The sequence below is a fragment of the Agelaius phoeniceus genome, chromosome 23 (assembly GCF_051311805.1).
Source record: "Agelaius phoeniceus isolate bAgePho1 chromosome 23, bAgePho1.hap1, whole genome shotgun sequence".
In the NCBI taxonomy this organism is placed as follows: Eukaryota; Metazoa; Chordata; class Aves; order Passeriformes; family Icteridae; genus Agelaius; species Agelaius phoeniceus.
Genome location: NC_135287.1, coordinates 7,352,057 through 7,455,821, shown reverse-complemented (window position 1 = coordinate 7,455,821; position 103,765 = coordinate 7,352,057). Strand labels below are relative to the sequence as shown.

At 56.7% G+C, this 103,765-nt stretch overlaps 1 protein-coding gene across 3 annotated transcripts; it reads right to left on the bottom strand.

Moving 5' to 3' along the window:
* Positions 1-1,002: 1,002 nt before the first annotated feature.
* Positions 1,003-101,678, bottom strand: DSCAML1 (DS cell adhesion molecule like 1). 3 transcript variants are annotated; one of them, XM_054647395.2, is made up of 33 exons: positions 101,501-101,678; positions 92,977-93,294; positions 89,801-89,947; positions 30,667-30,813; positions 29,163-29,441; positions 28,206-28,481; positions 27,410-27,706; positions 25,229-25,501; positions 21,984-22,262; positions 21,673-21,792; positions 21,359-21,535; positions 16,775-16,974; positions 16,401-16,497; positions 16,161-16,289; positions 15,614-15,781; positions 15,385-15,455; positions 14,279-14,519; positions 13,241-13,387; positions 13,011-13,166; positions 12,331-12,470; positions 10,997-11,150; positions 10,670-10,787; positions 10,417-10,580; positions 10,129-10,227; positions 8,280-8,468; positions 7,341-7,628; positions 7,099-7,254; positions 6,949-6,979; positions 6,505-6,623; positions 6,249-6,401; positions 5,864-6,058; positions 5,068-5,379; positions 1,003-1,872 (listed from the first exon to the last, which is right to left on the bottom strand). In XM_054647395.2, the coding sequence occupies exons 1-33, from the start codon at positions 101,541-101,543 to the stop codon at positions 1,415-1,417; spliced, it is 6,141 nt and encodes a 2,046-aa protein (XP_054503370.2). In that variant the 5' UTR covers positions 101,544-101,678; the 3' UTR covers positions 1,003-1,414. The 3 variants fall into 3 exon arrangements, with proteins under 3 accessions (XP_054503370.2, XP_077046044.1, XP_077046045.1); XM_077189929.1 differs by having other exon boundaries at positions 6,505-6,608; positions 101,501-101,665; XM_077189930.1 differs by lacking the exons at positions 1,003-1,872; positions 5,068-5,379; positions 5,864-6,058; ... (20 more) ...; positions 21,673-21,792; positions 21,984-22,262 and having other exon boundaries at positions 25,340-25,501; positions 27,417-27,706; positions 101,501-101,669.
* Between the last annotated feature and the right edge of the window lie 2,087 nt (positions 101,679-103,765).

Genomic DNA, 103,765 nt, shown 5'->3' with positions numbered 1-103,765 from the left:
TGGTAGCCTGCATGGATGGGAAAGTAATGGAAACCTGAGCTTATAAATTACAGGAAAAAAGGAAATGAAAGTGCAATTAGTTAACTGCACCTCAGACAGCACCAGAAGCTCCTCAGAAAGGGGAAGTTCTACTTTGGGTAACTAAAACAAGAGTTAATAATGGCCTGAGCTGTTTTTTGCCTTTGGAGCAGGTAAGGAGGGCTGGCAGCCCTGGGGTTCCAAGTGCTCCTGTTTTCACAACCTTGTATGAAAGGGGGGGAAGTAGCTCCAGCATTTCTTTGGTCTGATATTGGTGTGGCTGGTGGTGAAAACTAAAGGGAAAATAAGAACAAATTACGGGGTGAGGCGGTGCTGGGTGGTTCTCTGTGCTGCCCTGTGTCCTGGGGCACCTGTGCTGCCCTGAGCCAGGACTCACCATGATTCAGGGAGGCAGGGACACCAGGGCCAGGGCTCTGTGCTCCATTCCCTGGGCTCCAGGCTGTGCTGGATCCACCACGACACGTTCCAGAGTGACCAAGGACAGCGGGGCTGGGGCACATCCCAGGGAGCAAGACCCTGCCTGGAGGAGCTGCTGTGCCTCCCTGCACGCTGGATCCCGTGCTGGAGCCACCCTGCACTTACCGTGAGTTGCCAGAGCTGTGCTGTGGCTCCTGAGGGCTGGGCAGCCGTTCACCCCTCTGCAGCTGGGCCAGGATTCCTGTTTGGCACCATGCTTTGTCCTGAGCTGGAGCTGGACTTGGTACTGCTCTCTCAGTGCTGTGGCACACTCTGGTCTGTCCTGCTCCATGGAACCATTCCCAGGACTTTGCTGCAGTTCCTGACCCTCCTGCTGCCCCACAGCTCTGCAGGTGGATAATTGCCTTATTATTCTTTAATATTCAACCCCTTCTCTTGGTATTTCCGTACTTTGGCTGCCCTGAGCTGTCCCTCTCCATCTTCCTGCCCTGTCCTGCCCCAGCCCTGCTCTGCCTGATTCCCTGCTCACTTCACAAACGCCCCACATATAAACATAACCTTTATTGCACACAGCGCTGGGTTTTTTTTCATAGAAAAAGGTATTAACACATAAGCATTTGCAAATTGAAGCAACTCCTGCTGTTTTCAGAACAGTAAAATAGCATGCAATGTCTCGGAGACGTTCCTTTTTTAAAACCACCGACAAGATCAGGGAAAGAAAAAAAAAAAGTCGCTGAGTCTTTCCTTGTGCCCCTTTCAAAATGATGTGAAATATATATATATGTTTACATATATATTATATTTTTAAATCTGTAACATCAAATTCTTTGTGCCCTGGTTTCTTTTTCTGTTCGGAGAAGAAGAAAATAGCTTCATTTATACAAAAGAGTCCGTTATGTACAAGTTTGTTAATTAAATATAAACGGCGCGGGGAAACGAGCAGCATCCGGCGTTGGCCCTACACCAGCGTGTAGGACTTGGAGTAGGCTCCGGCGCCCTGTTTTTGAGACCTGCCTACCCCCGACGTGCTCATCTCCAGCAGCGAGTCCCTGGAGCCCCCCACTTTGGAGTGCGTGGGCACCCGCGCCTCGGCGGCGGCACCGGCGGGCACGGGGGGCTCGGCGGGCACGGGGGGAGCCGGGGCGGCGCTGGCAGCGGGCGCGGGCGCGGGGCCGGCCGGGCCGGGCATGGGGAGAGTCCTCTGAGGTAAGGTGGTTGCGGCGGAGGCCGGGGGAGGCAGCCCCAGGGGCTTGGCGCCGGGCTCCAGCGTCATGTGCCGGGCCTGCGCGTGGTACGCCCGCGCCAGGTTGCGGATGGAGGCTTCCCGCGGCGGCACCACCGGGCACGGCTCGTGCGCGTCGGGCTTGCGGAAGAAGGCCTCCGACTTGACGTACAGCGGGAGGTTGCAGTAGTCACCTGCCGAGGGAAGAGCGGGCAAGGTAAGGCTCTGGAGGGACCCTATTGCCCCCCACCCTCTGGACGTGTTGGCGTTGGGTACGGAGAACATGCGCTGTGGAGAATGAGCTGGGCTGTGGAGAACACATTGGACTATGGAGAACACGTTGGGCTACAGGGAGCACAAAAATTGGGCATTGGACTAAGGAGAACACGTTGGACTATGGAGAACCTGTGCTGTGGAGAACACGTTGGGCAACAGGAATGCATTGAGCTATGGAGAATGAGTTGGGCTATGGAGAACACGTTGGGCTACGGAGAACACATTGGACCATGGAGAACAAAAAAATTGGGCATTGGACTATGGAGAACACATTGGACTACGGAGAACCTGTGCTGTGGACAACACATTGGGCTACAGGGAATGCGTTGGGCTATGGAGAACATGTTGGGGTACAGAGAATGAGTTGGGCTATGGAGAACATGTTCTATGGAGAACCTGTGCTACAGAGAATGTGTTAGGCTACAAAGAGCGTGTTCTATTGAAAATGTGTTGTGCTACAGAGAACAGGTTGGGCCACGGAGAACCTGTGCTATGGAAAACCTCTGTGCTACAGAGAATGCCTTGGGCTAGAGAAAGTGTTGTTCTACCGAGAATGTGTTGTGCTACACAGAACAGGTCCTGCTGTAGAGGGAGAACGTGTTGTGCCATAGAGAACGCGCTGTGCTATAAAGAATGTGTCACATCATCATCCCAAAATTGTCCCACTCCATGCAATGCAACGCCTGGGATGTGTCAAGCTCTAGTGCTCAATGCTGTACACAGTGTCCTGTAATGTATCATGATGTAACAGTGCTAATTATAATGCTGAATGTACAGTGATAGATGTTAAAATGTGAGTAATGCTGAATGTACAGTGTAACACAGTATTATAATAATAATAACAACGTGATGCTGAAGTTCTGACACAGGACAGGCACAGTCCCCGTTCTGTAAAGGACAGAAATGCTCCTTGTGCTCTGTGTCCCACCTGCACCAGCACCCAGCAGAGGGATGCGGTGTGTCCCACACCCAGCTTTACTCTGCCAAGGTGAGGGGCTGTGCTGCCATAAACCACAGCCACTGCTGTGCTGTGTAATGGCATCATCTATAGTTAGTGCCCTAATTTAGGGGTTTTATGTCCATGTATGGATAACCTGTGTTGTTATATTGGCTGTTATCAGTGTTAGAGGGTTTTATTTCTGTTCTATTACTGCTCCCTTTGTGTTCTACAGCATCACCTCCAGCTGTAGGGCCTTAATTTAAGGATTTATATGTCCATAGATATAAAGGCCTGTTATTAGTTTGCCTTTTATATTTGCAATATATAACACCTCTAGGCATAGAGCATTACTCCTTTAATTGTATATATTGTGCAGTGTGTGCTGCAAGGGCACGTTCCTCTCATCACAGGATGTGGAGAGAATGGATTGCAGGATCTGTGGTGTTAATATAGGATACAGCACATATAGATATGGGATTATATGTATTAGTACCTTAACTTTAGGAGTTATGGTTATGTGTACATATAAAAATTTTATATTAAAATATAAACATTATTTATATAAAAATAAATATTATATATAATAAAATAAATATTATAAATAAAATATATATTAAATATTATTTATATAAAATGTACATAAATCTCTATATAAATACATATAAATTTCTATAATAAAATAGAAAAACTTTTCTATATAAATATGTACATTAATCTATATATAAATATATAAAAACTTACATATAAGTATACACAAACCTATATATATAAATGTATAAATTTTTGTATGGAAATATAGAAATTGTTATATGAAATATAGAAATTTATATGTCAATATAGAAAATCTATACTAAGAATATAAAAATTTATGCATAAATTTAGTTTATATAAATGTATGTATTTGGAAATAAACATATAAAAATATATAGTTAAATATTTTAAAAATATATTATATAATATGTATATTATATATTATTTTTGTAGATATGAAGCCCTGCATTATTATATTGTCTCTTGCAGGTGTTATATTGGTTTTATTATAGCACTATTGCCTTAAAACTTGTATGCTTTATTATAGCTTCTGTAAATTCCTTTTCTTTAAGGTTACAACAGTGTTATACCTAATACACTCTGTGCTACTTAAACTATGCCATAAAATATGTGGTCTAATTTGAGGAGAAAGATGATCCCATTATATTGTGTGTTATATAATCAGTAAATAAATTAACTATCAATTCCTACCAATGTATTTTTTATACATCTTCCAGGTGTTGTTCTGTTTTGAGGTAATAAAACTCATGGGGGTGGGAGATTGTCAGGGTTCTAGAACTAAGGATAGGGGAGAAATACTGAGGAATACAAAGGAATACTGACGAACACTAAAGCAAGGGGGAAAATACTGATACACACTGAAAAATACTAAAAACAAGGCAGGGAAATACTGAGAACGCAAAAAAATTGGGCATGTACTGAGGGTCTGGGACAGTGCTGAAAAATGGGGGGGGAATAACAAGGAATACTGATGAATATTAAAAAATGGTAATGAATATTAAGGAGGGGGAAGGAAGAGTAAAGAATAGCCAGGGATACTGAAAAATGGGATGGAACACTAAAGAATGGAAAACAACTCTAAAAAACAACAAAAAAAACCCCATTAAAATATCAATGAATGAGGAAAGAACAGTGAGATGCCAACAAACAGGAAGGAATCCTAAAGAATGGGAAGGAACAGTAAAGAATAGCCAGGGATACTAAAAATGGGAAGGAATAATTTAAAAAAAACATGGGGAAATATCGAGGGATGTGGAAAGAACAGTAAGGAATGCTACGAAATAGGAGGGAATACTGAAAAATGGGAAGGAACAGTGAAATACAGGAGGAAAATACTAAGGTATGGGAAGGAATACTAAAGAATGGGGAGAAATACCAAGGAGCTGGGCAATAAAGTACCAAAGACTGGGTGGAATACCAAGGAACGGATGGAATGCCAAGGAAAGGGTGAAATACCAAGAAACAGGGAACAACATCAATCAGCAGAGAAAGAACATTACAGCCTGGGGAGCAATACCAAGAATGCAAAGGAATACAGGACTGGGAAAGTCTCCTAAGGATTTTGGGAAGCTCTGGGGTGCTAAGGAAGGGCAGGACCCCCAGAGAGCCCCTGGGAACCTACTCTTGCTGGCGCGGTGCGGGATGGGCACGGCCACGCCCTTGCCCCGCTCGCTGTCCTGGGGCTTGGGCGGGGAGGCGGTGAAGCGGCAGATGCCGGGCTCGGACGGGGTGCTCATGGAGGTCATGCTGTCGGCGTTGTCCGTGGTGCCCGTGGTCATCTGGTCCGAGGAGCTGTCGGAGATGAAGCACTCGGTGATCTCGAACTTGGCGTGCTGCAGCTGCTCCTCCAGCTTGGCGTGCTCGTAGGCGCGCGCCAGCTCCTCGTAGGTGGACGAGGCGCTCTCTGTGGACACCATGCTGTTCCGCCCCTTGTCTGTGGGGAGAGGATGCGTCACCCACCTGAGAGCTCTCCCTGGCACAGGAACGGCTTTGTCCACCTCATGGGAATGCCCAGGCTGTCCCTGCTGGGATACACCTGGGCACCTTCAAGGGCAGGGTGGATGGGACACGGAGCAACCTGGTCTAGTGGAAGGGTGAAACAAGATGAGCAATGAGGTCCCTTCCAACCCAAACCACTTTGGTTTTTAATGACTCTGTCTGTCCCCACAGCTCGGCAAGGCCCTGGCTGCTCAGAGCCACCGAGTCATGGCTCCACAATCCCACTGATGAGTTCTGCAGTGTCTTGGTTTGACACTGGCACAATGCCCATGCCTCCATGAGAAGAAGGCCTGACCACTTCACATCCCAGAAAACTTCCTCTCAAACCACGACATGCAGTCACCCTGAGCTCACAGTTTGGGCTCTCTGTGCGCCCCAAAGCAGCAGATTGCTGCCAGGGAGGCAGTGGCCCTGCATACCCGTGTCCTGCGAGAGGCTGGCACTGTAGCTGTCACTCTCAGTGACCGTGATGCCATGCTGGGAGCCCACTGTCCTCCAGTCCGAGGTGAGGGTCCGTGCAGGGGTGGACGCCTGGCACTTGGTGAGTGTCCACTGGCTGGAGTACCGGTTACGGGTGCTGTGTGCAGACTTCACACTCTTCCTCGACACGGGGTCTATGGCACAAAGGTGACAGAGTCACGGTGAGTCCCTTCCACTCACACCCTTCCCTCTCCCTGGAGCACAGCCTGCCCCTTCTGCCTCCCCAGCAGCTGCTTTTGGGCACAGTCAGTGCTGGAGGACATTCCCCCAGCCCTGCCCCGTGTGCACAGCCCCAGCACAGCCAGCCCGGCCCCACACACTCACTGGTGCCAGGGCGGATGTCAGACATGTCAATGAGGGGCCCCGTGTTCTGGATCAGGGCTGGGTGATGCAGAGAGACGCCCGTGCAGAAGCTCTGGGGGTTCACTGCCTGGCTGAACTCCGTGTCGGTCACCGGGATCGTGGCTTTGTCATCCCCTGTGGGGAGAGCTGGAGCTCAGACCTCTCCCCGGCCCACAGTCCATCCATGGGGCCCCAGCACTCTGGGGCAGCAGGGGATGGGAGCTTTGCCTGCGCTTACCCAGCTGCTTGATGCCCTCCTTGTCCTCGATGAGGAGCTGCACCCGCGGGATGTCGATGTGCAGGCGGGGGCCCTGCGGGGGCCCTTTCACCGGCGTGTCAAAGCTGCGGTTATTCTTGCTGTGAGGTGAGAGGGGACGCAGGCCCGCCCATTACCGGACAGAGCCCCGGTGGCTCCAGCCTGCCACGGGCTGGGGATTGCCACCAGCCAGCCCACCCGGGGCTCAGCTCTGCCCAGGCAAGCTCCAGTGTGGACCCTCGGGCAGGCAGGATGGGGCTGCTGTGCCACAGAGTCACTGCCACAACCTTCACTGGTGTGAGCGTGAGAAGGTCTGAAACTGCGTGAGGGCTGTACTTGGGCTTTAAAGCAGCCATGACCACCCCCAGCACCACCTATTCCCTGCCTGCCCACCCAGTCCCAGCCACAGGCAGATGTGAGACTCACCTGATCAGCATTTCTGCCAAACTCTTTGCATCTGTGCAGGAGACATGAAAACCAAGACATTTTTTGTAAGGGAGCAGTTTAGGGCACAATGAGGCCGCACAGGAACACAACCTGGGGTCCCGTGTGCTGTGCTTCTGAATCCCATCTCACCTCGAAGCCTCTTCAGCCGCTTCTCCTTCCTCTTCTTGCGGATGATGAAGAGCAGGGCTACTCCCAGCGTGGCCAGGATCACGGGGCAGGCGATGGTGAAGAGCTTCTTCACATCATCCCCTTCCCCTTGGGCAGACTTGATCGGGGGGATGGTGCCTAGGGCAGAGCAGGGGCAGGTGGGCACTCAGCATGCCAGGACCCCCCTCTCTGGTGCCAGTCCCCCAGCCCGTGTCCCCACTCACTGCCGTCGTAGTCCAGCGTGGCGAACTGCGCGGTCTCGTTGCCGCAGCCGGCGCTGTTGCAGGCCTTCATGCGCAGCTCGTACCAGGTGGCCTCGCGCAGCTCGGTCAGGAACACCTCGCTGGAGCTGTTGGTGCGGAGGCTCTGCCACACCCAGTTGCCCTTGGGCCGGTACTCCAGGACGATGGCGGTGATGGGGCAGCCCCCGCTGCTCCAGCCCTGCAGGTTCAGCCTGGCGTGCGTGGAGTTGATGTGGGTGAAGAGGTGCTGGTCCTTGCTGAAGGAGGGCTCTGTGGGAATCCACAAAATCAGAGGGTTTTGGGAAAGCTGCAAAAGGCAGGCCCCAGAGACAGCAGAACTGTGATTAGAGCTAATCAGCAGCCATAAGATTTGTCAGCAGAAAAATTATTTAAAAAGTAGAAAAGCAAGGACAAATAGAACAATGGTCTGTGTATTAACGCTTGTCTAGAATAACTCTCTAAGCTACAGAAAAGTTTATCTAGCAATATATTAGGAAGTTTGAAGCTTAATAATGGAGCTCTGTGCATTGTGTTTTAAGGCTTACAAGTAGGTATTGTATTCGAAATAAGCAAGCATTGTTTAACCAAAGGTACCTGTGCTTATGGTGATTGGATAGAACTACTGTCAATATGCTTTTGCTTTGTGTGATTGGTCAAAAAACTTATAAAGTAAGTTGTAACATTAAATTCTTAGTCTGCTGCCTGGGATGTGAGCTGCTGGCATCTTCCCATTGTCATAACCATGTAATGAGACTGATGCTGAAAAATAAAACAGCTCAAGGCACGTTCCACAGCAGCCCTGTCCCGTTTGTGATTTGTACACAGACCCCGGCCAGCGATAGGCTCTGCGGGACAGGAGCTGTCAGGAGGGTGGGGAGGGGACCCCCGTGGTGGGGCAGGGACACCAGGGGCCAGGCTCACCTCTGCCGTGGGTCTTGGCCTCGATGATCTCGCTGATGCGGCCAGCGCCAACGCTGTTCTTGGCCGCCAGCTTCACCTTGTACCACGTGCCACACTTGAGGCTCTCCAGCTTGAAGGAGCGCTCCGAGGAGCTGATGAACACGTCCTTCCACTCCTCGCTGTTGTCCACTGAGTACTGGAGCACAAAGCCTGTGGGAGCAAGGAGGGGGTCACCTCTGGGCACATGGGTGAGGGGAAGGGGTTATGGCTGGCACAAGGCCTGTGCCCACGTCCAGCACAGCTTTGCAGTGCCAGGGCACCCATCACACACCAATTCCTGCACTATTCTGCACTCACGAGCAGTGGTGGAACCTGCCTGCTGTGCCCGCCACACAGAGCCAGGCAGGAGCCACGGACAAGAGCAGCGTGGGCACACCCAGAACCTCCTGAGAGCTCTGCCAGCAGCCCTGGTCACACCTTGCCTGCCCCCAGCATGCCCAGGATAACCCCACTGCTCATTTCCACAAGGGAGCACACGCTGTGATTGACTGGTGCGAGGCTATAAAGGGAAAGCCGGAATTAAGCAGCTCCCTCGGGAGGCTGCAGGGAAGTTGCTTCTGTCACTGCAGACCGCCCCCTCTCCCGTGATGAGGAGTATTAGGAAGCACACTGTGTCCTAGATGAGCAAACCTGTTACGCTGCCATCAACAAGGCACCTGGAGATGGCTGGTCTGGGCTTCCTGGGAGAGCAGGGGACACAGGGACAGCCCCAAGGGCATTGGGGCATCTTGGGACAGCACATCCCTGCTGCCCCGGCTGTGCTGACCAAACTTTCCTGCTGCACTGATAGGTTTGGCTATTTCTGCAGGATATTTGGCCAATTCTCAGATAAAAATAGCAGGCAAGAGTAGGCTTCCTGCCTTGCTGTGTGCATGATGAGCTGAACAAGGCAGGGCTGGCAGGATGGCCCCGGTGCCAACACCACCCAGGTACCACCGTGGCAATGCCAGAGGGATCAGGTGAAGGAGCTCTGTGAACACCCAGCTCAGGCAGAGCAGTGGGGACACTGCTCACACCTTCCCACCACCAAGGATTCCCTGTGGATGGTGACACCAGGAGCTTCCCAAAGCCATGGGCATGTGATTCCCAGCAGTGGTAACACCAGCCCTGACACCCCCACACCACCCACCCTGGTGCCTGCCACTGCTTATTTATTTATTTTGTACATGCGGTGTGTTTTTAATATTTCTAATCCAATTATAACCAAATTTATCAACAGAGTCCGCTGGAGTGAAAGGCTGCTGGCTGGGGAGATTTGCTTGTAATTACTTTCATGCTTTTAATTAATTGTAAGTGAGGTCTCCTTCCTCACTCCCCGCTCCCCCCTCCGCACGCAGCTGTTTCAACCTATAATTCATGAGATGAATCAGAGCAGAAAGGAGACTTGGGAAAGCTGGGATGCTCCTGGAGCCCTCCCAAAGCCCCCAGCCTGTCAGGGATGTGGGACAACTCCTGCTCTGGTGGGTTCAAAGTGGCACCAATGCCAGGAGACTCGGAGCAGCTCTGGGGCTGGCCCTGGCCACCACCACCTTAGCACCCAGGGATGTGCCCTTCTTTAGCTACATCAGTCCCTGCAGCTTGTCCAAAACACCTGACAAACCCCTCATCGGGGCTGGCAGCCCCTGCTAAGAGCTCAGAGGCATCAGCCTGACTCTGAAGCATTTCTGAGGCATTTTGGAGAGGGGCAAACTGAGGTGCAGACACAAAAATGTGGCACAGAGTGCCTGCAAACATGTTCCATGAGAATGGAACCAGTCATGGTCCTGGGATGAGCTGCTGGCAGCAGCCCCATCACCCACAGCAGCCCTACCTCGGATGGAGCTGCCCCCATTGTCCCCAGGGATCCAGGCCAGCGTGATGGACGATGCCGAGGTCTTGGAGACGGTCAGGCGGGGCTGGTCTGGGGGCACTAGGGAGGAGGGAAAGCCCATGAGCACCTCACACAGGTAGAGTGCCCCACACTGTGCCCCCAGAACTGGCAAGGAGGCCTCGCACTCATGCCTGGGCCAGCAGGAGCGCCTGCTGCAGGACAGAGCCCAGGCACTGGGCACTGGGGATGGTGTGTCCGTGCAGGGCAGCACGGAGGTGGAGCCCTCACCTTGCACCAGCAGGTTGATGATGATGGTGTCGAAGCCCCAGGTGTTGGTGGCAGTGCAGGTGTAGTAGCCGGAGTCCTCGGCCTTCACCGAGCGCAGCACCAGCGTCCCGTTGGCCTGGATCAGGCGGTGCCCGTCCACCGTCACCGGGATGGCAGAGTCCTCGCTGCCAGGGGGACAGGGGGCACGTCAGCCCTGTGTGGCACAGTCAGGGCTGGCACCAGCCCCCAGCACGGCTGGCAGCCCCCTCCATACCTGTCCTTGGTCCACTTGATGGCGGGCACGGGCTCCCCGACGGAGTTGCACGGCAGCCTCACGTCCTTCATCCACGGCGTGGTGACGGTGCCTCCGAAGGAGATGATCTTGGCAGGGGCTTGGGGGCAAGGAGGAGGTCAGCCTGGGGGGCTGGCCCCGTGCACAGACCCCCTGAGATGTACAGACCCCCCCAAGGTGTAAGGAAACCCGGGACCCCAGTGCTGCCCCTCCTCTGCCTGGGGTCACCCAGCCATCACTCCCTGCAGGCCACAGGGCAGGGCACAGCAGCGGGGGTGTCCCCCAGGCTGGCAGCCCCCCAGGCTGTACCTTTGCCCGCAGGCTCGATGGTGACCTTCTCGCTGATGTTGCCGCGGCCGGCGGAGGTGACGGCGGCCACCCAGAGCAGGTACTGCTGGCCCCGGTTCAGGTGGGCGATGCGGTAAAAGAGCTGGTCCGGGCTGGTCTCGTACTCGCTGGGAGCCTGCGGGCAGGGGGGACACGGGAGAAGGGGAAGCTTCTGTGAGACCCTCAGCCCATGGCCTCGGCACAGACCCCACAGCCCCTCGCGGGTTTATCCCAGACCCCACGGCCCCTCGCGCGTTTATCCCGAGCACAGCGGCTCCGCTCACACCCCTCAATGCCGGGGAGAGCCGGCTGGTGTCGTGATTCCTCCAGGGAGCCGGGCTGCAGCCCAGGAGCAGATGGCTGAGCATCCCTGTTCCCGGGAAAGGATTCTGCCCTGGCACTGCTGAGCTGCAGCAGCGCCAGCCTGGAGCCAACCCCAGCTGGGATGGCCCAAACCCACGAGAGGCAAAGGGGGTCCCCAAAACCCATGTGGGGTCACTGCATCACCTGGCCCAGCCCTGCAGTGGCCCTGAGGACAGGGCTGGCTGTGCGCAAGCACCAGGGCCTGTCCCCATCACAGCGGGGACAAAGACACCCTGCCCCACAAATGCCACGAGGGCAAGGACTGCCACCCAGCTGTGCCACCATGCCAGCAGCAGGCAGGGATGGGCTCCACGACCCCCTTGGCACAGGATAGGGCTCTTAAAACATGACTTGGCAGGTGCCTGTGTGCTCACTGTCAGCACACGTGTGCCCTTGCAGGGACACGGATGTGAGTGTACCCCAAAGCAGACACACCTATATGAATATTGTATAGTATACATAATTTTTTTTTTACCCAAATGACAGTTTTGACAAGATGCCAAGAAAACAATATCGGATCCCAGCGGTTTTACCAGTTGCTTTGATGAAAAGATTATGTTGCCCTGGAAACCAGAGGCTCAGATAGTGAAATGAGTTTGAGAAGGAGCTTTTGATAAGCACTAGTCTGCAGACCTCCCATCAACCTCTCCCTCAGCAAGGAGGGATGGGGCCAGGTTGGATTTCCATTTCATTTTTGGTCAGCTGCTGGCATGTTTCCCCCTCTGGAGCAGGCGCTGAGCAGGGCAGATGCCAGAGAATGGGAACAGGAGAGACAACGGGACCAATCCCTGCCGCACAGTGCCCATGCATGCCCTTGGACAATTCCGCAGTGCACCCCAAGAGGTCTTTGCTGCGGCTGCTGCCTGGCATCAGCTCTCCCTCCCGTTGCTGCTTGGCCAGCCCAGCATTCCCTGGCACACTGGGGCGATTCCCAGCCCTGCTGCCCCCCGTACCGGCTGCCCCGAGCCGGGGCTGGAGCAGAAGATGGTGTACTTCCGAATGATGCCGTTGGGCTTGGCCGGCGGCAGCCAGGACACCACCACGCTGCTGGCAGAGGACGGCACAGCCTTGATCCCAGCCGGGGGACCTGGAACTGAGGAGGGAGAGCGTGGCAGAGCTGGTGCCAGGAGGTCTCCAAGGTCTCTGCCCAGCCGGGAGATGTGACAGCACCCTGCTGTGGGGCTGGCATCCCAGCCACACCCGGGGAAGCAGCTGCCATGGTGGTGTCACACACAGGCAGGGACAGGTCTGCCTGCAGGACACCTCTCCACGGGTGGCTCTGGTCCCCACGTGAGCCAGAGGCAGGAGGGTTAATTGCAGCCCAAGCTCTGCTTTAGAAATCATGATTGGCTTTTAATGGCCATCTCCTTAATCTGTCAGCCGTACCCTGCCCAGCTGCGCCTCCCTCCCAGCATCTGGCACTTCCTAGGACACAGGCCCAGGGATGCTCTGCTAGCGAGCTAATGGCATTAAAGTAGGGCACGCGGGGTGTAAATATTTAAATATCAGCACTTAAGGAAAAGGAAAGAAAGGGAAAGGGAAATGCCCTGCCCATGGCTGTACACGGGGGGTTTCCCCTGTGCCCCAGCAGCCTCTCCAGCCCTGGGCACGAGTGGGTGGCAGAGCCACTTACTGTCCTCCTTGGTCTGGATGTAGAGCACGCTGCTGCGGACGCCATCACCTGCCTGGGTGTAGGCCAGCACCTGCACGCTGTAGTTGGTGAATTTCTCCATGCCCCGCAGCTCCACTCGCTCCCGCGTGGTCGTGATGTTCTGCATCTCACCCCACTCTGCAGGAGACAGGGCCTGTCAGCCCCTGTGCCCCCCAGGTGCCCCATGTCACCTGCTCCCTAGGTGTGCTCACCTCCGTCCATGTAGAGGGACCAGAAGATGACCCGGTAGCCCTTGAGCACCCCGTTGAGGGTGCTGCGCGGGGGCTCCGACCAGGAGATCACGGCCACGTCCGAGGTGATGGAAATGGCTCGCACATTCTCGGGGGGCTGGCTGGGAACTGGGGAGGGATGAGGAGGACAATCAGCAGGAGGATGGAGACGCCAGGCTGAAGGAGCCGTGTCCCACACAGCCACCCTGACTGCACCCACACGGACCCCGCTGTGCTGCTGGAAGCCCTCAGCCAGTCCTGCCCAGCAGGGCTCTGCCTCCAACATGCAGTTTTCCTTCTAGGCCAGTGAGGTGGGTGTGAACCCTGTGCTGGTGGTGACAGGGAGGATGCTTCCAGCGAGGGGAGAGTGGGAGAGCTGAGTGGATGCAAGGTAATTAGATCCCATTGCCCCGCAAGAGGTAACTCTAATTTTTATGAGCATTTAAATGATAATACATCACCGTAACGATCCTCTTTGAAAATGATTATTGTTTCATATTACTTAGGTGCAAAAATATAAGCACCATGTAATTAGGGACGGAGTATAATAAACTAATACAGATAGTCCGTTTGAACAAAATGAAGGTAATATAATTATGGAAAAGACACTATTGCTAAAACAGGGGCCCTTGAATACCCCGGGAGGAGTGCTAATGCAGCCAGGAAACGATCGCGGTTTGACAGGCTAACGAGAGCCTTAATTAAGTATGAAAAACTGCTGAGCAAACACACTGCAAAACTTTTTCCTCATTGTTTTTAAAACGACCGAGGCCATCAGTGACTGTGTCCCAGGTGGAAACCTGCCTGGCACTTCAGCAGTGCCAAAATCCACCTTGCACCCTTTAGCTGTGCCACAAACCCAGCGCCACGGGCGTCCGGACAGCGCTGTGCTCCTGGTCCCTTCCCAGGGATTTGTGGGGACACACAGCCACCACCCCAGACCTGTGTGATGGGATGGGCACCAACTGAGGGTGCCCTGGGTGAGACCTGGACCTGGTTTGGTCACTGGGCCATCCTTACCGTCCTCCAGCGTGGTGGCGTTGATCTCGCTGGACGAGGGCCCCGTGCCCGCGCGGTTGAACGCCTGCACCACCACCCCGTACTGCGCAAACTTCTTGAGGTTGTCCAGCGTGTAGACCTCGCTGTCCCCCGTGGCCTTCATCTCCACGATGCTGTACTGCCCGTTGCTGCCCGGGCTGTTCTCCCGGTAGCCAATCTGGTAGCCACGGATCACCCCGTTCTGCAGCTCCTTCTTCGGGGCCTGAGGGACAGCGAGGGCAGGATGGAGCAGTGTCACAGGGCTGGGAGGCTCACAGGGCTCCGTGCCCCAACCACCTCTCCCCAGGGGCTTTTCTCAAGGCTTTCAAGTTGTTTTCCCTCCCCACTTTTCCCTGAGTGGCAAAATAGTGATAAAAAAGGTCCAGCGGGTCCTCAGAGCCACCAGAGAGGGAAGTGCTGCCTGGACAGCACCAGTCCCCAGCTGGAGCAGGAGAAATCCCAATTCTGTAGCCTGAGAGGCCAGATTGAGATCAATCTTAACAATATTTCTCTGAAGCATTAACAAATCAATAGGGTTGATTGCAAATTTATGTTACAATGCCTGGGCGATCCATCTTGCTGAAATACTCCTAAAACGAAGTGACTTATCTTTCAAGTGAATCTTACTTTTCATTAATCTGTTTTTCAATGCTTAAGGGGAGGTGGGGGGAGAAGCTGGAACCCTAAATTTATTGACTTAGCAGTTCATTCCCAAGTCCTAACTTTATAATCAATTTTATTTTTCATTAGGCAGCTTTGGAAAAATAAATCTGATTCTAAGTTTTATTGATCTCTGCTCAAACACTTTGCAACCCAGCACCTGAGTTTTTACATATTTATCCTCTCTGCCCCATGGTCCCCCACGGACACCCTATGAGATAATGACCTCGTTGTAAAACATGATTGATAAGAGCCCTGAGCAATAAGGTGAGTTGCTTGCCCAGCCTGCAGGTTTTTCTTTTTCCTGGAGAACTCTTCCTGATTCTTGTGACATTGATGACATGCTGGATCTCAGGACAAGCTGGGGCAGCATTTTGCCAAGCCCCCATAGCCAAAAAAACCCCACACAGCATGCCAGCCTCACTCACCTTCCAGGTGACCTGGATGCTCTGGGATGTGATGGGCTGCAAGGTGACGTCCATTGGAGGGCCATCGGGAGCTGAGAGAGACGAACACAAACCAGCACATTGAGAAGGTTCAGGAGCTCCTCACCAGGAAATCCCTGGCTTCAGGAGAGCTGCACCTCAGCCAGCTTCAGCCCCCATGCTCCCCCTGCCCAGCATCCCCAGCAGCCCCACCAGGAGCCCAGGGAGGCACCTGCTTCCTCGGTGCTGATGGTGAGCTCCTTGCTGGGCTCACTGCGCCCGATCTTGTTGAAGGAGTACATGCGGATGCTGTACACCGAGGCGGGGTGCAGGTCCACGATGTTCGCCTGGTTGATGGTCGGGGAGATGTTGCGTGTAGACTGCTTGAAATCCCAGGAATCTGGAAGAGTGAGGCAGAAGGGTCAGAGCCAGAATCCCATGCAGGGCCTGCAGTGCTGAGGGGGCCATGATCAAGCCGGTGAGCTCCCCAGGCACCTCCAGCTCTTGTACCCCTGGAGAGGTGCTGCTTCTCTCTTTCGCTGTTGTGCGCTGGGGTTCAACTTTTTGCAAATATTGTCTCTTTTAATATTCCCTTTCAAATGCTCCCATCCAACAGAAATTACCATATTTCATTAATGCTGCTCTCTCCTTTCTTCATCAAAGGAACCGGGATGCAGAATATTCCCTTGGAGGCACCGCTGGGGCAGTCCCACACCTGCCTGTGCAGGCCAGCCCCCAGCCCCACTGTGCCACGGGGAGGGGACATCACTGTCACCTACCTGACTTGTTCTTGTACTCGATATCAAAGCCAGTGATGATGCTGTTGCCATCGAACCGCTGCGTCCACCGCAAATTCATACTCCGGGCTTTCACCTCACGGATCTCCAGCTCCGGCGGGTCAGGGGGCTCTTGGGGACACGCAGGCAGGTTAGGGACACAGGCAGAGGAGGCCCCAGGAGCAGGGGGACCCTCTCGGCAAGGCTTTGCACCGCAGGGCTCAGGCAGGGGGGATGGATTACCTTGGACAGTGAGCTGGATCAGGCCTCTGTCCTCGCCGTAGGAGTTGATGGCATGACAGGAGAAGAAGACGGAGTCCCCACGGTCGGCTGGTTTCAGCTGCCAGTGTTCCAGGGAGAGGAGCCAATTCAGACTGAGCTGCCCCAGCACTGTGCCCTGCCTTCCCCTGCCTGCTCCCACCACAGTGCCACTCCCTGGAGCTGCACTCCTAACACCCCTCTGGGCTCAGCTTTGCTACTCAGGAAGCCCAGCACAGTGCCCGGCTCCGTGACATCCCCTGGGGACCACCACACCCTCCCTGCACCTTCTCTGCTTCTCTCCCACACCCAGCGAGACCCCTGGGAGCCCAGGCAGGTGCAGGACGCGCAGCCCTCACCTTGAGGGTGGAGATGACCTCGTCGCCGTTGTCCTTGGTGGTGATGGCGTAGCGCATGTTGCGGTCGGGGTCGATGACGGTGTCCCCCTTCTCCCAGCGGATGATGATGGGCCGCTCGCCCCGCGCTGTGCAGTTCAGCTCCTTGGTCTGGCCCTTGATGGCGATGGTGGTGTTGGGGTGGGAGGTGATCATGGCTGGGACTGCGGGGAGGGAAAGTGTCACCCGTGTGCCCTGGGGACGGGCAGGTGCCACCTGTGGCTGCGGGGCCCCGCAGAGCCCACGGAGCCGGCGGGGACGCGGCTCTCACCGAGCGGCCGCGCAGCCCGGAGCGGAACCGTCGCGCTGCATTATACAGCTCAGGATCATAAAATAATGAAGCAGATAAATTTTATAATGCATAGCATTACACCGGGGTAGACAATAAAACGTGAAAGACAAATAACCAAGTGCACACTATAATGAAGAGAAAGCCTCCAGTCTGAGACGTGCGGGTATGAATTATTGACTAAGGTTTTACACTCCCGAGGATGAGAGGAAGAATGTTTTCCATCACGGATTTGCATAATTCACTCGTATAAACCTGGGCAGAATACAGAGTGTGATTTCCCACCAGCAAGGCCGCCTTTGCATTGCAGATGCCAGAGATGAGTTTTTTCCATAGCCACCCCAATATACAAACGGGGCCAGTGGGGACACCCTGTGCCGTGGTCACCACCTGGCAGGGGTGCAGAACCCAGAGGTGCTCGAGCAGTGGGTGCAGCACAGATGGGGATGGCTGAGCAGTGCTGTGAGGATGCTGTACTGATGCCTGGCCTGGCTCTTCCCTGCTGCAAGAGCCAAGCTCTTTGTGCCACCCCAGTGCCATGCAGTGGGCTGGCTGTGGCAGACAGCACACAGGAGGAACGGGCTGGGGGACCGAGGGCAGGCTGGGGAAGCAGAAAAAAATGTAATGCATAAACAAACAGCAGTGCTGAGTCCTGCAGTAATGTATGATAATGACAATCCGCAAAGGCAACACACACTGTTCTAATGGGACACAAGAGGCTCTAATGAGCTACGACTCCTCGGCTTTCTGTGGCAATGTAATTCAATTAACAGCAAAGGAAACCTTTCCTCCTGAGCTGCTGGAGTTTGTGGGGTGCAGGACACTGCAGTGCCCAGCTTGGTGCCCGTGTGACAATCCCGTGCCAAGGGGAGCACGGCACCCCTGAGCTGGCAGGGGATGGCAAAGAGCAGGGAGGTTGTGGCAGTGCAGCCTGGGCCACCAAGGGTCACAAGAAGCAGCCTGAGACTTCTCCAAACTCTGCCCTGTCCCATCCCCAGTGCTCTGACACCTCTGCCTGCCTCAGCCCCAGGTCAGGGACGCAGCAGGACAGAGGCAGGCCTGGGAAGGGTTAGGGTTAGGCCTGTCCCAGTTCCATGGGGTGAGGACAGAGCACAGGGACAGCCAGGGGCTCTTGCACTTTCCCCAGGGCAGGGCTGACTGCCCAGCACAGCACAAGGGCACGCACAGCTGGAGGAGGGGCTCAGCACCCAGTCCTGGCTCCTGCCAGGCTCCTGCCCACTGTCCCCTGCCATGGAAAACCATTGAGGGGTCACCCTGCTATTTGTCAAACAGGGACACTGGGGATGTGTCACTCAGCCCTCATCAGCCCAGGCTGGAGCACAGTGCAGCAGCAGAGGCTGTGTGGCTATGGGGCCAAAGGGGCAGGACAGCTCCCCAGGGCTGCAGCAGCCTTGGCTGCACCGGCCCCTTCCCAGCAGAGAGCAGAGGCCCCGGGAGAGGAGCTCTGTTTCAGGCTCTGCTTCACTGAAATGCACTTATTGATGTTTGATTAAAAGCAGCTCCTTGGATGTAAACATATCAACTTCTCTCAATTGCCAGGGTCCCACGGGAGCTGCACGTAGTCCAGAGCAGGAAAAGAGCACAACAAACCCCCAGAAAACCCCAAGCAGCTGTGAGGATAGCACAGATTGGGCACTGGTGCCTAACACCTGCCCTGCAGCAGCTCTGCAGCTTGCAGAGGATCCACATTGCTTGGGACTGGCTGCAGGGACCTCCACGGGTGGCTGGGGGCTGTTCCCAGCCAGTCTGTGATCCCTTCCTGGCTGTGGGGGCATCAATAATGTGGCATCAGCCACAGCTCACTCTGGGCAGACAGGCTTCCTTCGAGGAGAGCTCACCTCCAACACCTCCTGTGCCCACCAGGGCACACCCCATCCACCCAGCCTCTCCTGGTGCCCACAGCCTTGTTAACAAGGCCACAACCAGAGCTGGTCCCCCTCTCTGGGCAGAGACAAGCCTGGGAACAAAGGGAGCCAACAGCCAGAGCACGCTGCCGTCCCACACCCGGCTGGGGCACGAGCCGCTTGGCAGAGCGCTGGTGACAACTGAATGGGAACAGTGACAAGGGTGACAAGGGCTGTGCCTGCCTCCCTCGCCCCCCTCTTTCTTGTTTGGAGCTGGCTCTGTGATGTTAATTTGATTGCACCCGTCTCAGCTTCCTTTCTACACTGATTAGCTGAGTTTCACCTGAAGCATGAGATTAATTCAAATTGCATGGAAGCAATCAGTTATGCTCGCGCTGTGTGGCAGAGAACTTCCAAGGAGGGCTGTGCCACGACCATGGACAGAGACCCCTCTCCTGCCCCCTGGCTGGACCCCTGGCACGGGGCAGGCAGAGGAGCCCCCTCCCCAGTGCCCAGGGTGCTGCCGCTCTGGCACAGCGGGCAGGAGCCCGGGGATGTGACTGTCCCCATCCCACATGCTCCTGACACCCGTGCAGGTGTGCAGCCATGTGCTAAATGGCATTTATCACGCACTGCTGGGCCCCTCACCTGCGCCCAGCCCAGCCTGCTGTGCCCCCGGGCACACACTCGGATACTCCAGCACTCCCCACCTTTCACTCCTCACCTTCTGCGTGCTGGTGAGTTCCTTCCCAAAGCAGGGAAGGACAGGCTGCCATGCTGTGGGAACCCAGGGGCCGTGGCACCCAGGGACAGGAAAGCCTCAACCCCGTGGGTGACATTCCCAAGCAAATCTGGTGGCTTTTCACACCCACCACCCCCCGACAAAAGCATCACCCAGGTGCTGCTGGCTCTGCCCAGCCCAGGGAACTCAGGCACACAGTGCCCAGTGTGTCACCTGGCTGTCCCAGCTCACCCCTGGCCGTGGTGCCAGGGCAGGGCACGTGTGACACCAGCTGGCTGTGGCACTGCCCTCTCCCCTGCTGACCGCCAGCACGCTTTGTTTGGGCTCTGATTAACTCTCATTTAACTCAGTCCGCAGTGGCCTGACTTTCAGGGAAAGCCAGTGCTGATCTCCCTTTAATTGGGCTGACATTTCACTAAACAAACAAAAACCCCAAAATGAAACAAAACAAAGAGCCCATCTAATGCCTAATTGGCTGTGGCGCTTGGTGTACCTATTCATCCAAACCTTTTCAAAGGCAGCGAGGGCTCCGAGGGCTCCAGGAGATGCAAAAGCACTCGCATAATAAGGTTATGTGCTATTCAAGTCAGCAAGCAACCTGTCCTGGGATGCAATTACAGGAGCTAGCAGGGACACGGCACCAGCCCGGGCTCCCAGACTTGGCATGCTCACTCGGGATTAATCGCCTCGACTTTGTACCTGCACTCATTGAAGTGCCTTGTTTGAAGTGGCTGGGTTTGATTCATCAGTGCAGGGATAAATTAAACAGCTGACAGCGAGGGGAGTGGGAACCTGGGAAGGCAGAGGCTGCGTGGGGAGGGGAGAAGCCCCTGAGAGAAACAGCTGCTGGTGTCAGGGAAGAAAGCAGCAGCCTGGGGAGGGGAGGCAGGGCTTGGTGGTGACCAGAGTGGGCTGCACGTCCCCTCTGCCCACAGCACCCTGAGCGGGCAAGCAGGGGGATGGTGGCTCCCATGGCTTCACCAGCAGCCTCCATCCCCTCTGGCACAGTGTGCTCACTGCCTCATTCCCAGCATGGTCAAGGCAGAGTTTAGTCCTCCTGAACCCAATCCTGACCCCAGCCCCTCCTGGAGACACCAGGAGTGAGGGTAATTGCTCTGGACCCCCTCCACCATCTCCTTGTGGAGGTTTGAATGCTCCCAGCAGCAACGAGCCCAATAACTAACAGGGAGCTGGCAATTATACATTCTGCTGATAGCAACGGGAGAGCAATCCAATAACACACACAGTTCAAACACGGTGTCTAACAACACTTCCCAGCCCATCCCTGTCAAAGCAGCCCAGCTATTTCCTTTCCTCCTGGATGATGTAGATTGATTGCCTGGTTTTATTAAAGACAAAGTGTGTTTAATAGCAAAAGGGAAGCGGGTCCCTGGAGGGGAGGAATCGATGCCCTCCCGTGCCCTGCATTGATCGTGGGGATGCGTGGGGCCGGGGCTGGAGCACGGCTGGTGTGGTTGGAGCCCTCAGAACAGAGAGGGAGGCTGTGCCACACCAGGCTCTGCTGGTGACCCCGTGTCCCACAGCCACCCTCACCGTGCCCAGCTCTGCTCCCCGGGTCACGGCTGTGACGCTGCCAGGAGCAGGTCCCTGTGCCCCTGACGATGCCCCGTGGCACAGCCCTGGGTACCTACTCTTGACGGTGAGGAACATGGACTTGCTGATGTCTGTGCCCACGCCATTGCTGGCCTGGCAGAGGTAGTAGCCGATGTCCTCCTCCAGCACGTGGCGGATGAGCAGGGAGCTGTTGGGCAGGATCTGGATGCGGCCCGTCAGGGGGATGGGGTGGTACTGCTGGGGGTTGCCACTTCCTGGGAGGGGACACAGAGGCACAGAGCTCAGCTGAGGCACAGCAGTTCTCACCAGGCTTGGAGCTGGGGTGGCCATGCCCAAGGGACTCTCCCCAGTGTGCACTGACATCCCCACACATGCTGTGACCCATCCCTACCTTTAGCGTGCTTCCACATGACTTTGGGAGGGGGGTACCCATCAACGGAGCAGTTCAGCACCCCAGCTTTTCCATAGATGCCATCTTGGTTGTTGGGTTGGACCACAAAGCGAGGAGGCACTGCGGAGTTTGGGAGGAAGGAGGGTCACTGCAGGAAAATCCCATCAGATCCCTACAGCTCCCCACTGCCTGTGAGCATGGGGGTGCTGTGGCTCCTCACCCTGCCAAATCCCCCCTGCTGCCCGCTGTGCTGCCCTCCCTCCCTCCCTTTCCCAGCAGCAGCAGGTGGGATGTGGGGGCTCCAGGCTCACCCCTCACGATCAGCTGCCGCTCCCGGCTGACGGTGGCAGCGTCGTTGCTGGCGATGCAGGTGTAGTTCCCGTTGTGCTTGAGGGACACGCTGGAGATCTGCAGGGAGCTCATGAACTCCTTGCTCTCGATGGTGACCCCAGAGCCAGAGAGGATGACGTGCCCGTCCTTCCTCCAGGTGATGTGGATGGGCATGTCCCCGGAGGACACCACGCAGGGGATGTAGAGGAGCTGTCCGATGGAGGCTGGCGGGAACTCGAAGGGCTGGATCAGAGGAGGGACTGTCGAGGGGAGAGGAGGAGGATGCTGGAGAGCCCATCCCAGGAAAGCCTTCCTTGAGTGGGGATGGGCTGCAGTGGGGCTTGGGGAAGATGCTGTCCCGGGAGGAGAAGCAGCTCAGAAACTAAGACAGGCTTTGATTCCACCAGAACAAGGCCAGGGGACAGCGGGCGGTGCCGTCCAGCAGAGAACAGCAGGAAGATTTCCCCCACCTGGCAGGGCCACCCTGCTGAGAGTGGGATGGAGAAACGCTGACCCTGCACTGGGGAAAGCCCCAGCCACCCCCAGCACGTGCCACCCGAAATTCCACCTCAGCATTTATCCACTCCCAGAAAAGCCTTTATTAGATGGATGCTTTTCTTAAAGGTGCTGGATTCAGAACCAGCCATTATCTTTCTGATAACTTAATTAGGCAACTGCAGCAGCATCTCTGGCAATGTGGGAGGGGGAAGAAAGAGGAGAGAGGGAGACAATTAGCTTAACAAGGCTCAGCACCTGGTAGATGAGATCCTCGTTCTGCAGTCTCCATAATTAAATTAGCAGCCTGCCAATTGTCCCTTCGGCAGCAGGGAGCTGCCCTCCCGTGCAGGCACAGGGGCAGTTCCCTGGACCCCCGTGTTCTTCCCTGGGCTCCCACCTCCCCCCTGTGCCCGTCCTGGCACTCAGGTAGCGCTGCCTGGTCCAGAGCATGGCAAGCAGGGGCTGTCAGTGTCCCCCAGGTGGGAGCACTGCCATGGGGCAGGCAGGTACAGGCAGGGCTGGCCTGTCCCTCTGCCTGTGACAGCAACGTGGCTCGAGCTGCCAGAGCCATGGAGCCGGTGCTGCCTGTTTTCCATAATTAATGAATAATTAATTGGGAGTGCACTGCAGTCTATTGCAGAGCAGGGATGGGCTTGTGGACCACGCCTCTCCAAACACGCCCCTCCAGCCGCTCTCCCTGCTCCAGCTTCCCGCAAACAGAGCTCACAACTCCCCTGTCCTTCCCAGACCTCTTCCCACTGCCATTCTCCTTTCTCCAGAGCTTCCAGGCTCTCGCTTGCCCGCAGCCTGGAGCACCCTGCCCACGGTGCCACCACAGAGCCCATCCCAGCAGCTCCAGTGCAGAGGTGGCCCCGTGAGCAGCCTCTGCCTTCCTGTAGGGCAAAGCATCACCCCACAGTGCCCTGGCACTGTGTCAGCCCTGCGCTCCCCAAAACTGCAGCCACCTGAGCAGCGCTGTGGGGGAGCCCCAGGACAGCACCAACACACAGGGGATCAACTCAAACCTTCAAAGATGTCTGCAGGAAGAAGGAGCTGTCAGGGCACCTTGGAGGAGGCTGGATTTTGGATTGTGCTGCTGGGGAAGTGCAGGGAAGAGCCCCCGATCAGCAAAGCCCTGTGGAGCAGGGAGGTTTGAAACTGGGATCCTGGGGGTCCCTGGCCAAGCAGCAGCAGCTACACCTGGGCAGGAGCTTCCCTCAGCACGAGGTGGGGATGGGGCCTCATGAGCAGGGCTGCACATCCCCGTTCCTGGGGGGAGCAGAGCCAGAGGGAACCGTAAAACTTTTCCTGTGAGATTGGAAGGAGCTGCACAACTCACTGGTGGCATTTCACGTGGTCACCAGGCACTTGGGGCTGTAAAAGCTTTATGGTGCTCCTTGTGCTACACAGTTATGTTTATTCACTCCCTGACTCTCTGCTAGGGCCTTTGCTATTCTATTCCACAGGCCTTTTATCCAGGGGCCAGAGGAAATGAGGAATTCAGCCAGCAGGGCTGGGTGTAAATCTCCCGCCGGGGAATGAAGACGTCTGGCCCGTGCTGCAGCACCTCCAGCCTGCTCACCTTCCTCAGCCCGTCACCAGCCACTAATCGAGGCAGTAAATCCACTCTGGGAAGGGTTCAGCAGCAGTTCCTTCCCAGGATACACAAATCCTCAGCTGAACTTCAGCATCCTGCACCCTCTGAGGGCACCTCCCAGCAAATGCCGTTATTTAAGTGCTCACAAACACCGTGAGGTGATGTCCCCACATCAGCCCTGCCTGTCCCAAGACAAAACCAACATCTCTGGCCTCTTTCCAAGCCCTGGGGCTCCACATGGGCAGGGATTTATGTGAGGTGAGAAAAGCAGGGCTGGCCAAGCCCTGCAGACCCCAGGGGCAAGAAGACCTCCCTGCACCCCCTCAGACAGGTTACCCACAGCCTCCTCTCCCCTTTGGAAGCCTGCGAGAAGAGCATTAGCTAATCAAGTGGTAGCATCTCTAATCAGCTTGATGCTCTCTCTCGCTAACCTGATTCCTAATAAGAAAATGGTGGCTGGGAGGGGAGGGAGGGGGATCAGAGTAAATCCAGCGCACGAATCCCCCGCTGGGTGAGAGGCAGGATGACAATTGGCCGGCTCTGTCCCCAGCGCCGCCGTGTTTGTCTGAATGATTTACTGCCAACACCGGGCTGGCGACGGGCGGAGCCGACCCCGCAACTCCCGAGGAGGGGAGATCCGGGAGCTCCCAGCACAATCTCAGCCAGTCACTGGGAGGGAATGCATCCGGCTCAATTCATTAGGACTGATAGCTCCCTCAATGGGGCTGAATAATTGATGGCCTGGAGAAGCTTTTAAGATGTTCTGTGCGCTCGGAAGACCGAGAGTATGATTTTTTTAAAAGCTAGCACACACAGAAAAACATCGGTGAAGGTGATCCAAGCAAAGGTTAGATGTTTTAATACGTTGTGTTTACACCATAAATCCTTGCTCCACCACTTGTAAGGGGAAATGGATACGGCGTGGCTCGGGGCAGCTGCTGGCAGCTGGCAGGACCAGGTAGCCCAGCCAGCTCCCGAGGACTGAGCTGCCACACCTGGTGACCGCAGAGCACAGCCGCCACCTCGCCATGCAGGTGCTCCTCTGCCTCCATCCCACTGTGGGAGATCCCGAAACCAACCCGGATGAGCTCTCCCTGCCACCAGGGGAAGCATCCCCTGCCTCTCTCTCACCTTTGACGGTGACGTGGACGCTCTGGCTGATGGAGAGCTGGGGCTGGATCAGCACGCTGCACAGGTACTCTCCTTCATCCATGCCTTTCTGCACATCCATCAGCTTCAGCGTGCCGTTCTCAAAGACCACTTGGCGGTGGTTATCGGGCAGCAGCAGGGAGTCCTTGTACCACTTGATGGAGTAATAGGGGTACCCGATGACCCTGCAGTTGATGAAAGTGTCCCTACCCGCGACCGCTGTTATGTTCTTCATGGCACGGATGCTCGGGGGACCTACATATTGGGGAGGAAGGAAGAGGCAGGCTAGGTTAATTCCGAAGGGCCATTTGCTTGCATGCACATCTGCTGCTATTCCAGAGCGAGCTCCACAGGCAGAGGAGGTGACCAGGGCGCCCTGGTTTGGGTGAGGAGGCGGCACAGGCTCCTCTCAGCTTCTGTGGGGACAGCTGCTCTTGGCTGCAGCCTCCAGCTCCAGCTGCTCTCCCTCACCACCAACAGGGCTGTGCTCCTGGGACACAGCCACGCTTCAAACAGCAATGCCACCGCAGTGCTGGGGGAGCTGAGCCCACACACACCACTGCTGCCCACTGCGGGTGGTGTCTGTTCTCTGCTCTGGGCACTGTGCCTGCCCAGGGTGCCTCCACCTGGCTCCTCTGAGCACCAGAGATATGGGAGAGATGGGGAGAGCTCCCCCACCATCACAGCCTCTCTCTGTCTCTCCCAGGAGGAAGCTGCCTGCATTGTGCCAAACATCCTTGGCAAGAGCTGCCGTGGGAACCTGACTTTCACTGGCAAAAACACTTCACCTCCTTGAACCCCGCCTTTCTGTGCCCCCCACTGCCAACCTGCGTGTCACTGAAAAGCCAGACAGCCACCAGCCTCTGTCTGGCTTTGGAGCTGCCTGAGGACTGGGAGAATGCTGCAGGTGAGCCTTTAAACGAGAGGTTTCATGCATCAATAATTACATTGTTCTCCCAGTCGCTGCATAAAATAGCGAAGTAATCTAAAGATTAACCCTGTCTTGACTCCTCATCCTGAGGGTGTAGCAAGATAACAGCTTAACAGGCACTCAGGATCAGCTGATGGACAGTGTTTTTCATTCTAGGATGCGTTAAGAGAAGGAGCAGGAAGAAAGGAATTAGCATCTGGCTCTGTAGCCATGTCTTGGGCCTGTTTGAGGGACATGCTCTGTGCCACTGAAAAAGAAACCCGAATCTTATCTACTGACAGCCCATCAAGAGCTGAGAGAGGGGGAAAAGGGAGACAAGGGAACATCCTCATTGAAAACGCTGCTCTGGCTTCTCCTGGCTGAGGGAAGAACTTCCTCCGAATTCAGCAGTAAACGGCAGCAAAATTCCGACTCTCCTGGGATCCCAGCCAAAAAGCCACTAGATCCATTTCAAACCTGAGACACAGACAAACACAGCCCTTCAACCCTCATTCTCAGCAGACAAATAAACGCTCCCTTATCTTGTCTCGCTCCCACCTGTAAGCCTGGGAGCTTTAATTGGGGATTATTAATGGGCAGGGGCTTACAGCATACCCCGTGCCTGAGAGCACTCCCTGGAACACACCGAGCAGCGCGCTGCAGCCGTAATAACACGGTGATTAACGCGGCCATGGCTTTTAGCAGACAAAGAAAATACAGACATGACAAATCAAAGCTCATTTTCCACGATTTCACGTGCTGCCTCATCATCGTTTGTCATGGAGATCCTGGTGCCACCGGGCGCGGTGGCTGCCAAGGAGTGGGGCTCCAGTAGGGAATGGGGGCAGCACAGGGGACCTGGGACACTTCTGGGCCTGCCACCTCCTTCTCCATGGTGGGGTCCCTCAAGGGGTGCCTGCCCGCCCTGTGCACACCCCAAGGCAGGGTTTGGCAGAGTGAGAGTGGACCCCAATGTGGTCAGTGCTGCCCTTTGACTCTGCAAAGCCAAGCTTCAGCTCTCCAAGCCTCTGGAATTGCTTCCCACTTTGTTAAACTCCCTGCTTTAGGCATCAGAGAAGCTCAACCCTGCAGGCGTGCGAGGAGTGTGACAGGGCTCAGGGGGTGAGGCTGGGGTAGCCAGGGGAAGAAGAGGGAGAGGCGAGGAGGAGCGATCGGCTGGGGAACAGAAGAACCAAAACCAAAAAAAAAGCCCAGTAAAAGTCCTATTCTGATATTTAAAAGTAGACAGGCACCTCTTACGTTTATTCGCGCTTGGTATTCGGCGCTGCCCACCGAGTTCCGCGCGGTGCACCGGTACACGCCGCCGTCCTTGATCTGCGGGCTGCTGACGTTCATGTGGCTGACGGTGGTGCCATCAGACATGGTGTACTGGTTGGAGCGGTGCCCGCTGTCCCGCGGGATGGGCTCGTCGTCCAGCGCCCAGGTGACGGTGGGTGGCGGGGCCCCCTTGGCGGCACACATCAGGGAGAACTGCTCCCCGGGGTTGACCACCTTCTCGCTGAAGGAGGAGACGATGCGGGGGGTCCCATCTGGGGGGCACCCAGCGGGACGGGGGTCAGGGAGCGGCAGCCACGGGCAGCAGCAGTCACCCGCCAGCAGGATGGCACTGAGCTCCCACCCCATGTTCAGCCGGGACAGGAGCCCCGCTGGTGACACGTGCATGGCTGTGCCGGTGTCCCTGTGGCACGGAGATGCAGACAGGGGCGAGGGGACACGGATGCCAGCTTGAGGGGACACCTCCCTCAGCAGAGCCCATCCCTTATCCAAACGCTCGGTGGGCTGGATCAGGGAGGGCTGCCTAGTGAATGGGGTGCCCAGGGGCTGGGGATGGCAAGTCAACAATTCTTTTGGTCCTTCCCCATCCCAGCCATGCCGTGCCCCTGCAGACAGCACACAGGGCCCAGGAACAGGCTGGCAGCAGCCTCAGGACCCTCACCCCCGTGGGTCTCCCTGCCCCCCAGCCATGCACAAAGCATCCCCTCAGAGAGGGGCAGAGGAAGGAGTCCCCAGCCCGGGAAGCCAGCTCACCCTCCAGCGTGATGATGGAGAAGTCCTGTGCCGTCTGGGACTTGCGGGTGGCGAAGCACTGGTAGGCGCCGGAGTGGCTCTTCTGGGCGGCCGTGATGAGGAGGGTCTCGTTGCTGATGCCCCGGATGGAGATGTAGTCATCCACCGCCACCAGGTCCGTGTTGCGGTACCAGCGGATGACGTACTCGGGGGACCCGCTGAGGGCACAAGAGAGGATGACGGTGCTGCCGATGCCCGTTTTGAGCTTCTTTGGTGTGAGGGTCACACGCAGAGGGTCTGTGAGAGAGGGAGAGGCGTTGGCTTTGCCGCGGGAGGCGGCTCATCCCCGCTGAGCGCTCTCCGCTCCTCCTGCCCCGGCAGCGCCAGCCCGGCTGCGCTGTAAATGTCACTGCACAATGAGGCAGGTGGCCCTGCCACTGTCCCCGCTGCTGGCAGCCCCTGCTTTCAACAGCAGCTCCAGGCCCCCGGCAGGGGTACGCTGGGGAGGTGGCAGGATGGCTGGAAGAGGACGTGGTCCGTGTGATGGGCACAGTGCTGGGCTGGGGACACACCAGGCTGGCTCTCAGCAGGCTGATGATGCCCGGCTGGCACCGTGCTCCAGGTAAGGCAGGCACAGTGCCTCTGGTACTGCCAGGATCCCGGTGACAGGAGGAACCCCCAGGAAAACAGCACGTGATAAATACTTGGCCTGCCCAGATGGTATTTACTGTTTGGCTAGAGCTTATTTTATGTAAATCGACATAAATTTTATGTAAATCAACAAAGCAAAGCACAGAAGCACCCAACACGTCGGACATGTGCAAGACAGTGGCTTCCAGCGAGCCAAACACTGTGCCAAAACACAAGGCTGTTGTTTATACAGCTGTATAAACCTCTAAAGCTGAATACTGATCAAGGCTTTGCGTGTCAGAAGGCAGCAGGACTGAGCCCCCCACCGCTCCTCCCGCCGGCTCTCACCTATGACCGTGAGGGTCCCCGTGACCTCTGCGGAGCCGAAGGTGTTGGTCACCTCGCAGATGTAGGTGCCGCTGTCCTCCACGCGCAGGTCGCTGATGGTCAGCCCCGTGATGCGCTTGCTCCAGCGGCTGTCGGCGGGGAGCGGCCGCCCGTCCTTGATCCACCGCACGGCCGGGTTGGGGTAGCCCGAGGCGATGCAGGGCAGCTCCACCAGCCGGCCCGCCTTCACCTCCCTGGACTGGAAGCTGTCTAACATGGTGGGGATGGACTCCGCCGGGTCTGGGTTGGGAGAGGAACTGGGCTCACCCGGGGAAGAGGAGGAAGGGAGGTGTCTCAGGGACACTGGGATGGTGACACCGCGCCCAGCCAGCACCATCCACGAGAGACTGGCTCTCCCCACTCCCCCGAGCTGCTGGCTCTGCCACAGAGGAGTGCAGGATGCACCCCGTTATCCTTGCTGAGCACGGGGTGCCCTGTCCCACCCGGCCAGCGCAGCCCTTGGCAGCCAGGACAGCAGGCTGAGGTGGGAGGAAAACCACATCCTAAATAGCTGATGGGAGGAATAAACTCAGCATCGGAGGAATTACTCAAGGTGACACCTAATTGGTGCAAAATACACAAATTTTGTGGCACATTTCAAAATTTACAAGCAAAAGGGCCCATCAGGCAGCTGGGAAAGTAGAAAATTAATCACTAAGTCTCAGGCGTGAAATTAAATTCCAGGGGAAAGAAACCTCTTTCATTACTCCCAAGCAGAAGTAAAACGCCGTGACGTGTAAATAATGACAGCGACCGGGAGGGGACCGGGCCAGATCGGAGCGCTCGGATTGGGGTGATCCACCCGGGACGCCCAGGCACCGCCGGGACGCGCGGCAGGACGGGCACGGCTGGAGCCCGGCTCCCCGAGAGGCGAGATTCGGCAAGGCCCGCATCTCTTCCGTGCCCTCCGGGGGTTAATTCGAGGAGCCGGTGCGGGAGCACCCGAGGATGGGAGCAGCATATGGCAGGGAGCGGGAGCGCCGCGCCGAGCGGCTGCAGCCGGGCGAACTCCCTCCCTCCCTGCCGAGCGGAGTAATTTGGGCAGTGAGCGGAGCCGGGAGCGCCCCGAGACACCCGGCACTCCGGACTGCACTGCCTCCGCCGCAGTATCGCTTGCATGTTCGTCACATCGCGTCAGGCTGCTCACATCGCGGGCTGTCACATCGCATCGCCGCCCGCCCCGTCGCCTCCCGCTCGGGGTGACGCGCGGCACCGCCACCGCCGCGCCCGGCCAGCCGGGGGGCTGCGGGCTGGGGGCACGGCCGGGCACTGCCGGAGCCCCGCGCAGCCCCCACGGCCCCTCCCGCCCCGCACCGGGACGTCCCCGGGCTGCGGGGACCCGAGGCGGCGATGCCAGCGCTCCCTGTGCGGGGCGGCAAGAAGGGGAGCGGGCAGCGGGCAGGGCTGGGCCCCCTCCGGGCACGGGGCCCGCCCCCCGCCCACGCCGGCAGCCGCACGGGCTCACCTGAGACGGAGAGGCGGGCGCCGTTGCTCTGCCGCGTCTCCCCGCTGTACTTGTGCTTGGTGATACACCTGTAGGTGGACAAGGCATCTTCCTTCTGCACGTCCGATATGTACAAACCTCCATAAGAAGTAATAAAAAACCTATTTTCTGGAGACACAAAGGGAGGAGAAGAGTGAGCGAGCCTCCCCTGGCCCCAGACTAAGCACCCGGGTCAGGCAGAGCCCCTGCACTCCGAGCTGGCACCGGAGCTGTGGCAGGGAAAGACGGACCCTGCTCCACCTCCCTGCACCCTCACCACATCGGGTGCAGCTCTGGCTGAAGTTTCGGACAGGCTGCTGAAGTTTGGTGAGCCACAGGAACCTCGTGTGTGCAACAGCAGCCCTGGCGTTTGTGGGCACCGCCTCCCTCCATCACTCCCCCTGGGCGAGCACACACACACACCCAGGTGTAAGCACACACACACACCCGGGTGTAAGCACACACACCCAGGTGTAAGCACACACACCCAGGTGTAAGCACACACACCCAGGTGTAAGCACACACACCCGCCCGGGTGTAAGGACACACACACAGGTGTAAGCACACACACACACCCAGGTGTAAGCACACACACCCAGGTGTAAGCACACACACACACCCAGGTGTAAGCACACATACCCAGGTGTAAGCACACACACACACACCCGGGTGTAAGCACACACACACCCCCAGTTGTAAGCACACACACCCGCCCGGGTGTAAGCACACACACACCCGGGTGTAAGCACACACACACACACCCAGGTGTAAGCACACACACCCGCCCGGGTGTAAGCACACACACCCAGGTGTAAGCACACACACACACCCAAGTGTAAGCACACACACCCGGGTGTAAGCACACACACATACCCAGGTGTAAGCACACACACATACCCAGGTGTAAGCACACACACCCAGGTGTAAGCACACACACACACCCGGGTGTAAGCACACACACACACCCAGGTGTAAGTACACACACCCGGGTGTAAGCACACACACACACACCCAGGTGTAAGCACACACACCCGGGTGTAAGCACACACACACACACCCAGGTGTAAGCACACATACCCAGGTGTAAGCACACACACACACACCCAGGTGTAAGTACACACACCCGCCCGGGTGTAAGCACACATACCCAGGTGTAAGCACACACACCCGGGTGTAAGCACACACACACACCCAGGTGTAAGTACACACACCCGCCCGGGTGTAAAGGTGGCTCTGGGTGTCTCCACACGCCCCTGGAGCCGCAGGGCTCGGGCTCGGGCGGGCCGTGGCTGCAGAGGGGGAGCGGGGCGGGTGGCACAGCCCCGGCACACGCTGCTCCGCCGCCGTGCCACGCGCTCCATGGCAACGCGGCAATTAAAAGTGAATCCGTCCCGCTGAGTTAATAATTAGCTTAACTTACTTAGAATCGTGTGAAAACAAATAAGGGCTTGAGCTGATGTTGGAGCCCCGGAGGAGGGTGGCGGGAGAGCAGCCCCCTCAGGCCAGCTGGTTTTGGAGCCTGGCACAGGGGGAAGGAGTCTTTGGCTGGCTCCTGACCCCTGTAATTCATCATGAATTATAACAGTAATTAACACCAATAGAAAGGCCTGTGTAGTGGCTACATGGAGAGCAGGATAAGCTGAGGCTCTGGAGAGGCTCCCTGCCTACCTGGAAACACTTTGCCCTGCCCCTCCGTGCCAAGCAAGGCTTTCACCCCCAGCTCTGTGGGGCTCTGGGGTTTATTCCAGCGCCAGTCTCAGCTGGGATGGGATGCTCCATCTGCTCGGCTGCACCGTGCTGCCAGCCAAACCACCCCCCACCAAACCCCACGGCTGCAGAAGGTAATTTAGTGCAGCTGAATGCTCAGAGTGAAAACCTTTAAACCCAGCCTGTAAATCAGCAACATCTGCAAATGGCTCCCTCAAGCCCTGCACAACGCCTGCTAAGCCAGGATCTAGCTGATGAGGCCAAACAACTGTTTCTACTTCCAGCACCTTTTGGAAGCACCTGGGTAGTCTCAATTTAGGCAAGAAGAAAGCTCCATGGTCAAACTCAGGAGTGCAGAGTAAGCACGAGTGACAGAGGATGAGAGGCAAATGCTCCCAGAGCACTCTGGCTCCCACAGCCTGGGCAGGACCCCAGGCCCAATTCCCTGCAAATTCTGCAGGTGACAGAGCAGCAGAAAGCAGGGATCCTCACCCAGGGAACCAGGGAGTGTCCCTGGCACAAGCCAAGGCAATGGCAGTGCCGGGCTGTGCTGGCATTGGCATCACCATTGCAGCCGTGGCTCAGCCAGATGCGAGTGTTTGACTCCAACTGCTCCACACAAGGCAGTGAGGGACTCCAAACAGCACAGAAACAGCAAACAATTAATCACAATGCCAGTCAGCTGTGGCTAACAGAGGCACAGGCGCTGCCAGGCTGGCACCCCGTGCTGATGCTCCCTGGGAGCACGAGCAGCAGCCCCAGCCCCAGGAGCTGCCATCCCCACACCTGCAGCAGCACCCCTGGGACTCCATCCCTTCACCAGCCCAACGCTCAGCCCAAAGCTCCGTGCCGTGGCTGTCGGCCCCAGCATGGCAGCACATGCCCCGCAGGCTGGCACCGGCGGTGCAGGACTCGGGGATTTGGGCTCCACCGCCAGCGGGAGCCGCCCCGGGCTCTGTGCGACCCCCGCGGAAGGGCCGGGGGAGCGGTCCCACAGCAGCGCAATAAGATGCAAATCAAACATTAATTTTTCATCTCCCATCAAACCAGTAAGCGGAGAGCATCGGCTGCACTGGAGTTTGAGATGGGGGGAGCCGGTTTCCATGGAAACGGGGCTGTATTTTGCGAAGTGCTGGCAGCCCCAGCCCACACCCTCACACGCGGCCGTGCCTGGGGATCCACAGCCCTGCGCTGCCGTGCTCCGGGCTGGGAACAAAGCCTGGTGCCCGGGATCCAGGCTCTGCATGGGGCTCCAGCCACAGCAACTGCCCCGGGGACAGGAACGGGCAGAAACCCGGCGGGTTTAGCATCCACATCCCCACCGTGGAGCGACAGGAGGCATCTGCCTCTCGCACGGTGTGGTGACACTGTTCCATCACGTGTGAGATCCACCCAAGCTGACAGCACAGCTTCCTTCCACAGCTTCCTTTGCCTTTTTTTTTTCTTTCTTTTTTTTTTTTTTTTTCCTGGGAGGGGACAAGTGCCTCTGTCGAGGAACGTTCTGCTGGCTCAGGGGAGATGCTCGGGGGGCTGTAACTGATGTGACAGCTCCAACAGACCTCACCCAAGTGACTTATTGCTGAGTTTGCCAGGCAGATTAACGTCGCAGGGCTCCAAACAAAATCAGATCTCTCTGCCCGCCAGGAGGTGGAAAGGCTTTACAGGAAGCAGAGGATTAAGCGCGTCTGTGGTCAGGCTGATGCACCTCTAATTACTCCTCCAGCTAGACCTGAGCTGCTACCTTTGGAGATACCAAAGCCCTTGGATCAAACCAAGATCCCAGCACGAGCTGAATTCCACCTAAATTCCCAGGACCTGGCCCTCACCTGGGGAAAGCATTAGGGTGAGAGGGAGGCTCTCCTGCATGGTCTCACTGAGTACACACACACCTCTCCCACACCCAGCTGCCAGTGGTGGCCCTGAAACCCCAGCATCATTCCCAAGGGGCTCCCAATTCCAAGAGAAACATTACAGCCAGTGCAGGTTACCAGCTCCTGCTCAATCCAATATAGATTTATCAAAACAACGGGGTCAGGGCTGCAGGAGGGAGCACGTTCAGAGTTCATAAGACTAATGAGATAACTTTCCCCTGGTACTGCTGCAGAATCAATAGGTGCCAGCGTTTATGAATTAGCCATACTCGGAGCATGAGCATCTCAAGGCATCCCAAACAAATCCAATAAGTGTTTGCTGCTATTTGCGGCCGCGTTTAAAGTGACAAACGCCTCCCGGGGGGAAGGCATGGAGGGGGAAGCCCCAAAGAGCAAAGCCTGTAATTTTCCAGCGCTGCCACAGTGGCACTTTTCTGCTGTGGCTGCTGCTCCAGGATGCCGTTTGCCCGGCATGGAGCTCGCCTGGGGACAAGGAACATCCACAGCAAACCCAGCCAGGATGGGAACTCCTGCCCGCCCACGATCACCGCCTCCCTCCCGGGGACAGCACAGCCCTGGGACCAGCGCCCAGCAGGGCAGGGGCACAGGAGGGGGCTGGCATCGGTGCCCATGCACCAGAGCTGCCTTTCATCTCAGCAGGCTGAGCCCAGCTCGTGCCACAGCAAATGCTGAGAGCAGAGGGGGCCTGGGCCGGGCACTGAGATTAAAGCTCCCTGCGTCCCTCCCCGGCGGAGATGTTAAAGAGGAGCTGTGAGCTGAGCCCGATGCAAATTTCATAGGACCTGCACAAATCTGACAGATTTATTTACGTGTTTGCCTGCCGTGGGGATGCCAGGGGAGCTGCAGGGCCGTCGCTGCTCGCAGCCCGTCCAAAGGCAGCGGAGCTCTCCGGCAGAGCCGGGGCAGCAGAGCTGGGAGCTCAGCCAAAGGTTCCCACCTGGAGGAGTCCCGGGCATTTGTAACGCGAGTGGCGCCAGCTGAGCCCGCAGCTCGGGCTCCTCCTCATCCTCCTCTCCTCCTCATCCTCCCCCAGGAGCAGTGCCCCTTTTCCCTTTTCCCGATGGTTTCTGCGGGAGTCAGGGCAGAGGGAACAGCAGAGGAGGGGTGGAAATCGGGCAGTCGTGACGGGCTCTCCACCTCCCCTCCCTAATCTCCTTAATAAGCGTGGCTCCATCTCCTCCCGTTCCAGGATTAACACCCATCTCTCATTCTCCTCCCGCAACAAGATTTTATTTCTAATTACGCTGTAATAAAACTGGGCGCGCTCCCAGGGCTCCTTCCAAATGACTTGTCGACACTCGGCGAGATTGAATCCTACTCGGGCCGTTTCCGGCACCTCTGCCGGCTGCTCATTAGGCATGCATGAGGGAGAGGGCTTAAGAACAGAATTACATTTAAATGGCTTTTCTGAGAGGGAGACGTGAAACAGGAGAAGAAAAAGCAGGAAAGGTTTACGAGGAGGGTGTCACTGTCACCTCCGTGTCACACTGCTGTCCAGCAGCTGTTTGTGCCCCGCTCCTGGGGCTCTGGGGATCTCACAAACCAAAAAATCCAAGAGGAAACACTGCAGGGGATTTCTGAGCATCCAGTTTTTGCAAGAGGATGGCAACCAGGGACATGTGTCACTGACCACTGCCACCCTGCCCTGGGGGTGCCCAGGACACTGCACACCGGCTGCTGTGCTGGTGGAGAGGTTTTCCAGCAAAACCAGGGATTTTCTTCTCAGGCCGTAGGAAAACACACACCAGAACAAATGATGGGCATCATCAGGAGCTGGCACTGCCAATCCTGCATCCTGAGCAGCCAGCACGTGGCTGCAGTGGAGCACCGTGAGCACCGCGTTTCCCTGATGCTTTCCACACCGCGTTTCCCTGATGTTTTCCACACCGCGTTTCCCTGATGTTTCCCACACCGTGTTTCCCTGATGTTTTCCACACCGTATTTCCCTGATGTTTCCCACACCGTTTTTCCCTGATGCTTTCCACACCGTGTTTCCCTGATGTTTCCCACACCGCGTTTCCCTGATGTTTTCCGCACCCTGTTTCCCTGATGTTTTCCATCCTCACCGGACTCACTGGCAGCGGGCAGCCTCTGCTGCCTCCCAGATCCAGGCTCACGAGTCGGCAAAATTGGGCAAACAGATGTTAGGAAAGATCTCTCTCTATTAGCTGCCTCGGAAGTGAGGTATCCTGCAGGGCTGGCAGGAGTTATTAAATCAGGAGTCATTATTTACCCAAGGGCCAGTCTTGCGAGTCATGTTCCTAGAAGTAAATCCGGAATTATGCTGCCCACGGAAATGGATTCACACGGGTGTGAGGGAGAGCACAGTTTGCCTCTCCGGGTTTTGATCCACCTCTGAGTCACCGGAGCGCTTGGCAGCGAAACCCAGCAGTGTTTGGGGACACTTGGGTTTGTTTGCGTAAGCGACTTTGGGAGTGGCACACTTTCACCGAACCAGAGCACGCAGGAGGAGGAGGAAGAGGAGGAGGAGGAGGAGGAATCCCCTGGTGGGGACCACGGTGCCGGGGCTTGCCCATGGAGCAGCCCCTGTCACCAGCCACGCTGGCAGTGCCAAAGGAGGAGGAATTAATCTCCCGAGGTGGTCCGGAGCCGCCTAATACCAGCAGAAAATTACAGAACAGGATGAAGAGCATTACAAAATGAATAGGAGGGGACTAGAGATTTCCATGGCTAATCCTGTTAACGAGACAATTTCTTATCAAACTCATTATGTGGTGGAAAGCAGCGGGGAGGGAGGGGCTGGGCAGGGAAGCTGGGGAGGGGGAGGCGATGCCGGGCAAAGGCAAAAGGCAACAGGCAAAAGGCAAAAGGCAAAAGGCAAAAGGCAAAAGGCAAAAGGCAAAAGGGAAAAGGCATTCCCGGAGCATCGGGACACCGGCAGCGGAGCGGGGCAGCTCCGAGCCCGGCTCACCCCGCCGCACCACAGCCAGGGTTGTATTTCTATTTCCGAGCGGAGCTGAGCATTGCTAGAGTGACATTTAGCACAAAACAGTGCCGTCTGCTCCGGCTCCTTCAGCAGCCCTCTCCCAGCGCTGAGCTGCAGCGAGCTGGGATTACGGCAGGCATAAAAACGTATAAAATCCACCAAGAGAACACTCAATTCAAAACGGGATTTTTGGAGCGCCGTTTTTTTCTTTTTTCTTTTTTTTTTTTTTATTTTTTTATTTTTTTAAACCTCCTGTTACGACGAGTCTCGTTTTCCGGGAGGAAGCCAAAGTAAACGCTGCGGTCCCCAGGCTGGACCTGTGTGCCCAGCGCAGGGTGCCGGGGAGCTGGGCAGGGGCTGTGCCCGCGGCCCCTCCGTGCTCATTCCCGCATCCCGCATCCCGCATCCCGCATCCCGCATCCCGCTCAGCCACGCACCAGCACAGCTGAGCAGCCTGGCGTGGAAAAACGCGGCTGTGGCTGAGTGATTCCCAAAAATCCTCGCCAGCCCCTCCATCCCCTGCCCCCGAGAATCAAGGAGGGGGTGGGGGCTTCGCCGCTACTTTGTGCACAGCATTTAATTTTCTTTTTTTTCTTTTTTTTTTCATTTTTTCATTTGCTATTTAAAAAACCGCGGAACTAGTCAGATTTCATGCTAATGAGGAGAAAATCTGGATCGAGGACTGTGCAAAAATTTGCATCTCAAAGAGGAAAACAGGAAGTCGCTAAGAAAGGAAATTCCACGCAGAGGTAGCGGGTATGGCCATAATTAGGCTAATGCTGCCTGTGTTCTGTCAGCTCGCTTCCATCAGCCCCGGGCTGGCAGGGGACAGCAGACCTCCCTGCCACCACGCCGTGTTCCCTGCCACGGCTGCCAGCCCCGAGAGGGATGAGGAGGGATGCTGGGCACCAGGCTGGCACTGCGGGACGGAGGATGGCACGGGAGGGAGGATGGCATGGGAGGGAGGATGGGATGGGATCGAGGATGGGATGGGATCGAGGATGGGATGGGAGGGAGAATAGGATGGGAGGGAGAATGGGATGGGATGGAGGATGGGATGGGATGGAGGATGGGATGGGATCGAGGATGGGGTGGGATGGAGAATGGGATGGGATCGAGGATGGGGTGGGATGGAGGATGGGATGGGATGGATGGCAGGGATGGATTTCATGGGATGGATGGTGTGAGATGGATGGCATGGGATGCAGGATGTCACGGAATGGAGCATGGAACAGGGAGTGTGGTGGCCACAGTGCCCTGGGCAGGATGGCTCACAAAGAATCTGGAGATTCTCTGACAGCACCTCCAAGGCCATGGCACTGCCCACAGCCAAAGGGAGAAACCCCCACGACCCCAGCCCCAGGTGCCCAGCCCAAGGCAGGAGAACCCAGCCCCAGGTGCCCAGCCCAAGGCAGGAGAACCCAGCCCCATATGCCCAGCCCAAGGCAGGAGAACCCAGCCCCGGGTGCCCAGCCCCAGCCAGGTGAGCCCAGCCCCAGGTGCCCAGCCCAAGGCAGGTGAACCCAGCCCCAGGTGCCCAGCCCAAGGCAGGAGAACCCAGCCCCAGGTGCCCAGCCCAAGGCAGGAGAACCCAGCCCCATATGCCCAGCCCAAGGAAGAAGAACCCAGCCCCAGGTGCCCAGCCCAAGGCAGGAGAACCCAGCCCCAGGTGCCCAGCCCCATCCAGGTGAGCCCAGCCCCAGGTGCCCAGCCCCAGCCAGGTGAGCCCAGCCCCAGGTGCCCAGCCCCAGCCAGGTGAACCCAGCCCCAGGTGCCCAGCCCAAGGCAGGTGAACCCAGCCCCACCGCCTGCCTCAGCACACAATGAGCCGTCGCTGTCCCCCATCTTGAGAGGGGCTGATTTGCAGTTTTGCATCAATTTTCCTCTGTTTTTTTAATTGGGTTTTGCTGCCGCTGCAGACATTACTGTGCAAACAATTCTGAATGGCTCGAACCAAGATATTTGCTCATAAAAATCCATCACCGGCACCGAGAATGACAGAAATGGAAAATGCCTAATGAAAACAAAGGGGAAAACAACAGGTACCCTGGTCCTCCGCCATCCATCACCAACCTTGGATTATTGATGGGAGGGGGAAAAAATTCTCCCATCTGCAATCAAATCTTGAGAAATCTTGAAAAGCCAAACACCACATAGGCGGAAATTCTTTGCCCCCACTTCAGTCTGCAGGAGTTTCGCCATAATTATAATAAGAGTGAGGCTGCTGGATAACATGAGAATTATTTTCCCCACTTACATTGTCAAATGATCATTTTGCCCTGCAGTGAAATCTCAATAATTATAATGCCGAACCGTGAAAGAACAAAGAAATAAAAAAAGCAGTGTTTTCTTCCAGGGAGCGGGGGGAGGGGGGAGCCGCCATTGCAGAACTCAGAGTGCATCCTTCCTCTAATTATCCTTTCCAGGGCTCTGCATCCCTCACCCTTTCCCCACGGCCTGAGCCCCCCATAACTCCCTCAGCTGGAGGGGCCTGTGTGGATGGGAGCAGCCCAGTGTGGCAGAGCTTCCCCACTGAGGAGAGAAGGGGGAGCATGGTATGGGCTCCCCCCAGCCCCAGTGCCAGCCCCAGCCCTGCCAGGAGCTCCCCTCAGTGCTGCCCACGGGGTGTAGGGGCTGCTGTGGCCAAGCCAGCCGTGGCTCAGCATCCCTTCACACCCATCCCAACACCGACAGCCCCCGGGCAGGGGAGAAGCAAGGAGAGAGGAGAGAAAGGGGACAGAAAGCAGAGGGGGGCGTGGGGGGGTAAAGGAGGCGAACAAGAAAAACAAGACGACAGAACGCTTGCTCCACAGCCCTCGGCTAAATTACAAACCAGTTTACTGAGGTGGAAAGCTGCAGTGAGCTGAGGAGGAATATGTGGAAACCATCTGCAGATTTAAAAATAATCTATTTTACGATCACCCTCGAACATATTCTTTTGCAGAAACCAAATAGGATTTGTTGTTGTTGTTTTGTGCAAACTGTTAGGGAAAAATTACTAGAAACATGCAGGGGGTTTTGCCTTCTTGAGTACTGAGAGGCTAAATATGCCCTTCCTTATGTTTAGAATAGTAACAGTCATCTTAAAATTAACTTGGTCTGCATCAGAGCTTAAAACAGTTGCAATTCAGAGCCTGCAAAAGCAGGACAAACCTGTGCTGGGATATCTAGCGCTTGGAGCTGACAGATGTCTTCCTACATACAGTAAATATAGGTCGTCTTTTCCTACCCAGAGAACTGTAGATCTTAATTAACCAGGCCACTAGCAGCATATGTAATGATTTTTTTCAGCTTGCTAAGTAAACCCTCCCGTGATGAGAGGGAAGGGAAATGAGAGGCACGTGAGAGGGACCCCCTCTCTGTGTGCCGCGGTCAGCGCAGCCCTCGCGCCGCTGTTATTTCACGCTATAAAATCTGGCTAACGAGATGGGAAGGGTGTGCAGTGCCACAGCCCCCTGCCTGTGTGCAGCCCAACAGTGCCCAGCCAGCCCTGAGCCTGAGCCCTGAGCCCTGATCCTGAGCCTGAGCCTGAGCCCTGGGCCTGAGCCTGAGCCTGAGCCTGAGCCTGAGCCCTGAGCCTGAGCCCTGAGCCTGAGCCCTGAGCCTGAACCTGAGCCCTGAGCCCTGAGCCCTGAGCCTGAGCCCTGAGCCTGAGCCCTGGGCCTGAGCCTGAGCCCTGAGCCTGAGTCCTGGGCCTGAGTCCTGGGCCTGAGCCTGAGCCTGAGCCTGAGCCCGAGCCCTGAGCCCTGAGCCTGAGCCCTGAGCCTGAGCCCTGGGCCTGAGCCTGAGCCTGAGCCCTGATCCTGAGCATGAGCCTGAGCCCTGAGCCTGAGCCCTGAGCCTGAGCCTGATCCAGAGCCTGAGCCTGAGCCTGAGCCTGATCCTGAGCGTGAGCCTGAGCCCTGGGCCTGAGCCTGAGCCTGAGCCCTGGGCCTGAGCCTGATCCTGAGCCTGAGCCTGAGCCCTGAGCCCTGATCCTGAGCCTGAGCCCTGAGCCCTGAGCCTGAGCCCTGAGCCTGAGCCCTGAGCCTGAACCTGAGCCCAGCTCGGCTGGCAGGGGCTCCACAGACTAAACCACGCTTCACCTCCTAAACCACTCCTGGATTAAATTATCCCTGGGCTCAGAGGCAAATGAGCTAATGAAATTCATGCTGCATTATGATAAAGTCGTGCCCAGCCCTTGTGGAGGGGCAGTGGGCACTGGGGTGGGTGAGGGCAGGTGGCAGAGCCTGTCACCCTCAGGCACAGTGTCCCTGTCACCCCCAGGCACAGTGGCCCTGCCATCCCCGGGCACTGTGGCCCTGCCACCCCCAGGCACAGTGTCCCTGTCACCCCCAGGCACAGTGTCCCTGTCACCCTCAGGCACAGTGGCCCTGCCATCCCCGGGCACTGTGGCCCTGTCACCCCCAGGCACAGTGTCCCTGTCACCCCCAGGCACAGTGGCCCTGTCACCCCCGGGCACAGTGTCCCTGTGCTCAGGGCTGAGCCTGGGCTGGCCACATCCCAGCCCTGGCCTAGAGGAAGGCCAGAGTTGGGTGAAGTTTTACCAGACCCTGCCTGAATGAGTGCACCCAGTGAGCCCCTGCCCTCCCAGCAGCTCTCACACGCAGGGTGCTCTGAACTGGTTTTTAAAACCACTGGATTGGGAGGAAGGGAGAGCAGAGCCCACATCCTCACACACTCTGTGTTCCTACAGCCAGAAGTGTGCCTGGCAGGGCAAGGACAGCACACAGAGATCTGTAAAGGGCAGGACTGGTGCAGGCTCCCCAGAAAAAAGCTATCCAAAGACTGCTGGAAGGAGTCAAGGTCAGAAACTCTCTGTGCAACGTGGAAAACTGCAAGAGATCTGCGCATCACTGCCCTGCACCGGCTCTGAAAGAATCCTGCCGAAGCCGAGGCCTTGTTTTGATCTGATGAGAGAACCCAAAAGCCTCCCAAAAGCAGCTGTGTCACCTGAAGCTCGGGGGTGAAGCGGGACGGTGCCGTTCGCTGCTGGTCCCACGTGTCCGGGCACGGTGCCTCCCATCCCCTCCTCCCCTCCCTGCTGCTCGCTGGGGAAAAAAATTCAGCGAGCGCGACTGGAACAAAGAGTAGAACTTCCTCCCTGCTCATTAGTGCTGGAAAAGCAACAGAAAAAAAATCCCCAGGACATAACCTCCTCTTCAGCTCTGAAGTCTGAGCGGCTTGGAGAGGGTGGTTGGATTTATCCTTTGCGTTCACCTCGCTGGAGTCGGCCTGCACGCTTTGATTGTGCAGGCTCAGAGAGGAGCCCACGCCAAGGAGGGGACCCCAGACCCACTCACCTGGCTCTGCACAGCCACAGATTCCTGCCACTTTATAGATTCCAGCGATTCCCCCAGCAGCCGCTGCCTTGGAGGCTGGAGGCAGCTTGGCACAGCTCACAGTGACCCTCCCCGGCCCCTGGGACACTCTGCTCCTTCCTCCCTGTCTCCCACCCTCCAAAGGGGGCGACTCCAGAAGAAAACCACTTCTCCTTGTGTTCCCTGCAGCCAGGAGCACTCATGGGGCTGGTGGCAGTGCAGGGTGGGATGGGGACATCCCTGCTCCCACCTCCCACCAGCGAGCAGCAAACACTGACTGAAGTGTGCGTGAGCCACAGCATCCCTTTGGAAAGGGCCAGAAGGGAGCGAGGTCCCTGCAGCCACAAAAGCCACCAGTGTGCCACCACGAGCCCTCCTCCATTCCCTCCCATTCTCCAGAGCTGCAAAGGTTCAGAGGGAGCTGGGGAGCTGCACAGGTTCCCGGGGGGAAACAACCCTGGGGTTCCACCAGAGCCAGGGCACAAATCCCTGCAGAGCATCTGCCAGGGCAGGGGCTGCACGGGCAGCTGGCAGCAGGAGCAGCCCCCTCTGCACCACACATGATCCCCTGCAGCTTATCAATAATTATTAAGACAAGGCAAATGGATGCTGACCTAGTTAGATGTTCAAGAAGAAAAGCAGCCCCGGTGGCTTTGTTTAGCAACCTGGCAGTCCTGATGGAGGCAGGCCTGGCACAGACCCTTCCCATCAAAATAATTCCCTCCTGGCATCAGGGAGCCTCTGGGCATTGTGAGGAACAGTTGAGGCTTCAAAGCCAGCAGGGAAGCACTCAGAGAGTTCACAACGTGACCTCAAAACCATTCTGGGCCAGAAGAATTAGTGAGGTGCTGTGGGATGCAGCACAACCCCCTGGACCCAGCTCTGAGCAGCGCCTTGGACACCACAGGCACAGAGAACAGAGATCCTGTGTCCTCCTGACCCTGACACAACATCCCTGAGCTCGACTTTGGCAATCCAGCCCTGCAGTCAGGTGTGATTTCCTAGCAACGAGCAGCGCAGGGCTGGGGCAGCTCACCAGGACGGCAGCGGCCTCTGCATGACTCCAAGCCCTCAAATGAGGTGAGATCCTGTCACACCATGCTGTCACCTGCCTCCCAGGAGTTCAGGGGACACAGGGGCTGCCCTGGCTCCCTGCACTGCTCCTGGCCTGTTCAGGGTTAGTCTGGGGAAAATACAGAGCAGAACACGAGGGCTTGGCACCCTTGGGTATTGTCAGCAGGCTGATCATTGGTTTTGGAGGAGGAATATCCATTTGTCACCACGGTGGCACAGACATGCACACAGCCCTCCTGCTGTAATTCTCTCAGTTTGGGGTGATCAGGGAGAGCTGGGACCCTGTAACTGTCCTGTGCCTCAGAAGGGTGACCTGCATCTCACTCCCTGTGTCACGGTTTATGTGAGACTCGAGCTCGCTGTGTGCTGCTCCTGCCTCCTCTGCCTCCCTGCAGCGCCATTCAGGATGAATTCCCCTCATCTCGTGCAAGCTCTGAAGGCTCTGGGGGTGCCCCAGAGCTGCCAGGTCGGAGCAGGGCTCAGGGCAAGGGACATGGGGACAGAGGGGACACTGCCACTGCCGGCCTGGGGGACACCTCCTCAGCCCCTGGCCTCCTGCCCAGGGCTCCCTCCTGCTCTGCACGCTCCAGTGGTGCCTTTACAGCACTGGCTGTGCCAGGACAGCCCCAGGCCTCAGTGCCAGCTCCAGCAGGCACGGCTGGGCTTGGGGACAGGCAGCCCAGCCCAGGGAGCCACCACGGCTGGGTCCCCTCGGAGGGCAGGCACAGGAGGGAGCAGGGGACATGGAGGTGCAAAGGGACAGGGTGGCATGGGCTGGGGAGCGCCTCCCTGGCTGGCACACAGCATCCAGCCTCCTGTGCCCAGCTCCAGAGGTGACAGAACCCCATGGGTACAGCCCCAGCCTCACATGCCCAGCTCCAAAGGTGACAGACCCCATGGGCACAGCCTCACATGCCCAGCTCCAAAGGTGACAGACCCCATGGGTACAGCCCCAGCCTCCCATGCCCAGCTCCAAAGGTGACAGACCCCATGGGTACAGCCTCCCATGCCCAGCTCCAGAGGTGACAGACCCCATGGGCACAGCCTCACATGCCCAGCTCCAAAGGTGACAGACCCCATGGGTACAGCCCCAGCCTCCTGTGCCCAGCTCCAAAGGTGACAGAACCCCATGGGCACAGCCTCACATGCCCAGCTCCAAAGGTGACAGAATCCCATGGGCACAGCCTCCCATGCCCAGCTCCAGAGGTGACAGAACCCATGGGTACAGCCCCAGCCTCCCATGCCCAGCTCCAAAGGTGACAGACCCCATGGGTACAGCCCCAGCCTCCCATGCCCAGCTCCAAAGGTGACAGAACCCCATGGCACAGCCCTTCTGTCCAGGGCAGGCCCCCAGATCTCCCCCATCAGCAGCCTGGGAACGCTCAGCACTTCTCCCCAGCCCGGGTCCCTCTGTCCCTGCAGCGCTGCAGCCAGGTCCCGCCTCCGAGTGCCTCTCCAAAGTGACGGGATGGAAATGATTCCTCCCTTTCAGCTGCTATTGAAGCCTCGCTGGCCGCCGCTCCGCTCCGAGCAGCTGCTGCTGCCTCGCACACGCGGGAAGGGCGGGACCGGGGTGATTTTGGGAGCCAGGAGGGGCCACTGCAGCATCCAGCACAGGCACACAAAGAAACTCCTCATCAGCAGCGTGAGGAAGGCAGCCCAGCTTTCCTGCAGGAGCTTTCACTGCAAAAGGCTGAGCTGTCCCAGGGAGGGTGACACGGGGACAGTGGCACAGGCCAGGCCAGGGATGTCCTCACTGACAGACATGGGTGGGTGCACAGGCTGGAGCAGCAGGGCCAGCACCCAGCCAGTTCACACATGTTTTATTCATAAAAACACCGCAAAGTTCACGTGCCTTCACTAATTACTCAACCTGCTCCTCTGTCAGGTGAATAATGAGGGGAAAAATAATCAGCAATTTGTTCAAAACCACATGGAGAAATTCCGAGTGCGTTGTGGCAGGGCTGTGCTCTGCATGCTGAAACCTGGGGCTGATATGATGCTGTAAAAAAACCTGGGGCACTCACCAAAGGGACCCCAAGGTAAGCAGTGCACCTCAAATCCCACCCTGTCCCACACAGCCAGGGCCACTTCCAGGTGCTCCAGGGCTGTCACAGCTGCAGCTCAGAGGGGAAATGTCTTTAAAGAGCACTGAACAGCTTCTCCCTCCTCAAAGTGCTTGGGAGCCCAGCCAGGCCTTGCTCTCCGCAGCGCTGCTAATTACCACGGCTTTCCAGAAGGCAGGAATAATTAAAGCACCTTCCCTTTCCCTGGAGAGCGAGAGTAGGAGCCTTGGTGGATGGCACAGGGAAGAGAAACCATTCCCAAAGTTCTCTGCTTCCCCAGGAGCCGAGCCTGGCAGCAGGGCAGAGCAGCCAGGAGCCTCCTGCGGGGATGCTCCTGTCAGCACCCCCAGAAGTGGGGATGGAGCCAGGGAAAAGCAGCCAGCAGCACAGAGCTGGATGGGGAACCTCAGCCTCTGAGCTGAAGGAGCACTGAGGAGCCAGCACATCTGCTCCCAAGGAGCCACTTCAGCCAGGGGACTCCTGCCTCGGCACAGCAATTATTTTAAAATAAAAGGATCCTCTGAAAAGGCATGATTGAGCATTAGCCCTGGAAGTTCCCACTTGCCCACCCAGAAATGCCAGTGTGCTGTGCCACCCTGCTGGTTTGGTGGGTGGAAAGACAGGGCCACCAAGAGGGAGCTCTGTGGCCACTGAGAGGCTCCTTTGGCCAGCACTGCCTTTAGACACGGGCTCTGCAACTGCAGCAGAGTTGCAGTCAAGCATCAGCATCTCCACAGCAGCAAGCAGGAGCGTAATCACAGAGAGGTGAGGGGAGGGAGGGAACAAAAAGCAGCAATAAATCACTTCCCTGCTGCTACCCGAGGAGATATAATTAAGTTTATGCTTAGAGTGGCATTGCTGACAGTAGTCCTGGAATGAGATAAACACATGGCATGAGGTTAAGCTGTGTGCTGAGTGGCAGGTGACACGTGTGCTCAGGAATGTCCTTGATTAGGGAGTCCCCAAACGCGGGAGAGCAGCAGGAAACGCCTGCAGAGCTGCACCCTGCAAGGCTCAGGGCAGCAGTGCACACCCAGGACGGGCTCTGCAGCCCCTGCTGAGGGCCCACTGCTCCAGCCTCACCCCCCTGCCCGGGCTGTGCCCCCTTTCCTGGTGCCCACCACCACCCAAGGGTGCCCAGCTCGCCAGCCTGAGTCCTGCTTGGGCTTAAGCACAGGCTTAACTTTAAGCACATGAAATGTCCACTTATCTCCAAAGGATTATTCCTGGGCTCAGCTGCACACAGCAGGGGCTGAGCAGGCTGGGGTGCTCAGCGTCACCTCCTGGGACCAAGGGCAGAGACAAACCCTGCAAAGGGGCTGTGAAATGACAGGGGGTGCCCAGCCAGCTCACGGGGACAAAGGTTGGACACTGAGCTGGTGCAGGGCTCCTTACAAAGGCCAAGAACACTGTGGGCATTGCAGAGCATCTACTCAAACACACCTGCACGTTTTCAAATCTTTTCCTTGATTCTCTTAGGGGAAATTCCACAGGCCTGTATTAATTTCCACTTACAGAAAAGAGCTTGGTGTGGGTTTTCTGGTAGCATGCAGTAACTGAAGACAATCCCCAAACAGGAGCAAGTTTTCCTAATCTAGCCTTACAATCCATTTCAAACCTTCTTATTTTAAAGCATCAGTAGAACCCTCATTCTTGCCCATCCCAGAGGTTTGATGGACACATTTCTACAGAGAAGGATGCCTGGGTGCTGCCCCAGGTTTTATTTCCTGATGTCCCCTCAGGCCTGGCCATGCACAAAGCGTGGCTTCAGCAGCTCTGGCCAAGGAGCAGAGAAGGACACCCCAAATGCAGCTGAGCATCGTTAGGGTGACATCCAAGCAAGAGCCTCCTCCTGCCCTCCAGACAGTGCCAGAGCCATCAGCATCCCACCTCCAGCCCCTGATCCCAGCCTGGCCACGAGGAGCCTCCCAAAGCCAGCGCACGGCCCAGCTCAGCTGAGAGCCTCCAGCTGCCATCTGGACGGATCACAGGATTTTTTTCCATGCAAATATGAAAGAGGGGGTGGGGGAAGGCTGAGGAGAAACGAGGCTGCAAAATGAATTCAGCATCAATTATTCTAAAATATGCGTGTTAATATGGGAAGGGCTCCATGGCTGCATCCATCTCCACTTCTGTTCATTCTGAGCAGCAAAATGTGACCCGGGAAGATGACAGCATCTCGCCTCTCACTTACACAAACACGAGCCGGGCAAGGGGGGATATTAAAACGGGAGACAATGCTGCATATTAAAATGCCACAGATGGAGCTTTCTGCAGCCTTTGCAGTCTGCCTCGGAGATTATTGCTGGGCCATATTGTATTAAAAAATGGGGGGTGGGTGTGTTATTTATTTAATTTTTAAACAAATTCCATCTCCTACTCACGCCGGATGGATAAAGTGAGCTCTTGAGCTCCAGCCAGCTTTGCCAGCAAACCCACATGAAAAATGCATTTTCATTAATACAAACTGTTTGCAGTAGGTAAATTAATTCGGGAAATGGTTTTCATACATGGCAAATTATACGTTCAGTGAAAACACTGGATGACACTCCACAGTCCTAATAAAAGCCCCGTGTTTCCTGTAATGAGGCGGGATTGCCAGGTAAGGGCGGCGAGCTGGAACAATTAAACAAACAAATAAGTCAACAGGAGAGTGAAAGCTGGTGGGGCTGGGAGGTTCCAGGCTGCTGCAGCCATCCCAGGATGCAGCCCCACAGGTGGAGTTCCCCAGAGAGGAGGAGGAGGAGAGGAAGGAGCAGCCTGGGTCCCTTCCCATCACCCATGGGAGGGCTGAGGGTCCCAGCAGGGAAGGTGCTGTGGTTTCTGAGGACACAGAGGTGATGAGCACAGCAGAGCTGGCCAAGGAGCCAGGGAAGGCCCTGCCACCACTCCACCATCTCCCAGATGGGGAACAAGCCCAGAGATCAAACTCTCCCCTCTCGAGTTCCTCCTCTGCTCTCAACCCTTTAAAGTCCCCTTCAGCAGTCCCGTTCTGGGCGCTGCTGGTGGCGAGGGAGGTGATCTACAATGGACAGGGTGAGGCTGTGCCAGGGCCCAGCCCAGCCAGGGGACATCTGCTCTGCACGTAGCCTGCTCAGGTGCTGCCACGCCGCATTTACTGCAGCGCGTCACAGCCCAGTGCTGTGCAACGTGGGGCCAGCCCTGGGCCTCACAGCCTCAGCTCAGGGCCTGCAGACATTGCACTCAGGGTGTTCTCCATCCTGCTGTCAGGTGTATTTCCACAAATTTCCTTCAGCAGCACCAAAGCTGCTGGGCACATGTGATGGCAGCACCGTGCCCACCCTCACTGTGCCCTTCCAGCAGCACCTCTTGGGCAAGTTCCTATTCTGCCAACTGCTTTTGCCCCCAAATTCTGACTCTCAAAGCCCTGGGCCAGGCAGAAGGCAGGCACAGCACCTTGGAAGTGGAGGAGCTCGGAGTGATTTGAAGAGCAGAACAAACCTCCATCCCTGCATTTGTCACGGGGAACCGAACGCCACGGAAGGAGGGGGCAGCATTTCATAACAGCCTGCCACGTTAGAAAACAAAGAGTGATAAAGAATCTTTTAGTCACCTCTTAATTACATATTCCGGGTGCATTAAGAAAGGAGAAATGTATCTCAGGTCACTGCCTGTCACTGCGACAAAGGCCCGTGATGAGTTCTGTATTCAAAATATTTGCACTAATTATCAGCAGAGCTCCCCTTTGAAAGCGCTCGGAGGGAAGGCTGGTGTTCCACCCGAGGGAATCAGCTCAGCCTGTGCTGCCTGGCTGCACTACACATAAATATACTTGTGCACGGGTATATTTTTACCAACGTGCCCAGCTATGTATCCATGGAGAAAAACCTATAAATGCCTAATGCTCATCTTGTGGGGCTGGGGAGGGGGAGCAGCACGAGAGGGGCTCTGCTCCTCTCTCCTGCAGATGCTGCCTGAGCCACCATGGGCTCTGCTGGGTTTCCAAAGGTGGGAGCAGAGACTTTCACCCCCGGGCGATGGCTCCAGCCACGGCTTGGTCAAATGGAAAACAACTCTACCAATGCAAATGCCCAGGGAAGGAGAGAAATGCGCTGAATGCAAATGGGACTGACCTTTAATTAGTGCATAAGGAGGCACAAGATGGGGGAAAGCCAGAACTTCCCTAGGCACCTTCCCTTTCTCGAGCACAGCAGGAATCACTGCGTCCCCACAGCAGTGACTCTGATTTTCCAGGCAGGAGCTCCCACAGAACATCCTCCCCCTCTCTGCCTGCTCCAGTGTCCCAGCAGGGCCAAGAGGAGGGTGAGGGATGGACAAACAGAGGCCCCAGGCTCCCACCAGGGGTGTCTGCAGGAACCTGGGGTTGCCTCTTCTCCCTGTCAGCTTCTGACAGGACAGGAGGACACAGCCTCAAGCTGCACTGGGGTGGTTCAGGGTGGACATCAAGAAGAATGAAAGGGTTGTTAAACATTGGGAGGGGCTGCCCAGGGAGGTTTGAGTCCCAATCCCCAGAGGTGTCCAAGGAATGACAAGATGTGGCACTCAGTGCTCAGGATTGGTCGCAGGTTGGACTCAGTCTTGGAGGTCTTTTCCGAAGAAAATGATTCTGTGATTCTGTGCTCCTGTTTAAGTGAGGCAAGAGAAAGGCCACAGGCCCCCAGCAGGGGCTGCTTGCCCCCACGTGGCCCCTGTCACCCAGCAGGACACAGCACAGCTCCTGCCTGTGGATATTGGCCCTGTTTGACACAAACTGACCCACACCAAAAGCTGAGTAGAGCAACCCTCGACAGCCCTGGAGCTGCCTGGGGCCAGCAGCATCCTCACCCCACGCCTGGGTGACATCCTGGTGTCATTCTCACAGAATTCCACATTATTTCCCTGTTTGTTGCCACCCGATAACCCAGGAGCCCTCGCTGAACCCTCGCTGTGACCCGGCCGTGAGCTGCGGAGCTGCTCCTTCTCCTCAGCATTTAATCTGAGTGGACAGCAGCGAAACCATGTAGATATAAATGGGGCAAGGAGAAAATAGCATGCTTCAGGTTCCTCGGGGAAGCATATGGGACCAGGAGACTTATTAATAAATTCTTCTTTGTTCTGTATTGTCTGTGATAAATAGCCGCACTCAGCATCAATAACCACAAACATCCTTGGCAGAGAGAGACATGCATGAGCCCATCACGGAGCTGAGGGCAGAGAATGGATTCGATTTTGGAGCTGAAGGCAAATTTCACAGCCCTAAACAGAATTATCAGACGGGGCTGCTGTGGCCACGCGTGCAATAAATGTAAGGTTATGGCTACTGAAGCAGCAGAATGTCACCCAAGAGTTGTAATGCCTTAAGTGAGAGGGTAAGAAAGAATAGCCCCGTTCAGGAGGGTGCCTTTGGAAAAATAACATTTATGTTTCTGAATCAGAAGTGTTTTTATTAAGAGAACACAACACTTCTGGAATGTTATTGCCCTAGAGATTACTCAAACTCCCACCCCTTTGCTGGCATCCAAAAGTAAATTTCCACGAGATTTTAAACACTGCTGAGACCTCAATAATTTGGGAGTAGGAGGGAAAAGAGAGCAGTAGCAAGAGACATTCCTAATGGTGAAGACATGAAAAACGCAGCTTTATTTTTTGATGATTGCATTAGATTTTTTTTTTTTTTTTATCATCACAGAGATGAAAAATGAGCAGCTACCACCTCCTAATTCACTGCCTGGGGACTGGATTCCTCTCCGCTGCCATTTGAGGAGAGGCACTGGAAGCAGCACTGAACAGGAAATGAGTTATACTGGGGAAGAGCCTGTTCCATTGTGGAAAAATGGGGGGAAAATAGGGGGAAAATTGTAACCTGGTGTAAAGGGCATATACTGAGGGCAGCAGAAAGCCCAGCACTGTGCTTAGAGTGTAGAATCATAGAGTTGTAAAGGTTGGAAAATCCATCTAAAACCACCTGGAATTACCCAGCACTGCCAAGCCCAGCCCAAACCACGTCCCCAAGTGCCACATCTTTTACACACTCCCGGAGATGGTGACCCCAACACTGCCCTGGGCAGATGTGCCAGTGCCTGACAACTTTCCTGCTGAGGAAATGTCCCCTAATACCCCATCTAAACCTCTTCTGGCACAACTTCAGGGCCGTTTCCTCTTGTCCCTGACCCCTTGTGGCTGCACCCTCCTGTCGGGAGTTGTGCGGAGTGAGGAGGTTCCTCTTGGGGTGGTCAGCACTGCAGACTGGTCAGCGCCATGGACTGGTCAGCAGTGTGGACTGGTCAGCACTCTAGACTGGTCAGCACCTGGACTGGTTAGCACCTGGACTGGTTAGCACTATGGACTGGTCAGCACCATGGACTGGTCAGCACCGCAGAGCGTTCAGAACCGCGGACAGCGCCCGGCCCGGCGCAGGGACTCCCCCTCCTCTCCGCATCCCTCAAAAGCCGGGTTTTTGCCTTATTAATTTAATGAATTTGTGTTTATTTATTCCCAGGAGGGCGAGCAGCGGGCGCTCCGTGCCCCACACTCTTGGCACCGAGCGTGCCGGCACAGCACAGCACAGCACAGCACAGCACAGCACAGCGCAGGCAGGATTGGGCTCCTCATCCCCTCCTCCTGCTGAAGCCTTTCAGCTGGCAGCGTGTGTTGCCACCCCCAGATCTGGTGACTTCCCCGGGAAGCTCCGAGGAGTAGGCAGAGCCATCCAGGGTGGCCCGGGGAAGCGTACAACCGCCCGGAACGCGCACGTGGATGCGAGGGGACGCGATCCAGAATTCCCATTTCCCCTACACACCTTCTCTCCTGATGCATCAGCAGGATGGACACAAAAGGATGAGGAGAAACGCTTTGAAACCAGAACAGGGTCAATTGAGAGTAGATGTAAGGAAGAGATTTTTGTATGAGGTGGTGAAACACTGGCCCAGGTTGCCCAGGGAGAGGTGGCAGATGCCCCGTCCATGGAAATGTTTAAGGTCAGATTGGACAGGGCTCCGAGCAGCCTGGCCTAGTTGAAGGTGTCCCTGCTCACTGTGGTGGGCTGGACTGAATGGCCTTTAAATGTCTCTTCCAGATGAAACAATTCCATGAGTCCAAAAGCCCAGCAATGGCCACGAGCCCCAGGCCAGCTCTGCGGGCACAGAGGACCTTCCCTCCTGTCACTCCAGAGTTTGTGCTGGCACCTGGGATTGCCTGCCCACTGTGACCACATCAGCTCCTTTCCAACAACATTAAAAGCTCAGCACTGCTGCTAATGCTCCCTTTGGGCAACACAAGCAAGTTTCAGGCTGTTGTCACAAAAGTGAACATGTCTTGCTGAATCTGAGCCCGACTGAAAGGCACAAGTGCTCAAAGAAGCAATTTGCACAGCAGCCTTGCATCAGGGCATCCCCCTTTTCTTTCTTGTTAATCCTCTGCTCTGTAACCACCTTTTTTTTCCCTCACGCTTTCACTTGGAGCACCACGAGTTTGAAAGGATAAAGTACATTAAGACTTTTAATGCTGAGGAAGATATCAGCCTGACATTTTAATAACACTAAAGCTCTGGAATTTGCAGCATTATCACTGTAGTGCATATCTCAACACCAGTCCCTCCACTGTGGTTCTTACAAGCTCTACACCACATTAAACACCACCAGTAAAGAAATCAGCCCCTTCCATGGTGCCTGGGACAATGATTTTCCAGCACACTTGCAGAGACATCCCAGGGATTACCACCTTCCCTCCCATCAGGCTGTAGACAACTGCTCCTCACCCTCTGCCTCCCGAAGAGCTGAGCTGTGACAACCAAAGCAATGGTGCAGAGAAATAAACACTGCTTCTAACAGGGCTTTTTGTCTCAGCACAAAACCAAGCCCTCTCAAATGCCAGTTTCCCAGTTTTCTGCATCTTGCAGAATCACCCCCAATGCTTTGCTTCTACACGCCACAGTTAAGTTCAGCATCACTTGATTTCCTTGGTCCTTTGCCTGTGTCAAGGCTGAAATTCATCCTAAATTCATCCAGTGCGTGCAAACCACGAGGATAGGATGAAGTTTGGATGACGCAGCGAGGGACAGACGAATGGGAGGGACTCTCTTAAAAACAAAGAGGGCCATTTCTGTCCACAGAAGCAGGATGGAAAGAGACAGACACCAACGAGCTCTGCTGTCAGGGATGGCTGCTCCTGCACCCACCACAGCTGCACAGGGGGCCTGGGTGGCTGCAGGAAATTCTGGGAGCTCAGGGAAAGGCAGCAGCCGCCCCATCCCTGCGTGTCCTGAGTCCCTGAGTCAGCAGCACCCACAGCTTCACCTTCCCCCTGCTCTCACACCTGTCCAGCAAGAGGAGAGGCTAAAACTGAGTAAATCCAGCAGAAGAGACACAGAGAGAAGGGAAACACTCTGGTTCAGTCCTGAAACATCTCCCACCTGCATCTTCTGGTGTCTCCGCTCCAGACACCAGCAAAGCTCTGGCCATGAAACACCTGCTCAAGCCCTGGTTCTGCTTCCTCAGAGGAAATGAAATTCTGGCCCTTTCTGCCCTGCTTTTATGTCTGAGTACAAAAAACCCTAAGCAGGCTACAAGCATCAATCACATCCAATGTAAAAATGTAGATGTCTTAAAAAGTTACAGCCCACAAGTCTGTAAAAAATATACAACTAAAATGCAGCCAAAGCCCAGGCATTTTGGGAAGTTCAGACCTAGTGATGGGAGGGCAGAAACTGCTTCCTCTGCTGGCTTTTTGAAACACACACACACTGTTCTGCAAAGCCTAATGGCAACAGGCACCAGGGGACTTCTCTGGCTTCCAAAACCCCTCTCCTGTGCATGCAGCCCACACACTGGGACTGGGCTTAATGAGCAGGAATTTGAAAGCCGACTTCGACAGAGGCTAAAAACGAGCTTAAGTTTCATGTGCAAAGTCAAATGCAAAAGTAAGTAAGTGACAGGAAGCCCGAAGAGTAAATGAGACTGTTACATCTCGTGTCTAATGAGTGACACCAGGTAACGCTGGCAAATTGCTCACCTAGAGACAGCATCAGTGAATTCCTGATGGATGAACAAGCCTTTTTTTTCCCCTCATCAGCGCACATCACAGTGAATGATGGAGCATGTTTTCCTGATGGTGCTGGGGATTGTCACAATCATTTGCTAAATCCGGTTCTGCCGGTAACACTGTGGCAGGAGAGCAAAGTGGCACTAAGTCAAATCCTCAGCTGGCATGAGCTGGAAAAGCTCCCCAAGGGTCAGCCAAAAGCAGCTGAGTGGTTTTCACCCTTGGCTTTTCACAGACAGCATCCTGAGGATAATCAAGGTGCACGAGACAGAGCAACAGCACAAATGGGTAGTGTGAGAATGCTGAAGAGGCTCAGAGAGACAGAGACGGTTCTGCATGGGAGAACAAGGAAATTGTGGCCAATCTGCAGCCAGAATGAGGTGAACACCACAACATTTTGTGGGTGTTTCGACCAAAACAGGCCCTGGAAGCTGTGCCATGGCCAGCATTGGCACGGCCCCCGGCCGGCGTGGCAGGGCCAGGCAGGCAGCGCTGCCCGTCACGTGGGGCGGCCTCACGGCTGAGCTGCGATGCGTAAAAGGATTTACAGATGTAAAGCCACATCTCGATAACGCTTGGAACAAATCCCTGACATTCTTCACACAGCTCTGCACTAACAGGTTAGGCTCTAGCAGAGTGGAAACGGCAGCTCCCCGCTATTTCCACGTCTCCATCCCCGTTAACTGTTTGAAGCCTTCTCCCCTCGAAGCAAGGTGGAGCTGCCTCGGCGGAGGCAGGACTCTGTGCTGACAATTATTCTCCATTCAGGACTAGCCATTTGCATGCAGTTCATTTGTGATGCAGAAAAGCTTGAACCTGTCATTATTGCTTGGCATCAGTACAGTGCTGTGAAAAGACACCGTGCGGAACATGCGCACAGCGCTGCACCCTATTTTCTTTAATCTAGGCTAAAATGACAATGAGGAAAAGCAGGAGGGAGGGAGGGAGGAAGATGGGAGTGGGGAAAGCATCGTTTCCACAAACAGGAGCGATTCTCCGACAAGCCAGGCGTGGGTACCGCAAGCAGAGCTCCAAAGGTTTGTCCAGGGATGATCCTGGCCCGGTTGGAAGTGAGGGGCTCCCCCAGTGCCAGGGCATGCAGGCGACATTGGTATGGTCCCCTCTGCACAGCTTCAATCTCCTCAGCAGGACTATCCCCAGGAAGGCTCCAGGAGCCACCATTTTGCTGTACAACACCCTCTGGCCAAGCAGGAGGTGCCCAGGGGTCCCCCCTGACACGTGCCCAGCACAGCCTCCCCCCGATGTCTCCAAGCACACAGAGATGGGGGTGGCAGACAGGGCAGGGGAGCAGATGGAAAGCAAAAACCCCTTGAAAGCTCTGCTCCCCATGGCCATTTCCTGTCTCTTCCCAACACTCAGGGATCACAAATGCTTCCTCTCCGAGGCCACGCTGCTGCAGCCTGCCCTCCTTTGCCGAGGGAAGGGCTGCCAGGGAACAGGGATGGAACGGCTGACACCCTGGAGAGGCCTGGGGGACAGTGGGGGACACTGCCAGGCAGCTCCAGCCCCAGCCCCTTCATCAGCAGGCACTCCAGACCCCCCCACGTATGCTGATATTTGTGGCCATCTGTGTTCCGGACGGTGCCAGCACCCAGCCTCTCAACACCTCCCTCCTCTCCCCGATCCAGCACCCGACACCAGGCACAAAAGCACAAAAAATCCCAGCCTTGGCAGACGTGGACCAGCCCGAATGGTCAAAGATCAGCTCAAGCCCTGCCTGTAGCCAAGGCTTTAACAGCTCTGTCAGAACGTCTGTCAGGAACTGTTCTCGCTCCGCAGCGTCTCCCTGTCATGTCAACATCCAATTGCTTTTGGCTAACAACTCGACCTCCGTGACTGCTTGTGGCGAGACACTCCAGATCCCCACCACAAGTGCTGTGGAAAAGCATTTCCCGGTGCCAGGGCTGGCCTGGGACGGCCCCTGTCCGTGCCGAGCCCCGTGCTGCCCCACCGGGGGAGCTCTGTCCGTCCCCAGCCCAGCCCACTCCGCGAGGAGGCAGCTCCGCCATGCGCAGGTGATTTAGGAGCCCAGATCCCATTACGATTCATTGCCAGCAGGGAATCCAACTCCCTTGTTACCTTTCAAATGAGCAGAGCTACACATGAATATTAAACACCACCGCGTTCTAGTCCCAGGGAAAAAAAAAGCCAGTCTTTGAGAATCCCTCATTAAGATGCACTGGACGCCTTGCACAGGGAGCCCGAGAGCCAATTAAGCAGGACTGTAACAACCCTAAAACGAAGCCGTGCCTCGTTGGGTTCCAAGGATTGCCGGAGCTGGTGTGGGTGCTCTCCCCACAGCTCCCCGGGTGCTCCCAGAGCCGCCCCAGTCCATCCCAGAACACGACACCACTGCCCGAGCTACGGGCCAGGAGCCTCTTCCCAGCTCCCTGCCATGGATGAGGCTCTCCCCAAACCCGTCCCCCTTCCTGCCAGCCCCTTGCCTCCTTGCTCTCTTTCCAGCACCTTCAGCAAAGTTTATTTGCTGACTTTCAAACCCCTTTATTTCCACGCTGGATCGAGGTAACACGGTCAGACAAGCCTGACGTGTCTCCTGACTTTGGAGGGACTCTCTCCTCCATCTGCTCCTCATCCTCATCATCCCTGCCCCTGCCCAACCCCTCCTGCCAGTTCCAGCAGCCCCCGCTCAAAATCAATTTCTATATTTCAGATACAAAGGTTGTTTTACTTGAAAAATGGAGCTGCCCTTCACAGAGGTAATAGAGAGATCAATACTAGTTACATCGAGTTTCCTCCTGAAAACAGGAACTGCTGGCATTTTTCTCCTCCTGATCCAGCCAGGTGGGCTGAGCCTGCGTCCCAGAGCCAGGTGGGAGCTCTGCCAGAGAGCCCAGGCCCCCACAGACCTTGGGAGTGGCTCCTCAAGGTCCCCTCTCCCTGCCAGCGACAGGAGGGGGTGGCGGGAAATGGAAGAGAAAATTGTGGATATAATTTATAATGCCTCATTAATTTGACAAATGCCGCTTCATGCGTGCTCCCCGTCAGCCCGTCACTGTCCCAGAAGCCACTCGATCAGCAGCTACTTCAGATGGAAAATGTACCTGCAGCCCCTGCTGCTTGGAGGATGGATTCATTGCTGCAGGTACTCACGGGGCAGCTGGGGCTGTCCTGGGCCGTGGCTGCTGCTCCTGGCCCAGGGCTGCCACCCCTGCACGGGGGACAGCGACCCCACGAGGGATGGGGACGGCGATGGGGAAGGCGAGGATCACAAACAGCTCTCAGAGAAAGCATTTGACCAGCTGTAACAGCTCCTTACCAAGGCTTTTGTATAGAAGCAATCCCATAGGAAACGCTTCTTTGCCAAAATGAAGCTTTTGTGGAAACTTCTCATTTCAGTCACGCACTGAATTCAATTTTGTCTCCATCTGAGAGAAAGTTTCCTTTCTTCAAATCTCCCCTGCCCACAGACTGTTTGTTTCTCTACTGGAAAAGCAGTGAGATGGAAAGGGAAAAAGACACTGGGCTCAGGTGGATCCTGCCTAATGCACACCTGCAGCTTCTCCTTTCCCAGGAGGACTCCATCAGCTCCCACCGGAGCAATACTTTGGGCAGAGCCAATGGGAGATGCAGGGGGCACCCAGAAATGGAGCTGGTCAATGCTCCCAAAGCCAGGCAGCTCCAGCTGAAATCCTGCTGAGCCAGACTGAGCTGGTAGCCACACCAGGATTCCAATCCCACAAGGAAAACAGGAAGAGGAGGCTGGAGAAGATGTATGTGCAGAAGGCACTGTTAGCACAACTCCACTCACTCTGTGTTAAATAACTCTTCCAGGGCATGAGTTAAATGGCAGCACAGAGCAATCAGGGGACAATAAATCCCTGGTTATAAATTCTGGCACTAGACTGAGATGAATATCACCATCCCTGGCCGGCCACAACTGGTCCTGGCTCGGGGAGCAGGCCAGGAGGGAGGAGTGTCTGCCCCACTGAGATCCCCCAGCCCCACTCACCCTCCCCAGGGGCTGCTGCTCCCTGTGAGCCCCACTCAGAGACCCCCAAACGTCCCCAGGTGATCCCTGGGGTGGTTTCAGCACAATTCTGCTCAGCCCCACAGTAAAGAGACTGAATTCCCTTTCCGTCCCCAGAGCTCCTGGGGTGTCCTCTGGCCTTGTGCTCACATCCCTGCACAAACACCAGCCAAGGAAACAACAATTCCCCAAGGGCTCACAGCAGAGGGAGGGATACGAGGTGTCACCCATTTACCTTGCTGCATCTCAGCTCTGCCTGCTGCAGCAGTTATTTCCTGCAAATATATTGCGCTGTGGGATGCCTGCGATATTTTATAAAGTTAATAACTTTTTTTTAATTGGATGAGTTTATAGAATCGTGCGAGCAATTAACAATAATTACGTTTAAGACACTTAAATTCCAGGATGCACCACAAACACTGGAATATTAAGCTATAAAAACCCTCAATTGTACATTCAAATTACATTAAGGGTCTGTTGGAAGGAATACACTCTCAAGTTTCAAGAGCCCCACTCTGTTCTGTTTATACAATGAGCTTACATCAGATGTTGCAGCAGCAGCCCTGTCCCCATCCTCATTCAGAGCTCGGGCAGCACAGATCCCACACGGATAACCCTGCTCAGCAGCCCTGCTTCCTCTGGGTGCTGAGGCCCAGGGCTCAGGGAAAGCTCCCCTTGCCTTTCAGCACAGCCACGGACTCTGCTCTGGGAAGGGACTTGGGCCAGTGCTTATTTCATTTTAATCACCAGGTGCCAAACTAAATTATTGATGTCGGTTCTCAGTGACAGGTAAGGCATTTTATCACCGTGCCTTTAATAATGCAGGAGTCATGATCCTCTGTGCTCAAATGTCAGGCAGTTCTCAGCTTGCCCCCGCCACGCCACTGATGTTTCCCCACCCTGCTCTCCCTCCAGGGGCTCAGCACCAGCCCCCAAATGCTCCTGGGCGTGCTGCTCTCCCTGTGGGACCTGTCCCCACCTGACCAGGAGCCTGGCTGGCGGCAGAGACAGCAGGAGGGTGGCCAGGTGAGAGGAGGGATGAGCAGAGCTTGGCACTCCAAAACCAACCCCAAACACCCATTGAGGAGGGCACGCGTCCTCCCTGTGCCCCACGCTGCAAACAGAGCCATTCCACACACCCTGGCCACCAAAAGGGACAGGTTCAGAGCCACCAAGGCTGCAGGCTGAGGAACAATAGCTGGCTAATGTCTCCATTTTGAGCTGTGCACACGCAGCTGGCGCCTGCCTCCGGGAGGGAAAGGGCCTCTCCAGAGGAGCATGGGGAGGGATTCCATGGGAGCAGGAGGTGCTCACACAGGGAACAGCAGAGATCTGGGCATGGGCAGCACTGCAGAGGGAGGTGGGCACCTCTGGCAGGGGCAGCCCAGGTGGGAGAGCCCACCTGGGACAGGCTCTGCTCCAGCTCAGGGGTGAGGCAGCAGAGCAGCAGCCAAGCCCGGGTGACACAGAGCAAGGGGGGTGACAGAACCAGCAGCAGGGCTGCAGGGACACTGCCAGCAGGTCCTGTGCCAGGTGCAGGCGGGCCCTGTGAGGCTCAGGGGCTGGGAGCAGAGGTGGCCAGCACTCTGCCCTGCTCCAGAGCCCCGCTGCACCCAGCACAGGTTTGATCCAGCCCTTGTGCTCCAACAGCACAGCCTGACATTTACAGGGGGAAATTTTATTCCTGCTGTAAATAACCTCTAATAGTGTAGGTCATTACACTAATTACAGAAGATAATTAATTTTCCGATTCTTGTTAGGCCGCTGCATATTCCAAGAAGAGTGCTGTTCATTATTTTGCCGTGCAATTATGACCTCCCTCTCCTTCCCCTGCCAGCCCCGCCTTCAGGATTTCAACACTTTGTCAAGTTGTTTATCATGCAGCCACGGAGCTGTTGTGAAGCTGAGGAGGCGCAGGGGCTCCTCTCTGCCTCCCACCCCACCACAGCGACCACGAGAGCTCCGGGGGTGCTGCAGAACCTCCTCTCTGCCTCAAACAGGCCTCAGCAACACTCCTTGGCCAGGACAGGAGGATCCCAGCAAGACCACACACCCTTCCTGCAGCTCCAGGCACGTGCTGGATGCAGGAGAGGCCACACAGCTCCCAGAGCCATTGGGACTTCCCACAGCCAAGGAGGGCACAACCTCATCGACAGCAGGAAAACTCTGTTCAGTTGCTTGGAAAAGTCCCCTCCAAGAGCCCGAGCTGCTGGTGATGATTAATCTGCAGCAGATTGATGATGGTTCTCCCAGGGCAGTGCTCATTACCCAGCTCAGCCTGGGAGCAGAACATCTGCAGGACCTCACTGCACCCAGGGCTCGGTGTAGGGGCAGCCAGCACCTCCCAGACACACACAGCACAATAAAAACAACCTGGCACCAGCAGCTCTCACAGCTTCATCACCCTCACCCTGCCCAGGGCCGTAAAACACAGCAGTAAAACACTCCAAGGTGCTGGAGCTGGGGGATCTGCTCCCCAGCAGTGGCAAGGGAAAAGCAGTTTCTCCCTGGCCAAACACCTGTGCAGAGACAGCTCTGGCTGGAGGAGAGTGCCAGACCCTGGCTGCTCAGCGCTGGAGCTGCCTGGCCCTCCAGCCACGCTGTAAATCTGGGTATCAGACGGGTTTTAGTGATAATCAATTGTAATAACTAACATGGATCCCTTGGCCAGATAAGTGGAATATTATCAGTGCAGCTGCAATTAGCAGGGGCAGATGGATGGGGGCTAAGGCAGCAGTCCGGGTGTTTTCCCATCCCACCAGCTGCTCAGCGCCCACGATGCTTTTCCATTTGCTCCCCCCCATGAATTCACCATCAACGCCCCGTGGCTGGAGCAACCTGACACCCAGGGCCCTGCCAGGGGAGCCGGCAGAGGGGGAGGCTGCCTCCACCTGGCTCAGGTGACACGGAAGCTCATGTCACAGGACACCGAGCAGGTCTGAGGACACAGCCCGGCACCGGAGGGGCCTCGGCGGGGCAGCTGATAACACACACACCTGCTGTTAGAGCAGAGAGAATGAATTTTTAAAAGGCACATAAACCCCTGATGCTTCAAGGCATCAGCTGAGCGCTAAGGAGGATTAGCGGGAAATATCTCCCGTGGAAAGCTTATTCCACATGATTTCCACTGAAGGGATCCTTTCATCTCCCCCTGGAGCATCTCCTCCCCTGGCCTGATGCGCCTTGGCACTTGCTGAGCTCCTGGAAGACACTGGCGGGCGGAGGGACGCCGCAAAGGTTGACAGCTGTCAGCGTTCTGATGCTGCCTCCTGACTGACACCGATGTGACAGGCGGCGTGACACAGCCCGGCAGGGCAGCTACACAGCCCTGATGGGGCAGTTATCATACCCTGATGGGGCAGTTATCATACCCTGATGGGGCAGTTACACAGCCCTGATGGGACAGTTATCATCCCCTGATGGGGCAGTTATCATACCCTGATGGGACAGTTACACACCCCTGACAGGGCAGTGACACATCCCTGATGGGACAGTTACACAGCCCTGATGGGGCAGTTATCATCCCCTGATGGGACAGTTATCATACCCTGATGGGGCAGTTACACACCCCTGATGGGACAGTTACACACCCCTGATGGGGCAGTTATCATCCCCTGATGGGACAGTTATCATACCCTGATGGGGCAGTTATCATACCCTGATGGGACAGTTACACAGCCCTGATGGGACAGTTACACAGCCCTGATGGGACAGTTATCATCCCCTGATGGGACAGTTACACAGCCCTGATGGGACAGTTATCATCCCCTGATGGGACAGTTATCATACCCTGATGGGACAGTTATCATACCCTGATGGGGCAGTTATCATCTCCTGATGGGACAGTTATCATACCCTGATGGGACAGTTATCATACCCTGATGGGACAGTTACCCACCCCTGATGGGACAGTTATCCACCTCTGATAGGGCAATTACCCATCCCCGGTGGGACAGAGCCATTCCTGATAGGACAGTAGTCCCTGGGACACACAGACACTGTGCCTGGTGGGACAGTGCCATTCCTGATAGGACAGCTCTCCCTGGGACACACAGAGGCCGTGCCTGGTGGGACAGAGCTGTTCCTGATGGGACAGAGCCATTCCTGATGGGACAGCAGTCCCTGGGACACACAGACACCGTTCCTGATGGGACAGCAGTCCCTGGGACACACAGACACCGTACCTGGCTCAGGACAGAGCCGTTCCTGATGGCACAGCAGCCCCTGGGACACACAGACACCGTGGCACCTCGGGGCAGGTGAGGTGGGAGCATGTTTTGCTCCCCAGCAGAGCAGCACAGTGAGGATTTGCAGCTCAGCCCACAGCCAGCAGTGCAGCCCAGTGCTGGGGGCTCCATGGAGCTCCCCACTTCCCCACCATCTGCTCAAAAAGGGAATAAAGCCCTGCCCTGGGCACTCCCTGGCAGCTTTTCCTGCCCAGCACCTCTCGGGGCACTCGCCCTGTGCCTACAAGGGAGCATCAGGTGCCCCTCAGAGCCAGAGGAAGGGAAAGGGTTAAAAGGAATGCCATCTCCCCTCTCCTTTGCCTTGGAAGGAGAAGCACTGAGTGCATTAAAATCTGGGTTAAAAATGGCTCTGCTCTACCTATCTTATCTTCTTTGTACTAAAAGCCCTGGAAGAGCGGCAGGTTTTCACGCGGAATTTTCCCGTCTAATCCCCTTTTGTTAGCTCTGATACTGGCATTGCAATACAAACCTCGTCCCGGCGATTTAGGAGGGATTACACGCCCTCAATCCTACAGCATGTGGGAGAAAAATGTTTCCTCAAATCAAATTTTACACAAACCAGTATTTGAAAATAATCAAAGCGCAAATCCCCGCCGTGGGGATTTCTGCAGGGAGGTGAGCGGGGGGCGGGAGGTGGCAGGAGCTGCACCAGGACGCTGTGCCAGGGCACCCACAGGTGCGGGCTGACAGCAACTCAGAGCACACCAGAAAATAACCCCGGACAGGAGATGTGCAGAGACACGAGCAAAATGAGGGCTGGGGTGCTCCTCACCCCCTTCCCGTGCCAGGTGGGTGGCAAGAGGGCATAGAAATCCAGTGCCACTGCAGGCAGGCGACAGCTCTGCCTTCTGCACGGCCAAATGAGCTCTCCAGGGCTCTGCACGCGTGTGTTTGGCTCGGCTTTCCCGATGAAATATTGCTGGTGCTGCTCCTGTAATATATATGTCACAGATGCAACCTCATTTTATTGATCTCGCCTAGCTGCCGGGATATCCACGGTGGAATTAATATGTCTGTATCACCACAAAAAAAAAAAAAAAAAAAAAGAAAAAAAAAAAAGGTAAAGCCCATCTGACAGTTTCAATTAAGGAAGCGTGAAAAGCGATTTGCGTAAGAGGCTGGGGCTTGGCGGGGGAGAGCGGGGCAGCCCGCGGGCAGCGCGGCTGTACGCTCACATCTGCCTAAGCGAAGTGATTTCCTACAGGAACTGATGGAGGCCAGACCCGAGTCGGGGCCGCGGCCATCTCCGCCTGACGAGCCCCCGAGCCCGCCCCGTGCCCGCTGTGCCACCACAGCACCCGAGGCGCCAGCGGGGCCAGCGCCCTGCGCCCGGGCACGGCAAGGTGCCACAGGGAGATGCCACAGCCCCCCGAGCTCCCGGGACAACACTCGAGAAAGTTTCGTCCAAACTAACAGAAACCAGGGCTCCGTGCTTTCCTCTGTGCTTTCCCTGCGGCCCCCCTTCCAAACTCCATCCTGCATCACAACAGAGCCCACTGAGCATCCCCCTGAGCATCCTTCACTGGGCACTGGAAAAGCCCGGAAAGGACACTTGGAAAAGCCCGGAAAGGACACTGGGAAAAGCCCGGCACAGGGACTGGGAAAAGCTCGGAAAGGGACTGGAAAAGCCCGGCACAGGGACTGGAAAAGCCCGGAAAGGACACTGGGAAAAGCCCGGCACAGGGACTGGGAAAAGCTCGGAAAGGGACTGGAAAAGCCCGGAAAGGGCACTGGGAAAAGCCCGGAAAGGACACTTGGAAAAGCCCGGTACAGGGACTGGGAAAAGCTCGGAAAGGGACTGGAAAAGCCCGGTACAGGCACCGGGAGAAGCCCGGCATAGGGACCGGGAAAAGCCCGGAAAGGACACTTGGAAAAGCCCAGAAAGGGCACTGGGAAATGCCCGGAAAGGACACTTGGAAAAGGCCGGCATAGGGACCAGGAAAAGCCCAGAAAGGACACTTGGAAAAGCCCGGAAAGGGCACTGGGAAATGCCTGGAAAGGGCACTTGGAAAAGCCTGGCACAGGGACCAGGAAAAGCCCGGAAAGGACACTTGGAAAAGCCCGACAGCTGCCAGGGGATGCCCAGGGGACACAGCTCTCCCTCCCCGGGCTTTTCAGGAAGGGCAGCCAGGAGCGGGAGGCGCCGGGATCGCGGCACTTGTCGAGCAAAATGATCTCCCCATATCCATGGGCTCCCGCCGGGCCCTTGGGAGCTGTGGGATATTCGTGGTTCTGCCACCACAGGAGAAGGTGCCCTCAGTGCCTCCCCTCTCTCTGCAGCACCTCGGGGCAGAGTCAGGGGGAAGGAGGGAGGGAGCTCTGCCATCTCTGTGCCCTCTGCAGCCAGGTGCCACCTGCTGCCCCAGGTCCTTCCAGGCTTCTCAGCTCCACTCTAAGCAGAGTGGAAACCCCAGATGAGCAGGGGATTCGGGGCATTCCTGCCATGCACAGTCCCCCACAAACCCTGAATGCAGACACTGCGTCAGCTCATTTCTCTCCCCTTCCCCCTGATCTGGGGCAAAGCTCTTAACTCCACCATAAAATTAAAAGTTGTCCAGATAAATCAATTAAGACCTTGTTTGCAACACCTACAGCTCAAGTCCCCCTGATCCAGGGTCTGGCCAGCTGTCGGAACATTTGGCTTCTTCTCAGCAGGACACACAACAACACCGAGTGCTTAAAGCACTCATCCACCAGAGGAGTAAAGCCCCTTCCTAATCCACTCTCCTGCTGAACGTGGGGCTGCAAAGCTCTGGCCCCCAGGAGGTAGAGGAGAGCCTGCTGGCCCCGGGAAGAGGAGGAGGAGGAGCAGTGGGAGCTGCTGGGAGCCCCCCTTGTCCAGCTGGGATTCCCCTGAGACCTGTGGTCCCCCAGCTGCCCTGAACATCCTCTGCCCCCAGCCAGCTCCTGCCCAGCAGCACCTTGCCCTGTCTGGGTGCTGCTCAGAGCATCACAAAGTGCTGAGTGGGTCAGGCCAGGCACCACGGGCACAGAACCAGCCCTGCTCAGCCCCTGGCACCACAGGCTGCCAACGTGACCCCCCTGTGGTACCCAGGACTGTTCATCACTGCTTCCAGGGCAGGAGAAACAGAGATGCAGGTGAATGAGAAATCAAACCTCAGGTGGAGCTTGCTGGCTCTCCTCAGGCACAGCAAATGAAGACCCCCCTGCCCAGTTTCCCTGGGCTCCTGCAGAGCAGCTGCTGCTCACAGCAGCGCTGAGCTCAGGGCACTGGGGTGCCTTTGGCTTCCACATCCCAAACAGGGCACACACATCACCCTGCAGGGCATCCTGTCCCTCATTCCTGCTCTTGAGCAGGACAGAAAGCAGAACAAAAAGACACAGAATGACACAGTGCCAGCCTGGAGGTGCCACAGCCAGCCCTGCACCTGGGCATGGTGAGAGCGGGGACCTCAACGTGCCAGGGTTTGAGGCTCAGTCTGGAAGCCTGGATTTCTGCACGAGCCATGGGCTCATGAGCTCCAGACCTGCTGCCTCTGCCCCTTCCTGAAATCCATGATTCAAACACAGCTTTACAGCTTTTACACTTGCAGAGAGTAAAGCTGATATTCCCTGAGTCCGTGGCCGTTCCCTGTGGCCAGGCACAGCTCCCCTGGCAGCCCAGCTGCCCCAGCCTTCACTGGCTGCTCCCCAGCACCACCAGGGCTCTCACAGCTCTGCACAGCACACCCACAGGAATTCCTCACTTTCCACTGCTTCATCTCCTCCTCTTCCCTCAAGTCCCCCCGTGAAGCTTCCTGTGCTGGACTCCAGGGATTAAAAATAAAAACCAAAAAAACGGGGAGAGAAAAAGGTAAAAGACAAGCACGGAAAATCCCACAACAAAACAAACCAAAAAACCCTCACAACAAACCGCGTCCCTCCTGGCAAAACCCAGAGCGCCGCTTACACAACATCTTTACTCGCTCCATTATTTATAGGGCAACTGAAACATTTATTCCTACACAGAACTACCCGGCGTGCTGGGAAAGGTAACGGTGGAAACCCTCCTGGAAGAGGTAACTCCATGGAAATCCTCCTGGAAGAGCTAACTGCACAGCCAATCAATAAGCAGGGCAGCAAATTGCTATTAATTATGCTTGCTGGGAAATCTGGCCTGCCCCAGCCCTGCCTCTTTCTTCAATCAAGGAGAAGAAACGATGGCTGCATAAAATAAACCCCATCCTGAGCACTGGCAAGAAATCAGTGTCAAAGTCAAAGCCCTGGGGTTCCAGAAGTTCACAACCCAAAGCAGCCAGTCCCAGACCCTCAGCACTTGTAGGGCCACGGTGTGGAGTTGGTTCACAGGGACAGGAGATCCCTCACAACCAAGATTTTTCCCATTCCAAACCCTTTCCAAAGACACTGAGCCTGATCCACCCCATCTCAAAGAGCAGGCAAAGCTGCCAGTGGCTCCTGGCAAAGCCTGGTGGCACTGCCATGTTCGTATCAGTACAAACAGCTGCACCCCTGGCCCATAAACATCTTTCTGTGGCCACGGATTTCGGGGCAGGATGAAGTAATTACTGCTGGGTTATGGGCAGGCTGGAGCTGGGCTCTCTCAGAGTAAGGCTGATCAATAGCAGGCCATCAATAGGGCAATCAGTCACCTCTGCTGGGAACTGTGCCCCAAGGAGGCCCAAAGCCCATTACTCGTGCCTGGGTCAGCCCCCAGGGCTGGGTCCCAGAGGTGGGGCAGGATTAGGGGCAGTGTAATCTGCTTTTTGGGGCACACAGCCCCATGCCAGAGCTCACAGCTGGGCCTGCCCCGCCTGCGAGGAGCAGAGTTAAACAAAATTAAATTAACACAGGCCAGGAGCCAGCTCGGGGAGGGTGCTGGAAATGAGGGATGTGGGGAGTGATGCACCTGTGAGAGGGGACAGCTCTCTCCTGAAGGGCACGGGGCTGGGCTGTGGTGCCAGGCAGCACCAGGGCCATGTGCCCTCGAGTGACAGTGCCCACTGCACCACCAGGACAAGGGCAAAGGTGTCCCTGTGCCCAGGAGCTGCACTGCCAGCATCCTCAGCATCCCCAGCATCCTCAGCATCCTCAGCAGCCTCTCCTTGCCAGGTGCCAGCCATGGCCAGCGTCCCAGGACCAGCAGGACACGCCGTGCTGGAGGTCTCCCCTGCTTTAATAGGATCTGTCGTCTGGCAATCTAATTTGATCGAGGAAAAACTAATGAAAACAGGCCCTGGTCTGCAGCACGGATTAGCCCAATCAGGCCAGAGTGGCTACTTTATTGTTCAGCTCCCTGGCACCAGCTGTGCCTGTGTGCAATCAGCCCCGAGAGCCATCGGGCTGCATCCGCCCCAGCTGCCCCAGCAGCCCCCAGAGCTCCAGGGCTGGGCTCTGGGGCTGTGACACCCACGCCTACATGGGGCACAAGGACAAGCGCAGGACACTGAGAAGGAAGCACCTCCACCAGCACAGGTTTTCATCAGCTTTAGGGGATGCCCCTGGGTTACAACCAAATCCCATTACTGAGGAGAACAGCGTGTCTGGTTCTGACTGCTGGCGTTGTGAGTGCCCAGAGGTATCAATGGGGCAACCTGTCCCAGAACAAGGCTCATCTGTCCCCTTAGACCCCAGTGCTGGGTCTCCAGAGCTCAGAGAGGTGGAGCAGACCCACACAGAGCATCACAGAGTCACCCCAGAATGGTCTGGACCTTAAATATCATCCAGTTCCACTCCCTGTCATGGGCAGGAACACCTTCCACTATCCCAGGGTGCTCCAAGCCCTGTCCAACCTGCCCTGGAACAATTCCTGAGATGGGGCAGCCACAGCTTCTCTGGGCAACCTGTGCCAGTGTGTGGAGGAATGGGGTGAAGAGGACAGGAGAGGGAAGAACTGTGTGGGAAACACCCAGAGTGTGGCAGCCCTGAGACTCCTTGTGTGGGCACCTCCCTGGCAGCATGGGCACAGGCCCTGCCTGGGTCCCTGCTCAGGCTGGCACTCGGGGAGGCAGAGAGGAGCTGCACAGGGTGGGGAAATACCTGTACCAGCAGGGACTGTGTCCTGCTGCCTGCACACATTAGCTCAGCAGAGCAGACACAGCAGATGCTCAGACTCTCAGCCCTGCTCGTTTGATCACATGCACTCCAGCAGCACCAGGAGCCCTGTGAGGCCAGAGGTTGTGGCACCTGCCTGTGGCCAGCACCACGAGCCCCAGCCCCATTTCCCAGCCAGGGGCACAGCAGGAGGGAGTGCTGCTGGAAATGACACTGGCACTGCAGGTAGGACCTCGAGGTGTCCCACCAGGTGTGACAGCACAGGGCACCTGGCACTGCCCCCTCCAGCAGCACCTGGGGCTGGGTGAGTCTCAGGGCAAGGGCCAGACGTGCTGGCACCTCAGGGGGTTTCTCAGGCTCTCTCCAGCCCCAGGTCAGTCCTGTCCCCACACAGGGGATGCAAAGCCAGGATTCCAGAGGGCTTGGGGGGTTTTACTGACAGGGAGAAGCTCCAAGAGCACAGTGCTGGCAGAGAAGTGTGAAGCTTTAGGAATTACAGCCCTGAGCCACCTGGGACACGTGTGTATTGACTCAGACCCGAGCCTTTAATAAGGCAGCTAACAGCATTGCTTTTACATTCATCCCTCTTACAAGCTGAACATGCCCAGGACAAGTTCATGTTCCAGCTGCAGCACTCGCTGGGCTCAACCGAGGGATTACCCAGCCTTGTAGCTACAGCTCACTGCTCTCCCCTTTCTTCCCTCCCTCTGTTCTGCCTCGGTGTCAGGTCAAGCAGCTCTTCCCTCTCCATGGCTGGCGTGTGCTCTGCCTGCAGATCACACCTGCCCCAGGTGAGACGCCCCTGCCCTCTCCTTTTGTAGCTGCTGAGGAGCAGGGCACACACCACAGCTGCTTTCAAGTCCTTTTAAAGGATTCACCCAAACATTTCTGTCACTGCTGGGTAGGACAGGAAAGCTCCCCAGAAATTCTGCACCTGCTCTCCAGAGCCACTCGCTGCCAGCACGGCTCAGCAGATTAATGTCACCACCACGCTGCACAAACGTCTGCTGATGGAAAAGTGATGGCAAAGGGCAGGAGGAGACTGCACGGACATTAACAGAGCCTGGAGTACATTAATATCATCGACGGGCTGTCAGTGAGGCTAAAGAGGCTGTGCCAGCCCTGAGCTGCGGATGGAGGCACCGCAGCGGCGTGGGGAATACACATGATAGTGGGGTGGGGACACAGGACAGTGACATGGGGACACAGGACAGTGGGGTGGGGACACAGGACAGTGGGGTGGGGACACAGGACAGTGACATGGGGACACAGGACAGTGGGGTGGGGACACAGGACAGTGCGATGGGGACACAAAATAGTGGGGTAGGCACACAAGACAGCAGTGTGGGGACACAGGATAGTGGGGTGGGGACACATGACAGTGGTGTAGGGACACACAACAGCAGTGTGGGGACACAAAATAGTGGGGTAGAGACACACAACAGTGGGATGGGGACACAAAATAATGGGGTGGGGACACATGATAGTGTGGGGACACAAAATAATGGGGTGGGGACACATGATAGTGTGGGATGGGGACACACAAGAGTGGGATGGGGACACGGGGACACAGGACATTGGCGTGGGGACACCCAACAGCGAGTGCACTGCCCGTGACTGGGCACCGTGGGTGCTGGGCAGGAGGGCAGCGGTGGCAGCACACAAAGCCAGTGGGAGCGGGGCTGTGGGGGCTCAGGGGCACGGGGAGAGGGAGGCAGCCTGCGAGTGCCCTGACCCGTGAAGGAGCAGCCCCGGGAAGGCCCCTGGGCCACCCACATGCTCGCTGTCAGCTCCGCACAGGCCGCGGCCCTGATGCCTTCGCCTCCCCCTCACCAGGCTGCCTGCCGGGCATGGAGGGCGATGCTCGGGTGCAGTGGCACACTTTGGGGAGCACCTCCCCGTGCCCACTGGCCTGGGGACACATGGGGGACACCACATCCCATGCTGCTCTCTCCCTGGCAGCTCCAGCTCCGGGCCAGGGCTCGGTGCCAGCGGCAGAGCGCGGTCCTACAGCAGCGCTGAAATACGGCACTGGGAAGTCCCCTACTGCTCCCTGTGTAGCATTTTATCTTAATAACATTTTATCTTGGATGACAAGCCTGTATAATGTGGTTTAAAAGGCACGGCTACGCTGACACCAGAACAGGGGGAAGGAAAAAAGCTCTTTTCTCCCGTCTGATACATTTGCTGAGGTCACAACTCGCCAACCTCTCGCTGTATCTCGCTCGCCAAGCTGGGAGCTGCTTTGTAGAGCGGCTCAGAGGCAGCGGCGGGAGCTCAGCCCTGCTCCTCCCTCCCACTCAGGGTTCCGGCTGCAAAGGCTCTGGCTCTGGATTTCCTTTGCAGTTCTGGCTGGGGGAGGTCTGCTCTTCCTCCCCTGCTCCATGCACTGAGTGCTGGAGGCTTTGAAGGGGGAACTGCGCGGCTTTGATGGGAGGAGGCAGAGTCCCAGGGGTGACCTGCCTGTTCCACCTGCTCAGGGGCAGGTACAGCCTCCTGCCCCAGCAGCACAGCCCTTGAGCAGCCCAGATTGCTTCCAACACCACACTGACCATGCCAGGGCCACCATCTGGAGCAGCAGCCCTACAGACCCAGGCCTGCAGCACCCAAATTTCCCGGGCACGCTGTCCCTGCTGCGGCAGGCAGTGCAGCCATGCTGCACATCGTTAGGGAGACAGCTACTCTGCTCTAATTGCCAGTGGTTCACTGCAAACATGGCAGCCTGTGCTCGCAGCAGAATGGGGAATCACGCTAAAGACAAAGGATACCCCGAAGAAAGAGTAAGAAGTGACATTAAACCAGAGAGGGGACAGCAGCACGCAGCCAGGTTGACTTGGGGAGGGAGAAGACACTGACCCAGCAATGAGGGTTAAGCTCTTCTTGTGAGAGCTAATTTAAGGTCAGGCAAATCCTGCTGACAGATTATTTTTCACCTAAAACGTTCAGATCGGTGGCTCAGCCACCGCAGCGCAGCAGGACCTGGGGAGCAGCTGGAGGAGCTGCTGGAAGTGCTGTGGGCCAGGCTGGGGAGCAGGACAGCCTTGTCCCTGTCCTTGTCCCTGCCCAGGACCCCCTGCCCCACGCTGGGGTCCCCCTCACACCAACACAGCCTCAGCAGCCCAGCAGCCTCTGCCAAGACCCAGGCACATCCCACCCTGTGCAGCCACTCTGGTGGTGCCCCAGGAGGGATGGGAGCTCCCCCCCACCCCAGGCTGTCACTCTGTCACCTCTGCTTCGCTGTGACAGACAGACAAGCCCCAGCTTGCAGGACCATCAATTATTCACACACACTATTTCTGAATATTGATGTTAAAAGCAAATTCCCGGCTTGCCCCTCGCCTGCACCTCCGAGGGGATTTTCACGCCAGAAGGACCCACATTGCTGAGAAACCACTGGGGGAAGGGACACATGGAGGGACCTCCATGCCACCACAGGTCTGCTGGCCCTGGGGCTGGGCTCTGCACTTCAGGGTGGGGTAAGAAGCCCCTGGGGATGGGGAACAACCCATCCCAATGCTGAGGGATTCAGCCCCGCTGCAGGAGCAGGGAGGAAGCTCAGGGAATGAAAGGATGTGTCTGGCAGAGACAAAAGGAGCTTGCTCTCCCCCTCACTCGTTCACGAGAAAATATTTGTAAACAAATGCTTCCTGTTTGTGTTTATCCAACTTTGAGAGACTTCAAATGGAAGCCTGCTCCCCATACCGTATCATTACCCTTCATTATTGCAATTTTCCAGGCTTTAGGTGGCTGGAGAAGGAAAACACAGGATAATGCACCACTCAGAAAGCTGTAGGAAGTTAAACTGGGAGAGAGGCAAGCCCAAACAACCCAGGGGCACCAGCTGGGCACTCACTGCCCATGCAGACCCAGCACAGCTCCTGCATCCAGGGCAGGAGAGCAATTGTGGCCCTTTGTGCCAAGACAGGACAGCAGTGTCACAGCCACGGACACCTGGGCTGGCCCAAAACACCAGGATGCTCCAGCTGGATGCTTCTCCAGGCTGGAACACCTCACCCAAGCCATGCCAGACCATCCTCACTCCTCCCTTGGCCTGAAGGTGCCCTGGTGATGGACTCAGTGCCCACTTATCACCAACAGGGGCTGGAACAACCAAAGGACAGCTGACAAAAGCTGGCAGGAAAGGAACACTCTTCAAACAGGGAAGGGCTCCAAAAAGAAATCTCATTTGTAGATCATTGCCTTGATATCTCAGCATTTTTTACTTCACAATTCTGTTTTATATAGCCCTGTTTATTGCACTGATAGCTCATCCTGCAGATTCATCTCGGATCATCGTTAAGGTTCCTCCCCAGCTTGCAGAGATGCCTCTGCTCATCATAAAACTCTATGTTGAAATTTCAGATTAATTAAAAGCTGTAAATTGCAAAGCCAGATGCGATAACTCACATCTTCACCCTTCCAAAAAAAAAAAAAAACAAAGCAACAAAAAACCAAAAAAACCACAAAAAATAAACCACAACAAAACAAACAAAAAACCAAACCAAACCCACCCGAAAACCAGGAAAATGAGACGAGTGTGAAAGTCTCTCGGTTTATAGCATGGCTGCTCCCTGAGATGGGTCCAGCCACGTCCCTCCATCCTCACTGTGACCCAGCCGGCGCTGCCACCAAGGGGCCCCAGTGACACCTGGCAGGTGGCAGGGAGTGACCCGGTGTCACCAAGGTGCCACCCAGCAGGGCCGGTGCCGCTGCCACCACTCAGAGCGCAGGGAGAGGAGGATGAGGGATGCTGGGGAGGGTCCCTGGGCAGGAGGGGAGCCCCCAGCCCCCCGATTCCAGCTCGGCTGTCCTGGGGCCGTGCTGGGAGCGGGTCCCGCCCCGCTGCCCACGCAGCTGCGGAGCGGGGACAGAGCCACCCCCGGGCCGGGGACGCTGCTGCCCGTGCCCAAGGACACTCAGGCAGCCGTGACCACCATCTGCTCGCTGGCAGCCGAGCCAGCGCGGCCTCCATCGCCCGAGCACAGGCACGGGGGCAGCCCCTGCTCCTGCCAGCCCCGCTCCCAACACCTCCCCTTACAGCCCTGAGGCCACCCCGAGGAGGTGTTTTCCTCCGGTTCCCCCCGGTTCCAGCTGCCCCCAGCTCTCCTGCAGGCTGCTCTGGCTGCTTCTCCCCCTGCTGCCCCATCCCATCAGTGCCGGCTGCCCCAGGAGCAGGGCAGACAGCAGCAGCTCCCTCCCTGCCGAGCTCCCGCTCGCTGCAGATCCCTTAATGCATTTCTTGGCCAAGGGTGAGGAGATTAAACACTCTGTAGACGGCGAGCTGACACAAGCTGACAGACCTGAATCTTCTGCACATGCATAAGTGCCAGTCCTCATCACAAGGATGCTCATTTGCCAGCCTCATACCTATCACTTGGGCTGGGAGTCAATCTAAATAAAGCAAATTCACTTCTTCTGAGGGGGAGAGGGAGTCGCTGGGCTGTCACAAGGTTGAGCTCAGCTGGCATCATTCTGAAGTGGAAGGTGCTGCAGGAGCAGGAAGCAGAGGGTTTCCAGCCTCCCAGGAGGGAGAGGAAGGCAGCTTTGCTTGGCTTGAAAGCTGCTGAGCCAGGAGAAACCACCAGCCCCAGGCCCAGGCTGCGAGGAGTTGGGCTCTGGAGTCAGAATCACAGGATCATCAAGGCTGGAAAAGCCCTCTGAGAGCAGAGTCCAAGCTGTGCCCCATGCCCACCTTATCACCCCCTGAGTGCCACATCCAGTCCCTCCCTGGACACCTCCAGGGATGGGGACTCCAAACCTCGCCCACAGCCCTGTCCATGTGCCAGGGGCGAGAGCAGAGCAGAGCAGAGCCTGGCACGTGGCTGATTCCTCCTGCTCACCTGAGCCAGCCCTGCCAGGACAGCACATTTCACCTTATTCCACTCTGAAACAGAGCCCGGGGACTCAGAGACTGCTTGAGGTTGGAAAGGGCCTTAAAAATCCTCCAGTTCCACCCCCTGCCATGGGCAGGGACATCTTCCACTAGACCAGGCTGCTCCAAGCCCTGCCCAACCCCTCCAGGTAAAAAGGATCCACAACTTCTACCCCTCTCCTTCCCTCCTACCCTCCAGCGCTTGGCTGCAAGGATTAAGACTCATTTCCAATGAAGTTTTCATTATTTTCTGCTCTCCTTCTTTATTCCCCAACTCATTTGCATTACAAAAAAATTAAACAAAAGCTGCTTTTTTGAATCTCCACTCATTACTCCCATTACATTTGTTAACATCATTATCTTCAGCTGAAGATGGCAACTATTATCAAATGTTGCAGAGCTGCTGCAGACCTCTTGCTATATTACTCCGGAAAATTGCTTTAATGCTTATGCTTTTAGTGGTTTGAAAAAACCAGCTATAGCATTAGAAGCCATAAAGAAGATAAAAAAGTGCATCATTCGATAATAAGTGCGTTTTTTCCCCCTTTACACTGAAATATAAATACACGGAGGTAATGCAAGATGCAAAAGCTCTTCCTCCTCCTCCTCCTCCTCCTCAGTGATCCAGCACAGACCCTCTGATCTAGCCCTCAGTGACTCTCTCTCTCCAACACTTTCCTTCAGGAAAAGTTATTGTAATGAAAACTGGGATCAAAAGGAAATAACTCTAAGGACACAATAGCTAAATTTTCCTGGATTTTGGCAGAATATTTCTCAGGAAGGAGAAGGGCCCAGGGCATGGGTGCTGAGTCTCTGGTTCAGCAGGGAAGGAAGGCCCCAAGGGCAGGCTGAGGTGGCCCTGGCAGAGGCACGGTGCTGAGGAGGGGCCTAATGACAGGGACACATCTCAGGGTCCCACTGCCTCCCACTTCCAGCTGGAAAGCACCAGGGATGACCCTTGGAGCACTGGGGACATCTCAGCTCAGCTGGGCTCAGCTCGCTGCGAGGGGTTTGAGCCAAGGAGAGAGGATCAACAAAGAACGAGCTGAACACGAGCATGGGCAGCTGGAGAGGCAAGGCTTGGCAGGGCAGAGAGGAACTGGGGCTTCCAAATCTCCCTCCCAAGGGGATGATGTGTCCCCAGGGTCACCAGGAAAGCAAAACAGAGAGAATCCTTCTCTGTGGGGTGGGCAGGCCCTGGCACAGGGTGCCCGGAGCAGCTGTGGTGCCCCTGGATCCCTGGCAGTGCCCAAGGGCAGGCTGGACAGGCTGGGAGCAGCCTGGGATAATGGAAGGTGTCCCTGTGGACTGTGCTGGCCCTCACCCAGGCCATTCCAGCTGTGAGGATGGGACAGCACAGCTCAGGAGCTGGGCCCGTGCACAAACCCCACCCCAGCATGGCCAGAGCTGATTTACGGCAGCTGCAGGAGAGGTCAGAGCTCCATAGGCTTTCATTGACCAGGTAATTAAACCCAGGCAAAACAAACCTAATGAACTCCAAAATTTACAGCCCCTGCCATGGGTTCAGGTGCAGCTGGAGCTCAACCCACCCATCTTCCCTCCTAACAAGGCATGGCAGGCTGGGCCTTGGAGGGAGATCCAGGCCCTGCTCTGGAGCAGGCAGGATGTGCTGCACTCCTACCTGCTCCTAACAACCCTAACAACACTCCTAAATTAGAGCAAGCTGCCAAAACTGAGGAGGCACAGAGGTGCTAAACCCTGCCAGGAGGAGCCCAGGGTGTGTGAATGTCCCCTGGCACAGGCCCTGGCACATTCAGAGGGTGGCACATCAAGTGTGGCTCCACAATAACCTGCGTTAACCACGCACCGATGCCAAACTCACCCAGCCCCTGCTGCGAGGTCATGCTTGGTCACACAGCCCATGAGAGCCACACAAAGAGATTCAAATTATCACTTTGTTTTCCATCAGGCTTTTGGTGTTGATTTAAGCTGCCCAAACAAATAATTACGGTCTTATCTCCATCACGCAGCAGCATTAGCCACAATTCATCATTTTTAGCTCGTTTTGGGCATTGTGTATATATGGATAAATGAAGAAGGAACTCAGCCATTCCCATTTCATAGAGCCTGGCATTGCAAGATGGGCATTTGGTTAAATCTGCTCTTGAATAGAACAAGAATGTAATCTCCAAAGAACTCTGCAGGAAAGAGAAACACGTGTGTGTTTTTAACAGCTTTGGGAGATGGGACCAGCAGATCTGCAGAGCTGAGGTGCAGAAATGATGCTCCATGGGGGCACACAGGGGCGTGGTCCGTGCCCTTCCCTTCCCCAGCCTCAGGCAGGAGATTCCCCACCAGATTTCCAGCTGTGCTTGTGCAGCTGCAAACCAGAGCCCTGGAAGAGCCAAAACCTGGCTGAGCCCAGGGCCAGGCCGGAGCTAACTGCAACTCACAGGCAATTCCCAGATGAGACACGACAGGTTATGCCAGAGCTCTGCCAAGAGAGATCACGGGGATGATGATGGAGCTCATTCTTGACACGGCCAGGCGTGTGTCGTACACCCAGCGTCTGCAATGGCCACAGCAGCCACAGCTCCTGCTCAGACCCTGGGATGTGCCAGGATGTGGGATCTGTGGGATGGATTACACAACAGCGAGCACAGGGAGCAGGGCTGAGCGCGTGGCCGTGGTCCAAGGTGCAGAGGGAGTTTCTCACCTGGGCAAGGCAGCGATCCCCCCCTGGAAGGAGCAGCGTGCCTTGAGCCTCGCCTGGCGGGGGGAAATCCCACCCAGGCAGCCAGAGCCGGGCACCTGAGTGCCAGGAGGAGCTTCCCCAGCCCCGCTGCTGGCAGCGTGGCACAGCTCTGCTCCCGGGTGTGAAACAAGCTGCAGAAACAGCAGCGCCAGGAGCCGGCACCCCCAGCAGGCACAGCACGGGCTGGGAGTCACAGGGACACAAACGGCACACCAGGGACACAAACGGCACACCAGGGACACAAATGGCACACCAGGGACACAAATGGCACACCAGGGACAGCCCCAGCGCTGGCCCCAGCTCCTGCCCCGGTTTGTGGGGAGAAGCAGCTCCAAGGCATCAGCTGGGGGCTGGAGCAGGGGCTGGAGAGTGCAGAGCCATGACCAGCACGGGGTTTTCATCTCAGCCACCACCAAAGCCTCCGAGCGATGGGCAAACACAGACCTGTCCTTCCCCTCACTCCCCAGGGTTGGGCAAACACAGATCTTACAATTCCCCACACACCCAGGGATGGAGAAACACAGACCTATCCTCCCCCTTACATCCTAGGGATGGGCAAACACATCCCACCCTTCCCCTTGACCAGCACAGGGATGATCTCCGTGCCTGCACCACCATTTGCTTCCCCACCCCTGTGGCAGCATTGACAGCCCCTGGCAGTGCCAAGCTCCATCTCCAGGCTGGTTTGGGTGAGAACAAGCACTTCTCCTCGGGCTGAGCCTGCCTGTGGAGGGGACCCCTCACTAGGGATGCCTGGCACGGGGAGGATGGGGAGGGGCGACAGCACTCAAGCAAAGAGGACCCAGCTGGTTGTGACATGCTCAGCCACGAAAAATTACAGTTTTAAAGCTGCTTTCGGTGGAAAGACCCAGAACAGGCAAGGGAGGCTTGGGAAAGGAATATTAAACACTGCAGAAATAAAAGGTATTGCTCAAGAGAAAACATAACAAGGCTGAAACCCAGCGTGGTGCAGCCTTCAGATGAAATGGAGATGAGCTGAGAATGAATTGCTCCCTCTTGGGGGAATTTCTGGCTTTTTAAGGAGGGAGGGCACACCCGTCCTTCCCGAAGGGTGAGGCTGAGGTGGGCTCCAGAGGGGCTCTCCAGGGTGTGTGTGGAGGCTCCCTGCCTCACCACGCCAGGGATGCAGCTCCCAGTGGGCCCCGCCATGCTCTGCATCACCAGCAGAGCCAGCTGGGCACCATCCACCCCAGGGAGGCTCTGCATGCAAAACCAGAGCCAGGGCAGAGCCTGGAGCACAGCCAGGGCAGGATGGTCACAGCCCCGAGGCTGCCAGAGCTCCAGGGGGGTTTGGACAACATTTCCAGGCACAGGGGGGGATGGTTGGGGTGTCTGTGCAGGAGCAGCCCTTTGATGGCCCTTGTGGGTCCCTTCCAAATGAGAATATTCCACAATGCTGTGATCCCCTGCAGATCCCCCAGCGCTGCGCGGGTCCTGCCTTGCCCCAGCCTCTGCACATGCCCCATTTCCTGTGCCATGTTACACGAGAATCTCAGTTTCCAGTTAAAAATAACACCAGTTTCTAACCCTCGAAGGTGCAGAAAAACGTGACCTCTAAAAATCCAGAAACTGAAAGGCAAAGCAAATGAGTCCCAAATTTGTCTACGCTATAAACGTCAATTTCTTTTTGAAAGAAATGAATGTTTTTGATGAATGTTTTCTTGAATGCCTGCTTTTGGCAGTGCTGCCATCTGTGAAAAATCTCTGCCACGCTCGCTATTAAGATTTCATTTCCAAGAAGAGCTCATAGCTGCTTTAATAAATGGTTAAAAGATTGTCAGGGGTCCAAAGGGCCAGCAGCTTGTTTACCACAAGTGGCTTCTGTCACCAGGCAAAGCACCTTTGACTGATAAGCTTAGAGCCCGCCAGCTCCAGCAGCTTCCCCCAGCCCTTGGAGCAGCACTTGAGCAATGTCGGGCACTTAGAACCTAATCCCAATCGACTGTGAATGAGATTTAGGGTCCTGAATGGCCAGCTCGCCCTGGAGAGGTGCCTGGGGCACCGAGGTTCCACTGCACATCCCTCAGCCCAGGATCGGCCTTGTGACACCACCACTCATTGACAAACGGCACAAACCATCACAGGGTGAGCCCCAGCTGGGCTCTGGGCTCTAAACCAGCACCCAAATCCTTCAGAAGGGCTGGGGGCACATCCAGCAGCCCCAGATTGGGCTGTGCCCACCAGCCTGGCACTGAGGGAGCATCCAGCAGCCCCAGCCTGGCACTGGGGCACATCCAGCAGCCCCAGCCTGGCACTGGGGCACATCCAGCAGCCCCAGCCTGGGCTGTGTGGGTGTCCCAGAGCAGGGCAGGGGCCCCAGGAGCCTCCCCAGTGGCACCAGCAGGGCTCCATGGCTGCTGCAATGGAGGCCTGAAATGGCTGGTGTATTTGTAGATCCTCTGCGTGACTGAATCAAGAGGAACAATAAGATCTTTTTCCAGATTCGGCAAACATCAGTATAATAAAAAAAATTAATTATATGCTTGAACACATGCACCAGAGCAATGCCCTGTATTTTCTCCTAATTGTTCTCCAAGCCTTGCAGAGCCACATTTAAATAAAAATGAAGCAGTTATTTAAACCGCAATTAAAGATGGAGCAATTTATTTTTAAACTTGAACTATCGTCAGCAGAGCAGGAGGGGAGGAGGGGGGGCTGCACTGGGACCCCTGGTGCCACTGCAGCCACCCAGCTCCAAGGAGGGCAGAGGGACAGAGCAAAGACTCCCAAGAGCCCACAAGGGGCTGCTGGCTGCTCCCTCCCCATCCCACAGCTGCTCCTTGCTGGCACCGAGTGTCCCTGAGCTCACAGCCCTGTGCTGGCACAGGAGGATGAGGATTTGGGCTGTACCTGCTGGGAAAGCTCAGCCCTGGCTCCACAGCCTGGCCCAGCTCCTCCCCACCCCATGGCTGAGGTGTTTTGGGAGGCATCTGCACCCCTGGGCTCCCTGCCTTCCAAACTGGGGCTTGGGTTTTAGCAACCAGGTGCCCATCACCACAACCCAGGTTCTGCACCCAAATCCCAGCCCTGGGCACTCAGCCCTGCCTGTCCCACAGAGGTGACACCAGCCCTGGGCACTCAGCCTGTCCCACTGAGGTGACACCAGCCCTGCCTGTCCCACAGTGGTGACACCAGCCCTGCCTGTCCCAGTGAGGTGACACCAGCCCTGGGCACTCAGCCTGTCCCACAGTGGTGACACCAGCCCTGCCTGTCTCACAGAGGTGACACCAGCCCTGGGCACTCAGCCTGTCCCACAGAGGTGACACCAGCCCTGCCTGTCCCACTGAGGTGACACCAGCCCTGCCTGTCCCAGGGAGGCAACACCAGCCCTGCCTGTTCCACAGAGGTGACACCAGCCCTGCCTGTCCCATAGAGGTGACACCAGCCCTGCCTGTCTCACAGAGGTGACACCAGCCCGTGTCCCCATGTCTGGAGCAGGGAGCACCCTCGACAGCAGGAGGTGGCTGGGAGGGAGCTGGGGAGGGAGGGAGGGAGGGAGGAAGAGCAGCAACCACAACAAAAACCCACCCTCTCTTTTCATAAGACAGCAGAATTTATCAGCCTGCAGCCCTTCACATCTGTCTCCTCATACAAAATGAAAGAGGCTTTGAAAAGCAGAGGAGATGAAATAAAGCCGTCTGTGTGAGGAAGCTGGCATCCCTGCCACTGTCACTGTCACCATGGCAGGAATAATGACCGGGATTGTTTCTGCATCTGGGGATGTGTGTGGCTCTGGAGGGGGAGGGAGATGCACAGCACAGCTCCCCCTGCCCTGCCACGAGCCCCCAGCCCCTGTGGGATGGAGCTGCCTGCACACCAGGGCTGGGCTGGCTCTGGCTGTGCTCAGCTCCTGTCCCATGGGCTGGGCTGGCTCTGGCTGTGCTCAGCTCCTGTCCCTCATGCTGGGCTGGCTCTGGCTCTGCTGCAGCTCCTGTCCCTCTCAGGCCCCAGGGAAGGGCTCAGGCTCACACAAACACGTGCTTTGGGACAGCTCTGACCTGTGATCTCTCACATCACTGGGCTTTGCTGCAGCAATCACTGCCCGGGCAGGCTCTGCTCCCGGGGGAGACCTGGGGCAGCAGGACAGGAGCCAGGAGCAGCTCCTCCCTCGTAGATGACATTTAAATAGAGGTGGAAAAGGACAGATTGGGGCTGCCTGGACAACCTGCACATGCCAGCAAGCCCCAGTCTCTGAGCTGGCTCTGCTGTTTTATTGGGACACTGCTCAGGGCTGTCCTGGGCAGAGCAATGAGCTGGATTTTAGTGGGTCCCCTCCGGCTCCCCAAATTCTGTGTTTCCATTCTCTTCTAGGATTTTCAAGGGGATTTTGGAGCATTCCAAGCTGGTAGCAGCCTGCAGAGAGAGGGGTCACTCCCATGGCTGATCCTGGGCTGCACCCCCATGCAGAGCCCCCAGTCCCCTGTGCCCAGCACCCACATTGTCCTGCCCAGTGCACGGAGTGCTGAGCACAGCCTCAGCCTGGGCTGCTCCAGTGCCTTACAGAAGCTCCCATCCCAGAGGATTTCAGCTCTCCACCAGCAGAAAGGTCTTTAACATGCACAAAAGCATTAGGATTTATCAAGTGCCCTGTGAACAGGGACACAAGAGCACGGTCCCTGTGGTTCAGCAGGGACCCAGATGCTCCAGGCTTGGTTCTGGGGGCAGGCAGGAGGGTGCTGAGCTCAGCAAGGTGCACGTGAGGCTCCAGGTTTCATCAGAGCTCAGCTCCACTGTGAGCTGTGCCCCAGAAGCCTCTCTGAGGCTGGTGCAGAGCACAGAATCCTCTCACAGGGATGTGCAGGGCACACTCCAGGAGTCCCTGAGTGACTCCAGGGGAGCTCAGGCACCTCCAAGGCTCACCAGACCCAGGCCCCTCCTGCCCACATCACTCCCGTGGCACCACTGGGGTGCTCCAGGGGACTTCCCTCGTGTCCCCACCTTCCTGGCCATTGCCTGAAAGGCCTGTGTGCCTTCCAGTGTGCCTGGGGCACTGCACCCCAGCACAGAGGGGACCCTGGGGATCAGCAGATCAGCAGATCCCTCCTGTACACCTCCCCTCCAGCTGATCTCTCCCTGCTCCTGCTCTCTGCACTTCAGGAGGAGATTCACAGCCCCCCTGCCTCCCCTGGGATCTGCAGACCCTCAGGCTCCCATCCCAGCCTCTCTGGGCTCGCTGCTCATCCCTTCCCTATGGCACAGCTGCTGCTCAGGGGGGCTGCAGGTGCCCTAAAGGTGCCCAGAGCAGCTGTGGCTGCCCTGTCCTGGCAGTGCCCAAGGCCAGGATGGACACTGGGGCTTGGAGCCCCCTGGGACAGTGGAAATGTCCCTGCCCATGGCAGGGCTGGGGTGAGATTGCTCTGAGGTCACTCCTGGCCCAAACCATCCCACGAGTGTGTGATTCCTTTTGCTGCTCTCAGCCGAAGCTCCCCTTTCCTGCAGACACTGCCACAGCTGCCAGCAGCTCTGCTTTGGGGCAGGAGGAGCTCAGTGTCCCCAGATCCCCTCCTGGGTCCTGCTGCAGGGCTGGCGAGGCTGGGGCTGTGGGACTGGGGCACGGGAGGTGGCAGGGACACCGGGAGGTGGCAGGGACACTGGGAGGTGGCAGGGACACCGGGACAGCCCCCTGGGCCCCGGGCTGAGCCCAGGCTGCTGTTTACTTGTTGTGGTCCCTGCGTGTGCCGTGTGTGCATGCGTGTGGAGATTGTCTCCAACGTGACTCTGCATTATCAGGGCTATAATGAGTCCTTGTTAAAGTGGATTTGATGGAATAATTATATTCCAAAAAAACCTGCGGGAAAGCGCTCTCCCCTCTTAAAGGGCAGGATCATCAAACGTTCTCGCCACATTATTTGCAGTCACACCTTCTGCTGCATCTGCTCCTTTTAAAATCTCTAACTCCAATCTGATCTGAATATATAAATCTGAATTATCACAGCAAAAGGAGATGTGCTCACACCTTTTTTTATCTGTTGCCATGGCGATTAGATAAAATTCACGCCAAGTCTCTGGGGAAGGATGAAATGATTTCAGACAGAATCTCACCCCACTTGGTGAGAATAACGCCTGGAGCTACTTCCCTCTGTAACAGGTCTGGGCACATGTCGCAGCCAGAGAGGGTGGCAAGGGGTGGGGGAGAAGCCAGGGCACCTTTGGAGATCTCCAGGCCAGCAGGGGAAAGGTTCTGGAAGGGGAAAGGTTCTGGAAGGGGAAAGGTTCTGGAAGGGGAAAGGTTCTGGAAGGGGAAAGGTTCTGGCAGGGGAAAGGTTCTGACAGGGGAAAGGTTCTGACAGGGAAAGGTTCTGGAAGGGGAAAGGTTCTGAAAGGGGAAAGGTTCTGACAGGGGAAAGGTTCTGACAGGGGAAAGGTTCTGGAAGGGGAAAGGTTCTGGAAGGGGAAAGGTTCTGGAAGGGGAAAGGTTCTGACAGGGAAAAGGTTCTGACAGGGAAAGGTTCTGGAAGGGGAAAGGTTCTGGAATGGGAAAGGTTCTGGAATGGGAAAGGTTCTGACAGGGAAAGGTGCTGGAATGGGAATGGTTCTGACAGGGGAAAGGTTCTGGAAGGGGAAAGGTTCTGACAGGGGAAAGGTTCTGGAAGGGGAAAGGTTCTGACAGGGGAAAGGTTCTGACGGGAAAGGTTCTGACAGGGAAAGGTTCTGGAATGGGAAAGGTTCTGGCAGGGGAAAGGTTCTGACAGGGGAAAGGTTCTGACGGGGAAAGGTTCTGGAATGGGAAAGGTTCTGAAAGGGGAAAGGTTCTGACAGGGAAAGGTTCTGACAGGGGAAAGGTTCTGGAAGGGGAAAGGTTCTGACGGGGGAAAGGTTCTGACAGGGAAAGGTTCTGGAAGGGGAAAGGTTCTGACAGGGAAAAGTTCTGACAGGGAAAGGTTCTGGAAGGGGAAAGGTTCTGACAGGGAAAGGTTCTGACAGGGAAAGGTTCTGGAAGGGGAAAGGTTCTGACAGGGAAAGGTTCTGACAGGGAAAGGTTCTGGAAGGGGAAAGGTTCTGGAATGGGAAAGGTTCTGGAATGGGAAAGGTTCTGGAAGGGGAAAGGTTCTGACAGGGAAAGGGTCTGACAGGGAAAGGTTCTGGAATGGGACAGGTTCTGACAGGGAAAGGTTCTGCAGCCCCCACAGGCAGGGAAGGACCGGGCGCCGCTCGCTCCCGTCACATCAGCGGCTCTGCCCGTCCTGCCCGGGCACAGGGGACAGAAAAGGCCAAGCCCTGTGCCCAGGGAGTGACCATGGGGGGATTTCTGCCTGCACACCCCGGCAGGGAGCGGGGCAGGCGGGACAGCCCAGGGGACAGGGCAGGGGACAGCAGGGACAGGGCAGCGGGGACACCCCAGGGGACAGCAGGGACAGGACAGCGGGGACAGGGCAGGGGACAGCAGGGACAGGGCAGCGGGGACAGCCCAGGGGACAGCAGGGACAGGGCAGGGGACAGCAGGGACAGGGCAGGGGACAGGGCAGGGGACAGGGCAGGGGACAGCAGGGACAGGACAGCGGGGCAGGCAGCTCCAGCTCGCAGCTCCTGCTTTAACCCAGCTGAGCTCATCCCACTTTGCGGCCAAACCCAAACAGCGACCCTCAGCACGCCCCCTGTGCCCCGGAGCTCTCTGTGTGCACAAACAAGGGCAGCCTGAGCCCGGCCGTGTTTGTTCTGTGCAGGAACGGGAGCCTGATGTCCCCCAGAATGAGCCCATTGACACAAGGACAATGCTGAATTATCCCCATGGCTCATCCCTCCGTGCCCCTCGGCACGCAGCGCCCGCCCAGGGGGAATGCTGTGCCCAGAAACCCCAGAAATCAACCCCAGAAATCCCAGAAATCAACCCCAGAAATCAACCCCAGAAATCCCAGAAATCAACCCCAGAAATCAACCCCAGAAATCAACCCCAGAAATCCCAGAAATCAACCCCAGAAATCCCAGAAATTCCAGAAATTTCAGAAATTTCAGAAATTTCAGAAATAAATCCCAGAAATCTCAGAAATCCAAGAAATCCAAGAAATCCAAGAAATCCAAGAAATCCCAGAAATCCCAGAAATCTATCCCAGAATCCCCAGAAATCCAGCCTCCTGCCTCGTCCCTGGATTCTCACCAGTGCTGGGATGGATTACAGTGGGATTTCTGTGCCGTTCCACCTCTGTAATTGCAGAAGAACAGAGCAGCACTGGCCAGGTGCAGCAGAGGACAGAGAACATTCTGGGGGGATTGACTGCACGGAACCGTGAGGAGCTGCTGCCCTTTCATTGCCCAGCCACCAAGGAGCTGCTCAGAGGAGTTTCAGGACCCCAGAAAGTGTCCCCAGCCAGCCCTGGGGACATCTGAGGATGGCACAGAAAGGGCAGGCGAAGCTCACAGCTGCAGCACCACAAACAGATTTCACTCAGGCAGAGATATTTTGGAAACTCCTGGAAGGCTCAGCCCACAACACACACAAAAACACGTCTCAAACTTCACAGAACTCAATTTTTTTTTTTTTTTTAATATTTTTTTTCAGCTCCTTCCTTCTGGCAAGCTTTACGTTTTGCTTTCCAGAGAAAAGGCTTTGTGGATAACCAGTGACTAAGTACATCCTCATCTGCACAGCCCTCAGAGGATTTGTATTAGGCTGGTGACAAAGGCAGCACCCTCAGAAACGCTGGTACCTTGACAAGTGCTCTATTTAGATTTTTTCCAGCACAGCCTATCAAGCACACAACACTGAAGCAGCAAATTACAGCTCAGCTCGGGGTTTGCCAGGCTGGTAATGCTCATTGCTCCAAACCCCACTGCCCTCACCGGCCCCAGAGGTGTTTTCCCCACTGGCCCAGCCTGGAGAAGTGGCATTTGTGCCCAGCAAGGCAAAGCTGAGCACAGGGACATCCCTGAGCCAGCTGGGGACGGTTTGGGTGCGAGTCCATGGGCACGTGTGTGCTCAGAGGGCTGTAAAAGCCGAGCAGTGCCCAAATGAACACCTGGAACAGCTGAGGAGGGGCTGGAATTGCTCAGCCCCGGCTTTGTGGGGTCACCAGCAGCTCCCTGCGTTGTTTTGGCAAAGTGCAGCTGGACAGGCACCCACACACACACCTGGGCTCCACACTGCCGCCACTGCCACACGAAACAACAGCAAAACAACAGCAGAAAAGCTGTTTACAAGGCTGAGTTCTAAAGCCGCTTGCAGCAGGGTTTTCTCACTCTCACTCCACGGCAGAGGGTGAGGGGTGTGTAGAACTCCCTGCTCAGCTGCTGTGCTCCGTGCAGCCCCTCCAGCACACTCCAGGACGCAGCGGGAGCAGCTGATGTGAGGCGGGATCGTCCCCCCAGGCCCTGCCCTGTCACCAGCGCTGCCCTCCCAGGCACAGCAGCACAGCCCTGGCAGCGGGGCTGTGTCTGTGGCAAGGCTGGAACACGAGGCAGGATTGATTCTGATGTGAGCACCGGCGAGGCAAATGGGTTTTTGAACACCCTGTAATTTCTCTGCAACCCTTGACTTCTCTAAACACACAGCAGCAGAGTCAGGTGGGCACTAAACAAAAATGAGCTGCACTAATGATGATTTACGGGCAGGATAACCTGCCATAAAGAGTTTATCTTTGATTTCAGGGTCTGTTACGGCGTTGCCAAGTTAACCAAACAGCAAAAGCATCACCCACAGCCCGGGGAGGGGGGCAGCAGCTCTCCAGCTGGGATCTCACCAGCAGGGCACCACCAAGGCTCTGCACCCTCCACAAGAGCAGCAAGGTCTGGCTGAAAAAACGTCAGAGGTTGGGAGCCCTGTAATCCCAATTAAGGCAAAAAAAAAAAAAAGATGATTCAGTCATAGAATTAAAGAAAAATTTGTGTTACAAGAGACCTTAAAGTCCACCTTGTTCCTCCCCCTGCCATGGCAGGGACACCTTCCACTGTCCCAGACTGCTCCAAGCTGGCCTTGGGCCCTGCCAGGGATCCAGGGCAGCCACAGCTGCTCTGGACAACCTGAGCCACAGAAGAATTCCTTCCTAGAGCCAAAGAAAGCTCACAAAAGGTTCCCCCAGCCACATGTGGAGGCAGAGGTTGAGTTCACAGGAGCAGCCCTGGGGGAAACGCTCGCTGCCCCTGTTTCTCAGCTGCAGGTGTTTTGGTTTGCTTGGGGAAAAGACATTTACTATGACAGCAGTCACTTAAAAAGAGCTTTGTGCCACCAAGAAGTGTGGATGGAGATTTTCCCTGCTCTGCACATCAGGACTGTTCCTCCCCTGCTGGGAGGATGCCCAGCCTTCCACGGGGAGCACCAGAGCAAAGTTTTGGGGAAAGCAGCAGGTTTGGCACGCTCCAGAGGCAGCTGTGAGCGCAGCTCAGAGCTCAGGTGCGGTGCTGCAGCCCTTGCACACCCAGGGCGCCACCCAGAACCCAGCTCTGAGAGCAGCAGGGACTGCAGGGCCTCAGCAGCACAGCCCAGCCCTCCTCACCTCCACCCCGTCCCCTCCCCTCATCCTCCTCACTCAGAATCAGGGCAGATGCAGAGGTTCAGCAGAGGTCAGGGAAAAACATATTTTTGGTAACAGCAAAGCCAGTTTTAGCTCTAACACACCAGCAACAACAAAAAAAAGCTTCAGGCAGATACTATATTTGTAATCCAACGGCAAAACATGTTTGCTTGTGTTGACTCTGCACTGTAACACAATTTATATGTTCTGTCTTTAGGGTAATTATTGCTTTAGAATGTTAAAATCGTTCCACCCTAATTAAATCATCATATTAAAAAATCCACTGCCACAGCAAACCGGGGAACAAGTCTGGTTGGGATCACGCGAGTGCGGGGATGCTCACTTGGCAAATCCACCACGGAGCCCGCCGGCCACACGGGCTCCAACCTCCGGAATCCCAGAGCAAAGGATCCCAAACCACGGAGCAAACATCAGCCCAGGCTGTCCTGCTGATGGACCTGGAGTCCCACGCACCAGGGGCAGCACCCACAGCGGGCAGAGCATCACCTGCACTGCCCAAAATGCACCAAGAGCATCCCAGGGGATGGGCACACAGAAACCCAGGGTTCCCACAGAGCATCACCTGCACTGCCCAAAATGCAGCCAGGGGATGGGCACTGCCAACTCCTCCTCACTGCCACCCACACACAGAAATCCACCTCGTGTTCCACATCCACAGACAGGCTGGCAAGGGCACGGTGCCCCTCTGTGCCCTGGGTGCCTGCCCAGGTACCCCCAGCCCAGGCACCTCCAGACACCTTGGCTGCACTCAGGGGGCACAGCCCACCAGCAAGAGCCCCCAGGAGAACGGGTCACCCCTGCAGGTGAAGCACTTTGCTCCTCCAGCTGCTCCTGCAGCCCCAGCCCCGCTCCTGGTGGCAGAACTGAGATGTGGAGCAGCACTGGGACTTTCGGACCTGTGAGCAAATATCAAGCGCAGAGCACTCACTTTGGGCCAAATCCTTTAATTCCCTGTGGGTGCCCCGGGGGAAGCAGTGATTGATTGCTTTACCAGCAGCTCGCACACGCTGTGCTGGGCATCGACGGCAGCTCCGTGGAGGAGCCACGAGGTCACCCCGGGGCACGGGGACACGGAGCTGGCCAGAGCCTGCCACAGCCAGGCAGGAACAGCTGCCAAGAAACCACAGGGAAACACCCAGGGAAAACCAGCTGGGCCTGCAGAGTGCCCGAGCAGAGGTGGGGGTGCTGTCCCTCCCACAGCCCCTTCCCCACACAGGGCAGGCAGCTCGGAGGGGGACACGGCCCAGGCACGAGGCAGGGACATGGCACAGGCAGGCCAAGCAGCTTCCATCACAGGGAACAGGGAGGTGAGGGCATTTCGACCAAGTTCCTTTCCCTGTGGTCAAATCAGTTGTGAAAACTGACAGGAAAAGGTGGAATTTTGACTGGAGCATCATCCTGACAAGACAAACAGCAGCCCTGACTGTGGGCAGCATGGGCAGGTGCTGTCCCTGCAGTCCAGGTGCCAGTGCCAGGTACCCAACACACCCTGCAGAGACCAGGACAGGGCACAAATGCTGCCAAAATCACACTGAGCATCCCTCACCTCAGGGACACACGGCCAGAGCAGCCAGGAGAGCCTGGGCACCTCACTCTGCTCCCACCAGCAGCACTTTCCAGCCTGGAGCTGCACAATCACCACTGAAAGCCTTTGCTGGGCAGCACAGGCACGGACAATGAGCCAAAAACCAGGCCCTCCATGACAGCAAAGAGCCCACAGGGCAGAGCAGGTCAGATTGCCCAGAGAACAGGCGCTCCTCTCTTACCTGGGATGATAGAAACGGTGTCTTTCTCCCAGGACACAACGCTAACGTATTCCTGCACTGAGGAGGGGATGAGGCACTTGAAAACAGCCACGTTTCCACGCATCGACCTTTGGTCCTCCACCCGAACGGTGTACGGCTCCCTGAAAACTGTGGGGGAAAGCAGATGGTTGGTAGCATGACAGTGCTGGAGGAAAACACACTTCCTTTTGCTAGAATCCCACGTTTCCCAAACAAACCAACCCACCCAGCCACACGCTGCTGCCATCCCAAGCACCTTCCCAGGGAAGGAAGGAGGGGATTCTCTGCTGGGGAAGGCGCTGCTGGCCTTGGGACAGAGGCACAGCTGGCCAGGCCCTGCTGCTGGGACCTGCCACTGTCCCCAGTGTCACCTGTGCCAGACCCAGCGTGGGGACCGATGACATTTTGTAGTGGTAATGTGCGTTTCACCCCTGGGTGCTGAAAATGCATCCTGGGAGGGACAGCCCGTGGCACAGAGCCTGGGACCCCCCTCAGGACACTGCAGGAACATTTGAGGCAAGCAGTGACAATTTTCCATGTTCCCAGTGTGTGCCCTGTTTCTCAGGGAGATCCCTTGGACAGCTCCGTGCTGCTCCCTGGACCAGCAGCAGTGCTCAGGAGCCCCCATGGGTGAGAGGGACCCACCCCAGCCTCTCCAGCAAGACAAAGAGATGCCACAAACCCCAGCAACACAGACACCACAAACTCCTGAAATTTAAGTGCAAAATGCAAAAGCTGTTGAGGGCAGCTCCCTTTTTGCAGTCAAAAACTGAAAAAACTCCCTTTTTACAGACAAAAACTGTGCCCTGTAGGACATGGAGACGATTGGCATCATGACAAATACATGTTCACTTTGTCATCTAACAGCTGGCCAGAGCAGGAGCAGCTCAGCAGAGCCCTCAGCAGCCCCAGCAGGGAGGAAACCCCTCCTTCCCAGCAGGAAGGTGTTTCCCCGGGTGGGAAGTGCCCATGGACACTGCATCCCACACCTCCCACAGCAGCGAGGGGGTGGCAGCATTCCCACATTCCCACCCTGGTCTCTGGGCTTTTGGGGGCCCTGCTCAGGGCTGTGCCACAAGGGCAAGGGGAGAAGCTGCCACGGAAAGGGGCTGCAGAGCCAAAGCAGATTAACCAGCAAAAGCTTCCTTAATCACCTGGAGCTGAGGTTTATTCACAGGCTTTAAAGGCCAGCAGGGACCACGAGGAGCATCCTGAATATTCCCTGCCACCAGGAGCACCCAGCTGGGGACAGCCCCACTGCATCCCCGACCTGTGCCAGCCCCAGGCAAGGGCTCCAGGCTTTTCCTACCAGCAGGAATAACCCCCAGGAGGCAACACACAGCCACAACCAGCCCACCTAAACCTCTCCCCTGGCTGGAGAAATTTGCTCCATGTGCTCACCAACAGCTTGCCCAAGACTTCCAGAGATCTTTTCCCTCATATTTTCAGTTCAGTTTCAGCATTATTTCCATATTTCAGTTTCCAGTGCGTTTTGTTTCATTGCTTGCTTTCTCCAGCTGTAATTGGCTCCCTGCGCTGCGCTGCCATTAGGAAGCACTGGAGAGTGACTGGGATGTGGCATGGCCAGGAGGCAGCAGCAGCTGGGAATGCTCCACAGCCATTTCCCCTGCCAGAAAGGCAGAGCAGCTCCAGGAGCTGGAGCCATCCTGGTGGCCCCACTGGACATCTCCTGCTAACAGGGGGAGGCTGAGCTCCCAGTCCAGCAGCAGGGTCCATTCAGGATGGATGGAGAGGGGGGTGAGAGCCAGGATTCCCTCTCTGTGATCCCAGGGCAGCTCTGGGCACGAGGGATCCCAGCAGAGCCAACCCTGCTGTGCCCACACGAGGAGAGCAGCAGCTCCACATTTACTACACCCCATCTGCTCCTCCACCACGCTGTGGTTTATAGGTAACCTGAGAGTGCTGGTAAATAATTCACTCTGCAGAAGGGGGTTAATACCAATTTACTCCACAGTACAAGGTATTAAAATAAAAAACCCTGTAGTCACTTCTGTCACGTTCCCTCTGCTAGCCCCACTTTTAATAGGTTACATAATGAAGCCATTCCTGGGCTATTAGCCCTCCTCAGCCTGGTCAATAATTTACTATAATGGCTTTTGGAATCAGCTCTTTGCCATATTCCTCCTTTTTTTTATTTATTTAATTTTTTTTGTTCTTAATAAGCCTTGGCAAGCTGAGGCTGGGTGCTGCAGTGGGAACCAGGCTGTGGGACACTGAGGGGGCCCCCAGCACGGACAGATGTGGCCCAGCCCCTCCCACAGCTGGGAAAAGCCTTGGTAAATGGTTGGACAATCCCGGTTCAGAGGGAGAGGAGCTCTCCTGCCACCAGGCTGCAGCCACACCACGTTCTCCAGACACTCTCTGGGCACCTCCAATCCCCCTCGTGTTCCACATCCACAGACAGGCTGGCAAGGGCACGGTGCCCCTCTGTGCCCTGGGTGCCTGCCCAGGCACCTCCAGGCACGTGGGCTGTGCTGGGTCAGCACCTTGGCTGCACTCAGGGGGCACAGCCCACCAGCAAGAGCCCCCAGGAGAACAGGTCACCCCCTGCAGGTGAAGCACTTTGCTCCTTCAGCTGCTCCTGCCAGCCCCAGCCCTGCTCCCCACTACACATCCCACCCTGCACATCCCACCCTGCACATCCCACCCTGCACATCCCACCTGAGCTGCACATCCCACCCTGCACATCCCACCCTGCACATCCCACCCTGAACATCCCACCCTGCACATCCCACCCTGCACATCCCACCCTGAACATCCCACCTGAGCTGCACATCCCACCTGAGCTGCACATCCCACCCTGTACATCCCACCCTGCACATCCCACCCTGCACATCCCACCTGAGCTGCACATCCCACCCTGCACATCCCACCCTGCACATCCCACCTGAACTGCACATCCCACCCTGCACATCCCACCCTGCACATCCCACCTGAGCTGCACATCCCACCCTGCACATCCCACCTGAGCTGCACATCCCACCTGAGCTGCACATCCCACCCCGTGCTCTGCCCTTCTCCCTGCTCCACCCTGCTGCAAGAACCCAAGGCAGCAGCCCTGGCTGTGCCCTTGATGGGGCAGAGCAGGGAGGATCCAGCCCCTCGTGCCCAGCCCAGCGCCCAGAGGCAGCTCCCACCTGCTTTAACACGGATGTTGGGGCTCCTGATTTTGCCAGCCGAGTTCTCAGCGGTGCAGAAGTAGTCGTTGTCGTGGATGAAGCTGTTGAAGGCTGATGGCGAGAAGGGGTAGAGCTGCAAAGTCCCATTGGCATGGACGTGCCGGATGTGGGGCACATCATAGATGTCGTCACCTGTGGCCAGGTACCAGCGGAGGACGGCGCTGGGTGACCCTGCTGCCGGGCAGGGGATCACCACCCCCACTGTGCTGGAGAAGGTCACCTGCTGCAGGGAGTCGTTCACAAAGTAGAGGCTGGTTCCAACATCTTCAGCGCGTGCTGTGGGCAAAGCAGAGGCCACAACGGCACGGGGTCACTGCGGGGATGGCCAGTGCTGGTGGCACAGAGACCCCCTGGCACAGAGACCCCCTGGCACAGAGATAACCCCCAGGCATAGAGATAACCCCCTGGCATAGAGACCCCCCTGGTACAGAGACCCCCTGGCACAGAGATAACCCCCAGGCACAGAGATAACCCCCAGGCATAGAGACCCCCTGGCATTGAGACCCCCAGGCACAGAGACCCACCTGGCACAGAGAACCCTCCCCAGCACAGAGACCCCCTGGAACAGAGATAACCCCCAGGCATAGAGACCCCCAGGCACAGAGATCCAGCACAAAGACCCCCTGGTAAAGAGACCCCCCTGGTACAGAGATCCCTCTGGCATAGAGAACCCTCCCCAGCACAGAGACCCCCCTGGCACAGAGAAACCCCTGGCACAGAAACCCCCCAGCCCAGACACCCCCTGGCACAGCCCCTGAGCCCTGCGTGCGGAGCAGGGCAGCGCAGAGCATCCGTGCACGGCTGGAAGCACACAGGCCACCTTCACAGGCCAGCGCTCCTGCTGCCAGCACGGATCAGGGATCACAGGCACCTCGGCAGGACAGCCAGGGGCTGTGCAGGCAGGATGGGCACCCCGGGCAGCCCCCGAGGCTTCCCCAGGGGTGCCCAGCTGGCTCTGAGCACCCAGGGCCCCGAGGACAACACGCCAAGCACAGCCACCAACGCTGCTCCTGCTGCCAAGCCTGACATTGCTGTGACCCCCCAGCCCAGCCCAGCACAGCAATACCATCACACCCAGTGCACACCACTGCCAGGCAGGGCAGACACCTCCCCTGCCACCCCACCACCACTTCCAAACCCGGAGAGGGCTGGAAAACCGGGATCAGAGCTGCTCCCCTCTCCCAGAGCCACAGGGAAGCTCAGACCCACCCTGCCCTCAGCCTGAGCTTCTCCTGGGCACCCCTGCACCACCCAAACGAGGACTGAGGTGGGTTCAGGGGTGCAGGCCAGGCAGAGCTTGTGGCCACCTGCCTGCCCAGCAGCAGCTCTCAGTGCTGGAGAGCAGCACTTCCCTCCTTGGGAAGTAGGGAAGGGACCTCTGCCCCCAGCCCCTGCCACTCTCCATGAGCTCCCCCCTGCCAGCCCAAGGCAGTGAAATTGGCTATAAATAAGGAAGAGGAGGCCCCCAGTCACTTGGATCCGCTTTCCTTTTTTAGCTGCACTCTTTCCAAGTGGGCGGAAGGACAGGGATCTGGGAAGGGCCCTCGGCGGGTGTATTAATAGCGCGGCTGAGCGGTGCCGCAGAGCCAATAAGCAGATCAGCCCCGGTTCAGAACGAGCCACGGGGGACCCTCCCTGACCTCGATTCCTTAACTTGGGGAGGAGGGGACGGCAGCAGAGGGGAGAAGGAAAAGCCTCATCCGCACGCCCGGGCCCGCAGGCGGCCGCTCGCCCCAGGAAGGGCCGGCTGAGCGTCTGTGCTTGCTCCATCCCCGTGCCAACCTTCTCCAGCCAGGTACCCGTCCTGCCTGGGAGCTGTGCCAGCAGCCCAGCCCACACCAGCCTCAGCAGCTCAGGATGGGACACCCTGAGACACCTCAGCCCTTCTCCATCCTTCTCCCAGCTGGAAGTATGACCTCGTGCCTCCTCCAGCATCCCACCCCTGCTCTCCGTGTGCGCTGCACGGCATCGTCCCCATAAACAACCAGGGCTCCTCCTGTGCCCCTCAGAGCCCTCTGTGCCACAGGAGGGATGGGCTGGTAGTGAGTTCCAGCTGTGCCATCACACGAGACAACCAATTTAGAGGTCACAGAATCATCTCCTCGTGTCCCCACGCACGGATTCCCCGTGTCCAGGAGACAAAGCCGTTTGCTTTTCCCTCCCTGGCTGGCGAGCACCAAAGACGGACGGACGGAGGAGCAGAGCTCCAGCTGAGCCTTTGCAGAGCCACGGGGCCACCGCTGGGCCCTGCAGATGTCATTTTGTGACATCTCCAGGCTGGTTTGTCGTCATGAATCAGCATTTCCCTTCATCCCAGCAGCGCGGTGCTTCTCCCAAATACATGAAAGGGAAAGAGGCGCACATTTGCAGGCAGAGGAAGGGAAACAAAGGCTGCACGAGCAGCACAGAGCTATTTGTGGCTGAGCCTGAGCTGAGCAGAAGATGGCTGGAGCCAGGGCACAGCAGAAGCCACCTTCAGCCTGGCTTTGGACCAGGGACACCCAGCTGTGCCCCGTGCTCCATCCAGGATCTGTCCCCAGATCCCACAGTACAGCTTGGGAAGGCTCCTGGAGCACCCAGAAGATGTTTCCTGCCAGGGAAACGTCTTCATCCTCAGCAGCACCAGGAGGGTTCAGAGCTGGAGGGGTGAGGGGCTGGGGCGAGGAGTGGAAAAATACCTCATAAACAGAGAAATTCAGATTACCCATAAAGCTTTTTCGGGTCAAAGGGGGAAAGGGATTTTTAATAGAAAATGGAGGTTATGGGATTGGCAATAGTTATGTGACAGACGTATAGAGTTAAATCCTCATAATCTCCTTTACCATTTAGCATTGAGCACCATCCTAATTCCATGTTTCATAAAACTGTCTCCAAATCACTGGGAGAGATTAAAAATTTAGAAATAGCACAGCAATATTTTTAAACCAGAAATCACTGCTCACATCTGGTCAGATGTGCTGACCCTAACCTACATATCGAGGGCATTAATTCACATGAACCTGAAGGGAGGAGGCTGGGAGAGCTGAGATGGAAGGGTTTCTGCTGGGAAGGCAGCCTGGAGCCCAGCCTGGCTCCAGCTGGGAGCTGCACCGAGCCCAGCACAGGGCTGGACACTGGGGCTGGCTCTGAAAGGCAGGTGCTTTAAGTTATCAGAGCTCAATCCTCCTAAATTGTGGTAAATTACAACCTAGAGCTATTGAAATATTAATATCCCCATTTCAGCTGAGAGAAGCGAGTCATTTTGCTATCATCCCTTCAGAATATTTACCAGTTTTGATGGCTGGACTTCCCAAGCTCCAGCACCTTCAGTGACACAGCAAAGCTCTGCAAGCACCTATTTGCTCCAGAGAGGGGCCACAAACTGTCCCCAGGATGTGTCACCGTCTCTGGAGAGGTGCAGGTGTGTGTCCTGCACAAAATCTCCCAGAAGAGCCCGTCCTTCTCTAAGAGGCAGATTTAGGAGCAGCCTCAGACAAGGATGGGCTCTGTGCCAGCCAGGGCTCTTCCTCCCGAGATAAGAGGCTTTTCCTGCTCTCCATGCACGTCCATCACCTGTGCTGGCAGCACACAGCCAGCCCTGAGCCCACCCAAAGCCCCTCAGAGCTGAGCACGGTGCTTCAGCTGGGTGCAAACCTGACAGAGCCGGGGAAATGCTGGAGAATTGGTGTTTTGGGGGTTCATGCCATCTCCTGGGCAGGCACTGGGCTGGAGCTCTCATTACCCCACTGGCAGCAGTTTCCTGATCCTGGTGGTGACCCCAGCCCTGCTCCGAGGCTGGTGAGGACCTGCCGGGGCTCCCCCCTGGATAAACCCCACCAGTGGGGCTCCCAAGGGGCCAGCAGGGATCCGAGCCGGGCTGCAGGGATGCTGAGGAGAGCAGCAGGCTAACGGCCACCTCGCAGCTCATTCATTATCCTCATTAAGGGTGGTTGACACCTGCCCTGCTCAAGGAGAGAGCGAACCAGAGCCTGGCACGCACGGCGCTGGGGATTGCAGGTAGGCAGTGAGTCCTGATGGTCCCTCCGTGCTGAAGCGAGGGCAGAGACTCCATCACACCCTGCCTACATGAGGGGAACGCTGGAGGAGCCTCCCGGAATGAGCTCCCTCCGAGCCCTCACCCCCAGGACACCTTCACAGCCTTTGTGCCAACCCAGGGAGCGACCTTGGGGTTGATGGAGGGAGAAGTGGCACTGCCAAGCGCCTGGAAGGATGAGGAGGGAAGCACCGAGGCTGGTCCCTTGTGAGGGGAGCTCAGAGGAGAGCAGCACATCCTCCTGGGATGTCACCTCCCCATTGTGTCCCAGCCCACAGGGTTAAAGCCGTGACCCCTGCACTCAGGGACCGGCTCAGGGGGGTGGAAATGGTGTCAGGAAATGCCAAGCAGGGCCTGGGGCGTTCAGCTGGTGCCCAGCACAGCAGCAGGTTCCTGCCACAGCATCTTCCCTTTCCTGGCACTGCAATTTGGCCACCACAGGGTCCCATCGTGGTGGCACAGCCCCTCTGGCTCGAGCACCACGGTCCTTCCCGAGGTGACAAAGCAGAGAGGGAGCAAAGGAGAGCCTGCCTCTGGTCCTCTGTGGGTAGGGGCACGGCCCAAACGTGCTCCAAGCGCCTGCTCCTTAATGCATCTGCATGGAAATTAGGGCCTGAACCACCTCCAGCGATTACGACAGCACCCAGGCTGAGGCTGTAACCCTTGCCTGGGAAAAAAAGCTCTCCCGGCCGGATTCCTGCTTCCAGAACCTCCCCTGGCTGCTCCTGAGAGGCACCAGCCCCACCACACCATCCACACAGGGGCTGCCCAGAGCTGGACATCCCCAGCCCAGGGGACACAGGTGAGGGCCTCTCCCTCCCCTTCCAGAGCCCCTCCACACCTGGGCCATGCTGAGCACAACGCCTGAGGTCCCAAGGGGACATCCGGTGACATTGCCCAGCCAGAGGGGCAGCACCGTGTCCCCAGGGAGGTCAAAGGAGCGGGCACGAGGGGTGGGCAGGGGACACAGCAGAGGCCACACACACCTGGCCTTGGGCTCCCTCCACAATGGCCAGGCCACGCTCCCAGGGCATCACGACCCACTCGGTGGCTTTGCAAGGTGGAGACCAGGATTGCCACCAGGCAGCCAACGCAGAACACACCTGGGCAAGCCCTGCCAGCCCCTCACCTCCTCCCCATCCCCTCCAAGCCGTGCTGGCTCCCCTGTCAGGGCCAGGAGCTGCTGCTGCAGCCGTTCCCAAGCTCAGCTGGGAGCAGCAGGAGCAGGAGCCTGGAAATGGAATTCCTGAGCGTTGGGTAGGGCTCTGCTGGCGGATGATGGCGGCAGCCTGCGCGTGCTGGGGGATATTTCTGCGGGATCCAGGAGCAGGGAGAGGGTGACTCCCAAACCGTGGTTATGTAAAGACCAAGAGCTGGCTGTGACCGAGATTCCAGAGGCAAGGAACGCCCTGCACCCCGAGCTGCCCCTGCACATCCTCCCCGAGCAGCAGCATGGCAGCGGCTGCGCTGACCCAACGCCTTCCTCCTTGGTGCCACCGTGGAAGTGGCACCGTGTGGCTGCTGCCTGCTCGGCTCTGAGGTGCCTCTGTGCCACCCGAGGCGCGGCTCAGCCTCGCCTGCTGCCATGTCAGGATTCCTGCCACAAAGACTTCCAGCTCCATCCTCGCCCTCGGCTCGCCAGCTGCTCCAGAGGAGGACGGAGCGCTGCCCATCCATCCCCCTGGCACACGGGGCACAGATCCGGCAGAGATCCCGGCATCCCAACACCGCGGTGCTGGAGCCACGGCTGCCCCGAGGTGCGCCCCGAGCTCCCAGGCAGCCCCAGCTCCACAGGGGCTGTTCCACAGCACACCCCTGGCACTCGCCCCTCGCACAAGGCACGGCCTCCTCCTGCAGAGGACAAACACCCAGGAGCACCAGGGCGCCTTTGCCCGCTGCCCATGCCAAGGCAGGAGCTGCCCAAAGCCCACGCCAGGTGAAGGCTCCGGGCGAGCCGCCACGGCAGCTCCTGGTGCTGGGAAATTTTGGCAGGATAAACAAGCGCCGGGCACGGCGAGGAGCTGAGCACTGCAGGCTTCTCCTCCGTGCATTTAATGAGGTTTCCATGTTTCATTTCAGAGACAAACGAGCGCTGTGCCACACTGGGGGGCCGAAATGGGAGAGATTAGAAGCCGCGAGCTGCACCGTTCGCTGCGCCCAGCGCGGGAACATCATGTAAATATAATGCCAATATAAATCAGGCGGCAGAGCCATCCAGCAACACCATGCAGGGAGACGCTTCCCTGGCTCCCAGCCTCTCAGTTGTGGCCAGTCCGTTCCTCATCACACCACTCGCCTCCCCTCTGCCTGCCAGAGCATCTCGCTGCTCAACTCTCCACTTGCCAAGCACCCATTTCTGTTTATTTCATAAACAGGGGCAGAAATAAGCAGCTACAGCCCATCAAGGGATTTCTAAACTTCAGGGGTCCCTCGGATCAAATGTTTATCTGCTTTCGGTTTCTACTTGAGCTCTTGTTCTACAGCAGGAGCACGTTAAAAGGATGTGCTTCGATGCCCAGAAATATTAAGTATCTGAAAGGTTTATCATGCATTAAGCAATTCATTTTTTTTATCCTATTATTCTAATGAAACTTCCATTGTATTGCTGTCCTCTCTCTGGAACCGCTTCACGTTAACACTTTGCATCACCAGGACTGTTCAATGCTGAAGATTTCTCCTTTTTTTAATTTTTTTTTTTTTTTTAAGAAATAAAATGTAAAATGAGGCCACGAGGAGTTGTGCTAATGGAGGCTTTTAATTTGCTCCTCTCCGAAGAGATAGCTCTGTGGGAAGGGATCCCTTTTCCAAGAAGCTGGGGCTGAAAAGATGCAAAAAGCAATAAACCAGTGCAGCTCTTTATTATTTTGACTACTGGGGGTCGAAAGGAATCATGGCATCCTCGACGGTTATTTGTTTCCAGGTTTGTTTTTTTCCTTTTAGCACGGTAAAAAATGCAAATGTAAGCAAAGCAGACGCTGGCACGTTCAGCTCAGCAGATCTGAAGCACAATAGCGATTTTGGGTAAAGCTCCCAAAAGCAGCTTCACCCCAGCTCGAATAAAGCAGCTATTCCATAATTAATAATTGATGGAATAATTGATCATCACCGCACAACTGGAGAGGGTGCCCTATTAAAGCTCAGTAAATATTTTTCATTGGATTAACATTCAGCTAACGGGGTAATGGGCAGCAAGAGAGGTCTCATGCAAGGAGGCAGCTCCGTCCCCTTTCTTTCACTTTCCTCATTTCCTAAAATTTCCCCCTCGCTGTTCTCAAATGTCAGAGACGATAATTAGGGCAAATGTCATTTGACATCCTCCGAGCAGACGATTTTCCAAGAGGTGGGCGCTTCCAGCACCCTCATCCGCAGGTCGGGTCGTGGGCAAAGAGGTAATTTATTACAGAAACATAATTAAAAATTCCCGCAGATCCGGAAATGGGCAATTCCTTTATGTAACACGGATCGATTGTTGTAACAAACACAGTGGGATTTAAGTGCCCGTGCTCCACGCAGCTCCTGCCTCTCTTTAATTGCATCTAGAGCAGAGACTCGCTTAGAGTATCACCTCGCTGGATGTGGGCAGCATCCACTTAATGCCCAACTTTAAATTAATCCGTAATCTTGCAGCGTGTGTCTCCTTGACACGCTTATTCCACGGTTCTCCCCATCCCCCCCCACCCCCATTTATGATTTATCTATAATCTGACTGATGTCGAGCCGTTGGGTTACACTTCACACAGCATTCCTAGGGGGAAGGATGCGAATTTTAAGGCACGGCTGGGTTTCGCCGGCTGACGGGATCACACTGAGAAGCGCTCCGCAGACGCGGAGCGCTCGGTCCCGCCGAGGCCCCGCCGGAGGATGCTGCGCCCGTCGGTGCGGGGTCCCGGCCGCGGCTGCCACCGCGGCCCCGGGGGCTGCGCCTCGGAGCCGCTCCGGGATGCTCCGGTACCGACCGGCCCCGCTCCGCGCCCCGAGCTCCGTGCTCCGAGCCCCGCGCAGCGCCGGTACCGACCGGCCCCGCTCCGAGCCCCGCTCCCCGCCTCGCCGTCCGGGCCGAGCGCTCCCGGAGAGCGCACCGACAATCCCGGGCACTCGAGAGGGCGCAGCGAGAGCGCGGCACCGAGAGCGCGGAACCCCGGGGAGGGCGCACCGAGAGCTCAGGAAGGCGCAGCAACAGCCCCAGGACCTCTCACCGAGCGCCCGGGGACCCCGGGGAGGGCGCATCGAGATCCCAACAGGGCTCACCGAGACCCTCGGGACCCCGGGGAGAGCGCACCGAGAGCGCAGGGAAGCGCACCGAGAGCCCCGGGACGCCGGGGAGGGCGCACCGAGAGATGCGGGACCGAGAAACGGAGCCCCGAGAGCCCCGGGAAGGGAGCAGCCGGTGCCACCCGCCCGGTGCCGCTGCCGGGGACCCCCGCCGCCCCCGCCGCGGTGCGCACGTACCTTTCGGCAAAGAGTACAGCAGGAGAAAAGTTACCAGCCACATGCCATACAGAGCAGCTCTGGCCCCGGGCTGCGGCGCAATTGCGGAGGTGCGGTGCCCCGGCGTGCCGCGCTCCTGCCGCCGCTGCCAGCCCGGCTGAGGTGCCCAGCGCCGCTCCCGCTCCGCCCCGCTCCGCTCCCGCCCGTGGGCCGGGCTCCCGCCCGCGCCCGCCCCCCCCGCGCCGCGCAGGGCTGGGGGCGGCCGCGGGCCCCGCCGGCCGAGCCCCTTCCTCCTCCTCCTCCTCCTCCTCGGCGTGCGCCAGGGCTGGCAGAGGCCCCGGCCGCCCCCGGGCCGCCAGCCCCGGTTGGCGCTGCCCCATCCCCGCAAAGCGGCACAGGTGAGCCCCGTGCCCTGCAGCCCTGCCCCAGGTGAGCCCCGTGCCCTGCAGCCCTGCCCCAGGTGAGCCCCGTGCCCTGCAGCCGTGCCCCAGGTGAGCCCCGTGCCCTGCAGCCCTGCCCCAGGTGAGCCCCGTCCTGGCCGCAGGGCTGGGGCACCGGGGACTCGCACCGCCACTGCTCCTGCTCCCCGGGCCTCCCGTCCGCTGCTCCAGCATCCGGAGGACAAAAACAATACAGCGGTTTGGGTCGGAAGGGACCTTGCAGACCACAGGGACACCTTTCAGGTGGCTCCAAGCCTTGTCCAGCGTGGTTCTGGACATTTGTGAGGGTGGGGGAGCAGGGCTCCGGCAGCCCGTGCTGCTCCCAGGAGAGGGGACACAAGCGAGACAGGGCCAGCAGATTCATTACACATTCATCCCTCCAGCCAGCAAATAACAAACAAATACCAGCTAATGCTTTACTTTGGGGTGTATTTATCCAAGGCTTAGCTCAAGCCGAAGCTTGTACTCCCCAAGACTTAGTCACACCAAAGCCAATTTGTCTGGACCGTTAGAGCATTCAGAGTGTCTTTTCTTGAAGTGATTATAGCAGGTTTTCTTTGCTTTCCAAAACAGCCTTTACAAGCCCAATTTGTTGGAAAATAAACAGAAAGAAAGATTAAAGCATTCAGATTTCAAACAAAACAACCAGCAGGAAAAACATTACGTTCGGATTTTTTAAAAAGCGCTGTTTAGATTTAATTGAAAATGCAACTATGATCATGGAAATTGGGAAAACAACAGCTCCGTGGCCATTTCCAGCCCTCGTGGATTCACTGCAAGCATTCACACCTAGAAGTCTCCTGAAGAGCTCACCGAGGGGGTACCTGTGGGTGGGAGGCTCCCATTTCACAGCGGGGATGCTGCCAAAGGACACGGAGAAGCTGCCAGGACGCAGGGTCCTCCGTGCCCACCCCGTGTCCCCTGTCCCCTCCCTGCCGTCATCTTAGTGATGAGCACAGCGAGGCCACTGCCACCGGATCAGTGCCAGCAGCAGAAACAGGGGCAAACCCTGTGCCCGTGCTGCCACACCACAGCCTTCCCTCCTCCTCCTCCTCCTCCTCCCCAAGGATGTGTTTCCCCTTCCTCCACGGTGCTGCCGAGCTCGGCAGCGCCATCACCACCCCCTCCCCAGCCCGTTCCCAGGCCACCTCAGCGGCTCGTGGGTGTCACAGCCCTCCCACGCGGGCACGTGCCAGCCCCACGCTGGCACCCCTGGCCGGCGTCCCCGGGGTGGCGAGGCAGCAGCTGATGCGCACGCGGTGCCCACACAGCCCCAGGAGCCGAGGTGCGCTCCCATCGCCACCTACGTGGCCGTGCAGATGTTCGCCGGTGCTCGGCAGGGAAATTGGTATGCAGGCCCATACCCAGGCAAGCGGCAAAGCCCGGGCTCTGGGGAGCCCCAGGCACATGCCAGGCATCTGCCCCCTTCCCTCGCCGGCAGCTGCTGCAGGATGGCAGCACAGCCCGGCCCAGGCTGCTCACAGCGAGCTGCCAGCCTGGAACCTGCCTCAGCACTCTGCAAAGCAGCACACACCGCCTCGGCCTCAGGTGGGATTGATGCCCTCCTCCACTGGGGAGTGGATGAACGGGGCTGCGTGGGCTGGCAGGGCACTCACTGGCACAGCACCCACGGGGCCCCACGTCTCTGTGTGAGCCATGTGAGCAGGGGGAGTAAACGCTGCTCATTTTTAGCTCCCGTGGCTGCTCAGCAGCTCTCGTGAGCTTCCTCACCGTGCCCAGCTCAGAGGATCAGCCCAGCACCCTGACCTGCCCCAGCAAGAGCTCCTTCCTCCAGGACAGGAGCAGCACCAGAGTTCAAACCTGAGGCTGGCAGGGCGAGTGCTCA

Excerpts from the sequence above, each read along its gene's own strand:
- DSCAML1 (XM_054647395.2), bottom strand. The coding sequence starts at position 101,543 with ATGTGGCTGGTAACTTTTCTCCTGCTGTACTCTTTGCCGAAAG. Across the intron at positions 21,793-21,983 it reads GCGGCAGCTGATCGTGAGGG|TGCCTCCTCGCTTTGTGGTC; the intron begins GTGAGCCTGGAG and ends CAAACTCCGCAG. Across the intron at positions 11,151-12,330 it reads GCCCCGGCTCGGGGCAGCCG|GCTCCCAGCGAGTACGAGAC; the intron begins GTACGGGGGGCA and ends CCCTGCCCGCAG.